Source organism: Microcaecilia unicolor, chromosome 6 (assembly GCF_901765095.1).
Source record: "Microcaecilia unicolor chromosome 6, aMicUni1.1, whole genome shotgun sequence".
NCBI classification, from domain to species: Eukaryota; Metazoa; Chordata; class Amphibia; order Gymnophiona; family Siphonopidae; genus Microcaecilia; species Microcaecilia unicolor.
The window spans coordinates 144,790,012-144,934,190 of NC_044036.1; the positions used below are offsets into that span (position 1 = coordinate 144,790,012).

At 45.9% G+C, this 144,179-nt stretch overlaps 1 protein-coding gene across 1 annotated transcript; it reads left to right on the forward strand.

Moving 5' to 3' along the window:
- The first annotated feature begins 15,809 nt into the window (after window positions 1-15,809).
- Window positions 15,810-100,536, forward strand: RYBP (RING1 and YY1 binding protein). Its single transcript, XM_030206496.1, is given in 9 exon segments — window positions 15,810-16,131; window positions 16,810-16,935; window positions 89,614-89,702; window positions 89,705-89,763; window positions 89,765-89,854; window positions 89,857-89,964; window positions 89,966-90,099; window positions 91,146-91,244; window positions 96,810-100,536. Coding segments are annotated over 9 exon segments (990 nt in total). The 5' UTR covers window positions 15,810-16,099; the 3' UTR covers window positions 97,063-100,536.
- Window positions 100,537-144,179: the final 43,643 nt, after the last annotated feature.

The window sequence follows — 144,179 nt, forward strand, 5'->3', positions numbered from 1 at the left end:
CTAATTTCCTTACAACACAAACACCAGAACTACAGATCCATACGTAACCACAACTGGAACAACCTGTTGGTTTGATCTAGATGCAGTGGCAAAAGAAAACAAGAAAAAAGTAACAGCTCTTCCTATGAGCTCTCAAATATAGTGGACAAAAAAATAGTCATGTGAAGGACATGGAGCTTAAATCACCCTTATATTACTTGAAAGTGAGTTTCATCCACTAGTGTCAGCTGCTTTTCTATGCATGCAGCTGTTCTTCCTAGGGTCCTGTTTACAAAGGTGCATTAGCGTTTTTAGCACGTGCTAACTGTGTAGACGCCCATAGGAATATTATAGGCACCTACACAGTGCATGCTCATTTTTAGCACGCCCTAAAAACTGTAGCGTGCCTTTGTAAACAGGGCCCTCAGAATCCATCACTGCTTCACAGTTCAACATGCAGCAGCTTGTTCCTAGACCATTAGGTTACTTCTCCGGCCCCCCTACAATAAGCCATATCTAACTTCTGTTTTGTTTTTTTTAAATATTGTCTTAGCCCATCCTTTTTATTTTTATTTTTTTGCCAAAGACTGGAACTTGAAGCCAAGAAGGGTTGCAACCCATCTGCCAAAGTAGAAACTTAACCCGAACGGAGAGGCTCTGGATGAAAAGAAGCAGTTGACTCACCCATTCCCAACTGTGGTATAAAATGATTCTGAACTGTGAATCAGATTGGCTCTATTCCCCTGTTCTTATGCTGCTACAGCGTTCCATGCATTTAGCGCTCTTTACTTACTCTGGCCTCATATGACAACCAATTGATTTGGTAACCTCTTTTCCACTGAAAAATCCTCACAGACGTGTACTAGATGTTTAAACTCATACAGACTGTTCCTCTTATTTCACTTCATCCTTAAACATTTTAGGCTCCAACTGTTATGTGTAGTACCAGACATCAAAGGAGAAAATTTCCAAGAGGAAAAGTTAATAAAAAGGAAACTGCAATCATAAAAATCAAACCGTGAGATTTAAAAAAAATTGTTTTTTTTCATTGGCTGACATTTGGAAAGGAAGTGGCAGATCGTATCAAAAGGCATCAATATGTATTTTTAAGTTTAGCAAATTGTATAGTATGGGAAACAGTCAAGATATATCTCAGAGTGTACTTATGAAGGCAATGTCTCAGACAAAAGTAAGTATTATAGCTAATGAAGCTGGAACCATAAAGATTTTGGAAAAGAAGAGGGAAAACTTAACTCCCACAAGATCTTCATGTTCCATAAGGTGGAATTTTCAGAAACAACCTGTTGTCATTAGCTGTTTAGATGTTCTGCACAACAGAGATCAAGTAGCTGCACTGGTCCTGAGGAGAACTGGAATCTTGGGTAGACTGCAAAACTCTTTCAGTAAAAACAACTTCTACTGCTCCTGTCCATCCATCAAATTAATATTTCCGCTGACAAGCAGATTGCAGCACTTGTGAGCTGGCCCCACCAAGATCCCATGGTCATCCTCAAGGAATGAGCAGACCTCTAACAGCAATTGAAGGTTTCAATAGAGTATTCTCAATTTGCTATGAAGGTGATTTAAGGTCTTCATTGTGTTCCATTCCTCCTCTCTCCCTCCAGGAAACTGGGGAGTTGCTCTGATCACCTTGCTGATCCCCTCCCTCTTCAGCAAGGTCTCCAAGTCATGCTTTTCACATTTATTCATGGGCAGTCAGGAGTGTTGTGTTAATGAACTGGTCCAACAACAACAAAAAAATGTGCAGTCCATGAGATTTTGAGCCTGAAGAAGGTCTCAAAAGCTGACATACCACAAGATCTCTAATTAAATAGATGATTGTGCAACATGAAATGGTTCTAGCATGCTCTCTGCATTTCTACATAAGGCAACTTTAGGAAACTTACATCAGAATGTAGCAGATGGTAGGAAATTGGATTGTTACTCGATGATGGAACTGACGGCAACTAAGAATGGCCACCTTCTGAAATTTCAAAAAATTTGGGATACCAAACATTTATTTATTTTAATTTTTTATTTTTATTTCATTTGTACCCTGCGCTTTCCCACTCATGGCAGGCTCAATGCGGCTTACATATTGTATATAGGTACTTATTTGTACCTGGGGCAATGGAGGGTTAAGTGACTTGCCCAGAGTCACAAGGAGCTGCCTGAGGAGATTGAACTCACCTACTTGAGAAGATTTTAAGGCTGTCGTTTTGGATTTTAACCCCTGCTATATTTTTGTGGACTTGGCTTTATACAGAAAGAACCCTATAGGGCAATGGTTCCCAAACCTGGTCCTGGAGGCACCCCAGCCAGTCAGATTTTCAGGATATGCACAATGAGTATTCATGAGAGAGATTTGCATAAATACAGTTGAAGCCTAAAATGTTTAAGGATGAAGTGAAAGTAAGAGGAACAGTCTGTATGAGTTTATATATCAAGTACACAAGATAGGATTTTTCAGTGGAAAACAGGTTATCAAATCAATGGGTTGTAATATCAGGCCAGACGGTTGGAACCACTGCTATAGGGGACTAGGGGGGATTGGGGCTTAGTCATAGATGGTTACTGATATACAAAGTATGATTATTGTATATTTTCCTTTTTCAATACAGTTTGTCAAAAAAAATGTAGCAGATGGTGCACTTTATGGTACACAGTGCCCTAGTGCAGAGGTTTTCAATCCTGTCCTCAGGACACACCCAGCCAGTCAGGGTTTTCAGAATATCCCAAAACCCCCGACTGGCTGTGGCTGGGTGTGCTCTGAGGACTGAGTTGAAAACCCCTGCCCTAGTGCCTTGTTCAATGAAACATATTTCAGAATGGATTGAGTTGAACTCAAACCAACAGTACAGGTAAAATGTCTAATCTTCACCTAGCTGTCCCCCTAACCTGATTTCTAAGTGATGCCTTTCAGTCTTGTCTTGGTGCCATGGCTTTCTCATCATTGTTGAGGCGATACTTCTCTTTGTCAAACATCAAAGTCACTTAATTAGACAATTAATCTAATTGTCTAAGTTAGTGAAATTGCTGACAGCAATTTCACTTAATTAGATCGAGCCCATTAGTGAATCCAGTTAGGCAACGTGACTTTTTTCTTTAACTCTTCCTACCATCTCAAAAATTAAGATGTAGCTCTCAATTACTTATTTCTCTGCTACTGATGTCAATACAGGGACTCATACATCTTCTTGGCCTGGGTCTTACTGATTTTTAGATGCATTGTCTGGGGCAATGCCTACTCGATGGACACTGTACAAACCATTACATGTATGCTATTTTGAACAGCTAAAGAGTGGCCTACCCCCTTCCCTCCAAACTTTCTCCTCCCACCATAGATTTCAACATTTCCAAAGGATTGGGGGGTGCCAAAAAGTAAAAATTACTCCTACATGGACACACTGAAGGAACTTGCTCAATATTGGGGGTGCTGAGCACTCAGTGGCACACCCAGAGCTGGCTCCTTTGCCTACGAGTGTCAAAATTTTAAATTGACCCTACAACATGAGCGTGGATTGTAGAGGAAGGGAATAGTGCCTTACAGTGAATAGTGTCTTGCACTGAAATCATTGTGCACATCTTAAATATGTAGTAAAAGTCTTTGTTTTTCTCAACATTATTTGTGTCAGTATTGATAATAATAATTAAGGTGAGGCATTTGTTGTTGTGAAAATATGCCAATTGGACAGGCTTCTTACTGTGCTGTTCCTCCAGACTGTGAAATGTGTTCCACACATGGCTTCTACGCAGTGGTGTGCTGGTAAATGTTTAACAACAGGCTATGTCCCCAGTCCCCCTCTGCGCCCCCCCCCCCCGTCCCCCTCTGCGCGCCCCCGTCCCCCTCTGCGCCCCGTCCCCCTCTGCGCCCTCCCAAATTGCAGAGCTGGCTATAGCCGGGGAGAGAGCCTGGGGGGGGGGGGGTGGCAATGCATTACTCCAGGAAAAAAAAAAAAATGATCCCAGGTTCCAATCTAATTCGTGTTTAATGTGCCATAAAATGCCATAAATAAGTAAATAAATATAAACTTTTAATGTTGAGCACCTGATTCTCAAAGTGAACATATTCCAAACACTATAATGAAAATAAAATGATTTTTTTCTACCTTTGTTGTCTGGTGACTGTTTTTCTGATCATGCTGGCCCAGTATCCAATTCTGCTGCTATCTGTCCTCTTAACTCCGTTTCCAGGGCTTCCTTTCCATTTATTTCTTTCCTTTCCTCCTTTCTTCTTAATTTCTGGTCCTCAGCTTCTGCCTATTTTCTTCATCCATGTGCAGTTTTTCTCTTCCTTTTCCCTCATCTCATCTCCTTCCTCACTCTTCCCTTCCCTCCATCCATGTCCAGCATTTCTTCTCTCTCCCCTCCTCTCCCCTGCCCTCCATCCACCCATGTCCAGTGACCCTTCTCTCCCCCTGTCCTGCATGCACCCATGTCCAGCAGTGACCCTCCTCTCACCTGCCCTGCATGCACCCATTTCCAGCAGTGACCCTCCTCTCCCCTGCCCTGCATGCACCCATGCCCAGTGACCCTCCTGTCCCCTGCCCTGCCTGCATGCACCTATACCCAGCGACCCTCCTCTCCCCTGCCCTGCATGCACCCATGTTCAGCAGTGATCCTCCTCTCCCCTGCCCTGCATGCACCCATGTCCAGCAGTGACCCTCCTCTCCCCTGCCCTCCATCCACCCATGTCCAGCAGTGGCCCTCCTCTCCCCTGCCCTCCATCCACCCATGTCCAGTGACCCTCCTGTCCTCTGCCCTGCCCTGCATGCACCTATACCCAGTGACCCTTCTCTCCCCTCCCCTCCATCCACAAATGCCCAGCGACTCCCTTCTCTCCCCTGCCACCCCCTCCCGAGTTGTTCGGCGAATTCTCCTCCCTCCCTCTGGATCCGGTCCCTCATGTCAGCGACCTGACAAATTCTTCGGGGCAGGCAATCTTGCCTGCCCGCTGCAAGCGCTGACTCTCCCCCGCTGGCGTTGCAGGTTCACGCTTCAAAATGGCCACCGAGATTTACAAGGGCGGCCTCCAAGACTTCAGCAGAAGCCTTGCGAGGCTGCCTCTGGAAGTCTCGGCGGCCATTTTTAAAGCGCGAACCTGCAGTGCCAGCAGGGGAGAGTCAGCGCTTGCAGCGGGCAGGCAAGACTGGCTGCCCCGAAGAATTCGTGAGGTCACTGATGTGAGGGACAGGGACCGGGACCAGATCTGGAGGGAGGGAGGAAGGAGAGCCGGCTGGCGTTTCAACAACCGGCTCGCAAGAGCCGAGCAAAGTTAACAACTGGCTCTTGCGAGCCGGTGCGAGCCGGCTCCAGCACACCACTGCTTCTACGGGATATCCTGAAAATCCGGCAGGTGGGTCCACCCGCCTCCTAAGACAGATTCGAGAGCCACTTAGATCTCTGCTTTAGCTGTATCATTAGAAAAATATTTAATAAATCTCACATCTTAATTTGCTGCTGTAAAAATGGCAACAAAATGTAGTCACCTGTCACGTCTGTGGTCGTGACCCCTCTCAGACTTACCTTATTTCTGGGGGTCAGCTTCTGAGCTGGCTTCTGCCTGTCCTTTCTGAGTTAGTTCTGTCTCTGTGTGTTGGCTGCTTCCAGCGTGGCTCTAATTACTCCACTATACTGCACCTGTGTGTGTTGAGCCTCTCTATGCTTCAGTATGCTTTCTGCCTGCTTCTTGGTTTGTGCTCCCCTCGCCCTCTGGTGACCAGAACCTGTGGCTGCCATAGACTGTCTTGCTGTCCCTACCGGTTCCAGGCTTCAGCTCGGATCTTCCAGGCTGCCAGACTTGTCTTTCTTGTTTGTGCCTGCACAGCACCCGTAGCTGCCTTGTAATTGCCTTTGCATTGTCTAAGGTCCCTGGTATGTTGGGGTGCTGGTGCACTTCTGCCTAGTCCAGTTTATAGTCTGTAGTTCTTGCCTGATTCTAGTTTAGTCTTTGTGTAGCTTCTTATTCTGTATTGCTTGTTTCCCAGTTCTGTTTCTTGTTTGTATGTCTTTGTCTAGTTCTTAGTTGCCTGTGTTTCTTGTTCAGTGGCAGCCTGGCAGCTTTCAGTTCTGTCTCTTGTCTATCAGTGTTTGTTCCCTGTTTCAGTGGCTGCTTGCAGCTTTCAGTTCTGTCTCTGGTCTATCAGCGTTTGTTCCCTGTTTCAGTGGCTGCTTGCAGCTTTCAGTTCTGTCTCTTGTCTGTCTGAGAGTCCTAGTCTAGTATTCTGCCTAGCTGGGTATTCTAGACCCTGTGTGTATCCTGCTGGTTTCCAGTTCCTGCACTGTCCGGTAAGTCCTGCCGGCCACCTGCACCCAGGGGCTCAACTCCTGAGGAACGGTGGTCAAGTGCAGGTGAAGTCTAGCTGGCCCTGCCAGAGTTCTGCCTTATCCCTATGTGGGGTGGTTTTGCCTGCCACTACCGCTCTTCGGCAGTGGCCCAAGGGCTCACAAACCCAGGTTCTGCTTTGAAAGCCTGACATCACCACGAAAATTCTGTTTAGCTTTGGCAGCGTTATACCAATGAAAAAAAAACATTAGCTGAGCAAGATAAGTTTCTGTGGGTCAGATTCAGTAAATGGTACCAAAAGATCCGTGCTACATGAATAGCACGTGCTCTTTGCAGAATACTCAGCGCAGGTCTTGTGACCGATGTTGGGCGCTGCACTTATGCCTGCTGAAACCTGGTGTAACACTGGCCCCCACCTTAGGCATGGATATAACATTATTCCATAATAGCACATCTAACATCTGGGACCACCCATACTGCCCCTTTCCCTTTGGAGCTGTACACTATGAAATTTAGGCGCAGATGTTAGGGCAGATGTGCATACAAATCCAAATTGTTGCCAATTAACTCCCCAATTGATTGTTGACACCTCCTTAACTAATTAATTTGTACACACATCTGCCCTTGTGACCTACATAGAATCTGGGGGTGAGGGTATTATGTGCATTTATCAATGTTTAATGGAGTATTATTATGGGTGTGGGGGGGGAGGGCTATAAATTAAGCAGCAAATAAAATTGCATAGTTGATACCTTCATTTTGTAAAGCTCATTTGACTCACAGATTTATTTATTTTTTGAGATCACCAGTGGCCTCACTTATCTCATTACTGTTATGGTAATTGCTTGTGAATTTTGCAAGCTTTGTGAATGAGATAGAACAATCAGAAGCTGGTGTCCATATCTGTCCTCAGATGTGACTGTTGCAGAGGCAGACTGAGCAGTATGCAGGACTGAAAGAATGGATCTAGAACCTCTGTGTACTCCAAAAGGAGTCAGCTTAATTTGTCTTATGCGATGCTTGCAGGATGCTGCCTCCTCTCATTATCCTTGGTGGTTCTGTTTGTCAGTGCTATTGAAAATAAAATTTCGATTTGTAAAATATTCATTGAAGTTACATTACAGTGAATTTCTCGATACAGCAGAGAACTATTTTGTTCTGACATCTTATTTCCTTTCAACGTATGCCACTGGAGCTAAAGTCCTGTTTTAGTATCAGACTGCTAAAGGCACAGGATATTTTAATAGGCAAATCACTTTTAGCCTTTTTATCTATTTCACATGACAAGCATAGAAAAAATGTGTTATTACTTTTCTAATTAAGCAGAGTGAAAAAAAAAATGTGTGTGCTCTTTTGGTCATGCAACATGCATCTACTATGTTTTTCTCACAGACTAATGTGGAAGAACTTTGCATACTGAATATTCACCCCTGAAAAAATGGAGTTGTCTGTAAGACTGTTTCCTTCAGTTTGAGAATAATAATCTAGGATTACCAGTATTGCTGCCTGTAATTAAACAGTACTGAAGAAATAGGAAAAGTTTATGTATCTCACAGGACCTTTAGATAGTATATTGAGCGCTAGGCAAAATAGGTTTCTGGGCATCTACCACTGACCCCCATGTATTTCCAGAGTTGCATTGACTCTTTCCTGCCCTATGCCACCCTTAGTATCTTTATTGGTGGCATCCTACCCACATTTTACCTCTCTAGATATTGAGGGGAAAACTGAGGGGGAGATATGATAGAGGTCTATAAAATAATGAGTGGAGCGGAAAAGGTAGACGTGAATCGTTTACTCTATCCAAAAATACTAGGACTAGGGGGCATGTAATGAACCTACAAAGTAGTAAGCTTAATACAAATTGGAGAAACTTTTTCTTCACTCAATGTGTAATTAAACTCTGGAATTCATTGCCAGAGACTGTGCTAAAGACGGTTAGCTTAGTGGGGTTTAAAAAGGGTCCGGATAGCTTCCTAAAGGAAAAGTCCATAGACCATTATTAAATTGACTTGGGAAAATCCACTGCTTATTTCTGGAATAAGCAGCATAAAATGTATTGAACTTTTCGGGCCACTGTTGGAAACAGGATGCTGGGCTTGATGGACCTTTGGTCTGTCCGAGTGTGGCAATACTTATGTACTTCAGCAGTAACAGGCTCCGAGTGAGCATGGGCACTGTGCACGCACATGCTTCCAATGAAGTGGCCAAGTAGTTAGAGCAATGGGCTGAGAACCAGGGATGCTGGGTGAGTCATTTTCACCCTCCATTGCTTCTGCTACACACCACATGCAAGGGTGGAGGGCTCCAAAGACTAAGATTTACAGACGATGTGTCAGAGGTATAAATCTAGCAAGACCTAAATGTCAAAAAAGCCTTCATAAATAGAGGTAATAAAAAAATGATATTTAGCTTTCTTTGAAGCAGGGGTTTAGCTACAGGTTGGCCTGTACCCATTCACTTTCACCTCAGAGCCACCCAGCAGTGGAACACCATGCGACTAGTGGGAATGCCCATGTCAGAAAAGCTACAGAGATTGCTGGTGTTGGCAGCTCAGAGTGTTGCTGTTAACCGCTGTGGTATTCTTGGGGGAGGCAGCAGAGGAGGGGTTCAGCAGGAAGCTAATGTATTTATTCACTTGGTAGGGCTTGGGGATCCTGCCAACTAAGATATTCAAGTTTTAAAAATTTAGTGGGGAAGCAAGGGAGGGTGAGGAAATGAGTGCCCATCCATCCTACTGGTTGGCCCACCCAAAGAATATCTTCTGGTTATGCTACTGTTTGGAAGCTTCTGAAATTATACAGACAGAGTGGTGGCAGTACTAAGGCAAATTCCTTTGAAAGCTGCCCTATAACTAGTTACCTTTGTAAATTTGCTGGGCTGAAAACATCCTTTCACTTAATATGCAAGTGGATTTCTTCAGCCCAAATTCAGAGGGTAACCATATAACACTGATCCCACCAGAGAAAGGGGGATGACACATACATAGGCACATTCACACTCTTCAGACACACATGCATGCTTCTTGTGTGCTTGCTCAGTGGGTACCTCACCGGGACCAGCTATGCCATTCATGTCCAGTTCTTGCAGTTGTCAGCAATTTCTTCAACCTAGAGCAATCCCTTACACCCCCCCCCCCCCTCACACACACCTCTTAGAGGCAGATGCACTAAACGTTTTTCATCGTTAAATGAGCCCTCGGGGAAGAATTTCCGATCCTTTCCATGCACTAAAGCCTATTTTTCGACGGTAGTAGCAGCTAACGAAAACGGAATGGAGATGAGCAATTAGTGTGAAAACCCCATTGAAACGACATGCACTAACCTTTTCCGATTGCCTTTACGCAGGAAAAAGGCAGGAAAACTAACGAGAGGTCTGGACCTCTCGTCAGGACAGCTCCGTGGCAGGAAAAAGTGTTAAGTGAAAAAATAAACAAACTTTGAGCCAATCCCAGCGCATTAGCAGAGCTAAAAGCGCTGTGATTGGTCCAAAGGACCTCAGAAAACACATAAAAAATAAAAATAAAAAAGGATCGGGAGGGGGCAAGGGCGCTCATCAGGAGCGTCCTGTACGGACGGCCTTGCCCCCCCCCACTGCTCCCCACTTTCCGCTGCTCCCCCCACCCCGAAAAAGCAAACTTGTAGAAGCCCCTGCCCCCCTCCCTTCCTCACTACTCTCAGCTCCGCCTCCCGCCATCCTCCGTCTGTGCCCCGCCCCCTTTGGGGATCGTCGCCGCCATTCCCTTCTCCATCGGGCCCCCCTCCCTCTGACCGGGCCCGTGCAGCGCCTCTGTCCGAAGGCGCTGCACGGGCAAGAAGAACGCTGAATCAGCTGATGCCTGCCTTCGCGATAGAGCGTCTTTCTCCTCCTGGGCCCGCCCCTGTCTGACGTCAGTAACCTACGTAGGTTACTGACGTCAGACAGGGGCGGGCCCAGGAGGAGAAAGACGCTCTATCGATGCCATCGCGAAGGCAGGCATCAGCTGATTCTGCGTTCTTCTTGCCCGTGCAGCGCCTTCGGACAGAGGAGAGAGGCGCTGCACGGGCCCGGTAAGAGGGAGGGGGGCCCGATGGAGAAGGGGAATGGCGGCGACGATCCCCAAAGGGGGCGGGGCACAGACGGAGGATGTCGGGAGGCGGAGCTGAGAGTAGTGAGGAAGGGAGGGGGGCAGGGGCTTCTACAAGTTTGCTTTTTCGGGGTGGGGGGAGCAGCGGAAAGTGGGGAGCAGCGGGGGGGGGGGCAAGGCCGTCCGTACAGGACGCTCCTGATGAGCGCCCTTGCCCCCTCCCGATCCTTTTTTTATTTTTATTTTTTTATGTGTTTTCTGAGGTCCTTTGGACCAATCACAGCGCTTTTAGCTCTGCTAATGCGCTGGGATTGGCTCAAAGTTTGTTTATTTTTTCACTTAACACTTTTTCCTGCCACGGAGCTGTCCTAACGAGAGGTCCAGACCGATGTGTATTGTGATTCTTTGATACATTGTACGTTTCACTACCGATCTCAGCATGTGTGACTTTTTTTTTTGGTGCATTTTTCGTTATTTTAAAATCGTTAGGGACTTTAACGATTTAGATTTTTTTACGTTTGGTTGCTGCATCTGCCTCTTAGTCCCTACCCTTTCCCAGTACCCCCTTCCAGGTCACTCACTAGCTCCTGCAGAACTCAGCCTCTCATGTGAGCCTCACTTGTACAGGGCAGGAACTTTGGGAGTGAAGTAGCTGCCTAGTGGTTACTGCAGTGGCCTGAGAACCAGGGGAACCTGGTTTGGTTTCCCACTGCAATTCTTAGTGATGCTTGGTAAGTCACTTAGCCCTCTTTTGCCCCAGGTACAATATAAATATGTAAACCACTTTGCGATTACAGAAAGGTGGCATATCAAATCCCACCCCCTTTCCTGTTCCCCACTAACTCATCCCTTCCTTCCTGTGACCAGGGAGGAGTGGCCTAATGGTTAGTGCAGCAGACTTTGAACCTGGCAACCTGCGTTCAGTTCCCACTGCAGCTCCTTGTGACCTTGGGCAAGTCACTCAACCCTCCATTGCCCCAGGTACAAATAAATATCTGTATATACTATGTAAACTGCTTTGAATGTGGTTGCAAAAACCACAGAAAGACAGTATATCAAGTCCCATTTCCTTTTCCCTATTTGAGGTTTTACATGGAATGTTGCTACTATTTCAGGTTCTACATGGAATGTTGTTGGTGGAGGAGTAGCCTAGTGGTTAGTAGAGTGGACTTTGATCCTGGGGAACTGGGTTCAATTCCCACTGCAGCTCCTTGGGCAAGTCACTTAACCCTCCATTGCCCCAGGTACAAAAGATTGTGAGCCCTTTAGGGACAGAGAAAGTACCTGCACATAAAGCGTGTACAGTGTTGCATATGTCTAGTAGTGCTATAGAAATGAGTAAGAGGAGGAGGAGCAGGACAAGCTCTGCTCATGCATGCAGAAGGGGAAGTGAGGAAACTGCAGATTGAGACAGGGCCGCCGAGAGACTAGGCCAGGGCTGGCCCACCTCGCCCTCCCCCCCCCCCCCCCCCCCCCCGCTGCAGTCCACGGTCTCACCTGCCGGTCTTCATGGCTCCAGGCCCCCTTCATTCAAAGCGGCAGTCGCAGATTGCGTCTCTTCTGGCCTTTCCTCCGTGTCCCACCCTCGTCTGATGTAACTTCTGGTTTCCACGAGGGCGGGACACAGGGAGGGAAGGCCAGAAGAGAGGCGATCTGCGACTGCTGCTTTGAATAAAGGGGGCCCGGAGCCGTGAAGGAAGGCAGGTGAGACTGGGGACTGCAGCGCTGGTGGCCTGATCCCGGCGCCGGGCCCTCCTTGGAGGTCCGGGCCCGGGGAATTTTGTCCCCCCCCCTCTCGGTGACCCTGGATTGAGATGTAAACTCTGAAAAACTTTCAGACTCTTAAGTCATCCTTCTGGATTCCAGACTTTAATGCAAAATCTAATCAGTACAGTCCTTCTAAAAAAAAATGGTTGGTAACTCAAGGCCTCTTGGAAGGGCCCCATGAATTGTAAGCTGCTCTCGGACAAATTTTGCTATTGAAAAATGCAAGCGAAGTACTTCTCTCAGAAGTCGCCATGGAAATTTTTCACATTAAAAGGTAGGTGCCACTTTCAGTGCACCGCTCAGAATGCTCATTTTAATACTAATTAGCTTGTTGTAATACACTTGCATAGGATTATTGTTGCCTGCTACCATGATCGGTAAGATTGATGCAGAACCCCTATGTGCATTACGCGCTAACATAACACACATGCTAAACTGGACAGAGCCACAGATTTTCATAGTAGGGTAAGCTTTGTGCATCGGCCCTTCTGAGTCAGTCTCATTTCTTTCTTCTGTGGTTCTCTTCCATCCAGGGTAAAGAAGTACTTGCTTCCCATATCTAAGCCTACATCCTGGCTCCCCCCTCCCCCATGTCTTATGGCAATAGTCTAAACACCTATCAAGCTGGTGAGGATGTTGTCATAACATTTAACCGCCTGTGGTCTCACTGGATGGCACCTGCCACTCAAGTCAAATTCAGTTCTGGGGATGTAGCAAGGCTTTACATAAACTTTTGTGATTGGCTTTGAATGTTAATTCTTTCCTACGTTTTAAATTGGAGTGCTTTTCTTTACTTTACTTTTTTTTTTTAGCCTATTGTAAACCACTTTGATTTGTTGCTCAATAAGAGCAGAATAGCAAACATGAATATTATTTTACACCTAGCTACCTATAACCTGCAATATCACTACCTACACCTCCTTTTATTACTGTCTTGTTTTCTCTTTATCACTTTTCTGTTTAAAGGGATTTGGATTTAGTGCAGTTCTTTTCAGCAATAGCTCAATACAATTTATTTTCAAGTACAGTGGATATTTCCCTGATGGGGGGGGGGGGGGGTCCCTTGGGGCTCAGGTTTTTACAGGGCCTTTAAGTTTCCAAGTTTATTATTAAATTTCCTATCCTGCCCTACAGTAAGAACTATCTGGGTGACATACATACTAAAATAAGGGAAGATGGGCAATGACTAGACAATATGCAATAGGTAATGAAGGGGGAAGTGCAATGTTTGAAAGGAAAGAGGAGGGGGGAATAAAACAAAAGGTATATCTGCTGTTTTTGAGGGACCCCCCCCCCCCCACCAGAACTGATTGTAGAGGGAGATCTCAATATTGAGAGTATGCATCTTGAAACAGGAAGGTTTTGAGAGCAGATTTAAGTTGTGTTAAGAAAGAGAACTGGCAAAGATGTCAGGGGAGAGAGTTCCAAAGTTCAGGTCCCCATAATGAAAAATATTGAGTGTCTGGTGTACTCATGATGAATCTCTCATAAACCTTGGAGCTGGGACCCGTTCTACCAGGCATGTCCCCACATCCCCCCCCCCCCCCCGTACGCTTTCACTCAATAACTCTCTGCACACAATTGTGGAATAACCATAGGGCGCAGCTTGATTTATTAACATTTAAACTTCCAATTAACATCCATATAGGATAACCCCCACCCCCGAGCTACAGTTGTCATAACAAAAGCACCCACAGTTGCCCCCTCCACCGCTCGCCATGATAGCAAAGCAGCAACTTCCACTTCCGGCTGTCACCGCAACTCTTCACCCTTTCGACTCCACCTTCACAGCAAGAGGCCTGGCCCGTGTGGACCTCCACACATTATTCCGGGTCACCTGACCCATCTTAATGACCTGGCTCAGCCCCCCCATGAGCCATTGCTTCTGTAGCTCGGGTTTTTTGCTGCTGCGACAAACTCCGATGCCATTCCTGAAAAACAACATCTACAACACCACACAGATAAGCCTCCTCACATCCAGTACATGAGAGGGTGGGAGGAAGGGAAAACTGCCTCCGAGGATCAAACAACGCCCTGAGCCTCGGAGGAAGCAGAGCCCCTCTTCCCTTCCCACAGCCCCGCCCCCCAGCAACCTATCCTCCAATCAGCTGCCTGTGTTGCTTCTGTGCTGTCAGCTTCTGTTGATCTGACCAATCCCAGCTGCCCACGTGCTCACCAGCCGAACACAACCCCCCCCCCATAACCACATGCTCTTCACCCCACCGCCCTCAGAGCCTTCTCGAACGAGCCCAGCCCTCGTTTAACTGGGCCCGTCGAGACAAGCTCTCGGGCCTTTCATTAGGTCAGTACTTTAAGGCGGTTAAGATGAGCAGATTTGAGAGAACCACAAAGCCTGGGTCAGTACACATTAGGAGACATCGGATTCCGTCAATACATTCAAGCTACAGTCAACTGAAGACACCAACACAGGCTGAGGCTCCTTTTCTTACTGTACAGGATTTGATTATCCACTAACAAGTTAGTATAAATTATGCTAGTGGACTCATGATGGAGGGAGAAGTGACTTGGCCAAGGTCACAGGGAGCTTGTCCACAGCTCACTGTTCTTACCATTAAACTACTCCACACTCTGTGCCAGGCCCAGGGCAAATGGTCCTACTGCCCCCTCTGAGAACCCATTGCCTCGGGTGAGGACCAATCACTAGTCTTACCAGTAGGATCTAAACCCCAGTTTACCAGCCTGGTTCTCAGGTCACCCCTCCTTCAAACGTGAAATGAAGACTGTATTGTTCCACCGTTACCTAAAGATCTGTGTTATACCCGGAGTCACGGACCCTACTTCCAAAATCCCAGGAATAACATGTATAGAATGTACGTTTGGGAAGCTTGCCAGGTGCCCTTGGCCTGGATTGGCCGCTGTCGTGGACAAGATGCTGGGCTCGATGGACCCTTGGTCTTTTCCCAGTATGGCATTACTTATGTACTTTAACTACCACCATCTCTGCTCTTAGGCACCTAGTAGCCCTCCCCTTTTCTCGATTTGGATAAAATAGGCTGGTTGCTCCATTTCATTTTAATAGTAATACACGGAAATAAAAGCAATAAAGAGAAGATGATAATTGAAATGAAAAAGGCCATCATACATGTTGACCAGTTCTCCCGAGTGCAACACCTTCTCTTTTAGCTCAAAGGTGTTCCGATTTATAATCCTTTATTTCGTTGTTGCCTTCCCTACTAACGACACTTTTCTGCGCTTCCTGCAATTTCTTGAAATCGGTTCCATCCCCTTTTGCCTTTCTCTTTACCCCATCTTCCACAGAAGACTTGCCTTCTTGCTCTCGGTGTGACGTTAACCCTGTAATGAGCAGGGCACGGGCATCCTTGGCTCCAGTGATGGGCATCAGCGCTCGCTCCCCGGCCAGCATCCACTCACTTTTTTTTTTTAATTACGCCTGTTGCAGTCTCCATCAACTCCTCATTTCCCTCTTCGCCGTCCTCACTCCCTCCTCCAGACCAGCTATCGTGCAGACAGCCACGCGAGCACGAAGGTGGCCCACCTTTCCCATCCCCGCTCCCTCTTTATCCTCCTCCTCCTCTATCTATCGCCACTTTCTTCCACCCTGCCCGAGACTTTTAAAGCCCTCGCGGACCGCCATTGGCTGGCGCCGGTGGTGACGTGTCCTCGGCCACGCCCCCCGTCAGTCGCTCGGCGCTTCGGTGACTGACTGACTGACTGGGGCTGTGTGTGGAGACAGTTAGTGGCGGCGGCGTCGTCGTCGCCGGGGCTGCGGGGAGCGGGGGGTGGAGGCGTCGAACCCGGGAAGCCACATTTCTCTCTCTTTTTTTTTTTTCCTTCCCCCCTCCCTATTGTGGATTTGTTGCCGTCTCTCGCCTTTTGTACTCAGTGCGGGAACCTTCCTTTTGTCATTTATTTCGTTTGTGTGGGGGGGTGGGATTTTTTTTTTTTTTTGGTGCCTGCTTGTTGTGTGTGGACAGCGCGCGCGCGGTGCTGGTGGGAGTCTCGAGACGAGGATTCAATTCATGACCATGGGCGACAAGAAGAGCCCGACCAGGTACTGGGCTCTGCGCGAGGCCTACATTTCGTCGTCGAGGGAGCTCGGCAGGGGGGGGTGGGGGGGGAAGAGACGTCTGTAAGGTGGAGCGGTGTGATTCCGAGCGGCCGCCTTTAGGACTGTTTCATTTTTTTTTTTTTAATGGTGGTGGTTTTGTTTTTCTTCTCCCCTCAACAGACTGACGGTGTCTCCCGTGTGCCAGGGCAGTGCAGCTATGGCGGCTTGGGCTTCTCTCTTCATACACGCACACTCTCTTTCTCTCTCTTTCTTTCCAGTCACTTTCAGACAAAGGGAAATTTTACAAGGGGCACGCCTACACTCTTTAAAGTATTTAAAAAAAAAAAGAGAATAAAAGCAAAATTAGCCGATTCCGCTGCTCTCGCAGGACTGGGCGAATAAGGAGCCTTGAGCGGGGTCTGCGTTCGGGGGGGGGGGGGGGGGGGGGTCGTAGGCGTCCAGATTGATTATGCATTATTTATTTCTTTATGACGATTATGTTGTTTTGGTGTTTTTTTTTAATTCTGCGCCTTTCCTTAGGCTCGAACGATGCCCAGGAATTAGGTGGGCATCGGGTTAACAAGCCAGGCGGAAAGAAAAGGGAGTGCGAGGAATTGATTTTAATCGTCTACATTCATTTTTTTTCTCTCTCTCTCTTCCCCTTTTTCCTCCCCCTTCAAGGCCAAAAAGACAAGCTAAACCTGCCGCAGACGAAGGCTATTGGGACTGTAGCGTCTGCACCTTCAGAAACAGCGCTGAAGCCTTCAAATGCAGTATTTGTGATGTGAGGAAAGGGACGTCTACGAGGTACAGATGAAACAGGATCAGAAGCTGTACATTATTAATATGTATCCTAATTAATAGCCATATATTAATGCAAAATTACATGTCGACTTGTTGATTGATGCTTTCCGAATTATTCTTTTTTGGCCTGGAGGGGTGTTCTAGGCTAGGTTTATAGAGTGCAGCAGCAGAATATAATTTTTCAAGTTAACTTGGTTTGTCATCTTACTCCAGCAGAGAATACTCTGGAAAGAAACGTATTGTTGACTTGGCAGTAATGATCTAGGGTGCTGCTTGTGTTTTCTGTGAACAGTAGCTTGGATCAGGATCTACTGTGCTTTTCGTTTAAGAGGGAGAGTATGTTCTCTCGTACTGTTTACTGACTTGTTTACATTTCTGTCTTGTTGGAGATGTCAAAATACACCCTTCTGGGAATATTTTTATAAAATGACGATGCCATAGAAACAAGTTTTGCTAGCCTGAGAATATCTGGCATTTTATATTTTAAGGGATGGGGTTCCACAAAAATGATTTGGTATTTCTGATGGTTAGCTGACAGTTGTTTCTTATTAAGTAGCAAAGCTGAGAGATACATATATTTTTACCTGAATAATACTTGATTTTTTTTTTCATTGTGATATGTCTTCGAAAGAACCTGTACTGTTGCTGCTGCTGCTCCTTTTTACTTAAACATCATTTGAACTCAAATTTTCCTGTAAATATAATTTATTTTGGATTTCATAGCATTTTAAAAATTCTTCTCTCATGCCTTGCTGCTAGGCATTTCTGAAAAATAAAGGAAAATCACAGCACTTTCCTCCATTTAAAATATTTTCAGTGGGAAAGGAAGCAATGTGTGTGTGTATATATATACATACACCCCCCCCCCCCCCCCCATGATTTGTAGTTAGTGCTTAGCATCAGGAGATTACAAGGACAATTTTTGGTGAGACTTGCGTTGTTTGATCAGTGTGTTCACTGCTAACAGGACTACATCTGGGGGTGGTAAGGTATTCCACCAGACCTTTATTTGCCAAGCTTTAGTTTGTAACCTATGTATGAGTTCCAAAAAATATCATGGTATCCATCATAAAAAAATAAAAAAAAAACAACAACCTTTACTTATCATGGCAAAGTTCTGGTATAAATGTAATCTGCAGTGCTTCAGTGTTTCTACTAATGCAGATAGGGTTGAAGGGTGAATCTTCAAGGCACAACACATTGGGGCTAGCAAATAGGAGTGACCTCCTTCACCTACAAGCTTAAAATAGTCAACAAAATACTAGCACCTATTCTGTTTTGATTGTCTTAAGTGGATCTTAAACAGAAAGCTCTATTAAGTCTTACACAACTTGCACCTGGATCATGATCCAGTGCTGTCAAATGTGGGTCAGTGAGTGAAATGTGTTGTAATGTCTACCAGTTTTTTTTTATATCTGTGGATAAATCTTGATGTTGGATAAAATCTGGGGCCTCTGTTATTTGATCACGCCTGTTTTGTGCAGTCCTTTTCCACCTAGACCTCAGTAAATGACTTTTAACTGTTTCAGTATAGCATTATGAAATGTACAGCAGTGTTCCTGAGAAAAATACTGGCTTGGTCTTACGAGACAGAAAGTGTTTTGTGAGATTCAATTTAATGTTCAAAACCAGGGGAAGGAAGGAAGGGAGGGAATCATTCTGGATTAGTACTTAATATGAAGTCAAAGCACAAAGGTTAGTATGAGCATATGTATAATATATATGTGTTTGCATTCAGTAGGTACTATTTTGAATGCCACAGTTGGTGTGGCGGGAATGATTGGTGTCCCTGGAGACTTGGGTTTGCCCCTGCATTGTGGGAGTCTGATATGGGAGACCTGAGTTTTGTTTGTTGAATGGGGTTCCTGACACGGGGTACAGTTCTATACTTTTGTTGGGGGGAGGGGAGAAACAATTCTATTCAACCCTGTCATGGGTTTTCCTGCTAGTTAAATGGTAAGAAACAGTGATGGATCATGATGTATCTGGGGTGTTCAGGGGAATGCATCACTAGTTTATTTATTCTTAAATGATGCACATATGATACAAAACAGTAGTGGTTGACTAATATGTTGACCTGAAATCTGTGAGAAGATAGAAATTTATTCATTGTGGTTTTACTGATGACATGCAACTTGATGACTAGGAAACTCACTGTAAAGAGTGATTATGTTCTTCTCTGCCTCATCATAAATTTTCTTGCAAACGTTTTAATTTAGCTTTATCTTTGACAAACAAGTATTCTTTCATATGTTGCCCAGTAACAAACCTTGTTAAACTACTGAGCTGTAGTAATGTAAGGTTTTGTTTTGATATGTTGAGAAAATTGTATGGTATCTTAATTTGATTTTACCATTTGAAATTCTTGTGTAGAATACAACTTTGTCTTGATATATTTCAAATTAGATAGGAGAGGAAATGGTATGTACTATATTTTATCAAAATTTCAAATGTTAAATTGTATACATTCCAGAGTTCACACTAGTCAGTATTAAGTACTTGCCATCTAACCTGAAGTGAAAGACACATGAAACTACAGTGAAATGTCTCCTTTCCAAAATGCATCACCTGGGATACTGTTTGTTGACCAAACAATTTGAGTCGCCTGGACAAGTTTCCTTAAGACCAATTTTTTTACAGACAGACATGTTTAGTAGTATGGATTGATAACTGTTAATTGATTCTAAGTTCATATGATTTCTTCATATGTTTAAGAAAAAAAATCATTTTGGCCATATCTGATTTCTCCAACAGTACCTAAAATTAGTTTTAGGACTTATGCAACTAATGGTAGTGTGTTGGCTACAGTCTAATCTTCAGTGAGTGTGTATCATCAGCACAAGTTGACATTTTTAAACATTTCTAGGGTTTGCTTAGAGACCTGGTACTAGAAAAGCACAGATGCCATGGCTTAAAAATCTTGGGGGCCCTTTTGCTAAAGTGCATTCGCCACTAATGCATGCCTAACTCAGCTTAAAATGGTGTCCTGCAGCAACTACCAAATTAGCACAAGCCAATCTGGCGCTAAAGTCTTTTTTTTTTGGCGGGGGGGGGGGGGGGGGAGGACGTGTCTGGAGGTGGAGTGTGTGATGTTTCTGGGTTAAACAGCACATCCATATTAGTGCACACTAACTGGTTTGCAGAAGATTGCCATGTGAGCCCTTACCGTCTACAAAATGGGTGGTGGTAAGTGCTCATGTGGTAATTTTTTGTAGTGGACACATGCTAATGGCAACATTGGCGCATGGCCATTTTATGTCTGCAGTAAAAGTAACCTCGGTGCACAGAAAAAAACCCACGCAAAGAAATGTTAAGATAACTTTTTGCTGCAGCTTAGTAAAAGGACCCCTTAGTGTGTGTGTTTGAACTGTGTAGGGAAATATGTGGCATTTAAAAAAAATATATTGTATAGTTAGGATTGCGTGCATCCCCAACAGTCACCCTTTTACGGGCTGATGTGCTGAACTGCATTGTCCATTAACACTCTTTAACATGCATATTAACAGTAAGTGCAAATGAGATGCAAATAGGTACACCTTATTGCAGAAGGTAGTGCTTGCACACAAGAACATACCTACATGTAGACAGTAGTGCAAAGGCGTAACTGGTCTTTGTGATGGATATGGTTATATTATTTTTGATGTATTTGTGTTTGTGTGTGTATCCGTTTGTACTAATGAGAAATGAGGTATTTTGCATCTCATTATCGTATTACCATAAATTGTATGTTATTGCAAGATAATTTAAACATATTAACACATGCTTTTAATGCACATAACGTGCCATAGTTCATTGGCCCTTTATTGTCTGTGAATGTATCTTTTGGGAAGGAGTAAGGGGTGAATAGTTGCATTTCTGCATCTTTTTGAACTTTCAGCTCAACCAAAATCTGCGTAAAGTGGGCTAATGCACAATTCCACAGTGGTTTGTGGGGTTTTTTTTGGTTTGTTTTAGCCTCATTTTATTCTCTCCTCTCCTCTTATAGCCTAGTCACTATTGATAATCCTTTGGCTGATAGGCATGAGATGTGGCTTCTTAGGTTTAGGAATCTAAACACATGGACTCCTGAGATGGCTTATAGCCATCATTGTTTCACAGGCTGGGAACTTTCACCTGCAGGCTGTGAATGCTTCCTTCTTAGTATTTCTAGTCTTGGCTGACTAAAGAGCAGGAGCTAGGTTTTCAACTTGAACTTGGGTCTTCTGCACACAGCGCAGCTTGATAAAAGAGGCCCTAGCAGCTCCCAGGTCGGTAGTGCCGACAGAGCCCATTCTCTTTAAATGGGCTCTGTCGGCATTGCTGCGCGGCTTGATAAGAGGCCCATAGTGCATAGTAATGTTGGTGAGCCATCTGACTTACCCTGAGATGATGATTGAAAGAATGTGAGTTTCTATGGCGTCCCACAGATCAATCCAGAGACTTGTGGATTGTGGAGATAGAGAGAACCTCCGAGGTTTGCTATATGTGGACCTGTGCAGCTAGCTGAACCTCAGTATTCTCGCTATCTAGCAGGTGGAGGGACATCTCTGTGCAGCTCTGGTTTGATCTGGCTACTGGTGTCCTTTGGGCCTAGTTTAGCACAGATGGGTTGAGTGGCTGTTTGCAGCTTGTGGTGTACACCTGGTGGTGCCAGGTCCCTCCCGGTCTCCCCCTACCTTTCCTCCCTCGCCCGGTGGTGTTGGCCTGATTGGGTGTTTCCTTTCTCTCCAGGTAAGAGACTTTGTTTTTGTTTAATCATACGGAGGAACTAGACGTTCTGCCAAGTCAGTTTTGGGGCAGACTTTTGTGGAGCATGTGAGTGCCTTCTGAGGCGGCTAAGTGCTGCTTCCGGTGTGGGGGCCGGAGAGGAGCATCGGGAGAGTGTGAGCCCTGCGTTCAGCCCGCAGTGGGTGTTCCCTTCAGGCGTCTGGTGAGTCAGAAGTGCAGGGGATAGTTTCGGCGGTTTCCTTGGGGCAGTTAGTGCAGTGCACGTTGATGGGTGCCATTTTTTCCTCTCAGGCGTGACCCGCTCTGCACGTGGCGGTTGATAGACAAGAGGTGCAGCGCGCTTCTGTGGCACAGGCTCTGATGGAGGGAAGCGATGTACAGGGAGCAGGGGAGTCCCTTGCAGTTCCTTTTTCCCTGGATTTTGTTAATGCACAATGCCTTTCTTTTGAAGAAGTCAGGAACTTCTCTTCAGGCAGCCGCATCTCTTCCTCAGCAAACTTAGGTTGCTGCAGCCTCTCAGTCTTTCCTACCAAAATGTCCCCGGGTGGAGAGTTTGGATACCGAGGAGCTATCTGACACAGGTGGCCCGGTTTTGTCTCCGGGCTCTCCCTCAGAATCTTTGGATTTGGCAGGTGAAGTCACCTTGCCCTCTGAGGAGGGGGATGATCCGACGGCTGCCCGCATTTTTCGCAGGGAAGAGCTTCCCTCCCTGATAGGGCTTTTGAGGTTTTGGCCATTTCCCCCCTGATTTGTCAGGGGGAGCAGGTCTGGTGCCCTCTATTATGTCTGGCATCAAATGCCCACCTCGTTCCTTTCATGTGCATGAGGCCATGAAGATCCTTATTTCGGCACAGTGGGATACGCCGGACAGTGGGCTTAAGGTTGCTTAGAGCTATGTCGCGTCTTTACGCGCTACCTGCTCCTGACTTAGACTTGCTGAAGGTCACTACGGTAGATTCCTTTATCACAGTGGTCACTAAGAAAACCACTCTCCCTGTGGAGGGTGGCACGGTGCTCAAGGACCCTGAGGATCGTAAGTTGGAGACTTGCTTGAAGCTGTCCTTGAACTAGCGGCCCTTTCCCTGCAGGCCTCAGATTGTGGCTCCTATGCGGCGCGGGCATGCTTATCGTGGGTACAGAAAGCCTCCTCTCCAGAAGATCTCATGGCTAGAGTCCAGTTTAGCCTTCCTTGCGGATCTTCTTTATGATCTTTTGAGGGCTTCGGCAAAGGAGGTTTGCCTAGTGGTCACCGCGCGCCGCTGGCTGTGGTTGCGGCATTGGGCTGCAGATGTGGCCTCTAAGTCACGTTTAGCAAGGCTTCCTTTTAGGGGAAAGTTTTTCTTTGGGACAGACTTAGAACAAATTGTAAAGGGCCTCGGTGACTCTTAAGGGCCAGTGCCTCCCGGAGGACAGGTCCAAGTTTGTATGACCGGCGGGACCTAGACCTAAGTTTAGGGATACACGGTGTTACCGTCCAGGTCATGGGGCCTCTTTTCAGGTGATAGGCGGGCCTTCCTTTCCGGTAACAGAAACCAGCCCGCAGACAGGTCCACCCAAGGGCCCTGGTCCATATCCAGCCGGTTATTGGGGGCAGACTGTCCCTATTCTTGGTGGAGTGGACCAGGGTAACATCCGACGAATGGGTCTTGGAGGTTATCAGAGACGGCTACAAGTTAGAATTGGCTCGTCCGATAGACTCTTTTCTGGAATCTCCTTGCAAATGTCCCGCCAAGGTGCGGGCCGTTCGACACACCCTCCTCAACTTACAGTGGCTGGGTGCCGTCCAGCCTGTACCCACAGCAGAAAGAGGGTGCGATCGATTCTCCATTTATTTTCTGGTGCCAAAAAAGGCGGTTCTTGGCGACCCGTCTTAGATCTCAAGTGTGCCAACAGGTCCTTACGGGTTCAGCTTTTCCGCATGGAAACCCTCTGATCGGTGATTGCAGCTGTTCAGCCAAAGAGGCCTATTGACACATTCCAATCTGGCCTCCCTACAGGCTCTTTTTTCGCTTTGCTGTGGTCAGTCGCCATTTTTAATTCAAAGCGATGCCCTTCGGCCTAGCCACAGCGCCTCGGACCTTTCCCAAGGTCCTGGTAGTAGTGGCTGCCTATCTCAGGAAGGAAGGGATTCGGGTCCATCCCTATCTAGACTGGCTTCTTCTTTTGAGGAGAGTTGGCGGGCAACCAACAAAGTGGTCGGTTTGCTTCAGTCGCTTGGTTGGGTGATCAACTTCCCGAAGTGCAGCCTAACGCCTTCCTAAACGCTGGAATACTTGGGGGTGTGCTTCAATACCCGAACAGGGATAGTTTCTCTTCCTTCAGCTCGAGCACAGCGGTTACAGGCTCAGTTACGAGCGCTGTTTCAAACTCCGAACCAGTGGGCTTGGGACTATGCACAAGTTATAGGTTCCATGGCCTCCACCTTGGAACATGGTAAAGTGGGCCAAAGCTCACAAGCTCTAGTGGCACCTTCTGAGCCGTTGGTCTCCGCTCTCGGAGGATGACGAGGTTTGGGTGCCATGTTCGGCCCATCTTCACACAATCATGCACTGGTGGTTCATTCAAAGAATCTGGTGTCGGGCATTCCTCTGGCAACCCCGAACTAGAAGATAGTGACCACAGATGTCACTGTCTGGCTGGGGGGCTCATTGCCTGCAACAGACAGCCCAGGACGTTTGGACTTCGACGGTCATGGTCCATCAACTGCTTGGAGTTATGGGTGATTCGTCTGGCCTTTCGGGAGTTTGTCTCTTCTCCGCGGTTGCCCAGTTAGAGTTCTTTCGGACAATGCGACTGCAGTCGTCTACGTAAACCACCGGGGGCACCAGGAGTGCACCCCTAGCACGCGAGGTGGCTCTGATCTGCCGTTGGGCAGAGACTCATCTCTCTTTCTTGACAGCGGCTCATATAGCGGGGGTCACAGAATGTGTAAGCGGACTTTCTCAGTCACCACCAGTTGGAGCCGGGGGAGTGGACGCTCTTCCCTCTGGCCTTCAATCAGATAACTGCCCGTTGGGGAATGCCAGAGATGGATTTAATGGCCACCGCATTGAATGTGAAGGTTCCCCGTTTCTTCAGCAGGGGACGAGAGCTGGACTCAGAAGGCATCGATGCCCTTCTTCAACCTTGGCCCAGCGGCCTGCTCTATGCCTTTCCCCTCTGGCCAATGGTGGGCAGGTTACTGACTTGCATTGCCAGTCATCCTGGTCGAATGATCCTAGTGGCCCCGGATTGGCCCAGACGACCCTGGTACGCAGATGTGATCAGGCTTCTGTTCGATCGTCCTTTTCTGCTACCGGTGCAGGATGGTCTCCTGCTGCAGGGGCCAGTCACGATGTAGGATCCCTCCCCCTTTGGTCTTACGGCCTGGCTCTTGAAAGGGCGAGGTTGAGAAGAAAAGGGTATCCGGACGCGGTTATCGCTACAAAGCTGTAGGCTCGGAAAAGATCCACCTTGATAGCTTATGCTAGGGTGTGGTGTACCTTCGATTCATGGTGTGTGAGTTCGGGATTGTCAGCGGCTTCGGCTTCAGTATCGGTTAACCTCGCGTTTCTTCAGGAGGCTGTACAAAAATCACTTTCGTTGAGTTTTCTTAAGGTGCAGGTGGCAGCTCTGGCATGTTTTAGAGGCCGGCTTCAGGGGGCGTCCATCACCTCCCATCCAGATGTGGTTCGTTTCTTGAGGGGCGTAAATCATTTGCGCCCTCCTCACGTGCCAGTTCTGCCATCCTGGAACCTTAATCTAGTTCTCAAAGCACTTCAGTGTCCTCCTTTCGAACCCTTATCGGGGATTACAAGTAAGGATCTCATCTTGAAGGCGATTTTCCTAGTACCCATTACTTCCGCTTGGAGAATTTCAGAGTTGCAGTCCTTTTCTTGCAGAGACCCCTTCCTGCGTTTTATGGAGGCGGGGATATCGATTAGGGCAGCGCCTTCATTTTTGCCTAAGGTGGTTTCTCATTTCCACTTGGGGCAGTCCCTGCATTTGCCAGTCTTCTGCCGGGAAGATTACCCTGAGCAATTCCGGGCTCTTCGCTGCCTCGATGTGAGGCGGGCTCTTCTCAGGTATTTGGAGGTGACGAATTTTGTCTTTCTGACCATCTCTTTGTCCTTTATGGCGGCAACAAGAAGGGTCATATGGCGTCCAAGGACACCATAGCCCGTTGGTTGTGGGAGGCCTTCTCTTCGGCATGTGGCATTGGGCAAGTAAGCCCCTTTGCAAGTTCGTGCTCATTCTACGTGAGCTCAAACTTCCTCCTATGCAGAGTCCTGTTTGGTTTCTCTGGAAGATATCCGCAGGCAGCTACATGGGCTTCGGTTCATACATTCATTCACTCATTATCGGGTGGATGTGGTGTTTGGCTCGTCCGTGATTTCTGCTTGGTTGGGGATGTCCCCCCCCCCATACTTGAGGACTGCTTAGGTACATCCCACAAGTCTCTGGATTGATCTGTGGGACGCCATGGAAGGAAAAATTTAATTCTTACCTGATAATTTTCTTTCCATTAGTCCCCCTGGGTTTACTGTCTGCGGTTTTGTTGCGGTTGGTAGTTTTTTTTTCGGGTTCCGTTGTTCTTAATGTTCCTTCGTTTGATTAAAAAATGAATAAATATGGAAGTGGTGGAAGTATGTTGGGCAATTGGTCTGACAATGTCAGGAGAGTTTTCTATTGTTTCCATTCTACTGCTTTGGTATTGTTATACTGAGGTTCAGTTGGCTGCACAGGTCCACATATAGCAAACCTTGGAGGTTCTCTCTATCTCCACCTGCTGGTAGAGGGACACAACCCACAAGTCTCTGGATTGATCTGTTGGGATTAATGGAAAGAAAATTATCAGGTAAGAATTAATTTTTCCTCATTCTGCATAGGCCAACTAGTTTTCGATTTAAGAACATAAAACTACAAATTCTTTTATCCCTCATATCCCTTTTGGGTGTTAAATTCAACCACTGACTCTATAGTCTATCTTGGCAACTTATTGTGATACTGTGAGCATGTTTTGGACTTTGCTTGAATTTTTTTTTTAATTTGAATACTGTGCGAGGTGTGTGCGTTTTTTTTGTTCATTTTTATGTTTCAACAATTTTTATTGATGAAGCAACAAAATGAACAATCACCATCTTCAATATATGAAAAAAACATTAGTGATGCAGACAAATTTTTGGAACAATAACCCCAGTGGTGTGCTGGAGCCGGCTCGCAAGAGCCAGTTGTTAAATTTTCTTCCGGCTTGCGAGCCGGTTGTTGAAAATAGCGAGCTGGCTCTCCTCCCTCCCTCCCTCCGGATCCGCCTCATCGCCCGCTTGTTTTTTGAATTCTTCGGGGCAGGCAGTCTTGCCTGCCCGCTTCCAGTGCTGACTGTCCTCCCTTGCCGATTCACGCTTTAAAAATGTCCGCCGAGACTTCCAGAGGCGGCCTCGCGAGACTTCGGCTGAAGTCTCAGCGGCCATTTTGAAGCGCGAATCGGCAAGGGAGGACAGTCAGCGCTGGAAGCGGGCAGGCAAGACTGCCTGCTCCGAAGAATTCAAAAAACAAGCGGGCGGTGAGGGACCGGATCGGGAGGGAGGGAGGGAGGAGAAGAATTCGCGATACAACTTGGGAGGGGGTGGCAGGGGGGAAAAGGGAGTCGCTGCTGGGCATGGGTGGAGGGGGTCGCTGGGTATGGGTGCATGCAGGGCAGGGGAGAGGAGGGTACGCGCTGGGTATGGGTGCATGCAGGGCAGGGGAGAGGAGGGTACGCGCTGGACATGGGTGCATGCAGGGGAGAGAAGGGTCACTGCTGGACATCTGGGTGCATGCAAGCCAGGGGAGAGGAGGGTACACTGCTGGACATGGGTGCATGCAGGGCAGGGGAGAGGAGGGTACACTGCTGGACATGGGTGCATGCAGGGCAGGGGAGAGGAGGGTCACTGCTGGACATGGGTGCATGCAGGGGAGAGAAGGGTCACTGCTGGACATCTGGGTGCATGCAGGGCAGAGGAGGGTCGCTGGTTATGGGTGCATGCAGGGCAGGGGAGAGGAGGGGAGAGAGAAGAAATGCTGGACATGGATGGAGGGGAGAGAAGAGTGAGGAAGGAGATGAGGGAAAAGGAAGAGAAGAGAAAAACTGCACATGGATGAAGAAAATAGGCAGAAGCTGAGGACCAGAAATGAAGAAGAAAGGAGGAAAGAAATAAATGGAAAGGAAGCCCTGGAAACGGAGTTAAGAGGACAGATAGCAGCAGAATCGGATACTGGGCCAGCATGATCAGAAAAACAGTCACCAGACAACAAAGGTAGAAAAAAAATCATTTTATTTTCATTATAGCGTTTGGAATATGTTCACTTTGAGAATCAGGTGCTCAACATTAAAAGTTTATATTTATTTATGTATTTACTTATTTATGAATTAGATTGGAACCTGGGATCATTTAATTTTTTTTCCTGGAGAGAGTAATGCATTGCCCCCCCCCTCCCCCCGCTATAGCCAGCTCTGCAATTTGTTTTGGGGGGGGGGGGGCACCGAGGTGGACCGGAGAGAGAGCCTGTTGTTAAAAATTTACCAGCACACCACTGAATAACCCCCTCTCCCCCTACCTAAACCTAGAACCCAACTCTCTTTTTTCATTTTTATAAAGTAAAAACATGTTGCATTAATGTAATTTAAATGAACTTTGTGATACGTTGGACTGGATCTTAAAGAACTAATCCTTTCCTTAAGATTCCAATGATTAAGCTCATTTGCATGTTATTTATTAATACGGAGAAAATAAGCCCTGACTTTTAGTTGGTGCCTAGTAGGCTCTGCCTGCCTAGGTGTTGCCATGGTTACCTGAAAATTACTGAGGTCATACAGTTATCACTGAAATGGTTTTTAGTTCAGATACCTAGGATGTCATGTTACCAAGTAAAATACAGTTCCTTATCGTCCCTCTGGACTGGCCCAGAATGACTGATGGATTGTGCATGCCTACCAGCAGGTGGAGACTAAAAACACTGAATCTTGACAGCCAATAAGACCCTTGCCCAGCCCCAGCTAGCCTCAGTATTCTCAGTCTCCAGCAGGTGTTAGATGTGATGAGCCCCTCTGTTTCTCTATTTTTATTCGTTTTGCTTTTTGGTCTTTTGTTTAAAAATTTTTTTGGAAGACTTTGGTTTAGTGGTACTCTGTTTTCCCTTTCTCTTTGGCATTTGTGCACCTGTTGATTCTTTTGAGGCCCGTGGGGGTTCTCTGTTGCATCAGGAGTGCAACACTCAGGTGGCCGAGTCTCTCCACCCCCCCCTTCAGTCCCCAAGCTTTCCCTGGGTGCCTTTTGAGCCTAGGTTGTTTTTGCTCCTACTTTGGCCTCGACCCCTTCAAGGGAAGGGAGTCTTGAGAGCCGTAGAGAACAGTCACTTGAAGAAAAAGAATAAAACTATTGGTACCGCTTTAAGACCCTATTCTGCTGGTACTGTCAAGTAGTGTTGAGTCTGCTTGCAGTGGCTGTCTCTCCGCAGTTTCTTGGGCCGTTTTCTCTGAGGTGCCATATCTGAGAAATTGAAGCGGTGCTTCATTTGTCAGTGGCGGGGTGTTGCTCCCTCAGTTGTTTGCATGATCTGAATGGCGTTGGAAGCAGTTGGGGATTCAGCAGCAGGTGATTCTTTGCTGCCCAGTTTGACTGTCGATGCTGGGCCAGCTCAGGTTTCTGTGGCGACTTCCCTCCGGCACGGGGCCAGTTTCGACAGGAAATGCTACCATTTTAGAGTCAGAGTCCGTGGTGGTGGATCAACCCTCGCGGCAGGCCTCAGTCTTCAGAACCTAGCAATATGCAGGGGGTGCCCCTTGGGGGGGGGATTTCCTCCAGAGTTCATACTTGTTACATATGAAACTTTTATGCTGAAGCAATCTAGGCCCCTGTCAGAGATGGAACTGGATCCTTCCAAGGGAACTTCCTTGGGATCCAAGCGTCAGCGGGTCACTTGTGCTGGTGACCAGGAGGAGGTTCCTACTGATTTTGACTTGGACAATGCGTCAGAAGGTTTTGAGGAACAGCAAGGGCAAGGAGTTGGATGTGGATGAGGAGTCTTTTCCTTCACTGGATGATTTTCCAGATGAGGACCTTAAAGTGGTAAGGATCTTTCCTTAGCGTCCCTCTGGACCAGGATTGGACTGATAGGTTGTGCTCGCCTTCCAGCAGGTTGAGACTGAGAAAATACAAATTTCTCCTTCCTTAGCGTCCCTCCGGACCGGACCAGGATTTGACTGCTGGAAGGCGAGCACAACCCATCAGTCCAATCCTGGTCCGGTCCAGAGGGACTAAAGGAAAGCAAATTAGCAGGTAAGATCTAATTTCTCCTTCATAATGAGGACTTGCAGGAGTTGATTTCACTGGTGTCCTCGACACTTAATTTTGATGAGGAGATGGAGGGGCTCTGGTAGTGCGCAAGGTGAACGCTTTAGTGAAGGGAATCCACAAGTCAGGCTAATCTTTTCCCATGCATCAGGACGTCAGGGATATAGTTCAGGCTTAGTGGGATGTTCCAGATGTTCTATTCCAGCTAGTCAGTTCCATGATTCATCTTTACCTCGTGCCAGACCAGGACAGGACAATGCTTAAACCTCCAGTAGTGGATGCGATGGTTTTTGTGCTGACCAAGAAAACTGTGGTTCCCATAGATGGGAACATGGCTCTCAGAGATCCTCAAGACCACAGGATGGAGATGCTTTTTGAAGCATAGCTTTAGTTTTTGAGCTTTGACTATGCAAGCAGTCACCTGCAGGGGTTTGGTGGCTGGAGTGTGTTTTAGGTTATCTGAGAGGGTCTTGGATAGAGATTCAGATGAGTTTTCCCTTGTAGATCAGGAAGTGTCTAAAATTGAAATGGGAGCTGCCTTGTTGTTCAATGCACATTACGATTTGCTTAGAGCATCGACTAAATCTATGGCCCTAAGAGTGGCGGCTCATCATTCCGTATAGCTTCGTGGTTGGTCTGCGGATGCGGCTTCTAAATCCAATCTAAGTTTCACTTTAGGGGTTCCTTGTTGGTTGGACAAGAATTGGAAAAATTGGTCAAGAGCATGGGAGAGTTTAAAGTCTCTCAACTCCCAGCGGATTGTGCAAGGTCCGTAGGCAGAGGTTTTTCAGTAGGTAGGGGACGTGCATGTGATTCTAAGCATTTTCGCACAGGTGGAGACTCTGACTTTCAGAGATCATGTTCCTGTAAGTGTTTCTAATCCTTTCGTTGTGGCAGGCGAGGATGCAGGGACAGCACTCGCCTCTATGGCCCAGGGTCGAGCTACCCAATGAAGATGTCTGGGCCTATCCTCTGATAGCAGTGAGATCTTGAAGCCTCTGCAGTGGCCTCTTCTCTCCTTGGGAGTCAGGTTGCCTCTCGCAGCTGCAGCGCGTTGAAGTCTTAAGTGGTTGCTACTGGCATCCATTCTTTTGAGGGGAATGCGGTTGGATCCTCCATAGTGGACAGTGGTGACTACTGATGCCAGTTTAAGGCCTGGGGAGCCCACTGGATGGGTCAACTAGCACAAGGGCGCTGTTCCAAGACAGAGATGGGGTTCTCCATCAATTTGTTGGATACCAGAATGATCTGGCTGGCGCTGTGCACATTTCAGAGTCTGTTGGAGGGTAGAGCGATGAGTGTTCTGTCAGACAATGCGATGGCAGTAGCTTATGTCATTCACCAGGGAAGCACGAGGAGCCGCCTTCTGCGGAAGAGGCGGCTTCTTCTTATGAGTTAGTGGATCTGTTGGCATCTCATGATGGGGGCTCAGAATGTTCAGGCGGATTTTCTCAGTCGGCAGACCTTGGATCTGGGGGATTTTAAGTTCTGAGGCGTCCGACTCCATTGTCTGCTGGTGGAACGTGCCGGTTTTGGAACATATGGCGTGTCGGGGAAATGCCAAGGTGTCCCAGTTCTTCAGTCACAGGAAACAGAAGACCTCAGAGGGTTTTGATGATCTGATCTTGCCTTGGCCAGAGGGTCTTTTTTACGTGTTTCCTCCTTGGCTTTTGTTGGGTCGGCTCATCCAGCCTCTCTTCATTTTGCTCGGCGGTGGTCGTAAAGGTTGGCATCGTCTAAGGCCATGATTGCGAGGTGGATTAAAGAGGCTATTGGTTCTGCGTTATCTTGTGGGCAGGTCTGTTCACGATGTGGTAAAGCAGGCTTCGACCTGGGCTGAGAGATCACTGGTTTTGCCGGTGGACTTTTGTAAGGCTGAGACTTTGTCCTCCTTGCATTCCTTTGTCCATCATTATAGAGTAGATGTTTAGGTACATCAGATGGCGGTTTTCAGTGAGTGGGTTCTTACAGCGGTGCTTCTTGGGTCCCTCCCATGCATTATTGCTTTACTTCCCATCAGTCATAGTAACATATCATAGTAAATGACGGCAGATAAAGACCTGTATGGTCCATCCAGTCTGCCAAACAAGATGACTCATTTTACATGGTATGTGATACTTTATATGTGTACCCGCCTTTCTCAGGGCACAGACCGTAGAAGTCTGCCCAGTACTGTTCTTGTACTAAGTTCTGAAGCTAACATCGAAGCCCCTTAAAATTTTTACTCCAGCCCATCCCTATCTGTTCAGTCAGGATCAGGACGTAGACCGTCGAAGTCTGCCCAGCTCCTGTTTTGTTTCCAATTACCGGCATCACCACCCAATCTCCGCTAAGATTCCACGGAACCATTCCTTCTAAACAGGATTCCTTTGTGTTTATCCCATGCATGTTTGAATTCCATTACTGTTTTCATCTCCACCACATCCTGTGGGAGGGCATTCCACATATCCACCACCCTCTCTGTGAAAAAATAATTCCTGACATTAGTCCTGAGTCTGCCCCACTTCAACCTCAATTCATGTCCTCTAGTTCTTCTGCCTTCCCGTCTCCAGAAAAGGTTAGTTTGCGGATTAATACCTTTCAAATATTTGAACGTCTGTATCATTATCACTCCTGTTTCTCCTTTCCTCCAAGTTATACATGTTTAGGTCAGCAAGTCTCTCGTACGGTTTGCAACGCAAATCCCATACCATTTTCGTAGCTTTTCTTTGCACCGCTTCCAGTAATTTTACATCTTTAGCAAGATACAGCCTCCAAAACTGAACACAATACTCCACGTGGGGCCTCAACAACGACTTGTAGAGGGGCATCAACACCTCCTTTCTTCTGCTGGTTATGCCCCTCTCTACGCAGCATAGCATGCTTCTGGCCACGGCCGTCGCCTTGTCACATTGTTTCTTCACCTTCAGATCCTTCGACACCAACACCCCGAGGTCTCTCTCCTGAGTCAAGCTTACTAATCTCTCCCCTCGTATCCGGTATCTTTCTTTTGGGCTTCCGCACCCCAAGTGCATCACTCTACACTTCTTGGCATTAAATTTTAACTTAAATCAATAAATACTCTGGGTTTTTTTTTTTTTTTTAAGTTTTCCGGTTTCTAATCAGTAAACTGAAAAAAATAAAGAAACCAACTAATCATGCATATAATGTCAAAACAGAACACTATATAAGTGTATGGAACTAGTGAAAATAAGTGTAGTTCCATACACATACATAAGTACATAAGTAATGCCACACTGGGAAAAGACCAAGGGTCCATCGAGCCCAGCATCCTGTCCAAGACAGCGGCCAATCCAGGCCAAGGGCACCTGGCAAGCTTCCCAAATGTACAAACGTTTTATACATGTTATTCCCGGAATTGTGGATTTTTCCCAAGTCCATTTAGTAGCGGTTTATGGACTTGTCCTTTAGGAAACCGTCTAACCCCCTTTTAAACTCTGCCAAGCTAACCGCCTTCACCACGTTCTTCGGCAACGAATTCCAGAGTTTAATTATGCGTTGGGTGAAGAAAAAATTTCTCTGATTTGTTTTAAATTTACTGCACTGTAGTTTCACCGCATGCCCTCTAGTCCTAGTATTTTGGAAAGCGTGAACAGACGCTCCACATCCACCTGTTCCACTCCACTCATTATTTTATATACCTCTTTGATGTCTCCCCTCAGCCGTCTCTTCTCTAAGCTGAAAAGCCCTAGCCTCCTTAGTCTTTCTTCATAGGGAAGTTATGTTTTGACATTATATTCATGATTGATTAAATTTTAACTGCCAGACCCTCGACCATTCTTCTAACGTTCGGAGATCCCTTCACATCATTTCTACTCCCCCCAGGATATCCACTCTATTGGCTATTTTCATGTCATCCGCAAAATGGCACACCTTTCCTTCCAACCCTTCAGCAATATCTCCCACAAATATATTAAACACAATAGGCCCCAGCACCGATCTCTGAGGAACTCCACTGCTCACCTTCCTTTCCTCCGAGCGGATTCCATTTACCACTACCCTCTGCCACCTATCTGTCAACCAGTTTCTTATCCAGTTCACTACTTTCGGTCCTAAGTTCAGCCCTTTCAGCTTATTCACGAGTCTTCTGTGGGGGACCGTATCAAAGGCTTTGCTGAAGTCCAAGTAGATTACATCTAGTGCACGTCCCTCATCCAGTTCTTAGGTCACCCAGTCAAAAAGGTCAATAAGATTCGTTTGGCAGGATTTTCCTTTGGTAAAGCCATGTTGCCTCAGGTCCTGTAACCCATCGGTTTCTAGAAAGTTAATTATCCTTTCTTTCAGCAGCAACTCCATTATTTTTCCTACCACAGACGTGAGACTTACCAGTCTGTAGTTTCCCACTTCTTCGCTGTCTCCACTTTTGTGAAGAGGGACCACATCCGCTCGTCTCCAATCTCGCGGAACCTCTCCCGTCTCTAAAGATCTATTAAATAAATCTTTAAGAGGTCCTGCCAGGACCTCTCTGAGCTCCTTCAGTATCCTGGGATGTATCCCATCTGGCCTCAAAACTTTGTTCACCTTCAGATTCTCCAGCTGTTTATAAATTCTTTCTTCCGTAAACGGCGCAGTATCCACTCCATTCCCAGACGTTCCCTCAGTAGCCAACCGCGGTCCTTCTCCAAGATTTTCCTCCGTGAACACCGAAGAGAAATAATTGTTTAGCACGTTCGCGTTATCTTCATCTGACTCCACATAGCCATTCTCATTATCTTTCAGTCTCACAATTCCATTCCTATCTCTTCTCCTTTTTCCAATATATCTGAAAAAAGTCTTGTCACCTCTCTTTACATCTTTAGCCATTTTTTCTTCCGCTTGCGCTTTCGCTAACCGTATTTCCCTCTTTGCTTTCAGTTTAATCCAGTAATCTTTTCCGTGATCCTCTCATTGCATTCTTTTGCATTTCTTGAGCAAAGCCTCTTTTGCTTTTATTTTTTCAGCTACTGGTTTGGAGAACCATATAGGCTTCTTGCTTCTCTTATTTTTGTTTACTTTCCTCACAAAAAGATTAGTCGCCATATTTATAGCAGCCTTTAGCTTGGACCACTGTTTTTCCACTTCTCCTATGCCTTCCCACGCCAACATCTCCTTCTTCAGGTATTCCCCCATTTTATCAAAATCAGTATGTCTGAAATCCAGTACTTTGAGTTTTGTGCGTCCGCCTTTGCCCTTATATCAAACCATACGGTGTGATGATCACTAAAACATAGGTGGGCACCCATCCGGATATCGGAAACACTACCTCCATTAGTGAGCACTAGATCCAGCATCGACCCTTCCCTCGTGGTGGGTTCCGTCACCATTTGTCTGAGCAAGGCACTTTGACAGGCATCCACAGTCTCCCTACTTTCTGATTCCACAGACGGGACGTTCCAATCCACGTCAGACAAATTGAAATTTCCCAACAGTAGCACCTTCCCTTTCTACCAATCTTTTTATATATCTTCTATCAGATCTTGTCTAACCTCCATTTGCACAGGAGGTCTGTAGATAACTCCCGTGTGGATACAGGTTCCGTCTTCTCTTTCTAGGACGATCCATAAAGCTTCTTCTTTTCCCCAGGTTCCCCGCATTTCAGCCACTCTGATATTCTTTCTCTCATACAGAGCCGCCACTCCACCTCTTCGGCCCTCTCAATCCTTCCTAAAAAGATTATAGCCTGGTACGGTCACATCCCATTCATGAGAATCGTTGAACCACGTCTCCATGATAGCAACGGTCACATTCCATTCATGAGAATCGTTGAACCACGTCTCCATGATAGCAGCAATATCCAAGTTTTCTTCAAACATCAGGGCTTGCAAGTGTTGAACCTTTTTACTTAGACTATGAGCATTTGTGCACATAGCTTTCCATGTGCTTAGTGAGTTTGGGTGGTTTTTTTAATATTTACATGACCTTTTTTCTCTGCCATCATGTTTATTCTGGGGGTGACTTTCCGAAATCCCCTGTTTCCTTTTGTCACCCCCACCCTCTAGTTTAAATGTCTAGAAACATACTGTCTGAATTTCTCCCCAAGGATCCTTTTTCCTATCACAGAAAGATGTAGCTCATCATTACAGTACAGCCTGTTATTTTTCCATGTATTAATTACCCCATTCTCCTATGTATCTAAAACCTTCTTCTTTACACCAAGACTCAAGCCACTTATTGAATTCCTCTGTTTTGAGTAGTCTTTCCTCTCTCCTCCCCAATGTAGGAATTACTTCAGAAAAAGCCACAGTTTGGGGAGGAACTGAAATCTTTGGTTCAAAGATTTCAGTTCCTCCCCAAACTTCTGGAACGCTATCTGTGCTGTAAACTTGTTATTGTTGGCCAGGTCATTTGTCCCCAGGTGAATTACAACATCAGCATTAGAAGCCTCGGTCTCTTCTCGGATCACTTTCAGTATTTGGTCTGTACATCTTGTAGCTGAAGATCCTGGAAGACATTTCACTACGTTGGAACCCCTGAACTGCTCCTAAGTTAATTCCTTTGATAATGGAGTCTCCGAGCAGTAATAATTTTCTGCTTTTCACAATTCTGTCATTAGTTGGGGATGTTTCTGGGGTTGTGCTATTTTCATTGCCTCTGGTTCTACCACAGTACTTCTTTTATCGCTATCATAATGATATAACGCTGCAAAAGAATTTGACAGGGGCAATGCTTGGAAGGGCGAGTGTTTCTGTGTCACAGATCTTAGTCTACCAGAGCCTACTGTGACCCATCTATTCCTCTGATGTTTCATTCTCTGAGGCAGTGGTGGTGGTTGTAAATTAGCTGGGAAATGAGTTAATTCCTTCTTGAGTTTGTTGATCTCTTCTTTCAAGGCTGACATTTGGAGACAGGACAAACTCTAAGGTTCCAGATAGTTTGCTTTAGGATTAAAGCAGAACATATATTGCACTGAATGAAGGTCATAATGATGTGATTCACAATTGTGAAAAGGTGAACTATGAGAGGGAATAACAAGAATTAGGATTGACCAGTTAAGTGTAATGAAGATACTTGTCCCTTGATTGCCCTATATAAAGGTAGTTTACCAAGGGGTGGGTGGGACTAGGCCACAGTTAACTCAGTTACCAATCAAACCAAGTCTGAAAATGTCCAGTGCAGCTCCCAGCTTACAAGGTAAACTTAGGTTCTACTACCCAGCTCAAAACAAATTGCCCCTCCTCCAGAGCTATGAGTCACCAGATGCAATGTAACCAGAATTGATTGAATTAAGTCTCTGGCAGTGTAGATTCAACACACAATTCTAATGAAAACAGACACCAGATGTCACCAGATTAAGTCACAGGTTTAAAACACTTGGCACAGGTTAAAACATAGTTCCAATGAAAACACCTTTAAGACAATTCCAGCATAAAAAGATGAAATCACTAACACAGATATTCAAAACACAATTTTCTAAAATCCCTTTAATTTATTAATTAATTTGTTATATTTGTATCCCACATTTTCCCACCTATTTGCAGGCTCAATGTGGCTTACATAGTACTGTAAAGGCGTTCGCCTACTGCGGTAGAGAACAAATACAAAGTGATGTGGTAGGATAAGGTTCATGTGTTACACATTAGGGAATCGTAGAGTGGAAGAGTTATGTCCATTATGAACTTTGGCTTTAAGAGAATATCAGCATAAAAATATGAAATCACAGTGTAATATAGGCAATGGGATAGAGACAGATGAGGAGCTTATAGTCAGACCCTCTGCAAGTGAAAGGACAGGTTTTTTTGTTTTTGTGTTAATAGGATAGAATAAAAAGGGGTAAAATAGAATAAAGGAGTCAATAGTTTATCAGGAAGATATTAAGAAATATTAAGAGCAGGACACAGGTAACCTCAGTTACCCATCAAACGAAGTCTGAAAATGCCCAGCGCAGCTCCCAGCTCACAAGGTAAAGGCTGGGCTGGAGTGATGCTAAAGAAGGAGGAATTAGGTCTTACCTGCTAATTTGCTTTCCGTTAGTCCCTCTGGACTGTCCCAGATCTCTCCTGATCTGTCTGTGCCATATGAGAGTGGGTTTATTCTGAGGTTTTGTGTCTCACCTTTGCTCTGGTCTCTGTGGGGAGAGGCATGTGTTCAGTTCTTTCAGTTTTTTTTTCTGTTTACAAAAACAAACAAACATGAACAACCCCCTGCCTTATTTTTAAGTTAATTTGCTCACTTAGTAAAGGAGTTTAAGGATTAGCATGTAAAGTCTCTGTTACAGTTCCAAGATTTTCCTGGAGGAGTGGGAGTCCCTAGAGCTGGATTTGAAAGAGAAGTGCTGTAACACCTTCCATAGTAGGATTTTGACTGCCTTTTCCAACTCCCCAGGGCAGATTTTTTTTTTTTTTTTTTGTGACGGCTGTCTCTAAGAAAGCTACCATGCTGTTCGAAGGGAGCATGGCCCTAAAGGATAGGAAGGAAGAAAAATCTCTGCTTGTTGGCAGCTCACATAGCTGGGTACTTGAATGTGGAGGTGGACTTTCTCAGCCGGCACTTCTGGGAGAATGGGAATTATTCAGCCATTTTTAGCTGACAGTAGACCAATGGGGTTCTCTGCTTCTGGACTTGATGGTGATGAAAAGGAATGCCAAAGTGCCTAAGTTCTTTAGCTGTCCGAAAGAACTGGGCTTGATGGGGATCGATGCCCTACTGCAGCCTTGCCTGGAGTCATATCTACTGTATGTCTTCCCTCCTTGGCCATGGTAGGCCACATGTTGAACAGGATCACAATGCACTGGGGTCAAATAATTCTCATATCCCTGGATTGGCTATGGCGGCCATGGTAGGTGGACCTGATTCAACTGCTGGACAGGGGTCCTTTCTGTCTTCCGCAGGTACACGGCTTACTTGAAGCAAGGTTAGGTTTCATGGAGGATCCATGTCCCTTTGATCTTACAGCTTGGCCATTGAAAGGGCTCGGTTATAACAAAAAGGTTATTCTTATTTGGTCATTGCTTCCTTGCTTCAGGCTCGGAAACATTGTACATCCATGGCGTATGCGAGGGTGTGGAGGACGTTTGAGGGCTGGTGTTCTGACTTTCTCCCGTCTCTGTTCAGATTGCACACATCTTAGCATTTCTCCAGTCAGGCCTTCAGAAAGGATTGGCGTTGGATTCTCTAAAGTTTAGGTTGCGGCTTTGGCCTGTTTCAGGGGCTAACTACAGAAGAGGTCTCTTGTGGCTCGATTTTTGCAGGGAGTGGACTGCTTGCGGCCTCCCTTTCGTACACTATTCAGAGTGGAAACTTAATTTAGTACTTCAGGTTCTTCGTAAGCCTCATTTTGAGCTGCTTCGGAAGGCTGTTATGTCGGCACATAGGGTTTCAGAGTTTGTCGGGATTCCTTTCTTTGCTTTTCGGTGGGGGGGGTCTCCCTGTACCTCTTTATTTTCCTTTCTTCTGAAAGTGATATCAGCATTGCATCTCAACCAATCTGTGGAGCTTCTGTCATTTTTCACAGAAGTTGAAGATGCTCAATATTCTTCCTTGAAGTTTCTCAGTATGCGTAGAGTCCTCATTAGGTATCTGGAAGTCACGAATGAGTTTTACAAATTAGGCAGACTATTGAGCTTTTTGGTAAACAGAGGCTTGGCCTTATGGCTTTCAAGCCCACAATTGCTAGGTGCCCATTGCGTCAGCTTATTTGCTTGTGGGGAAGCATACTCCTTATAAGAATAGCCATGCTAGGTCAGACCAATGGTCCATCTAGCCCACCATCCTGCTTCCAACAGTGGCCAATCCAGGTCATAAGTCCCTGGCTGAAACCCAGATAGTAGCAATATTCCATGCTACCAATCTCAGGGCAAGCAGTGGTTTCCTCCCACGTCTATCTCAGTAGCTTTATGGGCTCATTTTACGAGGCGTACAGCAACATCCTGGGCAGAGAGCTTATTGTCTCCGATGGATATTCGCAAGGCGGTGACATGATCGATGCATATCTTTGCCAGGCATTACAAAGTGGATGTTGTGGTGTACTCGCAAGCCACTTTTGGGGGTTTTGTGTTCAGGCAGCAGTGCCAAGATCCCACCCATTCTAGGGATTGCTTTTATACATACCACAGGTTCTGGAATAGTGGGAAGCTACATAATGGAAGGAGAAATTAGATCTTACCGGATAATTTTCTTTCCATTAGTCCTTCCCACTATTCCAGAGACCCACCTGAGGTTTCTGAGATGTTTACTCCAAGTGAAGTAATGGGTCAAATAATGACTATCACCTTGCACGGTTATTCCTTCATATCTCTTGTTCTTTAGAAGTTGTCTGGAGATGAGAGATGTCCACCCATGTTTGCTCGGCTGGTTAGTGTGTTTATTCTGAGTTTCTCCTTACTGCTTGCCTGTGTAAATACAGAGGAGCTGGACTGGATGCCAAGAGAGATGTCTCAGCTCAGTTTTCAGTTCTCTGTCTCCTCTTGCGGGTTGATGGACACCACAGGTTCTGGAATAGGGATGGGACATGAATAGTGGGAAGGACTAATGAAAAGAAAATGATCAGGTAAGATCTCATTTCTCCTTTTTCATAAAGGAAATATTCAGTCTTCTGTATCATTTTTATCACACTTCTCTATATCTTTTCTATTTTTATTCAAGAATTATATAACTGAGTTAAGAATGTCTGTCGGCAAAATAAATGGAATGTGATGTAACTTGACATAAAAGGGACAAACTAGTAAAAGATGCAGTGAGTTTGAAAATGGGCCAAATTGGACAGGAGATTCAGGAGAAATAAGCCCTCCCCTCCCCCACAAGAAAAAATGGCTCAGTGCTTTTCTTTGGGAGAAGAAGTTTTAGATTCTGTTGCATAGAAACTTAAAGTGAAATGTTGCAATTAGAGAACAGGCAAGATAGTTCAAAAGATAGCCCTGTCCTTCCAAACCCTCAAACGACTCACCTTCAACAGCTTTACCACCCTTCACACTGCTCCCCCACACCCCAAGATCTACCCCCTATTGGTCCTACCATTCTGTAAACAACTAGTAGGGTCCGGACCTGGAGTTATCGGGGATATGAGCCCTGGAATCAGGTTTCCCAGGTCTGGTCTCATGTTAACCACCATATCTCAGAACCAAGCAGGCACAGCAGTGTAGTCTAACTTAGCTCTTGAGATATGTTAACCTTACCTCTACCCAGGGGTTAAATTTCTAAGCCAAAAAACTGTTTGAACCCTGGGGTACCCAGATCGAGGACATTTCAGGCAGAGGAGCCCTGGCCCCAAACTTCCATGCATTTGCTAGCTCACCTGTTAAAAGTACCTTGCCCACTCTACCCCATTCTACCTGATACTCTCTAGGCCCCTGTATTTAGTTTTTCCAGGTTTCAGCTGTCTTCAGTGTTGGGTAATTAAAAATGGTAAGAGGTTCAGCAGAGGTCACTGGCTTTGCTGAATCTACTAGACTCTCATTAATTCAAAAGTTGCTAATTAAAGAGAAAAGGCACAAAGGTGTCAATTACATTTACCTCAAAGCTCCAAAACAACACCGTTCACATTCAGTAATATGAACAAGGTTCTGTGAAATCCCTGGAGTGCCCACTTTTGCTGAAAGGTTGGCATCTCCAGGACCAGGGGGAGTGTCAGACAACTGGATATGCAAGCTAAGTGCTTACGTTTAAGAATGCATAAATTCAATAAGTGATTAGATTAGGAACAGCGCTTTTTGGAAATTTATAAGGGAGAAGTCACAAAGGTGCTATTTTAAATATATAGATAGGAAGGGTTGTTGGTTTTTTTTTTTTTTAGAACAGTCTTTTCTCTTAGAGGAGTTTTTTCCCCTCTTCCTTTTGATAGAGTGAAACCAATGATAGTACTTGGGACTCCTACAACAGCAGCACTGTTAAGCATGGCATCTGAGTGGGTGTTGTTTGGAGCTTTGAGGTTTCATTTGTGTTAAAAGTAAATGTAATTGACACCTTTGTGCCTTTCCTCTTTAATTAGCAAACTTTTGAATTAATGAGAGTTTATTTAGTTTGCTCCGCTGTAAGTTAAGTTTGCTGAATCTATGCCATTTTTAACTTGCTATCATTGAAGACAGGAGGAGCCATGATAGGTAAGTATAAGGGGGCCTGTAGTGGTGGTAGGAGGGTTCTGGGCAGAATCTGTCTGGGTCAGAGGTCTTGGGCTGGACCAGAGAGCTTTTTTGTTTTATTTTTTAATTCAATGAGTAGAAGTGTGAGTTAGTTAACTTCTACCTGTAAACACCAAAGTTAAAAGCAAGTACTAAAATTAAGGGACTTTACTATGGTTTTTAGCTCCCTGCTGATGTAGAAAAACTGGCCAAAGTTTAGTGCATTCATGCCTTTGAGTACATGTTCATCTTAGTCCACTTGTTTAAAACCTCTGATGAGTTGCATACTAATTGCCTACTATGTGGGAATAAACTTTTTTTATTTTAATTTATTTTAAACATGAGCTTTAAAATATGCACTGAATTTTAGGGCACCTTTTTATGTTTTATTATATGACAAATTTAGTACTAATAAAGATTTTTTTTTCTGTGTTCTTGCAAGTATAGAACTCCCCATTTTCTTTCAGAAAATGCATGCCAATTATTGTTACAAATTTCAAGGCAAATCTCTTCTGAAAAGGTTTTAAAAAAAAATTTGTATTGTGTTTATTCAAGTATTTAGCTCGCTGTACCAATTAGCCAAGAGTGGGTTACAAAAATTTACATACATAATAAAATTGTTTTATGTTTCATTACACCACCTCCCGCGGGAGGGCATTCCAAGCATCCACTACTCTCTCTGTGAAAAAATACTTCCTAACATTTTTCTTGAGTGTGCCCCCCTTCAATCTCATTTCATGTCCCTCTCGTTCTACCACCTTCCTATCTCCGGAAAAGGTTCGTTTGCGGATTAATACCTTTCAAATATTTGAACGTCTGTATCATATCACCCCTGTTTCTCCTTTCCTCCAGAGTATACATGTTTAGTTCAGCAAGTCTCTCCTCATACGTCTTGTAACGCAAATCCCATACCATTCTCGTAGCTTTTCTTTGCACCGCTTCAATTCTTTTTACATCCTTAACAAGATGCGGCCTCCAAAACTGAACACAATACTCCAGGTGGGGCCTCACCAACGACTTATACAGGGGCATCAATACCCCCTTTTTTCTGCTGGTCACACCTCTCTCTATACAGCCTAACAACCTTCTAACTACGGCCATCGCCTTGTCACACTGTTTCGTCCCTTCAAATCCTCAGATACTATCACCCCCAAGATCCCTCTCTCTGTCCGTACCTATCAGACTCTCCCCGCCTAACACATACGTCTCCTGTGGATTTCTATTCCCTAAGTGCTTCACTTTGCATTTCTTCGCATTGAATTTTAATTGCCAAACCTTAAACCATTCTTCTAGCTTCCTCAGATCCTTTTTCATGTTTTCCACACCCTCCGGGTGTTCACTCTGTTACAGATCTTAGTATCAGCCGCAAATAGGCAAACTTTACCTTCTAACTCTTCAGCAATGTCACTCACAAATATATTGAACAGAATCGGTCCCAGCACCGACCCTGAGGCACTCCACTACTCACCTTTCCCTCCAATCGAATTCCATTCACCACCACCCTCTGGCGTCTGTCCGTCAACCAGTCCTAATCCAGTTCACCATTTCGGGTCCTATCTTCAGCCCATCCAGTTTATTTAAGAGCCTCCTGTGGGGAACCGTATCAAAAGCTTTGCTGAAATCTAAGTAGATTACGTCCATAGCTCGTCCTTGATTCAATTCTCCTGTCCACCCAATCAAAGAACTCAATGAGATTCGTTTGGCACGATATGCGTGGGATAAGCATAAAGGATCCTGTGCAGAAGAGAGGAATGGATCCTCAGGAACTTAGTTGAGATCGGGAGGCAGGGCAGACTTATATGGTCTGTGCCAGAGCCGGTGGTGGGAAGCGGGACTGGTGGTTGGGAGGCAGGGATAGTGCTTGGCAGACTTATACGGTCTGTGCCAGAGCCGGTGGGTGGAGGCAGGGATAGTGCTGGGCAGACTTATACGGTGGGAGGCGGGGCTGGTGGTTGGGAGGCGAGGATAGTGCTGGGCAGACTTATACGGTCTGTGTCCTGAAGAGCACAGGTACAAATCAAAGTAGGGTATACACAAAAAGTAGCACATATGAGTTATCTTGTTGGGCAGACTGGATGGACCGTGCAGGTCTTTTTCTGCCGTCATCTACTATGTTACTATGTTTTATGTTCCAAACAGATATATTAATAAATGTTCTATACTGTTATGTTTATCCCATCATGTGACTTTGCTAGATCATAGTTTGTTTGATTATTGAGGGTTTGATTTTATTAAGGCTTTCCTTCTGTTCTTTGATTTTGGGAAAGAACATAGTAAATCAGCCTTTGAATGTGTTTGAAAAGGAACAGCATAATAATGACTGTAATATGAAACTTACCAAGGAAGCCTGAACTGCTACAGTCCAGGGATAAAGGTCCAAACTTTCTTGGTCTAGTATTCCTGTTACTTTCTCTGGTGCAAGCTGTCACTCAGAAGATTAATTGAGCATGATGAATTCCATTGGCACATCACAGAGGCCTGGGGAATGGTAAATGATGTCTGACCCTCTGAGGAAATGAGCTTTAGCTTTGCGTAATCCACCCATGTAAAACATTTGTACAGGCATCTGGGCATTCTAATGCTTTAAAAAATTTCAGTGGATTTTGTAAGTAGGATAGTAAAATAAGAATAATATTTTGATTTGGCTTACAATAGCTTGGGTGTATTGATGACAGTTATGAAAAATCAAGTAGACGTAGATTTTTCCCATTTTATTTTGAGTAAGCTAGCATACTGTTGTCAGTTTTTATTTGCTATGTGGGCTTAGGTGAATTTCACTGATTTGAGGACTACTATGAACAATTTCTTTGTGATTTTCACTACAAGAACTTACTCATGCACTCCATTTCATGTTTGCATCAATTTTGAAAACTTCTCTGCATTAGAAGATTTAAAACCTGGAAGATATGCCAACTTGCTGTTAGTAGGATTGCAATTACAAAAAAAGCACACAATGGGCTGTAAAAATGCTGTTTACTTCCCACCAATAATGTCCAGCCATCAAAAATAACACCCAGAATAGTCAGTGGTGAATTCCCATTTTATAAACTGTCTTTAGTTCTGCTTCTTGCTTCACGGGTCAACATGGTAATATTTCCCACTTGCAAGGATACAAACAGCAAAACCCTCAGTTAGCCTCTTCTGCTTTCCAGTACAGGTAAGCATGAAATGGAGTGCATGAACTATAAGGGGGGGAGTTGTAGTGAAAATACTTTGATTTCACTATGGGCCTCTTACTAATCCCTGCTAGCGATTGGATGCCCATAGGAATTGAATGTGCTTGCTCTCATTTGCAGTATGGGAATCACTAGCGCTGTTTAGTAAAAGATGGCCTTATGTTTGGAAACTGATGAATGAATAGTAAGCCTTTTTCAGGTAGCATGAAAGTGACGGCTATTATGGCAGTTCCTTTAAATTGAGCACGATTCATCCAACACAAGACTTGATATCACTAATTGTTAGATCTAAAATGTAATCCACTGAGGTATTGCTAAGTTTGTTTAATCTTCTAAATAGAAAAAATGGTGGTGGTGGAGGTGAAGTTTCATATACGGAATGCTATATCAAAACCCTCCACTTCAAGTAGCCAGGAAACGTGAAAATCTAATATTATAAGGTTAATGGCAGGAAAAAGCCTCAAGGAGCTCTTGATCTACAGAGTTACTGCCGATCCTATAGACCTATCTCGCTGTCTCAAAAAGATCATAGGCAGAAAATCTCAATACCTTAAATATTAAATTATGGGAAAATTCCCCTTTAAGTCCATATGAAAAATAATAGACTCAATACCAAAATAATGGTGCTGGTTGCTGCTAAGTACCACTGGGGGATAGAAGGCTTTAAGGCAGGAGTTCAAGAACTGCACAGTTGAATGACCATATGAGAGCTAAGTAACACTCTTACCTATTTTGAGCCTTGTGGTTTTGACACCAGTGGTACTTAGCAGCGACCAGCGCCATTATTTGGTATTGAGCCTATTGTTTTGATATGGACTTAAAGGGAGTTTTCCCATCATATAATATTTAGAGTATTGGGAAGGTTTTTTTTTGCCTATGATGAGGAATAGATCCTTTTCAGACCACGAGATGGGTCTGTAGGATCGGCAGTAGATCTATCAAGCTCCTTGAGGCTTTTTCCTCCCATTAACCTTATAATATTAGATTTTCACATTTCTTGGGCTATTTGAAGTGTAAGTTTGTTTAATATCATTCTTTGGAGAACTGAAGGTTCCTTAGTGTCCCTCTGGACCGGCCCAGAATGTGACTGATGGGTTGTGCACACCTTCCAGCAGGTGTAGGACTGAGAAAAAAAACTGTGACTCTAGCTAGCCAATAAGAGCCCTTGCCAGCTAGAGAAAGATCCAGTAATCTCAGTCTCCAGCAGGTAGAAGTTGGTGAGCCCTTTAGTCTCAGTCCTTTCTTTAATTCTTGTTATCTTTCTAGTTAATCTTCTTGATTGTTAGATTGGTTGATTTGTTAACTGTGCCTTTAAAAAAAAAAAAAACTGTTTCAGAGGCAGAGGTCCCGGGGATCTCTTAGTGCCTCGGGGGTGCTACACTCGGGAGGCCGAGTCCCACCCCCCATTTCCTCCCTGATATCTCTTTGTTGCTGGCTATTTTAATCTTTAATCTATTTTAGTCTATTGCTGGCACTTTATAAAAGTAAAGCTAAAAGAGAAAAAGGTTTCCTCAAACTCTTCAAGGGAGGAGCTTTGGAGGTGGGAAGAGGTAGCTACTTGGGAGAAAAGATAAAATTTTAGGCCACCCGTTCCATGCTGGTTTATGCAGAGCCATTCTGTGTCTGTTTTCTTTAAAAAAAACCGAGCAGAGCAGCTCCTTCGCATCTTTGTTTGGGTGATCAGCTGTCCTCTTCATCTCTCGTTCCCATCCACTGCGCGCCCTAACTGAACACTGGCTCTCCCCTGACGACTCTGCCTCAGTCGCGGCCCTTTGTCATGGAGGTTATTTCTTCTCTCCACACTCCCCGCCCAGATGGCCGCGGTGGAGGCATCGGGCTACTTCTCTCGCCTCCTGTATTTTCCAACCCCTCCTCCTACCGCATTCTCACTGCTTCTCGTCCCTTTGAGCTCACTATCCATTCCGCTATTCTTACCCTTACCACTCAGGTTGCGTCATCCTACCGCCCCCCCTGATAGCCCCTCTCTTCATCCTTACTGACTTCGATGCTTGCTCACCGTCTTTCTTGATCCCGCATCTCCATCCCTCATTCTTGTGATTTTAGCATTCACGTTGACAACCCATCCAACTCCTACCTTCTAAATTCCTCACTCTGATATCCTCCTTTAACCTACGACTATGCTCTACCACCCTACTCACCGTGACGGCCATTGTCTCGACCTCGTTCTCTTCTCTTCCTGCTCACCTTCCAATTTCTGCACCTCAGTCCTTCCTATCTCAGATCATCACCTAATCACCCTCACTCTTCATCACCCTCCCCTTCAACCTCGCCCAACTATATCCACTGCCTTCAGGATCTCCAAGCTGTGGACCCCCCCTACCCTATCCTCTCACATCTCCACTCTCTTCCCTTCTATCTCGTCTTCTGAATCTGTTGACACGGCTGTCTCTACCTACAATGAAATTCTCTCCACTGCTCTGGATACCCTAGCACCATCTGTCCTCTCGCCCCACTAAGCGCATTAATCCTCAGCCCTGGTTAACCCCTTGCATCCGTTACCTTCGCTCCTACATCCGCTCTGCTGAACGACTCTGGAGGAAATCTCACACCTTGTCAGACTTCACCCATTACAAATTCATGCTATCCTCCTTCCAGTCCTCCCTATTCCTTGCCAACAGGAATAGTATTCTCAATTAACCAATCCTCTTGGCTTCCAACCCTCGTCGCCTCTTCGGCCACCCTCAACTCCCTACTTAAAGTACCCTCCACTCCCCACCCCCCTCACTCTCTCCCTCAAACACTAGCTGACTACTTCCGCGATAAAGTGCAGAAGATAAACCTTGAATTCACTTCCAAGCCTTCTCCTCCCTGTGACTTTCTTAACCCACTCCCTCAACCAACCTAACCTGGCCTCCTCCTTCCCTGAGATCACCGAAGAGGAAACTGCTCGCCTTCTTTCTTCCTCTAAGTGCACCACCTGTTCCTCTGATCCCATTCCCACCAATCTGCTTACCAACATCTCTCCTACAGTAACCCCTCAATCTGTCACATCCTCAACCTCTCTCTCTCTCCACTGCCACTGTCCCCTGACACCTTCAAGCACGCTGTAGTCATACCACTTCTCAAAAAACCATCACTTGACCCCACCTGTCCCTCCAACCTACCGCCCCATCTCTCTTCTACCCTTCCTCTCCAAATTAACTTGAACGTGCTGTCCACAGCCGCTGCTTGACTTCCTCTCAGTCCGTCCTCAATCCGCTTCAATCCGGCTTTCGCCCACTACACTCAACAGAAAACAGCACTCTCTAAAAGTCTGCAATGACCTGTTCCTTGCCAAATCCAAAGGTCCCTATTCCATCCTCATCCTCCTTGACCTATCTGCCGCCTTTGACACCGTCAATCATAATTTACTTCTTGACACACTGTCCTCATTTGGGTTCCAGGGCTCCGTCCTCTCCTGGTTCTCCTCGTATCTTTCCCAACGCACCTTCCAAGTATTTTCTAATGGCTCTTCTTCCACCCCCGTCCCGCTCTCTGTTGGGGTCCCTCAAGGATCTGTCCTTGGACCGCTTCTTTTTCTCGATATACACCTCTTCCCTGGGCTCGTTGATCTCATCACATGGTTTCCAGTACCATCTCTATGCTGATGACACCCAGCTTTACCTCTCCACTCCTGACATCACAGTTGAAAACCCAGGCCAAAGTTTCGGCCTGCCTTTCAGACATCGCTGCCTGGATGGTCCAACCGGCATCTGAAACTGAACATGGCAAAGACTGAGCTCCTTGTCTTTCCACCCAAACCCTCTTCTCCTCTTCCCCCACTTTCTGTCTCTGTTGACAACGCCTCATCCTCCCCGTCTCTTCACCCGCAATCTCGGAGTCATTTTTGACTCCTCCCTCTCCTTCTCTGCCCATATCCAGCAGACAGCTAAGACCTGTTGCTTTTTCCTCTATAATATTAGCAAAATTCGCCCATTCCTCTCTGAACAGACCACACCGAACCCTCGTCCACCACTCGCTCGTTACCTCTCGTCTTGACTATTGCAACCTTCTCCTCGCTGGCCTCCCGCTTAGGCCACCTATCCCCCCTTCAATCTACTACTACTACTGTTTAGCATTTCTATAGCGCTACAAGGCATACGTCTTATCTACCGCGTGAACCGATACTCTCATATCACCCCTCTCCTCAAGCGCTTCACTGGCTCCCCGATCCGCTACCATATACAGTTCAATCTTCTCCTATTGACCTTCAAGTGCACTCAATCTGCAGCCCCCCATTACCTCTCTACCCTCCTCTCCCTGTATGTTCCCACCCGTAACCTTCGCTCTCAGGACAAATCACTCCTTTCTGTACCCTTCTCCACCACCGCTAACTCCAGACTCCGCCCCTTCTGCCTCGCATCACCTTATGCCTGGAACAAGACTTCCTGAGCCCATACGCATGCGCCCTCCCTGCCCATTTTCAAGGTCCTTACTCAAGGCCCATCTCTTCTCCCTTGCTTTTGGCCCCTAAACACCTTCCCATTCCTGATACCTACACTGACTACATAGTTTTTACCTTTAGATTGTAAGCTCTCTTGAGCAGGGACTGTCCTTCCCCATGTTTAAACTTGTACAGCGCTGCGTAAACCCGGCAGCGCTATAGAAATGCTAAGTAGTAGTAGTAGTAGTACTTTCGCGATGTCGGAGAACTCCGCCTCTGCTCCATCGAAGGTTATGTTCATAGTAATTTTTTATTTAAGACTTTAAGAAAAAGCTGTGATGTAAAAAAAGAGAAAAACAAAAACCAAACTCTAAGCCATGAAATGAATCTCAAGAATGACAGCAGGTCCTTGTGTATTTTAATTGTGGAATAAAAGCCATGTGAAAAAAGAAAGTACTGTAGAGCAATGAATTGGCAGTTGTAGCTGAAAGCACTACTTTCATTGTTAACGTGCCAGGATGATGAGGTACACATTGTTTAACTAGACGATAAGCTTATGGGTTTATAGATGAGGTTAAATGCTAATCTATGAATAATAAACTATATTTTAACATACAGAGAATGAAAGTAGACAAGGTTGGTTGCTTTACAGTTTAGTATAATGATAGACTTATAAATACTGAAAATCTTCTGCCTGTTCTATTTTCATGAGTTTGGTTTTCACTGAAAAATTCACAGGTGTTACGACTTTCTATGCTTTTCATCTAGAACTTCACAATACCAGTTTAAAATGGTTGATTTGTTTCATGATATTAGCATCAAATTAAAATTAGTCATACTGTTAGTGTCAGTGTTTACCATATACTATGCATTTAACATTATCCTTCTTCATAGGTTACCTAATTAACTTACACAATCACTGCAGATATATTGACCTTCAATGAAAGCTTGGTGCTTGATGATTTTTCAGATAATTTTTGTAATTACTATAATCATCATTTACTTGTACATTAACATTGCAGTTTATAAAGTACTTAACAAATCATGAAAAGCCTGTATTAAAATAAAAAGCCCTTTAAGTACTAGTATGGTTCAAGGGGGGGGGGGTGGGGGAGACTGCTGGGGGCAGAGGATGAAGGAGAGGGTCAGGGGCTGTTGCTGGTAAGAGGTATGGGTGGAATAGGTGGGTGAGAGAGAGGAGCATACAGTGGAACCCAGATTTCCTTGTCATCAAGCAGATGAAGCCATTACGTATGGGTTGTGTCCATCAACCAGCAGGGGGAAATAGAGAGCACTCAACTTTTCACAGTGCCTCATGGCCAGCTAGCTCCACTGCCTCTTCAGTATTCTCTATCTCCCCAAGCAGGGTGGCTGCAGCTTCTTCGAGCTCCATCAAAAATGTGCCTGGGGGTGGCTCCTTGTTTGCCAGTTGTTAGCCGGGGTGTTAGAGGCTATAGCAGCTTCACTTTGAAGGCACATAGGTCAGCCCTTTCCCTGCCTTACCCATGCCCCCGTGGATGTGGACACATTAGCTTGCTTTTCCCTGTCCTTTCCCACTCAGTGGATGCAGGCACATTGGTTCGCCTTTCCCTGCCTTTCCCACTTATCTGAGCCTCCGGAGTGTTTTTATTTACCTCTTTTGCCTCTGCTTTCCTCACAGCGTAAATAAATAATAAATAAATAAAGTCGTGTCGCACTTTAGCGCAGCGATCTTGGAAAAGAGGCTTTTTTCTTGAGATTCTTCTGCGGACTGGAGCTTTGATACTTGGTCTAGTGAGGTAAGAGTGTTTTCTGACTCCTCCGGGGTGGGCCCGCGATCGGGACGTTTTTGGCGCGAACCGCCATTTTTTGGCGATGGCTGCAGAGACTGTAAAGCGCTGTTCTAAATGTAGCAAGCACAAATCAGCAGCGGGGCTCTGTAATTTGTGTTGTACAGACGGTAGAGCCGGCCCAAGCATGGCGAGCGGCGATCTGTTGTGCTCTGAGCTGGCAACGGACGCCATTTTGGATTTTCCACATGGCGCGGGCCTCCGTTGCGATGGAGAGCCCTGAATCCGGGGGAGGGGCCTCCTCTGAGTGAGGCTAATAATAGAGCTGATAGCTCTGGGCAGGATCCGGGCGGTCAGAGAGCGGTTTTCTCCCCTGATTTTGTTTTAATGCTGCATAGGGCGTATATGCTTAAAATAGCTCTTCGGACCCTCTGCCTGCCCCCCCCCCCCCCCCCTCCGGTGGATCGTGGCCTTTTGGAGTTGGCTTTGCCTGTTTCTTATCCTCCTGATAAACGCAGAAGGGCTAATTCCCCTTCTGATTGTGCCCCCCCCCCCCCCCCCGTGGTCGGGCTATGAGGATTCTGAGGGGTCTGGCAGAACTTCTTGGGCTGAGGAGCCAGAGTCGGGTGCAGATTGCCACAGGAGCTTGATGATCCGTCTGCGGTGAGGATTTTCCACCGCGAGGAGCTGCCAGCGCTTATTTCAGATGCCTTACAAGCCCTCTCGATTGAAGATCCTGGGAGTGGCACAGCCTCCTCTGTTAATCCAAGGATGGCTAGTACCAGAAGCCTGCTCGAGCCTTTCCTTTGCATGACTCCATCCAAGAGCTTATTTCGGCTCAATGGGCTGACCCCAAGGGACCTTGAAGGTTGCCAGGGCTATGGGGCAATTATACCCTCTGAGTGAGGAACATTTGCTCGCTTTGCAATGCCTAAAGTGGATGCCCTGGTCACGGCTGTGACAAAGAGAACTACCCTCCCTGAAGGATATTTAAGACCGCAGGCTTGATTCAGCTCTGAAGCGTCCTTTGATTGGCAGGTCTCACTGTTCGGGCGTCTGCATGCAGTTGTTATGCTGCTAGAGCCTGCCTGGCTTGGTTACAGCAGGCAGTGGAACAGCCTGGTGATGGAGCGGAGACCTATCTGAAGTGGCTCCGCGGATGGAGTCGGCCTTGTCCTTTTGGCTGACGCCCTTTATGATATGGTCAGAGCTTCGGCTAAACAAATGGCTGTAGCAGTGGCGGCTCGCCGCACTCTTTGGCTATGACATTGGGCGGCGGACATGGCCTCTAAGCTAAATAGTAGTAGTAGTAAGCAAAGGTTGGTGAAGTTGCCCTTTCAAGGCCTTCTCCTGTTGGTGAGGAGCTGGAAAACATTGTTAAAGGCCTGGGGGATTCCAAACCTCAGCGCTTGCCCGAAGATAGGCCGAAGCCTTCCTCTAAGGGTCAGGCGGTCCGCTCTCTTACAGACCTCGCTTTCGTGAAGCTAGAAGGTACCGCCCGGGGCGTGCTGCTGGTTCACTTCGCGTGCCCGCTTTCAGCAGAGAAACTCCTTTCGCTCGGACAGACGTTCCGCAGCTGCCGGTTCAAGGCCTGGAGTTCAGGGGCGACCCTCTCAATGATGGTGCGCCGGCCCCCTCCTCGTTTCCAGTCATCAGAGGAAGACTTTCCCTCTTTTTCGAGGAGTGGGCCAAAATCTCCGCAGATCATTGGGTCTTGGACCTGATCAGAGACGGATACCGAATAGAATTCGATGCCCCGGTGAGAGACGTTTGTGGAGTCCCGATGCGGTTCTGCCGCCAAATGGGCGGCGGTAGAGGAGACTTTGCACAGTCGGTGCCAGATAGGGGCTGTGACCCCGGTGCCTCCCGCCAAACAAGGTCTAGGCCGCTACTCCATTTACTTTGTGGTGCTACTAAAAGGCGGGTCTTTCCGCCGATCCTGGACTTAAAAGAGCTAAACAGGTCCTTAAGAGTGCGGCATTTTCACATGGAAACCCTGTGCTCCGTCATTGCGGTGGGACAGCCCAGGAGAGTTTCTCACGTCTCTGGACCTGAAAGAAGCTTACTTGCACATACCAATTTGGCCCCCGCACCAGACGTTTCTGCAGTTTGTGGTGTTGGGAAAACATTTCCAGTTTCGGGCCTTGCCTTTTGGCCTCGCCACAGCTCCCCGAACTTCTCCAAGGTAATGGTGGTAGTAGCTGCCTTTCTCAGGCGAGAGGGTATCCGGGTTCACCCGTACCTAGACGACTGGCTCATCAGAGCAGACTCAGAAAAAGAGAGTCATCTAGCTACAGCCAGAGTGGTTTCAGTCCTTCAATCTCTGGACTGGGTCGTCAATATGGCAAAAGTTACCTGACCCCCTCGCAATCTCTAGAATATTTGGGGACCAGGTTCAACACAGCCTCGGGCTATGTGTTTCTTCCCGAGCAAAGGCGGTGCAAGCTTCAGGAATCTGGTCCGTCTGCTCCTGAGGATGCCCCGCCCGCGAGCTTGGGACATTGTCCAGCTGTTGGGATCGATGGACGGCCACCTTGGAAGTGGTGCCATGGGCGAGAGCGCACCTGAGACCTCTGCAGTATTCTCTACTTCAACGATGGTCTCCAGTATCTCAGGATTATCAGTGCAGACTTCCTTGGCTCCCTGCGGCCCGCCTCAGTATGGAGTGGTGGCTCTCGGACAGCATGTTGCGGCGGGAATGCCGCTGGCGCTCCCCGATTAGTGCCTAGTGGTGACAGATGCCAGCTTGAAGGGCTGGGGTGCACATTGAGCCTGCCATGAGTGGGAAAGCGCGGGGTACAAATGTAACAACAACATTGCCAGGGGAAGCATGCCCAGGGTCTGTGGACGCCCGACGAGTCGGAGTGGTCTATCAACTGCCTGGAGTTGAAAGCGGTGTTTCTGGCTCTTCTGGCCTTTCAAGTGACCCTGGAGGGATTGGCTGTCCGGTGATGTCGGACAACACGACAGCAGTGGCCTACATAAATCGACAAGGCGGCACTCGGTGCAGAGCTCTTGCCGCGAGTGCAGAAGCTCTTGCCGCGCAGGCCAAACAAATTTGTCACTGGGCCGAGCTGCATCTACAGTTCCTGTCAGCAGCTCACATTGCAGGTCAGAGCAATGTGCAAGCCGACTATCTATGCAGGCATCAGATCGATCCAGCGGAGTGGGAACTAGCAGACGATGTATTCCTGCAGATATGTTCCAAATGGGGCAAGCCAGTGATGGATCTTATGGCGACCAGTTCCAATGCCAAAGTCCCGTGCTTCTTCAGCAGACGGAGGGATCCTCGCTCTGCCGGGTTAGATGCCTTGGCTCAACCCTGGCCCCTGGGCTGCTGTATGTCTTCCCTCCTGCGGATTCGGCTGCATCCAGGAGAAGTGGTCCGCGTCACCCCGGATTGGCCCAGGAGGCCTTGGTATGCGGACCTCCGACATATGCTGTTGGAGGCTCCCTTTCCGTTACCTCTGGTTCCTCACCTGTTGTCACAGGGTCCGGTGGCCATGGAGGACGCCTGCCGCTTGGTCTTATGGCATGGCGATTGAGAGGGCGCATTGAGAGATAAAGGCTACTCAAATAAGGTAATTTCCACTCTCCTGCAGGCCCGTAAGCGCTCCACTTCCATGGCTTACGTGCCAAGATTTGGCGCCAGTTTGAAGTCTGGTGTGTTTCAAGAGCGCTTCTCCCTCCGTTGCGGGCCTCCTGTCTCGCCGATTCTGGACTTTTTGCAGGATGGTGTACACAAAGGCTTGGTCTATAATTCCCTGCGGGTGCAAGTGGCAGCATTGTCCTCCCTGCGTGGCAAGGTTGAAAGGCGTGTCCTTAGCTGCTCATCCAGATGTGGCACGGTTTCTTAGAGGGGTACTTCGCTCCGTCCTCCCGTGTGGGCACCTTGTCCAGCTTGGAACCTGGGGTTAGTATTGAAGGCCCTTCAGGAGGCTCCCTTTGAACTGCTTTGGCGTGCTTCAGAGAAAGATTTGACACTGAAGGCCATCTTTTTAGTGGCCATTACCTCGGCGAGATGGGTGTCAGAGCTCCAGGCACTGTCCTGTAGAGACCCTTTTCTGCAATTCTCAGAGTCAGGGGTCACGGTTCGGACCGGCCTTCCTTCATGCCTAGGTGGTTTCAGCGTTTCACCTAAACCAGCCTGTTTTTCTTCCCTCCTTTGTTGAGGAGGAGTTTCCAGATTCATTTGAGCAGTTGCACCTTTTGGATGTGTGCAGGACTCTGTTGCAATATCTGCAATTACAAATTCTTTCAGGACTTCTGATCATCTTTTTGTGGTGTTTGCAGGTCCTCGCAGAGGATCTTCAGCGTCTAAAGCCACTGTTGCCCGTTGGCTCAAAGAAGCTATCTTTTCAGCATATCTGCTGTCTGGCCGGGTTCCGCCTGAAGCCTTTAAGGCACATTCCACAAGAGCGATTTCCTCTTCCTGGGCGGAAACTGGAGCACTGTCTCTTCATGAGATTTGCAGTGCTGCAACATGGGCTTCTAAGCTCTCTTTCGCCCGACATTACAGGCTAGATGTGGCTGCCAGAGGGCTGCGCGTTTTGGAGCACAGGTGCTAGTGCGTGGTGTGGCTTGTTCCCACCCTATTTAGGGATTGCTTGTTAACATCCCATACGTAATGGCTTCATCTGCTTGATGACAAGGAAGGGAAAATTAGGTTCTTACCATGATAATTTTCTTTCCTTTAGTCATAGCAGATGAAGTCATGAGCCCTCCCTGTATGGTTGTCTGTATTGCAGTGATTCTGATTTTAGGTGCTGTTCTTGTTTCCTGAAGTTATATTCCTTCCTTGGGGAGTCGGAAAACAGTCTTCAGGATTCTTGTTACAGTTATAGGAGAATGAGTTCATTCCCTCCAGTTCATGTTTTGGGAGGATGTTTATTCCCTCCAGGAGGATGCAATATTCCCTCCGTTTATACAAAGTGGAGGACAAGTTTCTCCGAGGACAAGCAGGCTGCTTGTTCTCACTGATGGGTGACGTCCACGGCAGCCCTCCAATCCGGAATCCTCACTAGCAAAGTCTTTGCTAGCCCTCGTGCGCCGATGTGCACCGCGCATGCGCGGCCGTCTTCCCGCCCGAAACTGGCTCGTGCCGGCCAGTCTTCTTTTGTCCGCGCTCGGTACGGTCGTGTTTCGTCGTTCGCGCCCCTAAAGTTGACCTCGCGCGTCTCCTTTTTTGGTTTCGCTACAAAAAAAAAAAAATTTGGAAGAGGACCTTTCCAGTCTTTTCCCTTCCCGCTACTTCCAGTTTTTGCCCCGGTAAGTTTTCTTTCGTCTTCGGGGTAGGCCTTTTTTCAGGCCTCGGGTCGAATTTTTTCTTCCCCTCGTTTTTGGTGCCTACCGCAATTACGAGTTTCGATTTCGCCGGCGAGATTTTCCGCCCATGTCATCGAAGTCTCCCAGCAGCTTCAAGAAGTGCACCCAGTGCGCCCGGGTAATCTCGCTCACTGACAGGCATGTGTCGAGTCTTCAGTGTCTGGGGGCTGGGCACCGCCCGCAGGCCTGTAGTCTCTGCGCCCTTTTACAAAAGCGGACTCAGGTAGCGAGATTGGCCCAGTGGAACGTTTTGTTCTCGGGCTCTTCATTGGCATCGGGGGTATCGAGTGCATCAACGTCTCCAGCGTCCAGACCTTCATCCTCGGCCGCCAGTGCATCGAGGCATCGACCCTCTGCATCGGCGCTGAGACATCGGACGACTGTGTCGACGTCGGTGGTACCGGGACCTCGTCTGCTGATGTCGTCGGACGGTGGTGCTTCGTCTGGAGTGCAGGTGAGGGCTGTCCATTCCCCTGCTGGTGGCGGTGAGCCTTCGGGTGGTCTCCCCCTACCCTGAGGGCTCCTGCGGTACAGCCCCCCCCGAGACCGACCTTCTTCGGCCTCGGCCCCGAGGAAGCGACGCTGGATTCTACGTCCTCGTCGTTGCCGGGAAGCTTCGGTGACGTGCTTCGTCCCAAGAAGTCGAAGAAGCATTGACAACCGGTCCCCTTCCCGTGTCGGCACCGAGAGCTCTGGGTCGCCGAGGGAGTCGGCACCCAGCAGGCATTGGCACCGAGAGGACCCGCTCACCCTCTGTTCAGGAGGTGTCGATGCGCTCCACTCTGGACAGCCCGGAACAGCCTCCACGCCCGAACAGACTCTGACTCGACACCTGCATCGGCTTCCACGTCCTTTCTCCACAGCCGCTCTGCACGAGAGTCTCCGGGCCGTTCTCCCAGAGATTCTGGAGAGCTGTTGCGCCCTTCCCCTCCGGTACCGGGGGTGCTTGCGCCACCGGTACCGTCGAGTGAGGCGCCGGCTGGCCCCTTGCCCGGGGTGAGGTCTCCGACATCGGTGCGGCTTGCAGTACCGACCTGCGGTCGCCTCCCAGGAAGGCTCCCCGACTACGTCGGCGGAGGGAGCTTCGCCGGTGCGGGCGCAGGAGTCTACCTCTCAACGCTCCCACCGTGGCCGGGGTTCCACGGAGTCGAGCCGGGCACGGCTTCAGACACGGGTTCGTGAACTTGTGTCTGATACCGAGGGTGAGGCCTCGTGGGAGGAAGAGGAGGACATCAGATATTTCTCTGACGAGGAGTCTGATGGTCTTCCCTCTGATCCCACTACCTCTCCTGAAAGGCAGCTTTCTCCTCCCGAGAGTCTGTCTTTCGCTTCCTTTGTCCGGGAGATGTCTACGGCCATCCCCTTCCCGGTGGTTGTGGAGGACGAGCCCAGGGCTGAAATGTTTGAGCTCCTGGACTATCCTTCTCCACCTAAGGAAGCGTCCACAGTACCCATGCATCATGTCCTCAAAAAGACATTGCTGGCGACCTGGACCAAGCCATTAACTAACCCCCACATTCCCAAGAAGATCGAGTCCCAGTACCGGATCCATGGGGGACCCAGAGCTGATGCGCACTCAGTTGCCTCATGACTCTGGAGTTGTGGATTTGGCCCTAAAGAAGGCTAAGAGTTCTAGGGAGCATGCTTCGGCGCCCCTGGGCAAAGACTCTAGAACCTTAGACTCCTTTGGGAGGAAGCCTACCATTCCTCTATGCTCGTGGCCAAAATTCAGTCGTACCAGCTCTACACGAGCATACACATGCGGAACAATGTGCGGCAGTTGGCGGGCTTGGTGGACAAGCTCCCCCCTGAGCAAGCCAAGCCTTTTTCAGGAGGTGGTCAGGCAGCTGAAGGCGTGCAGAAAATTCCTGGCCAGAGGGGTGTATGACACCTTTGATGTTGCGTCCAGGGCCGCTGCTCAAGGTGTGGTGTTGCGCAGACTCTCATGGCTGCGTGCCTCCGACCTGGAGAATAGACTCCAGCAGCGGATTGCGGACTCACCTTGCCGTGCGGATAACATTTTTGGAGAGAAGTCGAGCAGGTGTAGAGCAGCTCCACCAGCGGGATACCGCTTTCGACAAGTTCTCCCGCCGGCAGCCTTCAGCTTCTACCTCTACAGGTACACGATTTTTGGGGGGAAGGAGGACTGTTCCCTACTCTTCTGGTAAGCGTAGGTACAATCCTCCTTCTCGACAGCCTGCGGCCCAGGCTAAGCCCCAGCGCGCTCGCTCTCGTCAGCAGCGTGCCCCTCAGCAAGGCCCCTCGGCTTCCCAGCAAAAGCAAGGGACGAGCTTTTGACTGGCTCCAGCAGAGCATAGCCGACATCCAAGTGTCAGTGCCGGGCGACCTACCAGTCGAGAGGGAGGTGAAAGCTTTTCACCAAAGGTGGCCTCTCATAACCTCCGATCAGTGGGTTCTCCAAATAGTCCGGCAAGGATACACCCTCAATTGGCCTCAAAACCTCCAAATTGTCCCCGGGAGCTCAGTCTTACAGCTTCCAGCACAAGCAGGTACTTGCAGAGGAACTCTTCGCCCTTCTCAGCGCCAATGTGGTCGAGCCCGTGCCATCCGGGCAAGAAGGGCTGGGATTCTATTCCAGGTACTTCCTTGTGGAAAAGAAAACAGGGGGGATGCGTCCCATCCTAGACCTAAGGGCCCTGAACAAATATCTGGTCAAAGAAAAGTTCAGGATGCTTTCCCTGGGCACCCTTCTCCCCATGATTCAGGAAAACGATTGGCTATGCTCTCTGGACTTGAAGGATGCCTACACGCACATCCCGATACTGCCAGCTCACAGACAGTATCTGCGATTCAGCTGGGCACACGCCACTTCCAGTACTGTGTGCTACCCTTTGGGCTCGCCTCTGCGCCCAGGTGTTCACAAAGTGCCTGGCTGTAGTAGCAGCGGCAGTTTCGCAGGCTGGGGGTGCACGTGTTCCCATATCTCGACGATTGGCTGGTGAAGAACACATCCGAGGCAGGAGCCCTGCAGTCCATGCAGATGACTATTCGCCTCCTGGAGCTACTGGGGTTTGTGATAAATTACCCAAAGTCCCATCTTCTCCCAGTGCAGAAACTCGAATTCATCGGAGCCCTGCTGGATTCTCGGACGGCTCGCGCCTATCTCCCAGAGGCGAGAGCCAACAACTTGTTGTCCCTCGTCTCGCGGGTGCTGAGCGTCCAGCAGATCACAGCTCGGCAGAGTGTTGATATTGCTGGGGCCATATGGGCTCCACAGTTCATGTGACTCCCATGGCCCCCTTCACATGAGATCTGCTCATGGACCCTAGCTTCCAGTGGTTTCAGGCTGCTGGGGATCTAGAAGACGTGATCCACCTGTCCCACGAGTTTTCTCATATCCCTGTATTGGTGGGCGATTTGGTCCAATTTGACTCTGTGACGTCCGTTCCAAATTCCTCAGCCACAAAAAGTGCTGACCCGGATGCCGTCTCTCCTAGGGTGGGGAGCTCATGTCGATGGCTTCACACCCAAGGAAGCTGGTCCCTCCAGGAACGCGATCTGCAGATCAATCTTCTGGAGTTACGAGTGGTCTGGAACGCTCTGAAGGCTTTCAGAGATCGGCTGTCCCACCAAATTATCGAAATTCAGACAGACAACCAGGTTGCCAAGTATTACATCAACAAGCAGGGGGGCACCGGATCTCGACCCCTGTGTCAGGAAGCTGTCAGCATGTGGCTCTGGGCTCGCCGTCACGGCATGTGCTCCAAGCCACATATCTGGCAGGCGTAAACAACAGTCTGGCCGACAGGTTGAGCAGGATTATGCAACCTCACGAGTGGTCGCTCAATTCCCGTGTAGTGCGACAGATCTTCCAGGTGTGGGGCACCCCTTGTTAGATCTCTTCGCATCTCGAGCCAACCACAAAGGTCCCTCAGTTCTGTTCCAGGCTTCAGGCCCACGGCAAACTGGCATCGGATGCCTTCCTCCTGGACTGGGGGGAGGGTCTGCTGTATGCTTATCCTCCCATACCTCTGGTGAGGAAGACTTTGTTGAAACTCAAGCAAGACCGAGGCACCATGATTCTGATTGCTCCTTTTGGCCGTGTCAGATCTGGTTCCCTCTTCTTCTGGAGTTGTCCTCCGAAGAACCGTGGAGATTGGAGTGTTTCCGACCCTCATCACACAGGACGAAGAGGCTCTTCTGCATCCCAGCCTCCGGTCCCTGGCTCTCACGGCCTGGATGTTGAGAGCGTAGACTTTGCCTCTTTGGGTCTGTCAGAGGGTGTCTCCCGCATCTTGCTTGCTTCCAGGAAAGATTCCACTAAGAGGAGTTTACTTCTTTCTATGGAGGAGGTTTGCCGTCTGGTGTGACAGCAAGGCCCTAGATCCTCGCTCTTGTCCTACACAGACCCTGCTTGAATACCTTCTGCACTTGTCTGAGTCTGGTCTCAAGACCAACTCTGTAAGGGTTCACCTTAGCGCAATCAGTGCATACCATTACCGTGTGAAGGTAAGCCGATCTCAGGACAGCCTTTAGTTGTTCGCTTCATGAGAGGTTTGCTTTTGTCAAAGCCCCCTGTCAAGCCTCCTACAGTGTCATGGGATCTCAATGTCATTCTCACCCAGCTGATGAAACCTCCTTTTGAGCCACTGAATTCCTGCCATCTGAAGTACTTGACCTGGAAGGTCATTTTCTTGGTGGCAGTTACTTCAGCTCGTAGAGTCAGTGAGCTTCAGGCCCTGGTAGCCCAGGCCCCTTACACCAAATTTCATCATAACAGAGTAGTCCTCGCACTCACCCTAAGTTTTTGCCAAAGGTTGTGTCGGAGTTCCATCTGAACCAGTCATTGTCTTGCCAACATTCTTTCCCCGTCCTCATTCCTGCCCTGCTGAACGTCAGCTGCACACATTGGACTGCAAGAGAGCATTGGCCTTCTACCTGGAGCGGACACAGCCCAACAGACAGTCCGCCCAATTGTTTGTTTCTTTGATCCCAATAGGAGTGGAGTGGCTGTGGGGGAAACGCACCATAGCCAATTGGCTAGCAGATTGCATTTCCTTCACTTACGCCCAGGCTGGGCTGGCTCTTGAGGGTCATGTCCACGGCTCATAATGTTAGAGCCATGGCAGCGTCGGTAGCCCACTTGAAGTCAGCCACTATTGAGAGATTTGCAAAGCTGCGACGTGGTCATCTGTCCACACATTCACATCTCATTACTGCCTGCAGCAGGATACCCGACGCGACAGTCGGTTCGGGCAGTCAGTGCTTCAGAATCTGTTCGTGGTTTAGAATCCAACTCCACCCCCCTAGGCCCATGTTTTATTCTGTTCCAGGCTACACTCTCATTTAGTTGGATAAGTTTTTAGGTCAATCTCAGTTATGTCCTCGCCGTTGCGAGGCCCAATTGACCATGGTTGTTGTTTTGAGTGAGCCTGGAGGCTAGGGATACCCCAGTCGTGAGAACAAGCAGCCTGCTTGTCCTCGGAGAAAGCGAATGCTACATACCTATAGAAGGTATTCTCCGAGGACAGCAGGCTGATTGTTCTCACAAACCCGCCCGCCTCCCCTTTGGAGTTGTGTCTTCCCTTCTCTTTGTCTTGCTACATATGAGACGGGCCGGCATGAGCCGGTTTCGGGCGGGAAGACGGCCGCGCATGCGCGGTGCGCATCGGCACGCGAGGGCTAGCAAAGACTTTGCTAGTGAAGATTCCGGATTGGAGGGGCTGCCGTGGACGTCACCCATCAGTGAGAACAATCAGCCTGCTGTCCTCGGAGAATACCTTCTACAGGTATGTAGCATTCGCTTTATTCCCTCAGGAGGATGAGTTCATTCCCTCTTTGTTTTGAGTTTATGCCCTTGTTAAGGGGGCCATCATTCGCTGTGAGGAAAGTTCATGTTATTCCCATTGCGGTTTGCCATACTGCTTTGGAAGCTTCAAGTACTGAAGAGGCAGTGGAGCTAGCTGGCCATGAGGCACTGTGAAAAGTTGAGTGCTCTCATATCTCCCCCTGCTGGTTGATGGACACAACCCATACGTAATGGCTTCATCTGCTATGACTAAAAGAAAGAAAATTATCATGGTAAGAACCTAATTTTCCCATAATGCGCCATATAATAACACAAATCTGCTTATAACAGTCATTTATTTTATTTATTTGGATTTTGCTCACAACCTTTTCTGTAGTAGCTCAAGGTGAGTTTCATTCAGTTACACTGGGTATTTCTCTGTTCCTGGAGAGCTCACAATCTAAGTTTTTACCTGGGCATTGGAGTGTTAAGTGACTTGCCCATGACTACAAGGAGCAGTAGTGGGATTTGAAGTGGCCATCTCTGGATGTCAAGACGGGTTCTCTAACCACTAGGTCAATGTCTAGCTATACCAGAGTGGGGTCCACCCAGCATGCCTGCGTGAAAAAACGTTCCAGCCAATTTCTAACTGAAGAGGCATTAAAAAAAAATTTGAACATTTAATGATATCCTAAATGGGATTTCAGTTGATGAGTGCCCCACTTACGAGCATGTCACTGATGAAGAAACTGTGGCAAATGTTCAGTGAAAGGTCACAGCCACTCCATTGGAAGACAGTGTTGACAATGAGGAAGATGATGGTGTTCTTCCTGCTCCTCTACCAAAAGTGTCAGGCTATAGAACATCTTGAGGCAAGTTTGAGATGGCTAGAAACTCAGGATATGGACAACATCAAAATTTTACGGCTACAAAATATTCTTGATTTTGCAAGAAGGCAACAGTTTGCATTAAGAAAACAGACCACACTAGATACATTACTGTACTAGTACAGTATTTTCTATTAATGTATATACAGTAGTTCAGCTATAATACACACAGTTGTGTGACTGCTGTCTTGTTTTTAGCAAATCTTTTGCAACAGATCAATTTTTGGTTCACTTGTGTTCATGTCTGTTGACCCTGCTATAACATGACCACACATTTAATGTGGTGATATTTTATGGATTCCAGTCATTGTGTTATATCAGGTTTCCACTCTGTTGGTACAGGGAGAGAGAGGAATGGTGCTGTGAGGCAAGAGTGTGGAGGAAGAGACAGGGAACTATTGCTGGACAGAGATGGTGTTTATGTTCTCTTAGGCTTCCACGAGTGGCAGAAGAAAGCCATAGCATGATGGCAGAAACGGTTTCCATTTACTCAGATGTGGCAAGACCCAGACAGCTGCAACAATCGGAGATGGTGGAATTCTTTCCTTGAGTCCTGCTAGACCAGTCCAGATGAATGGGTTATGTTCCCGAACCAGCAGGTGGAGGCAGAGAACACTGACATTTCAGTGGCACCACCAATGTATGGGATGGTACAGCCTTCTCACTAGTATTTTTTAGAGAAAGCAGATGTGGAACAATATCATTTAACTTCATAGATCTAAACTATAGATGAATTCTGTAGTTCAAGATCATAGATCCACATTATAACCTTATGCCTTACCCTTAATGGCTGAACATAATCCTCATGATTATGCACCTATGCGATACATCCACGCTATGTATTCCCACATGCATTCACAGTGCATCAACACTATGCAATAACAACGTGGAGCAATACTGTGCGTTGGATCAGGCGACTCTCAGGGGGAGGAATGCTGGCTTCGGCCTAACCCCTGGTAAGCCTTTCCTCAGCTGAGAGGTGCCCAGCTCTACCACCGCTGCCTTTCAGGTGCTGTGGAGGACTTGCAGCTCATCTGCATATCCTTACAGCCTTCTCTGGGTTGACACCCAGGTCTACTCCGATCCACTCAGGGCCTCCGCTCTAGGTGCCCAGCGCTCCCACCAGGTGCTGTGGAGAACTTGCAGCCCTTCGCATTCTTCACAGCTGTATCCGGGGTGACTCCAGGTCCACCCCGATCTTCCCAGGGCCCTCGCTCCAAGTGCACAGAGTTTCCAGGTGCTTTTTGGCTAGGATGAGGCGACTCTCAGGGGGAGGAATGCTGGCTTCAGCCTAACCCCTGGCAAGCCTTTCCTCAGCTGAGAGGTGCCCAGCTCTACCACCGGCTGCCTTTCAGTTGCTGTGGAGGACTTGCAGCTCATCTGCATATCCTTACAGCCTTCTCTGGGGTGACACCCAGGTCCACTCCAATCCATTCAGGGCCTCCGCTCTAGGTGCCGCACGCTGGGGCATTTTTCTCTTACATCTAATCTTCTTCCCAGTTGCTAAAGTACATCAGTCGTTTATGGCCCCTATTCACATTCTCTTCCTAGCCCTGTCCCTTCCTAATCTTTTCCATCACCCCCTACCTCTCTCCGCTACAGGAACTCACTGCCCATCCATCGACTTCATCACCTCACCTTCTCTCCTACCCTCTTCCTCCCTCTTGGCTTTTAATCTCCGTCTCTTTATTCCCTCCATTTTGCCTTCCCCATTCCACCTAATACCTCTTGTCTTCGATGCCTTCGTGGCCACACCTCTCCTACTCTCTTCTGCTCTCTTTTACTCCTTCTCTTACTCTCAGCCGGTGACATCAATCCCAATCCTGGCCCTCCTCACCACTATTATCCCAACTCTACAAGATCTCACCGCGACCTCTCTAACCTCATCTCTATTCCTCTACTCCTCTCCTCTTCTCTGCCCTTCTCTTGCGCGCTATGGAATGCCCGCTCTATCTGTAACAAACTCCCTTATATCCAGGACCTCTTTATCTCGTGTCTCCTCCATCTGCTCGCCATAACAGAAACCTGGCTCTGCCCTGATGACTCTGCTTCAGTCGCAGCCCTCTGCCATGGCGGTTATCTTTTTTCACATACTCCCTCGCCCTGCTGGTCGCGGGGGCGGTGTTGGACTACTTCTCTCTCCCCCCTCCAGATTTCAACCCCTTCTTCCACCTCAATCTCACTGTTTTTTCCTCCTTTGAAGTCCACTCTATCCGCCTTTTCTCTCCTCTGCCTCTTCAAATAGCGGTCATTTATCGTCCCCCTGATAAGTCCCTTTCATCCTATCTCAGTGACTTTGATGCCTGGCTTGCCTTCTTCCATGATCCTTCCTCCCCCTCTCTCATCCTTGGTGACTTTAATATTCCTGCTAATGATCCTTCCAACTCTTATATTTCCAAGTTACTCGCTTTAATATCCTCCTTTAATCTCCAACTATGCTCCACCTCCCCCACTCATCAAAATGGTTACTGTCTTGATCTCATCTTCTCCTCCAACTGTTCACCCTCTAGTTTCGTTGCCTCTGATCTTCCCCTCTCTGATCACCATCTTATAACTTTCACACTTAATCTCCTCCCTCCCAGTCCCGTCCTATCTTATCTAATTTATCTAGGCATCTTCACGATATTGACCCTTCATCTCTATCCTCCCATGTTTCAAACCTCCTCTCTACTGTGGCACCATCCCCGTCTGTCAACGAGGCTGTTTCTTCTTACAATAATACTCTATCCTCTGCCTTAGACACTCTTGCACCTTTGATGACCCGCCCTATAAGGCGTACAAAACCCCAACCTTGGCTGACTTCTAATAATCCACTACCTACGTTCCTGTACCCGCTCCGCCGAACGCCTCTGGCGGAAATCTCGGACCCTTGCTGATTTCTTACACTTTAAGTTCATGCTGACCTCCTTCCAATCTGCTCTTTTACGTGCCAAACAGGATTATTATATCCAAACTGACCAACTCTCTTGGCTCTAACCCTCGACTTCTCTTCACCACATTGAACTCTCTCCTCAAGGTGCCCCCTCCCCCAACTCCCCCTTCATTATCTCCTCAGACCCTTTCTGAATTCTTTCACGACAAGGTTCAAAAGATAAACCTTGCATTCTCTACCTTGCACACCTCTCCTCCACTAGTCCGTTCCCCTCTCTCTCCTTCCCCTCATTCCTTTTCCTCCTTTCCTGAAGTTACTATAGAGGAAACTACACTTCTCCTTTCTTCCTCAAAATGTACCACCTGTTCCTCTGATCCCATTCCCACCCACCTTCTTAATGCCCATCTCACCTGCTCTTATTCCTTTATCTGTCACATTCTCAACCTCTCGCTTTCCACTGCAACTGTCACTAGTGCCTTTAAACATGCTGTGGTCACACCTCTCCTAAGAAGCCTTCACGCGACCCTACTTGTCCCTCTAATTACTGACCCATCTCCCTTTTCTCTCCAAATTACTTGAGCGTGCTGTTCACCGCAGCTGCCTTGATTTTCTGGTCCTCAATATGCTATTCTTGACCCACTACAATCTGGTTTTCGCCCTCCTCTCCACTCAACCGAACTACTGCGATTACTAAAGTCTCCAATGACCTATTCTGGCTAAATCCAGAGGTCTCTATTTCCATCCTCATTCTTCTTGATCTTTCCGCTGTTTTTGACACTGTCGATCACAGCATACTCCTCGATATCCTGTCCTCACTTGGATTCCAGGCTCTGTCCTTCCCTGGTCTCTTCTTACCTCTCCCTCCGCACCTTCAGTGTTCACTCTGGTGGATCCTCTTCTACTTCTATCCCTCTGCCTGTTGGCGTACCTCAGGGTTCTGTTCTTGGTCCCCTCCTCTTTTCTATCTACACTTCTTCCCTTGGTTCATTAATCTCATCCCATGGCTTTTCCTACCATCTCTATGCTGATGACTCCCAAATCTACCTTTCTACCCCTGATATCTCACCTTACATCCAAACCAAAGTTTCAGCGTGCTTGTCTGACATTGCTGTCTGGATGTCTCAACGCCACCTGAAAATTAAACATGACCAAAACCGAGCTTCTCATTTTTCCCCCCAAACCCACATTCTCCCTGTCTCCTCAGCTCGAAACCTTGGGGTCATCTTTGACCCTTCTCTCTCCTTCTCTGCTCATATCCAGCAGATTGCCAAGACCTGTCGTTTCTTTCTTTACAATATCCGTAAAATCCGCCCTTTCTTTCAGAGAACTGTACCAAAACCCTCATCCACACCCTTGTCACCTCTCGTTTGGACTACTGCAATCTGCTTACTTGCTGGCCTCCCACTTAGTCACCTCTCCAATAGGTTCAAAAACTCTGCTGCCCATCTTGTCTTCCGCCAGGGTCGCTTCACTCATACTACCCCTCTCCTCAAGTCACTTCACTGGCTCCCTATCTGTTTTCGCATCCTGTTCAAACTTCTACTAACCTATAAATGTACTCGCTTCCCAGTATCTCTCCACACTCATCCTTCCCTACACCCCTTCCCGTGCACTCTGCTCCATGGATAAAACCTTCTTATCTGTTCCCTTCTCCACTACTGCCAACTCCAGACTTCGCACCTTCTGTCTCGCTGCACCCTACGCCTGGAATAAACTTCCTGAGCCCCTACGTCTTGCCCCATCCTTGGCCACCTTTAAATCTAGACCGAAAGCCCACCTCTTTAACATTGCTTTTGACTCGTAACCACTTGTAACCACTCGCCTCCACCTACCCTCCTCTCCTCCTTCCTGTACACATTAATTGATTTGATTTGCTTACTTTATTTTTGTCTATTAGATTGTAAGCTCTTTGAGCAAGGACTGTCTTCTTCTATGTTTGTGCAGCGCTGCATACGCCTTGTAGCGCTATAGAAATGCTAAATAGTAGTAGTAGTAAGGATGGAAAATTGATGGATGATGTTGCTGGCCAGGGTGAGGGGCAAATAAATGTGGTGTGTTTGAGGAAGGACAGTGCAGAGAGAAACATGAAGCTGCTGTGCCAGAGCCCTTGCTGGAAGGAAGGGTGTATCATTTCAGTATCTGTCCCAGGTGCTGAAAAATCTGGTCCTGGTATAGGCCCTTCTCTTGTTTCTGCTGACTAGACTTTCCTTCACACTGCCACTGCTTCAGTTTATGTACTAGTGCACTGACAGTAGCTACATTTGTAAGCTACAGTGAGTTTTCTAAGGGGGGGGGGGGGGTCTTTCAGTATTTGTGCTGACGGTGATTCACCTTTTTTATTGGAATCCCACTTAGGTTGTAGGTGAAATACAAGTGGAATAAATAAAGGTACAGTGTCTCTAATCTTTTCTCTTGCTATTCTACTTCTGAAATTTGCTATTATCTCACACAGCAACAGTTCTGCAACTGTCCCTATTTCATGGTCACCTTAGATTTTCATGCCTGTGAACTGGCTTTCCTGTAAGCAGGGCTTCAAATTTTCAGTTATAACTGGAAAGCACCAATAAAACCCCACTAATAGGAAATTTGGGTTTTCTGGTTATAACCCAAAAAACCCCTGAAAATCATGCCATCCTCGGCCATTCCAATGTCATCCAGCTTGCTGCTATAGCAGGTGGATGATGTGATTGGAGTGGAACCTGCTTGTTTCACTTTGGTTGCATTCTAGTCGACCTACCAACTAGAAACACATCCGAACGTACTTAAATCTGCAGTACCCAAGCTGCAAAGGACTCAAATATAAATCAGCTACGCATCCAGTTTTCCTACATAAGCACGCAACTGTGGAACACATTACCAAAGCCTTGAAAACTAATCAAGAACGTATCAGTTTCAAAGCCCAGACTTTAATCCACAAGGTAATACACGGAGAATCTCCGAACTATATGATAAATCTGGTCGACCTTCCAGCAAGAAACATGTCTATATCCTCAAGAAAAGTACCTCAACCTGCACTATCCCAGCTGCAAAGGTCTCAAGTTACCTTCCTCTCTCTATCACCTGTCCTCTACCTACCTATCCATCCTATATGTTATACTTAATTTCCTTACTTTACATAACAAAATTCTGTGTTACCTACTAGTAAGCCGCATTGAGCCTGCTTTTAGTGGGAAAGTGTGGGATACAAATATAATAAATATTTTGGCCTTAAAGTGATTTGTCTAAAGTGAGAAGTTGTTTTGTGGTAAAAGCAGAACTTGATCCATGCCTTTAGGTTTTAGTCATTATTCAGAACACTAGACTACCTACTGTCCCCCCCCCCCCCCCCCCCCGTGGCATATTTTTGTAAATTCTGTTTAAATCATAGGGTTTGCTTTGTGTGCAACTGAAGAAAATATGGAAAATTTAAATTGCTGTCTATTCTAATCCCAGACTGTGCAGATGTTCATCATTTAGTTGCAGGAAACATGAGCTGGCAGTGAAAGAAATGTGCTTGGATGTGTGCAGATTGTCAATTAAAACTGTAAAAATGATTTCTGTTGACAGTATTTTCTTTATTTTTTTCTCAGTGTAACAAACCAGTTTTGTGCTGATGAATAGTACTTTGCACACTAGGAAATCCTGATGCCAGATTTTGGAAATCTAGAAGCCCGTGTTACATGTGAATACAAGAACTGTTTTAATTAAAAAAAAAAAAAAAAAAACAACCTTAAACTGTGATCATGATGAAATTTCTTATTAAAGTTTACATTGCATTTGTGACACAAACGTCATCATTTTTTTGGTTCTACATACACATTTATGCATTAAAATTATTTAGTGCATTCAAATTAGTTTAGCAGTGTTTCTCAACTTTGTCAAGTACCTCCTAAGTTGAATAGATTTCAACTAAGTATCCCAAAGCCCTGATCAGCAGAGGTTTTAAAATGAACATTCTAAAAACTGACACATTGTAATCACAAAATTGAAAAAAGTAATTTTATTTTCTACCTTTGTTGTCTGGTCATTTTATTTTTCCTAATTACTCTGGTTTCTGCTTTTCTCTGTCTTTCTTAACTCTCATTATTTTTGTGTATTCTCCTTTTCCTTTCAGCTTTCTTCAATTTAGTTTTTTGCCTCTGTCCAGATTTAATTCATTTTTACAATCCAGTCTCTTTCCTTTTTACTCCATCTTCATACATCTTTTCATCTCTATCCCTTCTCCCAGCTCTCCCATTTTCCTTCCTCTTATTCCCCTGTATTTTCCCCCCTTTTATCCAGCGTGTCTATTCTCTACCTATCCGTCCATCCAGCTTTTACCCCCTTGTTCTCCCGCCTCTAGAATTCTGAGGTACCTAGCCCAATCATCTGACACAGTGCAGTCAAGAATTATATGTATCATTAAATAAAAAGGTTTTTAAAGCGGATTTAGATTTCATAAAGGATTGTTCCAAACGCAGTACAAGAACACGGAATCAAAGCAAATTAAATTACCTTCAGACTTGAAACAGGACATAGAGGGGTGTCAAACTGCATGGAGCTGCAGATGCATCTCTGACTGCCTTGTTAGGCAGGCTGGATGGACCATATCTTCATCTGCTGTCATTTGCTGTGTTACTGTGTGTAGTAAGGAAGGGTGTTGTCAGTAATACACAAGAACAGATTTTTTTTTCCCTCATATCCTCATCAGTGACCTAGACCTTTTGTAAAAGTATTGAAATGATGGTATATTGCTTGGAGCACAAATCCTATACAAGCTGGTTTAAGGAAGTTAAATGGTATTGTTCAGATACAGGAGGAAAAGATGGGAAGGCTGTCTTCCTTGTGTATTATTGGCAGTGCTCCTTCTTTCTACACATAGTAATGTGGCAACTGATGGTTAATGAAGATATGGTCTGACCAATCTGCTCAACAAAGCAGCCAGAGTTGCTTGTGTTGCTTCTTGAAGTTTACACACACCTATGCCTTGTTTCAAGTGTGAAAGTCATTTAATTTGCTTTGATTCTGTGTTCTTCCTATATAGAGATCCTTTGTGTTTGTCCCACATGTTTTAGTACTTACTACCTCCCTGGTAGGGTGTTCCAGAAGGTATCATTTTCCATTGGAAAAAAGGGCTCAAAGACTAGGCCATGATAAAATGTTGGAAGGACGCAACAAAAATATTTAAGGAAATACAGCTTTGCTGAGAGAATAGTCAGTCTCTGAAGCTGAACAGAAGTAACTTAGAAGTAGTTTGCCAGATAAAAAGCCTGTAACATAGTAGATGACGGCAGAGAAGACCTGCACGGTCCATTCAGTCTGCCCAACAAGATAACTCATATGTGCTACTTTTTGTGTATACCTGACCTTGATTAGTATCTGCCATTTTCACGGCACAGACCATAGAAGTCGGTCCCAGCACTGCCCCCCCCCCCCACCAGCTCTGCACCCAATCTCTGCTAATCTTCTGAGGATCCATTCCTTCTGAACAGGATTCCTGTATGTTTATCCCACACATTTTGGAATTCTGTTACCGTTTCATCTCCACCTCCCGAGGGAGGTGCATTCCAAGCATCCACCACTCTCTCCGTGAAAAAATACTTCCTTACATTTTTCTTGAGTCTGCCCCCCCTCAATCTCATTTCATGTCCTCTAGTTCTACCGCCTTTCCATCTCCAGAAAAGGTTCATTCGTGGATTAATACATTGCAAATATTTGAACGTCTGGTATCATATCACTTCTGTTTCTCCTTTCCTCGGGGTATACGTGTTCAGGTCAGCAAGTCTCTCCTCATACGCCTTGTAACACAAACCCCATACCATTTTTGTAGCTTTTCTTTGCACCACTTCAATTCTTTTATATCCTTAGCAAGATACGGCCTCCAAAACTGAACACAATACTCCAGGTGGGGCCTCACCAACGACTTATACAGGGACATCAACACTTAATTCTTCTGCTGGTCACACCTCTCTCTGTACAGCCTAGCAACCTTCTAGCTATGGCCACCGCATTGTCACACTGTTTTGTCGCCTTCAGATCCTCAGATACTATCACCCCAAGATCCCTCTCCCCATCCGTACATATCAGACTCTCACCGCCTAACACATACGTCTCCCATGGATTTCTACTCCCTAAGTGCATCACTTTGCATTTCTTCGCATTGAATTTAATTGCGAAACCTTAGACCATTCTTCTAGCTTCTGCAGATCCTTTTTCATGTTTTCCACTCCCTCCCGGGTGTCCACTCTGTTACAAATCTTAGTATCATCCGCAAAAAGGCAATTTTACCTTCTAACCCTTCGGCAATGTCACTCACAAATATATTGAACAGAATCGGCCCCATAACCAATCCCTGAGGCACTCCACTACTCACCTTTGCCTCCTCCGAGCGAATTCCATTAGCCACCACCCTCTGGCGTCTGTCCGTCAACCATTTCCTAATCCAGTTCACCACGTCAGGTTCTATCTTCAGCCTGTCCAGTTTATTTAAGAGCCTCCTGTGGGGAACCATGTCAAAAGCTTTGCTGAAATCTAAGTAGATTGTCTATAGCATGTCCCTGATTCAATTCTCCGGTCACCCAAAGAATTCAGTGAGATGAGATTCGTTTGGCATGATTTCCCTTTGGTAAAACCATGTTTATTTTTTTTATTTTTATTTTTGTTACATTTGTACCCGCGCTTTCCCACTCATGGCAGGCTCAATGCGGCTTACATGTTGTCTCGGATCTTGCAACTTATTGGCTTCCAGGAAATTCGCTATCACCGAGGGGAAGTGGTAAAGGCAAGGGAAAAGACAATGTACGTGTATGGGCTGTGGTGACAACTGGCAGACTTGATAGACTAAAAGATCCATATCTCCTAACAAGTACTGTATTACTGTGAATGATCTTGCTGTGATCTCAAAGGAGCCATAAACTAATCTTTCTGCAGCTCTGATCATTGGCATGTCACTTTGGTCTGCTTTAACTTGTCCCTTCTGGATGGAAAGTGTTACAGTGTTAATGTGGAAGAAGCAACGGGATAAAGAATTTTTGTGGGACAAAACTTAGTAGAAACTAATTTAAAGAAAACCTAATCAGTGTAGTGCAGTGCAAGACCTTGGGTCCAGTGGCAATTCTCATTGAACCTAGGTGTGGCTCCTTGACTAGTGTCTCAAGCTTACTGCTTGCACTGCCTCTAGAACTGTTCTGTTTTGCTTTGCAGCTGTTATTCTCACAATATTATGTAGAGGAGTGTGGTAGCCATGTTAGTCCACTCTTAAGGTTATCAATAGAAATCAAACAAAATAAAACATGGAAAAGAAAATAAGATACCACCTTTTTTATTGGCCATAACTTAATACATTTCTTGATTAGCTTTCGAAGGTTGCCCTTCTTCGTCAGATCGGAAATAAGCAAATGTGCTAGCTGACAGTGTATATAAGTGAAACATTCAAGCATTACTATGACAGTCTGACAGGGTGGGAGGATGGGGTGGGTCGAAGGTATGCATGGGACATCAAAGCATATCATTGATATTCTAACAGGATGGGTGTGGATAGGTGAGGGGTGGGGTGATCAACAGAGACATACAGCTTTATGGTTTATAATGGGCTAGGAACCCCAGATCCTTGTTAAGTCCTTTCTGTTGGGTGTTAAAATATTCAATCATTCTGACTTCAAAGGTCTTACGTTCTTGTATGGTTTTAAAGTTACCTTTCAGGATTCTCACTGTGAAGTCACTGGTACAGTGTCCTGGTCCTGTAAATGTTGACCAACAGGTGTGGGAACCCTACTGGCCACCAGCATTGTTCATGTGATGTCTATGTAAATTGAATCTTGTCTTAAGCATCTGGCCTGTTTCTCCAATATAGCATCCTTCGTTACATTTTTTACACTGAATGATATATACCACATTGGAAGATGAGCAAGTGAAAGATCCTTTATGTGAATATCTTTCCTTTGTGGATGACTTTGGGTCCTGTGAAATATTTTGGCATAGTTTGCAACTGGATAAATTACAGGAAGTGTGCCCTTCTGTTCCTTTTCAGTCTGTGATGGAAGTTACTTCTGATTAGCTTGTGTTTTTAAGTTGGGTGGTTGTCGGAAGGCCAGTACTGGTGGGGATGGGAATATCTCTTTCACAAGCTAATCAGAAGTAAACTTCCATCACAGACTGAAAAGGAACAGAAGGGCACACGTCCCTGTAATTTATCCAGTTGCAAACTATGCCAAAATATTTCACAGGACCCCACAGTTACGCACAAAGGAAAGATATTCAACATAAAGGGATCTTTAACTTGCTCATCTTCCAATGTGGTATATATCATTCAGTGTAAAAAATGTAACGAAGGATGCTATATTGGAGAAACAGGCCAGATGCTTAAGACAAGATTCAATTTACATAGACATCACATGAACAATACAGCCAGTAGGGCCCCCACCCAGGTGGGACAGCACTTCACAGAACCAGGACACTGTACCAGTGATTTCACAGTGAGAATACTGAAAGGTAACTTTAAAACCATACAAGAACGTAAGACCTTTGAAGTCAGAATGATGAATATTTTAACACCCAACAGGACTTAACAAGGACTGGGGTTCCTAGCCCATTATAAACCATAAAGCTGTATGTCTCTGTTGATCACCCCACCCCTCACCTATCCACACCCATCCTGTTAGAATATCAATGATATGCTTTGATTCCCCATGCATACCTTCGATCCACCCCCATCCTCCCACCCTGTCAGACTGTCATAGTAATGCTTGAATGTTTTCACTTATATACACTGTCAGCTAGCACATTTGCTTAGTTCCGATCTGACGAAGAAGGGCAACCTTCGAAAGCTAATCAAGAAATGGTAAAAAAGGTATCCTCTTATTTTCTTTTCCATGTTTGATTTCTATTGATAACACAATATTCCATATCATCATGCTGATCAATCCATAGACTGGTGGGTTGTGTCCATCTACCAGCAGGTGGAGATAGCGAGCAATCCTTTTGCCTCCCTATTATGTGGTCATGTGCTGCCGGAAACTCCTCAGTATGTTCTCTATCTCAGCAGGTGGTGGTTCACACACAGCAGCAGCTCTGCCTAGGTCTCCAAGCCTAATTTTTAGGTTTTGTTGAGTACCTGGGGTTGAGGGCTCTTCTTGAGCAAGTGCAAACCTGGTGATGCCAGGTCCCTCCTTTTCTCCCCCCCTCCGCTGTCTCCGTTTTAAAAAAAAAAAAAATTTGGACGTCCTTTAAGGGCGTTTATTTCAACGTTTATATCAGCGTTTATTGCAGCTGCTCACTGGGACACCAGTTCGTTACAGCTCGGAGCGAGAAGCAGGTATTTTTACCTTTTGTAGCGGGCAGGGGGTTCCCCGATCGGTCTCCACGTGGCCTATGGCGTCGGAGGGCAGAGGGCGCAAAAAATCGCTCACCTGGACCGCGTGTGTGCATCTAGCGGGGGGATGCGGGGTTTCAAAACCTGAATCGCCTTTTTTGGGCGTCAGTTGGGAGGCCGGTCAGTGTCCCGGTTCTTTCTCCGGTGCGGCGGTTCTTCCCACACATAAACGCCCATCCCCCCGCTGCTCGCCCCCCCCCCCCCATTTTGGCGGACAATCTGCTCCCTTGTCCGATAAAGGGGTTGAGGCCTCCGGAAGCAAACGCCCTCGGGTGGATTTTCCAGGCCCTAGAGGACTCTGTCTCCTCTGATGTAGATGAGGGCAGCGTGTCTGAGTTCTCCCCACGGTCCTTTGGGGATTCCTGAGGAGACGGTTTCCCGCTCGGATGGAGCGGATGACCCCTCTGCAGCGCGGATCTTTCACTCAGAGGATTTGCCCAACTGTTAGTGCAGGCCATGAGCATTTTGAAGATTTCCTCTCCGGAGGACATCTCTCCCTCAGCTTCTGTTGGCTCCGCCATTTATGCTGGGGACGAAGCGCCCGCCTAGAACCTTCCACGTGCATGAGGCCATGCGCACCTTGATTTCGGCTCAATGGGATGTCCCAGAAGCGTAGCCTTCAAAGTGGCAAGGGCTATGTCCGCCTCTATCCTCTGCCTGAAGGTGAACGGGAGGCCTTTCTTTGGCCTACCGTGGATTCTTTAATCCACTGCGGTGACTAAGAAAACGGCGTTGCCGGTGGAAGGTGGCACGGCCTTAGAGGACGCCCAAGACAGAAGATTGGAGGTGGCCTTAAGGTCGTCCTTCGAGGCGGCTGCTTTAAGTTTGCAGGCCTCAGTTTGCGGCTTCCTATGTGGCCAGGGCGTGCCTGACGATTGTGCAGCGGGTTCCCCCTCAGATCCTTCCTTGAGGGCTGATTGGCCGGCCCTGAATCGGGCTTGGCTTATTTGGCAAACTTGCTGTATGATGTCTTGAGAGCCTCGGCTAAAGGTATGGCTCAGACAGTCTCTGCATGGCGTTGGCTTTGGCTGAAGCATTGGTTTGCTGACCACGCCTCTAAGTCTCGCCTGGCTAAGTTGCCTTTTAAAGGCAAGCTGCTCTTTGGGGTCGAGCTGGACAAATTGTGACGATCTCGGCACGTCTAAGAGCAAGAGGTTACCAGAGGTCAGGGCTCGGGCCAGTGGTGCTCGCCCCGGTTCCTCCAAAGGACGGTTTCAGGAAGCCCGTCGGTATCGCTCCGGGCAAGTCGGGCTCCTCTGCCCCCTCTTCCTTCAAGAGGAACTTCTCCCCCAAGCAGCATCCTTTCGCAGAGACCGCCGTCCCGGAGGTGCGTCCTCGGTCCTCCCCCCAGGTCTCGTACCCAATGACGGGGCCCTGGTCCATGGCCCAGTGCAGATTGGAGGACGCCTGTCCTCGTTTCTGGGCGAGTGGACCAGGGTAACTTCAGACGCTTGGGTGCTGGAAGTCATCAGAGCGGCTACAAGCTAGAGTTCTGCCGACCCTTAAGAGACGGGTTTGTGCACTCTCCCTGCAAGTCTCCGGTCAAAGCTGTGGCAGTGCAGCAGACTTTGGACAATCTGATCCGCCTGGGTGCGGTCGTTTCCGGTGCCAGAAGATCAGCTTGGCAAGGGACGTTACTCCATTTACTTTGTGGTACCAAAGAAAGGAGGCTCTGTACGGCCTATCCTCGACCTCAAAGGGGTCAATCAGGCCTTGAAAGTTCGGCACTTCCGAATGGAGACTCTCCGCTCTGTTACAGCGGCCGTGAAGGCAGGGGAGTTCCTGGCATCCTTGGACATCAAGGACGCTTACTTGCATATTCCCATCTGGCCTCCTCATCAACGCTTTCTGCGTTTTGCAGTCCTGGGCCGACACTTCCAGTTCAGAGCCCTCCCGTTCGGGTTGGCTACTGCTCCGCGGACTTCTCCAAAGTAATGGTGGTCATCGCGGCCTTCCTATGAAAGGAAGGAGTACAAGTCCATCCTTATCTGGACGACTGGTTGATCCAAGCCCCCTCTTATGCAGAGTGCGGCAGAGCTGTAGACCGGGTGATTGCTCTTTTGAGCTCCCTGGGTGGATCATCAACTGGGAGAAGAGCCAGCTGCGCCCGACTCAGTCCCTGGAATATCTGGGAGTTCGTTTCGACACCCAAGTGGGCAGAGTGTTCCTGCCGGACAATCGGATTGTCAAGCTTCAGGCTCAGGTGGACCAGTTCCTAGTAGCCTCTCCTCTTCGGGCTTGGGACTATGTGCAGCTGTGGGCTCTATGACGGCCACGATGGAAGTAGTGCCCTGGGCCAGGCTCATATGAGGACCACTACAACTCACTCTACTGCAGCGCTGGACTCCAGTGTCGGAGGATTACGCTGTGCGCCTTCCCTTGGACCCAGCGGTGCGCAAGGCGCTGAGCTGGTGGCTGAGGACAGACAAGTTGTCCGCAGGGATGCCTCTTTTGACCCCGGAGTGGGTTGTCATCACGACGGATGCCTCTTTGTCGGGCTGGGGAGCCCACTGCTTGGGAAGGACAGTGCAGGGGCTCTGGTCTCCTGCAGAGGCAAAGTGGTCTATCAACCTCCTGGAACTCAGAGCCATTCAGTTGGCGCTTTTGGAGTTTCTCCCGGTACTGGAGTTGAAGCCAGGACGGGTCCTGTTGGACAATGCCACGGCTGTGGCCTATGTCAATCGCCAAGGAGGTACCAAGAGCGCCCCTCTAGCCAAGGAGGCCATGAATCTATGCCAGTGGGCGAAGCGAACCTAGAACAGCTGTCGGCGGCCCACATTGCCGGAAGTCATGAATTCAAGGCGGACTTTCTCAGTCGCCATACCTTGGATCCGCGAGAGTGGCAGCTATCTGCTCAGGCGTTCTTGGACATCACGAAGCGCTGGGGCCAGCCGAGCCTAGATTTGATTGCGTCATCGGCCAATTGCCAAGTGCCCTCGTTTTTTGAGCAGAGGACGGGATCCTCGATCTCTGGGAGTAGATGCTTTTCTCCAACAGTGGCTGACACAGGAGCTTCTCTGTGTGTTCCCGCCCTGGCCCATGTTGGGCAGGGTGCTAGACCGGGTGGCAAAGCATCCGGGCCGGATAATCCTGGTGGGTCCGGACTGGCCCAGATGTCCCTGGTATGTGGACTTGATCAGGCTCTCAGTGGACGGCCCTCTGCGTCTGCCAGCGGGGCCGGGCCTGTTGCATCAGGGTCCCGTGGTGATGGAGGATCTCTCCCCCTTTGGTCTTACGGCCTGGCTGTTGAGCGGCAGCGTCTGAAGAAGAAGGGCTTCTCAGACAAGGTCCTCGCACTATGCTGAGAGCGAGGGAAGCGGTCTACTTCTACTGCTTACGCCAGTGTTTGGCGTACTTTGCATCGTGGTGTGAGGCAGGCTCACTTTTCTCCCTTCACTGCTCCAATTTCTTCAGTGCTGGCGTTCCTGCAAGAAGGTCTGGAGAAAGGCCTTCGCTCAGTTTCCTTAAAGTTCCAGGTAGCGGCTCTGGCTTGCTTCAGGGGTCGCCTGAAGGGTGCTCCCTGGCCTCGCGAGCCAGATGTGGTGCACTTTCTCAAGGGAGTTAATCACCTACGCCCTCATCTGCGCTCGGTGGTGCCTGCGTGGATTTCAATTTGGTGCTCAGAGCCTTGCAGAAGCCGCCTTTTGAACCCTTGTCGAGGGCACTCTCTGAAAGTCCCTGACGTTGAAAGCAGTCTTTTTGGTGGCTATCACTTCAGCCAGACGATTTCCGAGCTCCAGGCGCTATCATGTCGGGAACCCCTTCCTGCAGTTCACTGAGCAGGAGTGTCTATTCGCACGGTGCCTTCCTTCCTGCCCAAGATTGTTTCCTGCCTTCCATGTGAATGAGCAGCTCTGCTACCCTCCTTTGTAGGGAGGACTACCCAGGGAGTACTCTGCTCTCAAATATCTAGATGTGAGATGAGTCTCATCAGATACTTGGAAGTGACCAATGATTTCCGGAAGTTGGATCATCTGTTTGTGCTGTTCGCAGGTCCTCGTAAGGGTCTGCAGGCTGCCAAGCCTACAGTAGCACGATGGGTCAAGGAAGCCATTGCAGCGGCTTATGTGGCCGCGGGGAAGATGCCGCCTATCCAGCTGAAGGCTCACTCCACTAGAGCACAGGCGGCCTCGATGGCAGAGGCCGGGTCCGTCTCCTTGGAAGAGATTTGCAAGGCGGCAACTTGGGCATCGGCTCATACCTTCTCCAGGCATTACCGCTTGACTGTGGCTGGGGCGGAGGCCCGGTTTGGAGCTTCAGTGTTGCGGTCAGGGATTTCTATGTCCCGCCCTGGGTGAGTACTGCTTCGGTACATCCCACCAGTCTACTGGATTGATCAGCATGATGATATGGAAGGAAAAATTATGTATCATATCTGATAATTTTCTTTCCATTAATCATAGCTGATCACTCCATAGCCCCTCCCAGATATCTGTACTGTTTATATTCTGGTTGCATTTCAGGTTCAAGTTAGTCTTCAGTTCCTGTTCAGGAGGACTTTGTGTTCAAGTTTTTTCAATTGGATTCTTCAGGAGTTGAGACGATTTTGTGTTACAGTGAGCTGCTGCATTCCTCTCCCCTCCGTTTTACGGGGCTGGATTGAGACCTAAATTCTGCCGGCGCTCCCTCCCGCTTCATGCGGCTGTAGGGCAGCTTTGTACCCCTCCCGCTTTGGCGTTGTTAGGGTCAGTCAGCTCCTCCCGCGGTTGCAGGATAAGCCAGATTCCCCCCGCATTGGCGGGTGTGGTGTCCCTCCCCCGCTCTGCAGGATGAGCTGGATGGATTCCCCTCCCCCACTTGTGTGGGGATGAGCTGGGTTAATTCCCCTCCCCCGTTTCGGCGGTGGTGAGCTGGGCAGAGTGTCCCTTTGTGGGTGTAATTCTCTAAGTGCTGAGTCCTGCGGATGGAGCTTTGATATCGACATACTGAGGAGTTTCCGGCAGCACCTGACCACATATAGGGAGGCAGAAGGATTGCTCTCTATCTCTACCTGCTGGTAGATGGACACAACCCACCAGTCTATGGATTGATTAGCTATGATTAATGGAAAGAAAATTATCAGGTATGATACATAATTTTACCTTATGAAAACTGTCAATGAATTTGGATACTGTGTGGCTCAAACTCTTACCCTAACATGATGTTGGAAAAAAACAAAGCAGCTGGCCCAGAGGTGGTACCAACAGCAAGTTGGGGAGACCATGAATTTTGAAGCTTAACTCTGCATTGAGTGAAAGAAAAATCCTGTTTGTTTTAAAATATTACTTAGTAACCTTCATTGCATGTTCCCAGTCGTTGTACTTTTTGAAAGAGTAAATAATCCAGTTTGCAGTTATCCATTCCACTCATGATTTTATAGATGTCTTTCATATCTTCCCTCACCCATGTAAGTGGAAGAGCCCTAACCTCTTTAGTCTTCCTGTATAGGAGAGTCATTTATCATTTTGGTTGTTCATCTGGCTTGTAGATCATTGTATACTTTGAAGCACATAAATAAGAAATTAACAGTATAGAGGCATTCTAGGGTGCTTTCTTTATATAAGGTAGGGTTGTGGCTATTTGAGTCCTGGATATTAGTTCTGCTTTATTATGACGTGCTTTCTGTATAGGTCTGAAATGTATGTGGTCTTTTTCAGGGTTGGTTATTGGAGCTCTGCTTCTGTTTGAGATGGCAACCATAGTGTGGACAGTTGGTTGTAGAAGTCAGGGTGGGGCAGGGGAAGGTCCAACATTAGGTGTGGCAAGGGACTTGGGGCAGGGCAAGTAAGAGACATGGAGCAGGGCAGGTGTCAGGTTTTTCTGTGTCAAGAAGTTGGCAACCATAGTTGGCAGGGAGGCATAAAACCATTTGTTTGGACTGGTCTAGCAAGACAATGAGGAACTTGTTTTTTTATTTTTTAAATACAGAATAAGTTGGTTTGGACAAACCTAAATGGGCCTCATTTTCGAAAGAGAAGACGCCCATCTTTCAACATAAATTGGAAGATGGCGTCCTTCTCACAGGGTCTTCCAAATCGGTATAATCGAAAGCCAATTTTGGACGTCCCCCAACTGCTTTCCGTCGCAGGGATGGCCAAAGTTCAAGGGGGTGTATCGGAGGTGTAGCGAAGGCGGGACTTGGGTGTGCCTAACACTAGGACGTCCTCGACCTGTCATCGAAAGAAACCAAGGACATCCCTGACGAACACTTGGACGACTTTACCTGGTCGTGTTTGTCTTAGGACCAAGGCACAAAAAGGTGCCCGAAATGACTAGATGACCACCGGAGAGAATCGGGGATGACATCCCCTTACTCCCCTAGTAGTCACTAATCCCCTCCCACCCTTAAAAAAAAATCTTTAAAAATATTGATTGCCAGTCTCTATGCCAGCCTCAGATGTCATACTGAGGTCCATCACAGCAGTATGCGGGTCCCTGGAGCAGTTTTAGTAGGTGCAGTGCACTTCAGGCAGGCGGACCCAGGCCCATCCCCCCTGCCTGTTATGTTTGTGGAGGAAACAGCGAGCCCTCCAATTCCCACCACAAACCCACTGTACCCACATCCAGGTGCCCCCCTTCACCCGTAAGGGCTATGGTAGTGGTGTACAGTTGTGGGTAGTGGGTTTTAGGGGGAGTTTGGGGGCTCAGCACACAAGGTAAGGGAGCTATGTACCTGGGAGCAAGTTATGAAGTCTACTGCAGTGCCCCCTAGGGTGCCCGGTTGGTGTACTGCATGTCAGGGGAACCAGTGCACTACATATGTTGGTTCCTCCATGACTTTGATCCTGGGGAACTGAGTTTGATTCCCACTGTAGCTCCTTGTGACTCTGGGCAAGTCACTTAACCCTCCATTGCCCCGGTACAAAATAAGTACCTGAATATATGTAAACTGCTTTGAATGTAGTTGCAAAAAACCTCATTTCCCCTTTCCCCTTGCATTTGGTCATTTCTGAGATGGACGTCCTTGGTTTCAATTTATCGCCGAAAATCAGAAATGACAAGTCTGGGAACAACCATCTCTAAGGACAGCCAAATTTCAGGATTTGGGCATCCCTGACCATATTATGGAAACGAAAGATGGATGTCCCTCTTGTTTTGAAAATACGGGTTTCCCCTGCCCTGGATGGGGACGTTTTGCTAGGACGTCCTCATCAAAACTTGGACGTCCCTTTCGAAAATGCCCCTCAATATCTGTGTGCACTGTCCAAAAGTTTTATATTGATATAACTACTACTACCACTTAACATTTCTAGAGCGCTACTAGGGTTACGCAGCGCTGTACAATTACAAGACTAATAAAATTAAAACCAAATAAATGATATCTCAATAGGTGACTCAAAGCTTGGTGTCATCAAGAAGGTTATAGGTACGTAAGAGGATGGGGCAATACATGGAAAAACAAAAGACTGTATTGTAATGATGGGCTTCATTTCGCTGTGGCAAGAAAAAACAATGCTTGGTGAGAAATTCAGACATGTTTCTAGGCATTTAAACTGGAAGACGAGGGGGGGGGGCATATGGAGGCAAGTCACTTCCAGTGGTCACCCCCAGCGAAAGACAAGATGTGACAGTGGTAAAGAAAGCAATGAAAATAACAATCTTAGCAAATCATTTCTTACCAACACAGCAGGAAGTGAGACTAAACAAAAAAACTAAACAGGAGATAAGATTGCCACTGAAATGTACTGGAAAGCAATGACCACAATGTTTGCAGTCTAATCACCAAAGTTAATGATCTGCAAGCCCTGATGTTAGAGGCAGACTTAGACATTGTTGCTATATTTCACCTTAAACCGATCATTATTAAATATTTTAAATTTAAATGCTTTACTTTTTGTCTATTAGATTGTAAGCTCTTTGAGCAGGGACTGTCTTTCTTCTGTGTTTGTACAGCGCTGCGTACACTTTGTAGCGCTCTAGAAATGTTAAATAGTAGTAGTAGTAGTATCATGGAGGCATGGTTTAATGATTCTCATGAATGGGATGCAAACATACCAGGCTGGCAATCTATTTAGGAAAGATAGAGATGGTGTAAAGGTGGAGGAGTAGCTCTGTATGTGAGAGATATATCACAGTGACTGAAATGCCAGGGGCCCAGGGAAAGGAAGAAGCAATATAGATCACTTTGAAAAGAGATGATGGAATTTCTGTCCATATGGGAATTGTCTGCAGACCTCCGACACAATCGGAGGAACTAGATAAAGACCTGGTTACAGATATCCAAAAGTTGGGAAAGAAAAGAGGTGCCGTTGCTGGGAGATTTCAACCTGCCAGATGCAGATTAGAAAGTTCCATCTGCGAAATCGAAAATAATAGAGAGATCATGGATGCCTTTCAAAGTTGTCTTCAGACAAATGGTGACAGAACCCATGAGGGAAGGAATGACACTGAATCTGATGCTCACAAATGGGAAAAGCGTGTCTAATGTCTACCTGGGCAGCAGTGATCATCATACAATTTTGTTTGATATAACAGCTAAAGTGGAGGGCAACCACTCAAAACTCAAAATCCTGGATTCAAACATGCTGACTGTAGTAAATGAGGGAATACCTGAAGAAAAGCTGATGGGCTGGGAGGACATATGAGAAGTGGAACGACAGTCCAGTCTGAAAGGAGCTATAAATATGGATACTAACTTTTATGTAAGGAGAGTAAATAAAAGCAAGAGGAAATAAAACCAATATGGTTCTCCAAGGAAGTGGCTGAGGAAATAAAGGCTAAAGAGTTGGTGTTCATGAAATACAGAAAACCTCAAGAAGAGGAAACAGAGAGGAATACTGGATGAAACTGAAAGAAGCCAAGAGAGATACATCTGGCGAAAGCGGAAGAACAAATGGCTAGAAATGTAAGGAGGAGCACAAGAATTTTTTTTCAGGTATATTAATAAAAGGAGGAAGACTAAAATGGAATTGTGAGACTAAAGATATTGTGAACCGCTATGTGGATAATGATGAGGAAAAAGCAAACGTGCTAAACAAATACTCTCTGTGTTCACGGAAGAAAATCCTGGAGAAAGGAGCATGATTGACTGGCAAAGGTTACATAAGAGAATGGAGTGGCTATAGCACCATTCACGGAAGAATGTGGTTTATGAACAACTTGAAAATTTGAAGGTGGACAAAGCCATGAGACCCGGATGAGATCCATCCCAGGATATTGAGGGATCTCAGAGAGGTTTTGGCAGGTCCTTTTAAAGATTTGTTTTAATAAATCCTTGGAGATGGGGAAGGCTCTGTGGAATTGGAGAAGAGCGGATGTGTGGTCCCTCTTCACAAAAGTGGTGACGGAGAAGAAGCTGGAAGCTACAGGCTGGTAAGCCTCACTTTGGTTATTTTTTACCAAAGGTAAATCATGTCAAGTGAATCTGATTGAATTCTTTGACTGGGTGACCGGAGAATTAGGACGTGCTCTAGATGTAATCTACTTAGATTTCAGCAAAGCCTTTGACACAGTTCCTCATTCGAGGCTCGAATAAACTTGACAGGCTGAAGTTAGAATCCAAAGTGGTGAACTGGTTGACAGATGCCAGAGGGTGGTGGTAAATGGTATTCACTTGGAGGAAGTTAAGGTGAGTAGTGGAGTGCCCAAGGGTCGATGCCTGAGGCCGATTCTGTTCAACATTGCCGAAGGTAAGATTTGCCCTTTTGCGGACGATACTACATCACCTTGTATCTGTCTCCCTACCGGACTTGGCGAACGGCTTCACGGTATTATGTAAGCCACATTGAGCCTGCAAATAGGTGGGAAAATGTGGGATACAAATATAATAATAATAATACCAAGATTTGTAACAAAGTGGAAACCCCAGAGGGAGTGGAAAAACTAGAAAAAGGTTCTGCAAAAGTTAGAAGAATGGTCTAATGTTTGGCAACTAAAATTCAATGCAAAGAAGTGCAGAGTGATGCGTTTAGGGAGTAGACATCCAAGGGATACGTATGTGTTAGCCGGTGAGAGACTGATATATGCACAGACAGGAAGAAGGGACCTTGGGGTATCTGAAGGTGACAAAACAGTATGATACGGTGGTGGCCGTAGCCAGAAGGATGCTAGGCTGTATAGAGAGAGGTGTAACCAACAGAAGAAGGGAGGGTGTCAATGCCCCCTGTACAAGTCATTGGTGAGGCCCCACCTGGAGTGTTGTGTTCAGTTTTGGAGGCCATATCTTGCTAAAGATATGGCCTCCAGAAACAAGACTTGAAGCTGGCCAGAGGAAATTATATGGGGCTTGCACTAAAAGATGTGTGAGAAAAGATTGGAAGACCTGAATATGTATACCCTAGAGGAGAGGAGGGACATGAGATATGATACATACATTTGAATACTTGAAAGGTATAAATATTTAAACAATCTTTTCCAGGGAAGGGAAGACGGTAAAACTAGAGGACATGAATTGAGGTTGCAGGGTAGTAGACTTAGGAGTAATGTCAGAAAATTATTTTTCACGGAGTAGGTGGTTGATGCCGTGGAATGCCCTCCTGAGGGAGATGGTGGAGAAAAAATAAAACTGTGGTGGAATTCAAAAAGGTGTGGTATGAACACAGAGGATCTCTAATTAGAAAGTGAATGGTATAAAAAACAAAACAAAGGGTGCATATGTGTTTGCATGTCCAAATGGTGCTTAGATGGCAGCTCTGGCTGTATCAGCTAAGTTGGGCTGTCTTGTATGGTCTGAGTCCCACATGTAGCAATCCAGTTTAGGATGGACTGGAGAAAGGTTCGATTGAAACTCCAGTAATTTAGAATGTGAGGACAGTGCCGGATAGACTTTTACAGTGTGTCCCGCAAATGACAAGATGGATTTGCAGAGGCTGGAGTGGGCTTTGACGGCAAATCCAGTAGTTGGAATATAGGGACAGAGCCGGGTGGACTTCTATGGTCTATGTCCAGAAACAACAAAGAAAAAAACATGATCCGGTATATAATATCACGTACATTGCTGATTAATCTGAATTGATGATGAATGTTACTATTGGGCAGACTGGATGGATCAGTCAGGTCTTTATCTGCCGTCACGTACTATGTTACTATGCTACTATATTGATTGTCACTGTCAACAGATTGCAAAGGATGCCCTACCTGAACAGGTATCGCCATGCTTCATCACCAGTAGTTGGCAGTTCACATAGCAATGAGTAGCAACTACAGGATTCAATCACACAGTCCATTTTCCCACGTACTAGATTTGGTCCTGTGACATTTTCAAAGATTATTTTCTTCCTAGACAGGACAGAGTTCCTCACCCTCTTATGTATAAATTGTTTTAAACATCCATAGGGTTGGAAAGAATAAAAAGGTCACAGGTGGTTTATGAATAAATCTTATTGAATATGATGATATGAGCAAAAAGAAAAGGTCTGATAGAATGAAACTGAGGGGAAGTTTCATAGGATGCATGAATGAAATTGAAATATGTGCCTTAAGGCTAAACAAAAACGCTGTCCTTCACAATAGACGATACTAAATTGACAATAGAATTTCCAAACTTTACTACATTCAGTTCTTGAAAACCTCAAATATTGTGTTCCGTTCTTTATTAGGATTTATTTACTGCCTTTTGAAGGAATTCACTCAAGGCGGTGTACAGTAAGACTAGATCAAACATGAGCAATAGGCAATTACAGCAGTAAAAATATTCAAATAACAATACAAAGTATGTCGTGGTATACTACTTACAACGCCAACACAATACGTATTAGAACATTTTAATTGCTAGTGAAAGGTAAAGCAAAGATGAGCAAAGTTCTCACAAATTAAAGTGCACTTACCCTCAATGACACTGAAGCATAATCTTTTCTATGGATCTTCTCAGGATGATGAAACAAAGCTATGTCTGGCTTGAGACCTCAAATTTTGTTGAGTCTTTCAAGACTTCTATTGTGAGGCACAGAGTTTTTGGTTGGTACTTTGCTTATTCTGATTTGGTCATCTTTGTGTTTTATAAAGGCAACATAGGTGCCTATGTGCCTTTTATCAACTGAGAAGCCAGAACATGTGCAGATGCAGACATATAAAAGTTTACACCTGCTCCAAGACAGGTGTAAATGTGTACAAGTATTCTTGAACAGATTCTATAAAGTTGTGCATCCAAATATCCAACTAGTGTGCAAATTTGGACATGCAAGTTATAGAATAGTGCCAGTTGTTTGCCTAACTTATTTGTTAAATTAGATGCTAATTGGCCTTAAGTACTAATAATAGCCCTTAAGTAGCATCAATTGTGCTAGGCGATATTCTATAAACTTACAGCCTAATGCTATAGCGTACAACTTGGGTGTGCACATGGGCAGATCAGGATGTGTCTTGCAGTTTTGCGCATACGTTATGGAATACCATCACATGCACAAGTTTAGGTGTGACCATTTATACCAGCCTTTGACATGGCATAAGTCCTCTAGGTGTGCATATGCTGACTTCTGTTCTATAATGGCAATTTTATGTGCAATTGCCGTAATAGAATTGTGGCTTAGCGCCCATAGTTTTTGCTTCTAATGTTTGGCTCACTTTCTTGAATCTACCCGTCTGTATGGATGTATAGTTTATAAAAATAAACACGGACATTACAACTCTGATTCCCCCCCCCCCCCCCCCCCCACGAAAGCCTATGTACATGCACTAAGATTGGCATGTGTACATAATGCACATATACTGCCATACAGTTTTAAAAATGCTCTTCTGTATGTACATGCAAAAAGCCTTCTAAAATGACCTACTGTAGCTGAATGGAGCAATTTAGAACCACTTTGTTTCAGTGTATGAAATGATCTTATGCTGCAGTTGCTGAAAGTGCCACCCCCTAGAATAAATTGGGTGCTTTTTTTTTTTTTTTAAAGTAAAAGGGGGGGGGGTATTTTTCTGAAACTCCTGATTTGATCCTGTGGTTTCTGAATTGGGGACATTTAGTTTGTTCCTAGATGGACATTTCTTGATCACTCATGTATAACTGGAAAGCATAATTATAAAAAATCACTTGATGGCAGACCATACTATTCTTTTCTTTTCTTTTTACAAGATTTCAAACTTCCCTTCTTTTCTACTCCAGACATGTGTGCACACTCGGGTAAAGGCAAAGGGGCTGGGAAATAATTCCATGAGGCATGCGTCCTCACTACAGAGCTTCCCTTTGCTGCTAGGATCCCTATCATTGCTGGGCTGTCTCTTAGGGGCCCTTGTACTAAAGCTTAGCGCATGCTAAGTGCCACATGGCTAGTTCTGTTAGCGTGTGCTATGCTTTAGTAAAATGGTCCCTAACAGATTTAGATGTACATTTAATTTTCTCGATTGTAAATTCTAGTGTGAAGCTTTGTAGATTGAACCTATAGCTTTCTTAATGGTTGCTGTATTTAGTAACACCTACAGAATGAACCCTGTAGTTTGATTGCTGTGGAAAAGCACAGCAATACCTGGTCCCTTGGGACAGGAACACTGTGGTTCAACTGTAAAAATCCATCCTTTGAAATCTGTTGACAGTGACAGCTAACAGTTAGATATATTATCTCACTTAGTTTCATTTTATTCTTTCCAAACCAACAGAATGAAACAATTAAATGAGATGCATCACCTAGAGTTACTTTTGAGGTGAGATATAACTTGACAGTGAAGAAACTTGACATTTTCCATGTTACTGTGCATTATTTCTTCACACACTCTCTCTTCCTCCTCCTAGCAACACACCTTGTACTTTTCCCTGCTTATTATGAATTTGAATCAGCTACACTGTTGAGCCAAAGAAACAAATTGTTTTGAATGATATTGTATGGGTCATTGAAAATGGAATTGGTATGGCAAGTATTTAACTCTAGGGTGACCGAGTCTAATTTACTAAACTTATAAACAATAGACACAGATCTGAAGTTGGTTATATCAGATAGTATGTGAAATAGGCTGGCAACCTTTTAACAGCTCTCAGCCTCGCAATGTCATGCTATATAGTAATATGAACAATTCATGCTTCTACAGATAATCCTTATGCACAAGGTTTTGAAATATGTTGTGAAAATCTACATATTAATACAAAAATATGTTTTTTAAGGTTTCAAATTCATCATTTTTAGAGACATTTAAAGTTGATCTTGCATAAACTCTGATTGAGTGTTCGTGCTGTTTTGGTGCTACATCTGGTACTTGTTAATCACTGACAATAGATCTTTATTTTCTCCTATAGAAAACCTAGAATAAACTCTCAATTGGTTGCACAGCAAGTCGCACAGCAGTATGCCACACCACCACCACCTAAAAAGGAAAAGAAAGAAAAAATGAAAAACCTGAGAAAGAAAAACTAGACAGAGAAAAGCTTGATAGAGAAAAGCCTGAAGAGGGAAAAGTTTGACAGAGAAAAGCCTGAGAAGGAAAAGCCCGAGAGGGAAAAAACTGGACGAGAAAAGCCCGAGAGGGAAAAACCGGACAGAGAGAAAAGCCCGAGAGGGAAAAACCGGACAGAGAAAAGCCTGAGAGAGAAAAACCGGACAGAGAAAAACCAGAGAGGGAAAAACCGGACAGAGAAAAGCCTGAGAGGAAAAACCAGACAGAGAAAGCTTGAAAAGGAAAAAACTGACAGAGAAAAGCCTGAAAGAGAGAAGATTGAAAAGGAGAAACCAGACAAAGAAATCAGCCCAACAATTGTGAAAAAGATCACCAACAAAAAGGCTAGGTAGGATTCCAGGGTGTGTGTACTTGCAAGAAGATGATGATGATGATTATTTATTATTATTATTATTATTGTATTTTGATTTTCAGCTGTAAAGAAAAATATATTTAGATGGTGTATAAAGTAAGGAAATAGAGCTATATAGAATAGTGTATTTTACTATTTGGCCAGATCGAATAATGAAAAGTATTATTCGTCCGAACATGAATATCGAATATGAGCAATGAGCATTGAGCTTTAACATCTATCTATATATATAAAACTCACCCTCAACGTTCTATTGGCTTCTGACGTCACTGAAGCCAGGTTCGTATGTTCGAAGCTCTGAAGCCTCGAAAATCACTCTGGGCCCCGCCCTCGCGTCAAACGTTATGACGTTGAGGGCGGAGGCGGAGCAATTCACCGCCCTCGCGTCAAACGTTATGACGTTGAGGGCGGAGGTGGAGCAATTCACCCACATCGACGACGGGTGGGGGGGGGGGGCACAGGAAAGCCTTGCTAGCGCCCGTTTCATTGGCTCTAGAAACAGGCCTTTTTTTACTAGTAACAAATAAAAGAAGCAATGTGAAATCAGAGATCAAGTGTTTTTCAGTAGGATTTAGCACAGTAGAGCCCCAGATTATTCGTATTTGAATTTAAATCACTATTCGGCCAAATAAGAATAATGTATCTGTGGCACTATTTGGGGCCGAATTGAATACAAATACTTGGTACAGCACTAGAAATAATGCAAGGATAAAAACCCACCCACTATTCCCCTCCACTAGCTTCTATACAACAGCTAAGCTTGTTTCCATTGACAAAAATCAGAGCTTAATGGTGTGACTTTCCTTTTTTGTATAAATCCAGACCATTCCTTTTAATGAGTCTAATTTGAAGGCTGTAAAGGTAATAAAGCCTCCTCTAGCAAAGTATTTGTTGTGGATAAAGGTACGTTTTTGATCTTTGTTCTCCTGATCGTGATCTGGTATGCTTTTTGCAAAATTATATTGTTGCAGCATGTTTTATATTGATCAACCTTTTAAAACCTTGCTTTCTTTCAACTTTAGGCCAAAGTCAGACTTTCTAAAAGATCCTCCAAGTGAAGTAAACAGTATACAGTCAGGAAACACTACCATGAAGATTAACAACTTAAATCACACTTCAAGGTACGCTTTAGTCTGTCTCTTCTAAGATGCCCTGTCATTTGTCAAATTTAGTTATAAACAAGTGTTTGGAAACTAGAGTGCATAATAAACGGACAACAAAACTGTGTTTTCACAACTTAAATTGATTTAACATTCAAGCTAATTTAAGTTACCCAGGTCTTCTAAACACAGCAGAATTAAATTAGCCATATATAGACAGTATGTTGGTACTAAGAGCAACTGCTTTTTACTGTAATGTTTTTATTTTGAAAATATCCCGAGTTTTGATTAACTGGGAACTGAGAACATGGTTTTATGAAGGTTTATGAAATCTGTCACCTTTCTTTTGCCCTGTCCTCAGTCATCACTTGGCTGCTTGTGGTATGGCAGTGTTTCCCAAGTCCGGTCTTGGAGTATCCCTTGCCAGTCAGGTTTTTAACATTGCTTTTGACTCGTAACCACTCGCCTCCACCTACCCTCCTCTCCTCTTTCCTCTACACTTTAATTGATTTGCTTGCTTTATTTTTTGTCTATTAGATTGTAAGCTCTTTGAGCAGGGACTGTCTTTCTTCTATGTTTGTGCAGCGCTGCGTACGCTTTGTAGCGCTATAGAAATGCTAAATAGTAGTAGTAGTAGAATATGCATGAACTTGATTTGCATACACTGCCTCCATTATGTGCAAAACTGTTTCATTCATATTCATTGTGGATATCCTGAAAACCTGACTGGCAAGAGGTACTCCAGGACCGGACTTGGGAGACACTGTGTTATAGTACTGAGTTGCTAGTCAAGGGAATGACTAAGAAAAGAGACTAAGATGTCATAGACCATCTTTTTCATTCATAATGATTGGGATGGCCCCTGTTGCTCAGTAGTAGTGCTGTCCACAGCCATATAGAGACGTGGGTTTAAAATTGCTGAAGTATTTTGTTCATTGCGTCAAAATGTCCCTTTACTTATACATCATTAGGATTGAAATACTATCACCCCATTCAGTGCTTGTTTGCTTGTAATACTCTAAAGACTGCTTGCAATGTAGAAAAATGTAAACTGATTCTTTAAAAATAACTCTGGAGTTAATGATCTGACCAGTGGCAATTAGATTAACTGTTAATGCTTAGACTTTTTCAGAGCTTTATGCAAGCAGTTAATCTCTCTAGTGCATTAACAACATATCCTATTAGAACATAAGAACAGAAGCATTGCCATACTGGGGCAGACCAGAGGTCTATCAAGCCCAGTATCTTATTTACAACAGTGACCAATCCAGACCACAAGTACCTGGCATGATGCTGAAAGATTAAAAATTCCAAGTCTATGTTCAAGAAAGTTTTAATAATATTTTTCAAAGAGTAACAGATAATTTGGGCTAAAGGCTGAAGAGTAGCACTTTGTTCAGATATGCAGGAGATAACTTTTGTTTACAAATCCAGCTGTAGCTTTTCTGCCACAGCTCTGTTTATTTTACTCCTGGGGAAATTCTGTGTATGAATTTCCACCCCTCCCCCCCCCCCCCCCCCCCCCCCCAATTAAGTGAGAGTTGATTTATGTTGTTGACTCCATTTATCCATTGCCTTTGGTATCAGCAGTTTTCAAAATAATTTTATACCCTTTCTGTTTCTTCAGGTGTCTTGCTGCTGAATATAAAATGAGTGCAAAATTAATTTTATACAAAATCCTAAAGGGTAAAAGGTGAAACATTTTGGGAAATACACATACTGCATTTTTAAGCACCACAATTCACAACTTTGTTTCTTACTAAAAACACTTCACTAGAATATTTACTTAAAAACAGAAAAATAAAGGCAGATAATATTCAGTCTGTCTATCCATGCCATCTACTATCCCTTTTTCTCCCTTTGACATTCTTTGTACTTCTCTCAAGCTTTCTTGAATTCAGGTACAGTTTTCATCTCCACCGGGAGGCCGTTCCACAAATTCACCACCCTTTCCGTGAAGAAATATTTCTCTGGTTATTTCTGAGTCTCTTCCCTTCCACATTCATCCTATGCCCCCTCATTCCAGAGCTTCCTTTCATTTGAAAGAGACTCTCCTCCTGTGCATTTTGCCATGTAGGTATTTAAATGTCTCTTTCATATCTCCCCTCTCCTGCCTTTCTTCCAGAGTATACATATTGAGATCTTTAAGTCTATCCCCATATTCTTTATGATGACCACTGACCATTTTAGTAGCCGCCCTCTAGACCAACTCCATCTTGTTTATATATTTTTTTGAAGATGTGGTCTCCAGAATTATACACAATATTTTAAATGAGGTTTCACCAGAGTTTTATACAGGAGCATCATCACCTACTGACCATTCTTCTTCCTGTGCACCCAAGCTTCGTTCTAGCTTTCGCAGTCGTCTTTTCTACCTGTTTGGTCACCATAAGGTCATCACATACAATCACCCTAGGCCCTCTCATCTTTCGTGCACAGAAGTTCTTTACCCCTTAAACTGTACTGTTCCCTCTGGTTTTGGCAGCCCAAGTACATGACCTTGCATTTTCTCTAGGTCCTTCCTCATGTTATCCACACTATCATGGGTGTCTACCATACTGTAGATTTTGGTATCATCTGCAAAGAGCCAAACCTTACCAGATAGCCCTTCAACAATACTGCTTACAAAAATGTTAAAAAGAACCCGCCCAAGAACCAAATCTTCAGCAATACTGCTTACAAAAATGTTAAAAAGAACCCACCCAAGAACCAAATCTTGTGGCACACCACTGATAATATCCCTTTCATCAAAATAAGGGCAGTTTACCACTACCCTCTGTCACCTTCCACTCAACCAGTTCCTAACAGTCTGTCACTTTGGGACCCTTACTGAGGGCACTCTATTTATTAGTCATCTATGTGGAACCGTGTCAGTCTTTGCTTAAAATCTAAATACACCACATCTAGCGCTGTCCCTTGATCCAACTCTCTGGTCATCTAGTTAAAGAAATTAATCAGATTTGTCTGACGCCCTTTCTCTAGTGAAACCATGTTGTCTCGGGTCCTATAATCCATTAGATTGTGGAAACTTCACTATTATCTATTCTAAAAGCATTTCCATTAATTTACTTACCACAGAAGTCAGACTTACTGGCCTGTTGTTCCCAACCTCTTCTTTACTTCTGCTTTTGTGGAGAGCAGCCACACCTGCTGTTCTCCAGCCCTCCTGGACCACTCCCAACTCTAGAGAATCATTGAAATGTCAGCGGAGCCACCAGAACGATTTAGATTTTGCTAACACCGTTTCAGTAGTAGCTCAAGTTGAGTTACATGCAGGTACGTTGGGTATTTTATCTGTATTGGCTTCTGCATATTCCTTCCCTTCACCTTTGAGTGTTACAATGCTACTTTTGCACGTCCTCCTATCACTAACATATCTAGAAAAAAAAATCCTCCCATTTTACTGTATTGGCTATTATTTCTTCCATTTGCATCTTTGCTTTCCTGACTACCAGCTTCTCTTATCTTTTCCAGATATTCTCACCTGTCTTCCTCTTTGTGCGATCTCTTGTAGTTTATGACGGCTATCCCCTTTTTTCTTTGCTTTTCAGCTGTTACTTCTGAGAACCAAAGTAGCCTTTTTTTTCCTCTTATTTACTTTCCTTACAAAAAGGTTTGTTGCCCTTACAATAGCTCCAAACAGTTCTGCCCACTATTTTCTTGCTGCTTTCAGATGTTCTTGTTTCCTTGAGGTAATCCCCCATGTGAGCAAAGATGAGTTTTTTAAAATCTAGAACATTCACTTTTGAATGAACCCTCTCCATGCCTGTCTTAATATTAGACGATCATTGGATTCCAGATGATCACCCATTATAACATCAGAAATACTCTTCCCATTTGTAAGTACCAAGTCCAGTATGGGCCCACCCTGTGTAGGTTCCATTACCAACTGCTAGAACAGTTCTCCCTTTAGTGAATCCAGGATCCTCCTACTTTTATAAGAACTTGCAGTAGGGATACCCCAATCAACATCTAACATGTTAAAATCACCTATTAGTAGTACTTCACCTTTCATAGCTATATTTTCAGTGTCTTCAATTAAATATCTGTCCACTTCTGTCTGTGAAGGAGGCCTGTGTATCACACCATTGTAAATACATTTTTCATTCCCCCTTTCTAGATTTGCCCATAGTGCCTCTTCCTTATCCTGTAGATCTTGCAAATGTGTGGCTTTAATATTATTTTTAACATACAATGCCACCCCCACTCCTTTTCTTCCTACCCTGTATTTCCTGATTAGATTATAGCATGATATAATTGTATCCCAGTCATGGTTCTCTGTGACCACCACTAAATCCAAATCAGCTTCTAGAGCCAGAACCTTATTTCCTAAACTAGGGGGCAGTAATATATACTGCTTTCCAGATGTTGCCCTTTTCCCATTTGTGTAGAGCAGGGGTTCTCAGACCAGTCCGAGGGAGGCACCTAGCCAATCAGGTTTTCAGGATATCTACAATGAATATGCATGAGGCAGATTTGCATACAATGGAGGTAGGGCATGCAGATTTATCTCATGCATGTTTATTGTGGCGATCTTGAAAACCTGACTGGCTAGGTGTGTCCCGAGGACTGGATTAAGAACCCCTGGTATAGAAGTATTAGTGCTTCACTTATCTGAGGGCTTATACTTATCTGGGCACTTTGATCACCCAGTCCCAACAATTCTAGTTTAAAGCCCTCATCAGTAGGTTAGCCAGTCTGCTGCTGAAGACACCTCTTCCCTTCCTTAATAGATGTTCATTATCTCTGTTCAGAAGCCTTTGGAAAATCATCCCATGATCCAGGAAGCCAGAACACTCTCGATGACAAAGTCCGCATAGCCACGCAGTCATCTCAAGTATACGAGCTTCTCTACCTTCTCCTTTACTCCCGTGAGGGAGGATTGACAAGAACACCATCTGAACAGTCCTATTCTAACTTGCTTTTTGTGGTTTCATACATACACAGCTACATTTATATACTTGAGAATTTTCTCTTATATTATTATCATGATAGCTGGTTCCTAAAAATTACTGTGAAATAGTTGTCGGCAAGAGTTTAAGTGCAGTGGGTTGAATGGCAGTCCCACAATGGCATGTTTAAAGACAATACTTGGCTTTAAACATGCACTGTAAAAGATTTATTCATTTTATTCTTAAATGTACGTTTTCTGCTTTTTGTTTAAACATCACACTGTTAAAACAAAATCAAGAAATATGAAAAATGACAAAAGTTTCTTTATAGTATTGTGTCTTAAAAAGTAATTCTAGGTGATGTATCATAGTTCTTTCACATATATAAGGTAGCTCTGTTTGGGCAGATCCTCCTTTGGCTTGCTGGAGATGAGGGAATACGGTCAGCCCATGAAGAAAGAAGAAAGATTAACTACCCTTTCGGTGGTTGCCGGAGAATAGCTTTGAAATTGGTTCTGGAAAGGGCTACACCCTCCTCGCAGCCTTAGAGGTTGCAAAATCATTTGTCCTAGACATGGATGAAAATGAGGCAGATACCATAGGTCGTGTGCAGATTTTTGAAGCACCAAATAGAATTTTAAGAGTAAATTTAATATTTTACTTAATCTCACTTCAGGTTTCTCCTTTTTTGTAGGCCACGACTGAAAAATGTGGACAGAAGTACTGCACAACAGCTGGCAGTAACAGTGGGGAATGTCACAGTAATTATCACAGACTTTAAGGAAAAGACTCGTTCCTCTTCTACATCATCTTCTACAGTGACCTCCAGCACGGGTTCAGAACAGCAGAACCAGAGCAGCTCTGGATCTGAGTGCACAGACAAGGGCTCATCCCGTTCCTCAACGCCAAAAGGCGACATGTCAGCAGTAAATGATGAATCCTTCTGAAAATTGCACATGGAATATTGGAAACTATGAATCGGGATCTGAAATTTCAAACTCCCCACCTGCCCACGCTGCTTGTCCTACTGGAGATTTTTTTTCTGTGCTCAAAAACAGATTTTATTGGACATCAACTACTTACTGATGATATCCAGGACTTCTGCTTGTCATGGGCATCTGGCCGTTAAGGAATTTCTTACCCCGACTATTAACTCCTGACACTTTTATGTATTCCATTGTTTTATATGATTTTCCTAACAATCATTTATATTTGGATGTTCACCTGAATCTACTTTTTATACAGATTTGCTGTGCACAGTTTTCCATGTACATTATAACTGTTTTTTGTTACTTTTTAATTTTATTTATTGCATTCACAAATTCCATCTTTTCAGCATATCTTTTTATCTTTTTCTAATTTTTCTCCTTTTTTGCAGCTATACTATATATGCTATCAATTTTTATATATCTGTATAAATGTATAGAGAGGGTTATTTGAAACCAATACATAAGAAACACTGGTGCTTGATACACTGTGAAGTGAAACCTTCATTCAACATATACCTTATCTAAGTGAGTCCCTTATATGGCAGTACTGAAACAGAATCTTGTCTGAAATATGTGCTTCAGGCAAAGGTGTACAGAATACTCTTTTTTCCTAATGTCTTTGGCTAATATAATAGAGAATATTAAAGATCAAAATGTTTTTGAAATTACAAGCTTGTTGCAAGGCAGTATCTAAAGCCACTTAGTCTGACTTTAACAATCATAAATGGGAAAGAACTTGTCGTTGATGTTTCATAAGCACCTGCAATGGCTTTTGTATTTCAAACATCCATATATGGCATGATAACACTTCTGAAATTGATCACAAACCGTTATTCTCCATGGCAACCAAACTGGTCAGTCCCACAGGCAATGTCATTGACTATATATTTCTATGTGACCCACCTAGAATGTTTCTTGTCTTTTTGGCAGTATAAAAATCCAAATATAAAATTAACATATAAAACATGCTTAATTAGGCTGGAAAAGCCCAGGCGGCTTTTCTGCACATGCATGGCCAGTACTGAGTAGACACCTGTATCACAAGGCCCCCTCATCCTCACTTTAGCCATGGAGCAAATTGAATGTGTCCCTTGGTTCTCTCTGCTTTTCACTTTTCCATTCTGGTTGTGAAGCTCCCTCAGTGGACAGGTTTTATGTGTGACTGGCTTACCTTGCAATCCATTAGAAACACCAGTTACAGGTATGCAACTTTACATTCTGCTGAGTGAAGCCATTTTCCAGAGCTGCACACAAAACAGACACACTGTGCAGTAATTTCCATGCTTCATAATCTGCTACATCAGAAGAAAGTACAATCGTTGCAAGGTTGCATTGTGAGCCATTATTTGTTTCAACATAATTTTTGTTGATTGATCTTGCCTATTTCTTTTTATATTTATGGAGGATATGGCTTCAGCATTGAAGGAAACCCTTTAGTCTACTACATTTGTGTGTTCTAAGAATAATTTATAATGGCAGCCGTAATCATTCAGTGTGATACCTAACCACTGACCCATAGTTCTAACTCATGGCATTTTAGTTTTTCTACTGCTAGACTTTGGGGTTTATGCAAATGTTTGCTAGGCCTTTGCCTAGGATAGCAAAAGTCTAATGATCCTGTATCCACACTCCTACTCTGGCAGACGTCTGATTGGCACCCCTTACCCCTTCATAAACATTGGGGTTTCAGCAGCACTGTTGTCAGAAGATAGCATGAGGGCTCAGTCTACATGGTCACAGGCTGTACCTCCTGAACAAAAATTTGTGCATCTGTATGAGCACGGGCTGACATTACCTCCCTGTTAAGCCACACTAGCAGCTGCTGGTGCGGTAATGCTAACAGCCCATTCACTGTGAATGGGCTGTGTCGGCATTGCTGCATGGCTTTGTAAACAGGGGAATTGGTGTGCATGCCCACCGCCTTATTTTAATAGCATTACTAGTATCCTGAGGCTTGTGGAGAAGTGAGAAAGGGAGGAGGGGAAGGATGGTGATAGATGGGGACCAGAGGTCACGGATTAAGATTGTTGGAAATAGAATCTGAGATCCGATGGGGAGGGTACCGACTGGGATCAGAGTTCTGCAGTGGGATCAGCTTTGAGTAGGAAAGCTGGCAATATAGTACCAACAGCACCTAGGGGAAACAGTAAAAATAAAACAAAATCTGTCACTGTAGCCAGTTACTAGAATTCTGCATCATGATGTTGCTGTAGTCCAGCCAGTTACTTTTCAGAATATTGCAATCTACGTGACCAGTGTCTGCTGTATTAAAATGTTTCCTCTTTGGCCTATGGCACCACAAATCTACCCCTATAATATTTTGCAGAGTTTAGGAAACCCTTCAGTAAACACAAGCCAGTTTGTATTAGAGAGTTTTTCCAGGCTGATAACTGATTCGGAGCACACCAGAGATGTTACATTTATGAATGGGTTATGTAAAGGTAGAACAAATCTATTTCTATACTGTAGTGTGCTGAAGTTCTGGGTCTTTATGGATTACGGGTCCATTAGTATTCACTTTCTTTGAAGTCTGTCTATAGAATGTCATCTTGGTATTCATTTTGCTAGAGTTGTACTTTGCAGCTCTTCTCGCTTATAGTTGCATTGTATTACTTCTCCAGAATAGGATGCCACAAGGAATGCAAGTGGCTATTTTTGTGTCATGTACTTATGAGCCTGTTTAGTTGGCATCGCTGGTGCATTTCTAGATATCTGATCTTTGCCTGGGATTTCTTTCTGTAAAAGCTGAAGGTATGAATAGCTCAATATTGGCAGCTGATAAATAATAAAAGTTTTATTTGGTGAAGGTCTACTTGGCAACCAGGATGTCTGACTAATCCTCTTTCTTTTAATTTTCAATTATTTTGAAGACGTCAATATTTTTATTTTCTTACGTTCTGTCCATTATCCCCAGATTTTATTTGGGAGATTAAAGATGGCCAATATATGTTTTGGTTTTCTTTTCATTATAATCAACACCCTTAAGTGGTTACAACGCTCTGCTGTAATGTGTTATCCACTCAGCATATCCTCTAATGGCAATGGATCACCTTGAAATTTTTTTATATATATATATTTTTTTTTAGGGGGGGTGAGGGGGAGACTTCTATACAGGATAAATGTTTTTAATCCTTTGGCTAAAACGGGCATCTCTTACTTTAGTTCAGCAATAAAGGAAATATTACCAGTTGAATTTTCACTAACATTTTGGTTCTTCTTCATAGCTAGTACAGAGAACTTGAAGCAATATTTAAAGTATACAATGGACAGAATGCTACAGTTCTTGCTTTTATGACCCTACAATAATTTTAAAATGTAAAAAATGCATGGAAAGTACTTCCTCATGATACATGGTTTTATTGGGCCTATTTCAGGGGTATAGGGGGAGATTCTATATATGGTGCCTAAAAAAGCAGTGCCTAGATTTCAGCCGCAGTATATAGAATATGCTTAGTTGATATCTCGGTGCCTAAAACTATGTGCATCCATTTACACCAACGAAAATGTGGCGTAAATCCCAGTGCGTAAATTTACATGCACCGGGCCATATTCTATAACTATGCGTGTAAATTTTGGAACACTCAAATGCCCATAACCATGCCCCTTTTTGCCTGCGCACATTAGAAGTTTGGTGCACTTGGTTACAGAATACACTTAGGGGGGGCCCTTTTATAGAGTGGCGGTAAGCCCAACAGGGGCTTACAGCTCGCTCTTCCGGGACAACCGCCGGCCCAACGCAGCCACTGGTGGTGGTCGCACCCTGAGTATGCACCATTTCTGAGGGAAAAAGCCCCTGGAAATGGCTTGTGTGGTGGTAATCCAGCGATAATTGGCATTGCTCTTCGCTGCCCACTTAGCGCAGGACCCTTTCACCTTAGTGGATGGTGTTAAGGCTGCCTGCTGCATGCTATGCGATAAGTTCTCTTACCACATGGCCATGTGTGTCTGGCGGCTTTTTACTTGCTGTGGTTAAAAAGGAGCCCTGGTGCACAGAAAAATGGCCCCCGTCCTAGTGTAGGGCCCTTTTCCCCGCAGCATGGTAAAGACCCCTCAGTGAAATGCATGTAGTTTCTAATTAATGCCAAATAATGCTCATTATTGCTTGTTAAGAGCTATTATGCTGTTTAGCTTATTAAGCTTGTTAAGTTACGCACGTTGTTATAAAATCCACTTGGATTTCGGGGTGGATCTGTAGGCGTGCTATATAGAATCGGGGATAATGTGTACTTTTAACGCGTGCTGTGCATCTGTTAGCTGTATCATTGCAACTTGGATATAGCAAGTGCAGGGAATTCATAAGTGAATATAATGCTTTCTTTTGTGTAATGCTGTTGGAGAAGATAAACTGGTCAGACATACTTGCTCTTTTATTTTGCACAGACAGAGGTTCAGAATGCCACACAGATATGTATTTTGCTTTTATATAAAAGCCAAGTTTGGTTGCTAAGTGATCTGTACACAAAAGTAGCATGTACTTGACAAGTAATGTTCAGAACAGTGAATGAACACACACTGATTTATCATTTATACAGTAACCAATTTTTGACAAATGTTTTTCCTGCAGTTAAAACTCAGTAACTTTCTAAAGTTTTCTGTGATCAGTAAGCTGGGTAGAAAACTGCAGCCTAAATAACCAAAATAAAAGAAAACAACTCAAAGGCAGTGAGTTTCAAATCAAAAGTACAAGCTATTGGAAAAGATCAAGCACCTTCAGTTATATATTATATAATTTTTAATATATTTTAACAACTGGAGTTTTAATTCCAGATCAGAATTATCATTAGCTAGCATTAAAAAAGTGTGCACCTTTTCGTACCATCAGAGCTCATCAGAACACGTTTAACCTCCATCTATGAAAGGCAAAAAAGGAAAATAAAAATTTCAAACTTGAGTAGATTCAACTGTTTCATGTAACACATTGATTTTGAGATTGCAGTACTTCTGTTTTTTTGCTTTCTCAAAGTTGTCACTTGTATCATCCAACTTCTTTTAGGTGTCACTGTGGAGAGTTCTAATTGGTTTGAATAATGTTTAAGGTGGTACACTTGTAATAATTCCAAGGATGTGTTTGGTCTGGAATGAAAATGTCCATTTATTTTTAAATTACGATACACACATGCGTGTTTAAAGGTGCTTTATTTTTCATGCTTCCTTGAGAAACAAAGCATGGACTTTATTTGAAAAGAGCATTCAACCTTTCACATTATCACAGCTGTATTCTATCTTGCTATTAAATAAAGTGAGAAGGTTTTAAAAATATATTCATAAATTTGTTGATATGCGTATTTGTGTTAAATTGAACATGAAAGGCTTCTGTATCAATTTACCATTTAATGTGGGGATTTGTGGCCACATTTCTAAGAGACACATTCCAAATCTAGCTATTCATCTAGAAAGTATCACAATGTACTATGCTGATTTTCTATTGCCTCCATACTGTTAATTTTGGCTTAAACATTAATGTAATGTGTTCCTTTACAGAAAAAAAATAAGTTTACTAATACCTGGTACATTTACAGTGATATAATGAGCTGATGCATATACTTAAATTAACTTTCCTAATTAATGGTTCTCTGTTTCTTTTCACATCTACTAATTGGACTATTATTCTGGAAGACTTAATATTTACTTTAGATGTATTAGATAGTCATAGATAATAAACATGCCTAATTAAGGAACTTAAGTGGCTGGCAGGAATTCAGAGTATACCATCTTGGGGATGGGGGGGAGGGGGAATAACCTTAGAACAAAATGACCAAGCATACCATTTTGTCAGCATTGAAATTTAAAGAGCAGGTAGCCACTTCAGCTTTTAGTCAGTTGAATTGCCATGGTTTCAACTTCTTGTGTGTTAGGTTCCTGTCAGATTAGTATATATTTCAAGTTTTCCATATTGATTGCACCCATCAGGCAGCTATTCTAGAAATAGAATTGAAGTATCTACATTTTCATGTTGCCATTCTGCAATGTGTAAAGACAAGATCTTACATATAAATGCATACATACAAAGGATATATAAAATACTTGATGTTCGTGGCACAGAATGCAGGGTATGAAAAGCACAGTGTTACGTTTTTTTAGGTTTTTACAGACTCATACACCTTGCTTGACTTGGGCGAGTTAAGATAAGCTGGTGGAACATATAACACTTGATATTTCTTCTCTTCCCATTTTAATGAAAACAGTTGTGCAAAGGTCTGGCACAGGTTTCAGAATCTGGCAGTAGCTTCCATGAGTATCTCCACTGAGACTTTTCACCTGCCTTATAAAAAAAATCATTCTCTTGTCTACTTTTTTTAAAGCTATTGAATCTTAAATTATTGAAAATTTAATAATTGCTGACTATATAATAGCCTTTGCTTGTATGTATCTGAAGATGGTTTAAGAGCAAACATTTTAGAGTACGACAATGGAGCTGAACAGTTTTTAATGCGCAAGCAGTTCTGTCCTTGTGTATGATCTGTAACCTTAATTTACTGTGTAAAGATGGTTACATTATTTCCTTAGCTTTGTTTGGAGACAGATATAGAATGCTTGTTCAATTATGCTGAAGCATTATCTTGTGAAATTTTTTTATGTTAATGTATTATACGAGCGATATATTTTTTGTTTGCTCAGAAAGACAGCTTGTATAACGCTTTTGAAGGTTTCTGCTCTGTAAAGTCTGTTAGAACTTTTTTCCTCCTTCATGCTAAAGTGTCAGTGGTGGTTTTGTGAACTGGTCAAAAATTCACAGGTCTTAAATGTTTTGGGGGAAATTTTATTGGACACCTGCTCTTTGTCTAGAAAAATAAAAGATGTTAATATATTCCTGTTACTGGCATGCGCATGACTATGTTATAGAAGCCACATTATCATTTCCTTGCTTTAAAATGTCTATTTATGAATTCTGCTTGTAGTTTTTTCACTAATAAAATAGTAAAATTTAATTATATCTGAATATTTTTTAATAGATTTAAATGCATCTTAAGCAGTTTTTGCACAAGAGGACGTATATATGCTAACTGATCTGATATTTGTATTAAATTATACCTGTTGTGTGCAAAGGGGGGGGGGGGTCTATATTGTGCATATCCTGAAACTTTGGCCTGTTTGCAGCTTTGCCAGACTAGTCTCGAACATATTGGTGCAAAAACATGGGAATTAAAGACTCTGACCTCCATCCACAGCATCATTGATGCCACTTTCTAATCTTGGGCTTGAAATTTTTTTTTATTTTTAGCCCTTGTTTCTAGATTACCATTTCATCTAAGTTCTTTAAACCCGCCATCAGAATATCTTTTTTAACATCTCAAGATGGGAATTTGCCTTGCATGAATATTTGTGTTTAATAATAATAATAATAATAAAAGATTAACAGTACCTCACAAAAGTCTTTGAACTTTCACATTCTGCTGTCTGAAAAATAGCTTAAAATGAATCAAAAACAGGAGGTTGTTTTACTGGTCTGCACAATATACTCTGTCCTTTCAATGAAAGAGAACAATTGGATATATTCAAAAAGTAATGTGAAAAATACACAAAAACATGAAGACTTGTGCAAGGCACTGCAAATACAGAAGGCACTGATGGCTTTAAAAATCTGAATTTGTATGCTGCTTATAGTTCTGGTTAATTAGGTTGTTGGACAACTTATAGATTGAAAGTCTGTTTTTCCTTTTATTGCTTTGTGGTAATACTGGGTTTCTATATAACCAGTAAAACTGCACCTTAATAGAGAAATCAGTCTGGTCATGAATCACAAAAACGTGTAGAACTGGGAAAGATGCAATGAAAAGTCACTGAATGAATAGAACAATTGGAGCACATGACATTGTGTGAAAGATGGAAACAACCTTTATATTTTTGCTCTGCCCAAGGAGGTGATTGAAAATGAAGTTGGAGAGGGTCAAATACCATAGTATGCCAACATTTGAGAGAATTAGTACTACAAAAAATTGATATCACTTGAAGCAGAAGAGCTCTTGAACCTTTTTGATTATAATATGTAAATGCAACATCTCTGGTTATTTTTAATAAGCTAATTTATGAACAGAATGTTATCTATCACTACAGAGGCTTCATTCAACAACCTAAAGTCTGTTCTGTCAATGTTTTGATAGCTTTGGCTTTAGCCCAGAATTCAGTTCAGGTAGTAGTTTCCATGCTGTTGCAAGATTATTATTGCTGCTAGAACTTTCAACACAGATCTGTTCAAGAGGAAAAACTATTCTGGAATTTCAAGCTTAATAAATGTATTGCAAACCTATTATATATTTAGATGGTTATTTTCATGCTCCCATTAATGGATCAGCTTGATAATTCAGTGCAGTGTTCTTAAGCTTGCTGTGCTTAATCTATGCCTTTTTTTTATTTACATGTAATTTGCAATGGAACATACCATACAAAAGTTAAAAGCCTGAAAATGGCCTCCAAATACATGAGAGGATTTTGTCCCAGCTGCAGCGAGGTATTGAATTGCATATAAAGATTCCTTAGAGCCATGTCAAAAAGGAAAAATGCCCAAAGAAGAATTTATGTGTAGGGGTTGTAGTCCCAGCCTAGAAGATTTCAGATCAATAGAGACAGATGCGCTCATGAGTGATAGTGAGAAAAGAGAATGAAATTAACTCATAGTGCTGTAATGTCTGAGGTTTTTGTAAGGGCAGACAGAGCAGTACAGAAATAACTTATAGCATAGGAGCCGACTCTGTGGGTGCTTGAGCACCCCCAATATAGAGAATATTCATTGAATGTGTCCAGGGAGGGGTTATTTCCACTGGGCTTAGCACCCCCAATAATTTTGAAACATTGGCTCCTATGACTTATAGCACGTGGGTTCTCAACCCAGTCCTTAGGACTCACTAAGGGGCCCTTTTCCAAAGGTGCAGTGGGGGCTACTGTACGCCAAATCGCTCCTACCACAGAAGTAGCGCAGGAGCCTAGCAGTAGTTTCAAAGTTGGCGGCATTCCTGATGGTAATTTGCAGCATGGCTCTGCACTGCCCGATTACCACAGGGTTAGCGCATGAGCCCAGGGCTCAGGCAGTAAATAGCTCCATGTAAATTAATATTATTGCACGGCCATTTACTGCCCCATTTTTTTTTTTTTTAAAAAGGCCTTTTTCCTGCACCAAAACTAGCACAGGCCACCGTTTTATCATGGCTTAGTAAAAGGGCCCAAGTCAGGTTTTCAAGATACCTAAATGAATGTGCATGAGAGAGATTTTCATACCATGGAGGCACATCCAAATTTTATTTATTTCCCAGGCTTGATATACCGCAAGGGGTCCAATAATTTTATCTCGTGCATGGTGGATTTCTTAAACCAGGCTGACTGTTTTGTCCTCAGGACTGGATTCAGAACCCCTGATAGAACATAAAGCAGGCCTGATTGCTTGCATTGAGCATGTACTAATTTTGGTAGAAATTTGTTTTAACAACCTGTATAATTTGCCTTTTCTGTTCTCATGGAATGTACAAAGTGGATTACAATTATAAGTTACTGTAAATACAATACTCAACTTTAAAACAAAACAGTTAAAAATCTAATAAAAGTACAATAACATCAAAGTAAATTATTGCATGGAATCTAACTACATTTCTGAAGGTGTCATTAACTTTTTCTCTGGGAGCATTGATTCACTAACATTAACAGATGCTCCTTTGGATTTTTAAAGGGGTTGGTATAGTGTGTCCCCATTCAGATATACTTGTAAAACTCCCTAGTGCTAGTGTTAAGGAAGATGACTACCACAGTACCACCTGGTCACGGCTTTACCTCCTGGCAGCTCATTGACTCCTTCTCCAAGATATCTTGAATGATTTCTGGCCTTTAGTGGGGACAGGAGCAATCTGCAGGCACTCTTACCTTGACAGCAGCATTCTCCAAATGTGTGTACTGCTAGGGGTGAGGCTGCCTCATTTCATATTAATCTGCTATTTTAGTGCACTTTTGCAAATAGAACTCTATTGTACAAACTTTTGCTACTAGCCTTTTTCCTTAACAGGTCTCTATTTCCATGTCACAGAAAATACTCATGCATCATCTGTTACTTTGAATGCTCTATAATTTGGCAATGGTGTTGGAGTAATACTAATAGTGGTAGTGTGGAATAGTGTGTTTGATCCGTGTATAATGGGTAATCCTACACCCCCAGTGATTACAGCAGCACTCCTAAGTTCCCTTGCCTGTCTTGCTAAGGATCTGTTGTGATTTCCTCCTCGGAGCTGTACTTGGAAACCAAATTTAAAATAAATCCTGCTGTGGCAAAACTCAAAGTAACAAATTTCATGGCATTACCCAAAGGCAGGCAATAAAAGTGAAGTAGTTGCTGAGAGCAATAACAAGATGTGGAAAAGCTTATGTAGAATCAAACCCAAAGCTTATTAGAAGCCAGGAGATACTCAAAGACATTAGCTCTGTTCATATCCTTCTAATCTGTAACCTATCTTCATGTCAATGATATTTAAAACTACATTTTAGTAGGAAGGATCACACAGGTGCCTAGAGTGCTTTAGACTGTTATAAGGAGATGTTACTATTAGGTAATCATGCATGACTGTTATGGGAGTGAGTGCTTATGTTACTATCTTCGGTAAGAAAGTTGTTTGTTCTTTCCTCTTACTCAATTGAAGTCCTAGTTTAAATTAATTTCTGTGTTATTGTACATTTTTTTTGACTTGTAAATCTTTCTGACTTGCTATGCAATAAGTAACGGTATAGTAAATAAATAAATGATAACCAAACGATTTTTGTTTAGCAAACACATATAACCTGCCAATCTAAGGCAAACTTTTGGCAGATCACAGAATCAACGTAAAATCAATAAATATGTATGTAACAAAAAAAAAATTACACCAAATAAGTCATAAATGGATAATCCCCATCACCTCCCCCTAACACGGTGGGACTACAATAATCAAAACCAGATTAAAACTTTCTTGGGATTACAGATCACAATAAAATCAGACTGAGTAAATATTTTAATCTAATTAGCGAAAGTTTGAAAAAAGCTGAGAGGGCAACTGAGCTCAACTGAACTTTCAAGGATAAATGTGTCTCAAAGATAACTCCTAAATTTATTATTTAATTCTTAGGCATAAGAAGTGAATCAAGATCCTGCCAAGGAACAAAAACTTCAAAATAAATTTTACAACATGCCCTAAGGATGGCGGACTTATACAGATTAAGAGTTAACCTGTTCTCCTTCAACAAGAAATTGATTCTGTAATCCCAAAAATACTGACACTGGATTCTCCAGAGTCTACTGATCCAGAATCACCAACTGTGCATTGTCCACATACATTGGCTTCATAATCCCGATAGCTGTCAAAAGTCTTCCAATTGGCTACTGATAAATGTTTGCAAATTCTTAAGAAATCTTTGTCACATGAAGCAATTGGTCAGGAGACCTCCAGTTTCTGTACAGCTCATGAAGCCCTATTCAAACCGATGAAGTTCTTTGGAAAATGCTTTATATATAAGTATTGCCACACTGGGACAGACCAAAGGTCCATCAAGCCCAGCATCCTGATTCCAACAGTGGCCAATCCAGGTCACAAATACCTGGCAAGATCCCCAAAAAAACTCAATATATTTTATGCTGCTTATCCCAGAAATACACTTAAAATAACCCCTGCTGTGGCAATACTCAAAGTAACAAATTGAGTTGGGGAAAATCCACTGTTCCCCAAGTCAATTTAATAATAATCTATGGCCTTTTCCTTTAGGAAGCCATCAAGACCCTTTTTAAACTCTGCTAAGTTAACTACCTTTACCACATTCTCTGGCGATGAATTCCAGAGTTTAATTGCACGTTGAGTGAAGAAAAAGTTTATTCAATTCATATTAAATGTACTACTTTGTAGCTTCATCGCATGCCCCCTAGTCCTAGTATTTTTGGAAAGAGTAAACAATTCACATCTACCCATTCCACTCCACTCATTATTTTATAGATCTCTATCATATCTCCCCTCAGCCATTGTTTCGGCCATTGAGGGCTTGTTAACTTGAGGCCTCAATGCCTTGGAGTATAACCTTGGCACTCCCAATCACCTGAAGTCTCTATTATTTTTATGAAGTCTCTTTCATTGAATAAATCACAAATAATTTACTCACAGACAGATGTTCAAAGGTGCTGCTCCAGGATACAGAGACTTCTTAATCTGAAGGCTGTGGGAGGTGGAGATCCGAAGAGAGGTAGCTGGATTGCAGAGGGGGGAAGGATAGTTGAACAGGTAGAAATAGTTCAAAGCTGGGTGACTGGAATATGCGATATCTCATTAGGGAGGAGATATTTTCAAGGTAAAAAAAAACAGGTTTATTACAGGGAGTTTCAGCAGGACAGAGCTCTCTGGAATGAGATGGTGCTTGTTCCATGTCCCTGGCTAGATGGTGGAAAGCCTCATGGCTGAAAGAACAAAGAGGTGTTGAGGCTTCACACAGGCTCAGGGAGGAGCAGATAGAGACCAATGGGGACAGAGCCTGCCATCGGGTAGCGATGGGTGGTCCTAGAGGATGGCTCTCGATTGGAGGGAAGGGTCATACCTGGCTGACCTCCCAGGACAGAGATAGTGAGAGTGGCCAGGAAATGATAGCAGGAAGACAAAAGAGCCAAGCTTGGCAGAGAGAGAGAGAGGGTCTGGGCAGCCTCACAACCAGTGGAACAGTTCTTACACAGCCAAGCAAGTGTGGTTGCACTGCCTATGAACTACATTACCCACAGTGCATTGTTCATGTATCTTTGCAGTGAGAAACTGCAGCAATGATAGTCCTTAGGGCTGAGAATAACAGTAAAGGCATTATACATATTTTAGGATCACGTTATAAACTAGTGCGAGGCTGTCGGAGGACAGAACAGCCATCTCTTCTCCAAGCTGAAGAGCCCTAGATGCTTCAGCCTTTCCTCATAGGGAAGTCGTCCTATTCCCCTTTATCATTTTCATTGCCCTTCTCTGTACCTTTTCTAATTATGGGCTCTGGTGGCACCCCTCCTCCTCCTCCATATCTGTACTTCTTCCTCTATATCATTTATCATATGTTAAGAGCTTCCTATACTGCATTCTACTAACAGGTAGGTCAAAGAAACTCCAATTACAGATAGGAAAGTGATGCAAACATTCAACAATAATGCTACGTTCCAATGCTACTATATACGAGACAGAATTCTTAATAGTTGATGGCCAACACTATAATCACAAGAGCTCCATGCCAGGCTCCCCCAATAGAGTAGTTCGCTGGTCATTCTCTAATTTTTTCCACAAATGGTCTCAGAGTTCTATATCAACTAATTATTTGTATTGTCTGCATTCTCCGAGGACAAGCAGGCTGCTTGTTCTCACTGATGGGTGACGTCCACGGCAGCCCCTCCAATCGGAATCTTCACTAGCAAAGTCCTTTGCTAGCCCTCGCGCGCCCGCGCGGCCGTCTTCCCGCCCGAAACTGGCTCGAGCCGGCCAGTCTTCTTTCGTCCGCACTCGGTACGGTCGTGTTTTCGCCGTGTTGAGCCCCGGAAAGTCGACCTTGCGCGTCCTTTTTTCAACGTGTTTTTCTTCGGAAAATCCTCAAAAACTGTTTGGGAAGTGCTCCGCAAGCCCTCTTGGGTTTCGTTTGCCCCTTCCCGTATTTTTTCAGATTTTGCCCCGGTAAGTTTTCTTTCATCGTCGGGGTAGGCCTCTTTTCGGCCTCGGTCGAGATTTTTCTCCCTCTAAATTTTGGTGCTCATTTTCGCCATTTCGGCTTTTGATTTCGCCGGCGTGATTTTTCCGCCCATGACATCGAAGCCTTCCAGCGGCTTCAAGAAGTGCACCCAGTGCGCCCGGGTAATCTCGCTCACTGATAGGCACTCGTCGTGTCTTCAGTGTCTGGGGGCCGAGCACCGTCCTCAGAACTGTAGTCTGTGTTCCCTGTTACAAAGGCGGACTCAGGTAGCGAGATTGGCCCAGTGGAACGTTTGTTCTCGGGCTCTTCGTCGGCATCGGCACCGGGGGCATCGAGTGCATCGACGTCGTCAGCGTCCAGACCTTCTTCCTCGGCTGCTAGTGTATCGGGTGCATCGAGGCATCGAGTCTCTGCATCGGCGCTGAGGCATCGGGCGACTGCATCGACGTCGGTGGTACCGGGACCTCGTCTGCTGATGTCGTCGGACAGTGGTGCATCGTCTGGAGTGCAGGTGAGGGCTGTCCATTCCCCTGCTGGTGGCGGTGAGCCTTCGGGTGAGTCTCCCCCTACCCTGAGGGCTCCTGCGGTACAGCCCCCCCCGAGATCGACCTCCTTCGGCCTCGGCCCCGAGGAAGCGACGGCTGGATTCTACGTCCTCCTCGTCAGTGCCGGGGAGCTCCGGTGACATGCTTCGGAAGAAGTCGAAGAAGCATCGACACCGGTCTCCTCCCCGCGTCGGCACCGAGAGCTCTGGGTCGCCGAGGGAGTCGGAACCCAGCAGGCATCGGCACCGAGAGGACCGCTCACCCTCTGTTCAGGAGGTGTCGATGCGCTCCACTCTGGACAGCCCGGAACAGCCTCCACGCCCGGAACAGGTTCTGACGTCGACGCCTGCATCGACCTCTCTGCCTTTCTCTGCAGCTGCTCTGAACGAGAGCCTCCGGGCCGTTCTCCCAGAGATTCTGGGAGAGCTGTTGCGCCCTACCCCTCCGGTACCGGCGGTGCTTGCGCCTCCGGTACCGTCGTGCGTGGCGCCGGCTGGCCCATCGCCCGGGGTGAGGTCCCCGACGTCGGTACCGCGTGCGGTGCCGACTGCGGCCACCTCCCAGGAGGGCTCCCCGACTACGTCGGCGGAGGGAGCTTCGCCGATGTGGGCGAGGGAGTCTACCTCTCGACGCCCCCATCGTGGACGTGGCTCCACGGAGTCGAGCCGGGCGAGGTTGCAGACACAGGTTCGTGAACTTGTGTCTGACACCGAAGGTGAGGCCTCGTGGGAGGAAGAGGAAGACCCCAGATATTTCTCTGACGAGGAGTCTGAGGGTCTTCCTTCTGATCCCACTCCCTCCCCTGAAAGACAGCTTTCTTCTCCTGAGAGTCTGTCTTTCGCTTCCTTTGTCCGGGAGATGTCTACGGCCATCCCCTTCCCGGTGGTTGTGGAGGACGAGCCCAGGGCTGAAATGTTTGAGCTCCTGGACTATCCTTCTCCACCTAAGGAAGCGTCCACTGTTCCCTTGCACCATGTCCTAAAAAAGACATTGCTTGCGAACTGGACCAAGCCACTAAGTAATCCCCACATTCCCAAGAAGATCGAGTCCCAGTACCGGATCCATGGGGACCCAGAGCTGATGCGCACCCAGTTGCCTCATGACTCTGGAGTTGTGGATTTGGCCCTAAAGAAGGCTAAGAGTTCTAGGGAGCATGCTTCGGCGCCCCCGGGCAAAGACTCTAGAACCTTAGACTCCTTTGGGAGGAAGGCCTACCATTCTTCTATGCTCGTGGCCAAAATCCAGTCTTACCAGCTCTACACGAGCATACACATGCGGAACAATGTGCGGCAGTTGGCGGGCTTGGTTGATGCGCTCCCCCCTGAGCAAGCCAAGCCTTTTCAGGAGGTGGTCAGGCAGCTGAAGGCGTGCAGAAAATTCCTGGCCAGAGGGGTGTATGACACCTTTGATGTTGCGTCCAGGGCCACTGCTCAAGGTGATGCGCAGGCTCTCATGGCTGCGTGCCTCCGACCTGGAGAATAGACTCCAGCAGCGGATTGCGGACTCGCCTTGCCGTGCGGACAATATTTTTGGAGAGAAGGTCGAACAGGTGGTAGAGCATCTCCACCAGCGGGATACCGCATTCGACAAGTTCTCCCGCCGGCAGCCTTCAGCATCTACCTCTACAGGTAGAAGATTTTTCGGGGGAAGGATGACTGGTCCCTACTTTTCTGGCAAGCGTAGGTACAATCCTCCTTCTCGACAGCCTGTGGCCCAGGCTAAGCCCCAGCGCGCTCGCTCTCGTCAGCAGCGTGCGACTCAGCAAGGCCCCTCGGCTCCCCAGCAAAAGCAAGGGACGGGCTTTTGACTGGCTCCAGCAGAGCATAGCCGACATCCAAGTGTCACTGCCGGGCGACCTGCCGGTCGGGGGGAGGTTGAAAGCTTTTCACCAAAGGTGGCCTCTCATAACCTCCGATCAGTGGGTTCTGCAAATAGTCCGGCAAGGATACACCCTCAATTTGGCCTCCAAACCTCCAAATTGTCCACCGGGAGCTCAGTCTTACAGAGGGGCTGGGATTCTATTCCAGGTACTTCCTTGTGGAAAAGAAAACAGGGGGGATGCGTCCCATCCTAGACCTAAGGGCCCTGAACAAATATCTCGTAAAAGAAAAGTTCAGGATGCTTTCCCTGGGCACCCTCCTTCCCATGATTCAGGAAAACGATTGGCTATGCTCTCTGGACTTGAAGGATGCCTATACACACATCCCGATACTGCCAGCTCACAGACAGTATCTGCGATTTCAGCTGGGCACATGTCACTTCCAGTACTGTGTGCTACCCTTTGGGCTCGCCTCGGCACCCAGGGTGTTCACAAAGTGCCTGGCTGTAGTAGCAGCGGCACTTCGCAGGCTGGGGGTGCACGTGTTCCCATATCTCGACGATTGGCTGGTGAAGAACACATCCGAGGCAGGAGCCCTGCAGTCCATGCAGATGACTATTTGCCTCCTGGAGCTACTGGGGTTTGTGATAAATTACCCAAAGTCCCATCTCCTCCCAGTGCAGAAACTCGAGTTCATAGGAGCTCTGCTGGATTCTCAGACGGCTCGTGCCTACCTCCCAGAGGCGAGGGCCAGCAACTTGTTGTCTCTCGTCTCGCGGGTACGAGCGTCGCAGCAGATCACAGCTCGGCAGATGTTGAGATTGCTGGGCCACATGGCCTCCACAGTTCATGTGACTCCCATGGCCCGCCTTCACATGAGATCTGCTCAATGGACCCTAGCTTCCCAGTGGTTTCAGGCTGCTGGGGATCTAGAAGACGTGATCCACCTGTCCACGAGTTTTCTCAAATCCCTGTATTGGTGGACGATTTGGTCCAATTTGACTCTGGGACGTCCTTTCCAAATTCCTCAGCCACAAAAAGTGCTGACCACGGATGCGTCTCTCCTGGGATGGGGAGCTCATGTCGATGGGCTTCACACCCAAGGAAGCTGGTCCCTCCAGGAACGCGATCTACAGATCAATCTTCTGGAGTTGCGAGCGATCTGGAACGCTCTGAAGGCTTTCAGAGATCGGCTGTCCCACCAAACTATCCAAATTCAGACAGACAACCAGGTTGCCATGTACTACGTCAACAAGCAGGGGGGCACCGGATCTCGCCCCCTGTGTCAGGAAGCCGTCAGCATGTGGCTCTGGGCTCGCCGTCACGGCATGGTGCTCCAAGCCACATATCTGGCAGGCGTAAACAACAGTCTGGCTGACAGATTGAGCAGGATTATGCAACCTCACGAGTGGTCGCTCAACTCCCGAGTGGTGCGCCAGATCTTCCAAGCGTGGGGCACCCCCTTGGTGGATCTCTTCGCATCTCGAGCCAACCACAAAGTCCCTCAGTTCTGTTCCAGGCTTCAGGCCCACGGCAGACTGGCATCGGATGCCTTCCTCCTGAATTGGGGGGAGGGTCTGCTGTATGCTTATCCTCCCATTCCTCTGGTGGGGAAGACTTTGCTGAAACTCAAGCAAGACCAAGGCACCATGATTCTGATTGCTCCTTTTTGGCCGCGTCAGATCTGGTTCCCTCTTCTTCTGGAGTTATCCTCCGAAGAACCGTGGAGATTGGAGTGTTTTCCGACCCTCATCACGCAGGACGAAGAGGCTCTTCTGCATCCCAGCCTCCGGTCCCTGGCTCTCACGGCCTGGATGTTGAGAGCGTAGACTTTGCCTCTTTGGGTCTGTCAGAGGGTGTCTCCCGCATCTTGCTTGCTTCCAGGAAAGATTCCACTAAGAGGAGTTACTTCTTTCTATGGAGGAGGTTTGCCGTCTGGTGTGACAGCAAGGCCCTAGATCCTCGCTCTTGTCCTACACAGACCCTGCTTGAATACCTTCTGCACTTGTCTGAGTCTGGTCTCAAGACCAACTCTGTAAGGGTTCACCTTAGCGCAATCAGTGCATACCATTACCGTGTGGAAGGTAAGCCGATCTCAGGACAGCCTTTAGTTGTTCGCTTCATGAGAGGTTTGCTTTTGTCAAAGCCCCCTGTCAAGCCTCCTACAGTGTCATGGGATCTCAATGTCATTCTCACCCAGCTGATGAAACCTCCTTTTGAGCCACTGAATTCCTGCCATCTGAAGTACTTGACCTGGAAGGTCATTTTCTTGGTGGCAGTTACTTCAGCTCGTAGAGTCAGTGAGCTTCAGGCCCTGGTAGCCCAGGCCCCTTACACCAAATTTCATCATAACAGAGTAGTCCTCGCACTCACCCTAAGTTTTTGCCAAAGGTTGTGTCGGAGTTCCATCTGAACCAGTCAATTGTCTTGCCAACATTCTTTCCCCGTCCTCATTCCTGCCCTGCTGAACGTCAGCTGCACACATTGGACTGCAAGAGAGCATTGGCCTTCTACCTGGAGCGGACACAGCCCAACAGACAGTCCGCCCAATTGTTTGTTTCTTTTGATCCCAATAGGAGTGGAGTGGCTGTGGGGAAACGCACCATATCCAATTGGCTAGCAGATTGCATTTCCTTCACTTACGCCCAGGCGGGGCTGGCTCTTGAGGGTCATGTCACGGCTCATAATGTTAGAGCCATGGCTGCGTCGGTAGCCCACTTGAAGTCAGCCTCCATTGAAGAAATTTGCAAAGCTGCGACGTGGTCATCTGTCCACACATTCACATCTCATTACTGCCTGCAGCAGGATACCCGACGCGACAGTCGGTTCGGGCAGTCAGTTCTTCAGAACCTGTTTGGGCTTTAGGATCCAACTCCACCCCCCGAGGGCCCTGTTTGTTCTGTTCCAGGCTACACTCTCAGTTAGTTGGTAAATTTTTTTAGGTCAATCTCAGTTATGTCCTCGCCGTTGCGAGGCCCAATTGACCATGGTTGTTGTTTTGAGTGAGCCTGGGGGCTAGGGATACCCCATCAGTGAGAACAAGCAGCCTGCTTGTCCTCGGAGAAAGCGAACGCTACATACCTGTAGAAGGTATTCTCCGAGGACAGCAGGCTGATTGTTCTCACAAACCCGCCCGCCTCCCCTTTGGAGTTGTGTCTTCCCTTGTATCTTTTTTGCTACATATGAGACTGGCCGGCTCGAGCCGGTTTCGGGCGGGAAGACGGCCGCGCATGCGCGGTGCGCGCGGGCGCGCGAGGGCTAGCAAAGGACTTTGCTAGTGAAGATTCCGATTGGAGGGGCTGCCGTGGACGTCACCCATCAGTGAGAACAATCAGCCTGCTGTCCTCGAGAATACCTTCTACAGGTATGTAGCGTTCGCTTTATTTCCCAAACCACATGCGAACACAGAACAAGCACATTGCACAGTAGAAGTGCTTTGGCATTTTCTCAAAAAAGTGCATCCCACCCTTAAGTCCTCTCCACTCTTTGAATCCTTTGACTCAAACAGATCTGAACAGCATGGCTGAGGCGTATCGTGTGTATTAGACTGGAAGACTGCACTTCACACTGCTACTCACCAGCAAAGATTCAGCAAAAAATACACCAGGTGATGAGCCCTGCTGTCCTTGTTGCCCACCTCGGTGTCAACTGAGCAAATCTGCTACTGCCTGGACAGCTTTTCTCACACAAAGTTCCTTTGACCTGATATTACAAGAACTCTTCGACTGTTAATTCCCTTCTTTTTTATTTTTTTTCCTCTGGGTCATAGGAGCCAACGCCGTGCTTGAGCACCCCCAATATCGAGCAAACACTTTTGACTATGTCAAGGGAGGGGTCATTTCCATTGAGTTTAGCACCCTCAATCATTTTGAAAAGTTGGCTCCTATGCTCTGGGTTGCCCTGTATACTGTAACAACAGTGGGAGAACAACCCTCATTTTGGGGTTCTTCACTAGTGTAGCTGATTTAATCTTTCTAGTTGCTACAGAAAACAAACTGCTCACCTGTAAAGGAGGTTCTCCATAGACAGGACAAATCGGACACAGGTACCCATTCACCTTCTGTGAGTGCTGCTTAGAGAATGACACGGTTACCGTTACTGCGGAGATACCACTGTAACGGCAACACTCTAAAAAATTACTGTGGATGCGGAAACAAAACTTTTGACCACCCTGCAAGAACAGTAAAAAGCCTTGTTTACACAGAAAACAAAAATCCTCTCCTCCCCGCAGGTGTCACTCAAGGAGGCATTGAAGTCACTTACACTTTCCTGCAGCCAGCCCGAAACAGGTAGCTGCAGTAGAGAGGGCAGGAGGAAAGCCATAGAGCCGGCCTGTGTGAATCACTGCTGCCTGGCTGCATGACAGTGTAAGTGACACCAAAACCTCCTCGAATTACACCCGGGGGGGGGGGGAGGGGTATGAGAAAAGTGCTGGCTGGACCCATGGGGGAGGGGGTAGCTGGACCCATGTGAAGGGGGGCTGGAGGGAAAAGAGAGTGGTGGGGGTTGGACCCATGGGAAGTGGGGGGGGGGGGGGCTGGAGGGAAAGGAGAGAAGTGGGGGCTAGACCCATGGGAGGAGGGGATCTGGAAGGAAAGGTGATGGCTGGATCCTTGGGAGGAGGAGGGGGCTGGAAAGAGAGGTGCTGGCTGGACCCTGGGAGGAGGGGGGCTACAGGGAAGTGAAAGAGATGCTGGACCAAGGGGAAGAAGGAAGAGGGAGTCAAATACTGAACCCACAGCAGGAAGGAGAAAGGGAAAGAGGGAAGGTAGGTGAACTAGTTGCTGGAATGGGTGGAGGAAGAGAAGGAGAGAAGCTGGGTTGCATTGGAGAGGAGAGAGACACATTGGTGTGGAAGAAGAAGAGAGAGGAGAAGCTGGATACAGGGAGGTAATAGAAACAGAGGTGAAATGATGTGCGTGGGGGGGGGGGGCACAGGGTCAGGGATACAAAGGCGAGATGCAGTGTGCAGATGGTATTTGGACACAGAGGGGCAATGCTAGACACAGAAGGGAGATGTTCGGCACAGGAGGAGAAGCTAGGGAGATAGAGAGGTGATGATGGATGTGGGGATATAAGCACATACTGGACAGGGAAGTATAGGGAGATGCTGAACATGAGGAGGGGGTGATAGGGACAAAGAAATGGAAGATGGATGGTGGATGTGGAGAGAGAAGAGAAGTCAAATGGACAGGAGAATTTGGTGAGTGAGTTAAGAGAAGACAGAGAGAAGCAGAAACCAGAGTCTGAGACCAACATGATTTTAAAAATACTATGACCAGACAGCAAAAGGTAGAAAAAATAGTTTTATTTTCCATTTTGTGATTAGAGTATGCCAGTTTTGAAATGTACATGTTGCCAGAGGTAGTGTTAGGCATGGTTGGGGCCCACAGCAGAAATTTGGGAAGGGACCCCAAGCCCACTACCAGGTTGCACTTTCTTCACCTTTCATCAGGCTTGGGGCTGTCTCTGGTCAGGGGCCAAGGGCAGTTGCCTTAGTTGTACTCCCCTAACACCATCCCTGGGCCTGGCATGTGCCATCTTTATATTTTGCATAGTACAGGAGTAAATGCATCTCTTTCTATATCTTTGACATTGTACTACATAATTGAGGCTTGTGCAGATGGGGATCAGAGCTCATGGCGACACACTTTGTCCCCGTGTCATTCTCTAGTGCTGTTTCCAAATACTTTTTATCATGGACTGTTCCTTTCTCCTCCTCCATCTCCTTTTCTTTTATCTCACTTTCTGAGGCAGTACGTCAAGCTTCATCTCTGGCCATCTTCAAATCCAGGCTAAAAGCCCACCTTTTTGATGCTGCTTTTAACTCCTAACCCCTATTCACTTGCTCAGTACTCAGGTCTGTTTTATTATTCCCACCTTAGTAATTCCCTTATCCCTTATTTGTCCTTTGTCTGTCCTGATTAGATTATAAGCTAGCAGGGACTGTCTCTTACATGTTCACTGTACAGCGCTGAATACATCTAGTAGCGCTATAGAAATGATAAGTAGTAGTAGTCTTTGGGATTCCGGAACTTTGCTGCTCTTTAGGATTCCGCACAGAATCTTGTTACTCTTTGGGATTTCTTGCTACTCTGGGATTCTGGAATCTTGTTACTCTTTCTCCTTATCCCTTATGTGTCCTTTTTGCCTGTCCTGATTAGATTGTAAGCTCTGTCGAGCAGGGACTGTCTCTTCATGTTCAAGTGTACAGCGCTGCATACGTCTAGTAGTGCTATAGAAATGCTTAGTATTAGGGATGAACAGTAGCTACTGCACAGGAATCTTTATGCATGCTTGGAAAGATTTCACTTTCAGAGCTGCCTGGATTGGTGCCACTGGATAATGTCACCTACTGGTATATCTGATTTTCGTCCCACTGTCTACAGAGAACTGTGGTAGGGTAAGTAAGAAACTCTGCTTTCTTGATGTCTTCAGTTGGCTGTGGCTTTGTCTATTGTCTGCACATTTTCACAATCATTTATTTCACTTTTCTAATTTGCTGGTCAAAAAAAATATTTGCTCCCAGCAGATCAGTTTAAAAACATTAATCCAATTATGCAACAGGACCACTGGAGGACATGATAACAAAAAATATAAAAACATATCACTATTCAGACAGCATAACACAGCTGATATCATAAATGCTTGAGAGAGGTTATAAATGAAAGGAATCTTTGACTAGCTTGGTAAATTTTGCGGCACAGCTGTGATCTAACAATTACAGTATTGTACAGTATTGTATATTAATTTTTTCTCTCCTGTTTGTATCCTATGAAATGTATGAATCAAATGATAAGACTCGAAATTAAAATAAAATATAAAAATTCAGGGTTCATAGGTAACAAGTTAATTTTGTTTCAAATAGTTGTTAATTATTTATGAAGATGTACTGTATATGCAAATGATCTATTCTTGGTATGAATGAAGGAAATTGTGCAGGAGCTGTGTAATACAATTACACATATGTTTAATTCATAATGTAGTATTCTAGTCTTTAAAAAGAATCACAGAAAAATGTAACAGACTCTTGAAGACAACTGATTCTGGCAAACTGAGTAATCCCACATCAAAGGTATTTTGCGGTAACTAATACTTGCTGAGGGCTGAGGTTTTTACCTTGGCGTGAAGTTTCTGAAACTCAGACTCGGTCTGGCTCTTCAGAACACTGATTCAGGGGTTGCTGGTTTAGTTTTGACATTGCTGAAAAAGTGGCAGGGAATCTTACTGATCGATATGACCTGTTACAGCACTGAATAGATATTTCCTGTTATTGCCCCTACCACAAGCCAAAATATCTGAAGTTGAATAATAATGATCACTAGAGGCTGGTGCCTATCTATCCTTTTCATCTTTTATTCACTGGTTTTCCTGGTAAAATGCTTCTTTTAGAAAGACTTAAGAACACTATATTCCAGGATCTGGCATGGATGATGACCTGTCTCACTGGCAATTTCTCCAAGTATTGAAGGAAGGCTAGATATATATTTTTTTCCAAGTCTATGTCCATGTAATGCCAATGTTGAAACAGTTATATTGGCTTACAGTCGATAGTGGATATAATATAAGGTTTTAACTTTGATTGATCAGAATTTGTATTGGCCCATGCCATACTATTTAAGATTAAACGTTTTTTATTGATGACAAATCATAAAATACAACCATTGTTTCGTCATCAAACAGTTTTCAAGGCAAAAACACAACAACATTATAACATTCCATTTAGTTATCAAACTTTTATAGATTTAATCCCTCCTACCCCCTTCCCCTAGACTCCTGCAGAACTTATATACAGTCAGCCTCAAAGTTCCCCCCCCCCATTCTTAAAACATTTCCAGAGTCATAATCAATAACCCCTTCACAACCTAGCTAATACTTTCCGAGATTCCTTTGCACAGTGATCATGACCTCCCCTTTAAAGCAAACAGTGCAATTGTATAAGCTGCAGCGGAGTTTATGGTCTGAATTCAGTAAACATGTGTTTCTGCCAGATCTGAATAAGATTCATTATGCTGAAACATCTGCATGTGCATTCTCCATAGCGGGACTGGTATTATGGAACACGCTTCCGGGGTATGTTTGTTTTTGCACATCATTTTTGCCGTTTAAACAAGTGTTGAAAACGTGTTTGTTTTTAGAGGCATTCTCTTAGAGTAATTATTTAATGCAATCTGAGTGGACTTTATTGTTAGTTTTTTATTTATTGATTGATTTGATACTTGTATCCCACATTATCAAAATATAATTATTCAGCTCTATGTGGCTTAGATAAGTAATAAACAGTACAAATTAAGGTATAATAAATGTAATGAAAACTGTAAGAGTTAAAGGAACATTTTGAAAAAGTAGCAGCGAGGAGAAAGATCTTGGCTATAACTGATTTCAACATTTAGTGAAGGAGTTTATTGAAAAGAAAAGCCTTCAAGAATTTGTGAAAGGTCAGATAGTTATTGAGTTGTCTTATTTCCCTTGGGATAGAATTCCACCATTAGTGCCTAAACGAGAGACATCTCCAGTTAGAGTGGATTTGTATTAGATATTTTTGTAATTAGGGAAGTGTAGGATGAGATAATCCCTTTCAGTTGAGTTTCGAGTTGGGAGATCTATCAAGTCACACATAGAGTTTGGAGCCATCCCGCAAATGATTTTGTAAATAAAAGTACATGTTTTGAAAATGATTTTAGCTTTACTAGATAACCAGTGTAGTCTAATGAGGAGTGGTGACGCCCTTTCAAAAGTAGTGACTTTGCAAACCAGTCGAGCAGCAGTGTTTGTAATTTCCTCATTAGTAATTCCTTATTCCCTAGGTAGATGGCATTACAGTAGTCTAATTATGACAATACCATTGTTTGAATAAGTGAATGGAAGGTATTAGTTGTAAAGAACGGTTGTAGTCTTTTCAGTCTCCAGAGACTAAGGGGGTCTTTTACAAACCGTTGGAAAGCCCAATGGGGGCTTACTGAATGCTAAATCAGGACTACTGCTGGTCCAATGCGGCTGCCAGTGGTAGTTCCGCCCTGAGCGCATGACATTTCCAGGGAAAAAGAAACCCCCTGGAAATGGCTTGCGTGGTGATAACCAGGTGGTAATCGGGCATCACTGTGCGCTGCCCGGTTACTTCTGGGTTACCGTGGGAGTCATCACCACCTCAATGGGTGGTGGTAAGGGCTCCCCGCCCCATGTTCTCTTACCATACGGCCATGTTTGTCTGGGAGCTTTTTACCCACAAACCAGGGCCTTTTTTATCGCAGTGAGTAAAAAGCCCCCAGACAAACATAGTTATTTGGTAAGAGAACTCTTGCCACATGACCATACAGCAGGGAGCCCATATTGCCACCCACTGAGGTGGCGATAAGGGCTTCTGCAGTAATCATAAGTACATAATGTCAGGATTCTCATGGAACCACTTGGTTAGTGAGCCCTTGGACCACTGCCAAGGAGCGGCAGCGGCAGGAGAAGCACCCAAACACAAGACAAGGCAGAACAGATGTACCGGCAAACACAGGACTGGAACTACCAGACAGAAACTGCAGCCAAGGCAACGCAAGCTGGAGCAAGCAGGACAGGAAATCAGCCAAACTTCACCTGCACTTGACCGCCGTTCCTTAGGAGTTGAACCCCTGGGTGCAGGCGACCGGCAGGACTTACCGGACAGGGCAGGAAGTCAGAACTGCAGGGATCAGCAGCCAGCCAGCAAACAGCAGATCACTCCAGAAACCACACCGGGGTCCCAGACAGCAGCAAGCAGAGAAATATTCCAGGAACAAGACAGGGTCAAAGGCAGGCAGCAGGCAGCAGAATAAACCAGGGGACAAGCCGGATCAAGGCAGACAGCAGACAGTAGAATAAGCCAGGAAACAAGCAGGGTCAAAGCCGCAACCGGAAATAGCACAGAAGCACTGCAACTAACTCTCACCAAAGAAAACTCCTCTGAGGACCTCTGTTGCAAGGCAAACTAGAAAGCTTCCCAGGTGATTAATAAAGGCAACATACAAGGGAGTTCACCAGATAAGGGTACTGCTTAGTTCCAAAAAACTCCCAAAACAATCTGAAGGCTGGAAGATCCAGACCGGACCGGAATATCTTCTGGAACATGGGAAACAGCAAGCAGTCAGTCCATAGAAGCCACCAGGTCTAACCACCGGGGGGGCGAGGTGACTAAGAGCCTGAAACATGGGCACAACCGTGACACATATGTACATAAGCACTGTCACGCTGGGAAAAGACCAAAGGTCCGTCAAGCCCAGCACTCTGTCTCCGACAGCGGCCAATCCAGGCCCCAAGAACCTGGCAAAAACCCAAAATTTAATAACGATCAATGGACTTTTCCTTCAGAAATCTGTCCAGACCCCCTTGAAACTCAGCAAGGCCAGCTGCCATCACTACCTTCTCCGGCAATGAGTTCCAGAGTCTAACTACGTGCTGAGTAAAGAAAAACTTTCTCCGATTTGTTTTAAACCTACCACATTCTAATTTCATCTTGTGTCCTCTGGTTCTATTATTGTTAGAAAGCATAAACAAACGCTTCACATCTGTCTGTTCTACCCCACTCATTATTTTGTAGACCTCTATCATATCACCCCTCAGCCGCCTTTTCTCCAGGCTAAAGAGTCCTAGCTGTCTTAACCTCTCCTCATAGGGTAGTCGTCCCATCCCTTTTATCATTTTTGTCGCCCTTCTCTGCACCTTCTCCAATTCCTTTATATCTTTTTTGAGATGAGGCGACCAGAACTGAACACAATACTCCAGGTGTGGTCGCACCATGGAGCGATATAACGGCATTATAACATCCTCATGCTTGTTTTCCATCCCTTTTCTAATAATACTCAACAATCTGGTGGTAACTTGGCAGCACACGGTGATGCCCCAATTACCGGTGGGTTACCGCCGCACAAGCCATTTCTGGGGGTTTTCTTTTTTCCCCAGAAATGGTGCAAGCTTGGGATAAAACTACCGCAGGCGGCAGCATTGGGCCAGCGGTAGTCCCGATTTAGCATTCGGTCAGCCCGCATTGGGCTTACCAATGCTTTGTAAATGACCCCCCCCCCCCATAGAGAGACTGGCCCCCACCTCTCTACTGCTGCTGTCCAAGACAACCTTTAACCCAACAGTCCTTGAGGAACAAAGAAATGCATGATGTACCTGAATGCAACTCACCTTGAGATACTACTGAAAAGGAGTGAGGACTGTGAACTAAATCCAAATGTTCTTCTGTCCTGTGAGGAAGTATTCAACTAGAATCAATTGAAATCCAGAAAGAAATACAAAACTTTAATTTTAGGGAGAAATCAGGGTGAAGGTAGCTGCTGCTATGATGTTTTTTGTTGTTGTTGTTCTTGTTATGTAAGGAGCAGGACTACTGTTCCTTCCTAATCTGATCCTGAGAGTCAGGGAGTGGCTGCTCGCTCACATTTTGTGGACTAGCTAGGGAAAGGGAAATGGGACTTGATATACCGCCTTTCTGAGGTTTTTGCAACTACATTCAAAGCGGTTTACATATATTCAGGTACTTATTTTCTACCCAGGGCAATGGAGGGTTAAGTGACTTGCCCAGAGTCATAAAGAGCTGCAGTGGGAATGGAACTCAGTTCCTCAGGATCAAAGTCCACTGCGGTAACCACTAGGCTACTCCTCCACTAGCAACATTCCATGTAGAAGCCTGCCCTTGCAGATCAGCAATGCGGCCACGCAGGCTTCTGTTTGTCTGACGTCCTGCACGTATGTGCAGGATGTCAGACTCACAGAAACAGAAGCCTGTGCGGCCGCGTTGCTGATCTGCAAGGGCAGGCTTCTACATGGAATGTTGCTAGTGGAATAGCAACATTAACATTCCATGTAGAATCTCAAATCGTAGCAACATTCCAGAATCTCAAATAGTAGCAACTGCAACATTCCATGTAGAATCTCAAATAGGGAAAGGGAAATTTGACTTGATATACTGCCTTTCTGTGTTTGTTTTTTTTGCAACTACATTCAAAGTGGTTTACATATATTCAGGTACTTATTTTTTGTACCAGGGGCAATGGAGGGTTAAGTGAATTACCCAGAGTCACATGGAGCTTCAGTGGGAATCAAACTCAGTTCCCCAGGATCAAAGTCCACTGCACTAACCACTAGGCTACTCCTCCACTCCAGCTAGGAAATGTCTATTTTAAATTTATTGCCTGCAAACAAGACTTATTCATGTCCCAAAGACAGACAGGCTTGAACACATGCAGTCCCCAGAATGAAGGAAGTCCTACGCCAATTTGGTAGACGTCTTTGCTACAGACAGAGAAGCAGACAGACGGATCAGAAGACCTACACTAAGGAGCTCAGGTAATCAGGTCTCAACAGCAACAGATCACATCAAAGTAGTCCTTGAGTGCAAAAAAAAAGTGCACTCTTTGTTAATAGCTCCTCAGCTTCCAAGCTTTGGCACTGTATGTTGTTCTAAAGCTGCATAATTACTTCCAGGATGTGAGAGCTAAACCAAGCAATCCTCAGCACTGTGCTTGTGGTTTAATTTATGGACAGGACAGCCAGACCAGGATCCTTAATAAATGAAAGAAGACATGAACAGCCCTCTGACAGGCTGCCTGTCTCCTTTACCCCTCGAGGCTGCAGATTACTAAGCAGTGGTGCCGTTGAAATTGTTTGCATGCTGGCACTGGGAACTGTAATTTATCTGTACATAGTTGGAAGGTTTGTGGCGCTGCTGCTTGTGAAAGTGGAGAAACTCTTGAAGGATGATGGGCTTTTCCAGCTCACTGCTGACACAATGGAGTGGTTGAGGCCCAGGGCTGGTGCAACACGGTAAGCCTGATACACACAGCAGGAGGGAGCCAGTGTTTGGGGGACCACATGCTGCCATGAGCACTGAAATAACATAGGCAGCCGAGACCCCTCGTGCCTGCCGAGTAATTGTGACGATGCAATAAAATCAGGAGACAATGCATTTCTTAACATGGCACAACTTGGCCGCAGCTTTATTTTCATACCATCAAAATTTGCACTAGGTATACTAAAGCCAACCAAATTCTTCCGGCTTAACAGCCCACACAGTCCGCCGCCATTAGCAAGACTGACCAACCATATACAGAGCTCTCCGCCGCACAGCAAGGAAGCTCAACCATAAGCGCAGCTGTCCCAGCTGCCTAGCTTACTTCATCAGGCTTGGGTACCCCGCAAAGCTGCGACATAAATACATGTGTGTTCGTATCTCTGATTAGGGAGGGTGGGTGGGTGCAGGCCTATGGCCGGACGCCGAGAAACTATGGCGTCCGGGCTGGGCCCAAAACTCCCTCATTCTTCTCCTCCCATCCCAGTGGGGTACCAGGGGCCGGCGGGAAACCTTCCCCCCTGTGCTTGGCCCCCCTCCCCCACTGGGCCCATTCGTGCAGGCCCATCGGGACACGGCGCCATGTTATGGTCGGCTCCGTGCACCCAAGGGCACTGGACCTCACTTCAATGGAGTGGTTGAGGCCCAGGGCTGGTGCAACACGGTAAGCCTGATACACACAGGACGGAGCCAATGTTTGGGGGACCAAACGCTGCCGTGAGCACTGCTCTTCCTTCTGTTGTACCAGGCTCTGTCAGCCCCGGATGAGTTGGAGGGATAGTGCTTGTATAATTTATTGCACTAAAACAAATAGGAGGAAATATTTTTTCGATGCAAGAATAGTTAAGCTCTGGAACGTGCTGCTGGAGGATGTGGTAACAGCAGTTAGTATATATGGGTTTAAAAAAAGGTTTGGACAAGTTCCTGGAGGAAAAGTCCATAGTCTTTTATTGAGATGGATATGGGGAAGCCACTGCTTGCCCCGGGATTGGTAGCATGGAATGTTGTTACTAATTGGGTTTCTGCCAGGTACTTGTGACCTGGATTGGCCACTGTTGGAAACAGGATGCTGGGCTAGATGGACCATTGGTCTGACCCAGTACAGCTATTCTTATGTTATGTTTCTATGCTGTTCTCTTAGGGCCAGATTCACAAAGGCACCCATAATTGGAACTTACCTAGTTCCAAACAGCGACCAATACACAAAGGGGATGGCCAGAGGCATAGCTAGGGGGGCGGCAGGGGAGTGGCTGCTCCCCCAAACGGACTTCTGCGATGCCCAAGCCTACTTTTTACACAATCTGTTGCATTTAAAACAGGCACCGGTGCCAGCGGAAGTCCACTCTCCGCTCCCCCCACACATTCAACCTGGCTCCGCTTCTGGAGATGGCATGCAAATGAGACGCATGGATATCCCCCTTTGTGCATCGATTGTTGTGTGCAACTGGAAGCTGTCAAATGCATTTGACAGCTTGCCCACCTTGGAGTTTTAGAGTTGCTTGGGGGGCTCTTGAGGGGGGTCCACCAGAGTTCAGCAGAACTCCTTTCAAGTGCCCCCCCAAGGAACTTAAAAAACTCCCCCTCCACATTACCTCCAAAATCTCTGGTGGTCCAGTGCACCCCCCCCCCCCATGCAAACCCCCAAAATCCCTGGTGGTCCCAACCCCTCCGCAGAACATTTATGACTCCCTGCCCCCGCCCCACACTACACCACACCACACCACACCAACCTGACCTGGTAGGCCCTGGGCCCCAGGCCAGGCCAAGCTGGGCACCCTAGTGGCAAGCCCCAGTGGACTAGTGGGATTCCTTCCCTCCACCCCCCCCAAACCATCCCACATACCTTCAAAGTTGGAAGCAGGAAAACCGCCTCCTCCCTCCTACCTCTGGTCCCACCCAAAACAAAACGGCGGCATCCAGCCCCTGCCCAGTGTGCTCTGGAGCTGTGCATCACACAGAGTGCCCATTGCAATACATTTGTGTATGGGTTCTCAGTAGCTACTAACAGCAAGCACACATTAGAGCCACCGAAAACCCCTTTGTGCATTGCTCCCTTTAATAACGATTGCTTTAGACTGGCTACAACCGGTCTAAAGCACACATTGATAGCTTGGTACGCTTTGTGCATCAGCCCCTTATTCTCACTAGAACAATGTGGGAGTTTGGGGACCACATGGTCAGGGGCATAGCTAGGTGGGGACACAGGGGCATGGGCCCCCACAGAGTTAGCCTTGGCCCCCTCTACTTTCGACCCCCCTCCCGCCACCGACCCTCCCCCGCCACTTTTGACCCCTCCCCACCCGCCACTGCCGCCGCCGCCAGGTACCTTTGTTGGCAGGGGTCCCCAACCCTCGCCAGCCGAAATTTTCTTCAGCGCCGGTCTCTGGCGCGTTCGCTGATCTGTTTCTGCGAATCCTGACCCCTGACATCCTGCGTACATGTAACGTGCAGGAAGTGCATGCAGGACGTCAAGAGTCAGGACTCACAGAAACAGATCAGCGAACAGGCTGGAGACCGGAGCAGAAAAAGACTTCAGCTGGCGGGGGTTGGGGACCCCTACCAGCAAAGGTACCTGGCGGCAGTGGCAGTGATGGGGGAGGGGCGGCAGCGGGGGGGGAGGGGGGTTGAAAGTGGCAGGGGTGGGTCAGCAGCTGTGGGAGGGGGGGGTCAAAAGTGGCAGGGGAGGGTCAGCCATGGCGGGGGGGGGGGGGTCGGAGGCTGGGGGAGGCAGGCTAAAATGTGCCCCACCACCTCGGGCTCTGGACCCATCTCCCGCCGAGGTCTGGCTACGCCCCTGCACATGGCACTGAGAATTGCATGGTATTAGTAAAGAACAGAACAGCCCTAACCAGCAGCAAGCCTGTAGAAAAGAAGAGGGAAGTGAATACTGGGGGGAGTCGGGGTTAATAGGGACTGCCAGTGCAGTGAAGAAAACTGAGCTAAAGCAGTTCTGCAAATATTTTGTGCTCCTTGATCTTAAATGATGTCTGTGAGAATTAGAGAAAAACTATGCTCAACCTTTTGAAATGGAAATGCATTCTGATCCTAATCCCAGAGTCGGGACGTTATGTTCATGCAAATGGTGATAGAAATGAGGCCTCCTTCTGATGGTTCATCTCAAGGAGCACTGTGTGCTCAGTAGCTATTAAATCACGCGTCAAGTACTCAACTGCCTATTTTGTACACGCTATGCAGGAAATTCACACGCTGTTGTTTTGCTTTGGGAAATGAAATTTGTGTCAGGAATCAAATAATCTGATGTCTCTCTCCCCTCCAAAACCCCGAAGAGGTCTAAATTTATTCCAAAACAATGCCTAGTACTGGTACCTCGATTTTGAATGAAAGGTGAAAGACCTTGTAATCACCTCTTCTGATACTATTGCCTCACTTGCTTATCGATAAATGAACAAGCTTGAAATCGGCGCTGTTTCTTTTTAAACGATTCCAGGTAGAATGCATATCAAAGAAACTGTACTTTGATCCCGGAAGACTTTTCAGGATTTGTAGCAGCTGGTTTGTGACTTCTGACATTAGTCAGCATGACTAATGCATCTTGTTCCCCAAACAGCACGGTGACAACATTGCAAGGCAAGACGATTGATTGAGCAGCGCACGTGCCAGCAGTACAGATTAATATGCATTTGGTAGGTGAAGTGGGAACTGGCACCCCAGGGACTAAGCAATATTCTTTACTGATTGTTACTAATTCAGCCTTTTGGTTCAGCAGCTAATTAGTGTTCTGCACAGATGCTGTAAGTCTTCCCCATGTGGTGAGCACTTCAGACTCTGGGATAAGAGTAAACATAACTGAATGTTGCTTTAAAGAAAGCATTACTAGCACGAAACCTCTTGAGCATTGTGTACATTGACAAAGCTGCTAGGAGTGGCCAGTTCTTTGCAACGAGGTGGGAAATGTCATTGACATTTTGTGCGTTTTTTTGCGTTCATGCTTTGTACATTCTTACCCAGAATTCTATATAGGTCGCCAGATGCTTGTATAAACTAATTAGTCAATTAGATGCTAACAATCAATTATTGGAGTTGATTGGCACTTAATTGGCAGTAATTAGGCATTGTACACACATCTGCCTTACACCCTATTCTATAATGTGTGTCTACATTTCATTGCAGAACAGAAATTAGGCACGATGTTAGAGAATATTTGGAGTAACGCACCCAACTGCCACCAGTTGGGTGTGAGGATTTACTCCAGGTTTCAGCAGGCGTAGATTCTGGTGCTCAAATTTGGGTGCTGGAATCTGTGCTAAGTGCTACTGTATAAACATGAGAACATAAGTATAGACATAATGGGTCAGACCAAGGGTTCATCTAGCCCAGTATCCTGTTTCCCAAAAGTGGCCAATCCAGGTCACAAGTACCTGGCAGAAACCCAAATAGTAGCAAGATTCCGGAATCCCAAAGAGTAGCAAGATTCCAGAATCCCAAAGAGTAGCAAATTCCGGAATCTGAAAGAGTAGCAAGATTCCAGAATTCCAAAGAGTAGCAACATTCCATGCTACCAATCCCAGAGCAAGCAGTGGCTTCCCCCATGTCTATAAAAGTTGCTTAGCACTTAGGGGCCCCTTTAAGTCCAACACGGGCTTAACACTCACTCTTCTGGGATGATCAAACAATTTGCATGATAATGAATAATTTAATGGAAAGGAGGGAAGGACCTCAGACTGGTGACGTACAACTCAACCAATATGATTGCTTATATATCGTCATTGTAGCTCAATCATAGGTACCTCACCAACCTCCTCCCTCGGTGTTCAAAATATTAAAAACATGAATGCTTTGCATACATACATTTAAAATCTACTTTAAAAACTCAGTCTAAGACATGATTTCCCAGACTTATTCTGCTAATCCTACAGGCAATTGGGCAGAAGATCCAAAAGGAATATGCATACGATAAATCCGCATATATTGAAGATCCAAATTCAAGTCTCCAAATAGATGGCTATGGGGTCACAAGGAAAGACGGAAAAGCCAAGATTTAGGAGGAAACCTTGTGCTGCCATGTATGACTGTATTATACAACCCTGCTACCTCCAACCAACCCACCACAGCAGATCCTAACTTTTGTACAATGTTCAGATGGCTATCATGGCAAATGTTCCTGTCTGCTGGGAGAAGCTTGCTCTTGTCTCATTTCAGCTTGATTTCCATTGTGCACCTGTGAGATTGACAGCAGAGGCATGATTGCTTACAAGCATGATAATGTTCTGTGACAAGTCTGTCACAGTATACCACAATTTAACATGACAAGTCGACACCACTCCATATGGCAGCAATAAATTCTGCCGTCTTCCACATTACGCTAAATTTATCAGTTTGTCTTTCTATGATCGGATACCTCACTCTGCCTAGCTAGTGCTTTGGGATCCTCTAAATATGAGTGGGCTGTCTGGTTTGTACATCGATCTCTTCTTTAAGCTACTTCAATTACTTGATGCTCTGATGATGACTGTGAATTATTTCACTGTGGTCTGTACAACAGCATCAGTGCAGAATTTACAGTGATATCTCCAGTACTACAACCATTCATAGTGATTGAACTTTCTTTTTAAGTTCAAATTGTTTTTATTATTGGTTTAGAAATATACCAGGGGCGTAGCCAGACTTCGATGTCAGAAACAGAACGAAGCCTTCGGAGGAAGAAGAGGATCTCCTTGGCTGGCAGGGATTGGGGTCCCCCGCCAGCAAAGGTAGCCCACTGCGACGGCAGGTGAGGGTTGGCGGTGGGAGGGGGGTCAAGAGCGTCATCAACAGGGGGGTCCAGGGCCAAATCTACAGGGGCCCAGGCCACCCCAGGCCCCACGTAGCTACGCCACAGAAATATACATGAACAAACAGTGGAAAAAGAAAACTTGAAAAAGACGTAAATTCTGCAAAAAAAAAAAAATCCACAATAACTAAAAGAAAATTACACATATCAATATATAGTAGTATAACAGAGTTGCAGATTTTTGTACTGTATTTCAAGCCACGCTTATGCTTGTATATATATGCTTTCAGTTCTGGTGTTAGGGGTCACAGACAGGGCACTTACTCTGAGCCCCCATGCCAGAAGGGGTCCCAGGCTTTAGGGCTCCCTTGCAAACTTGTGCCCTGGGATCCAGCATGTCTGTCACCAGCCCTGTTTGCTTTCCAGAGTTTCAAACCACACTTATGCCTGAATAGATGCTTTTCCTTTTTTATTTTTCCTTTTGCAGTGCTAGCTCAAGGGGCTGTGACACCCTGAGAGTCAACGTTTGCTGTGGTGTCCTCCACCTGCATCAGAACATAACATAAGAACGTAAGAGTAGCCATAAACTGGGCCAGACCAATGGCCATCTAGCCCAGTATCCTGTTTTCCAAACAGTGGCCAAGCCAGGTCACAAGTACCTGGCAGAAACCCAAATAGTAGCAAGATTCCGGAATCCCAAAGAGTAGCAAGATTCCAGAATCCCAAAGAGTAGCAAATTCCGGAATCTGAAAGAGTAGCAAGATTCCAGAATTCCAAAGAGTAGCAACATTCCATGCTACCAATCCCAGGACAAGCAGTTGCTTCCCATGTCTATCTCAATAGCAGACTATAAACGTTTCCTCCAGAAATTTGTCCAAATCTTTTTAAAACCCAGATACACTAACCGCTGTTACCACATCCTCTGGCAAAGAGTTCCAGAGCTTAACTATTCATTGATTGAAAAAAATATTTCCTCCTATTTGTTTTAAAAGTATAAGAGGAAATATTTTTTCACTCAATGAATAGTTAACCTCTGGAACTCTTTGCTGGAGGATGTGGTAACAGCGGATAGCATATCTGGGTTTAAAAAAGGCTTGGACTTATTCAACAGCAAACATTTTCTGTATGCCTGTAACCTATGTAGTCAGACATCTTGTCTTGCAAGAGTGTGGTTGTATGGCCCAGTGGTAGCCTTCTTTCAATTCAGTTGAGATCATTTGATCAATGTGGTTATAAAGGGAAAAATGCTCCACTGGTGCTACAATCATTAGCCTGCTGGGTAAAAGGCCAGAGGACTGCCTCCTGTATCAGTAGAGGGCACTGATAAAGCTGGATGCAATATGGGAAGAAACTTGCCACTGAGCCTGCAGTAAGGATCAGGGGCATAGCCAGACTTCAGCGGGAGGGGGTCCAGAGCCCAAAGTGAGGAGGCACATTTTAGCCCCCCCCCCCCCCCGGCACTGCTGACCCCCCCCGTGCCACCGCCTCTCCCCTGCCACTTTCGACCCCCCCACCTCCGCTGCTGACGACGACCCTCCCCCGCTGCCATGCCAAAGTCCTCTTCAGCGCCAGTCTCCGGCACGTTTGCTGATCTGTTTCTGTGAGTCCTTCTGACTCCTGATGTCCTGCACGTTCGTGCAGGACATCAGGAGTCAAGATTCACAGAAACAGATCAGTGAATGCGCTGGAGACCAGCGCTGAAGAGGACTTTGGCTGGTGGGGGTTGGGGACCCCCGCCAGCAAAGGTACCTGGCGGCGGCGGTGAGAGGGGGGGTCAAAGTGGGGGGGGGGGGAGGGTCAGAAGCGGGGGGGGTCAAAAGTTGAGGGAGCCAGGGCTAAATCTAAGGGGGCCCATGCCCCCTGTGGCCCCACCCAGCTACGCCCCTGGTAAGGACTAGAAGCAGAGATGCCAAGTTACCCAGTTCCAGACTGGAGATTTTGGGACAGTACTTGTTTTGAAATTATATCTGAAAGTGGTGTGTGATTTGTAGTGCCTGATCCCGCCTGTTGAAAAATCAGTGCTGCAAGTCTCATAATACACTAGGATGAGGTGACCAGAAATCCAGAGCTGTCCCAAAATCTGGCATCTCTGCAGTAGCCACATCCTGGATGAATGGGATTAGACCTTGGACCTTTTGAAGAGGTCTTTGGGAATAACAATTTGAGAGCTGCTTAGCTAAGTAAAGGAACTTGAAGGAGGAGATCCGTAATCCTGCAGTGAAAGTAATGTGCAAACCTGTCCAGTTACTGTGGAAATGAACCCAGATACCTTGACCTTAGAACTGAAAGGTTCTGAGTCCTATGAACTGATTCTGTCTTGTGCTTGTACTTAAAGCTAGGGACTGTCCCTGCTCCTTGCCATCTAGCTCGTGCATGTTCTTGAAGATCAGGACCGGGGCCCAAGGGTATCTACTGAAGGATGATCCTGATACACCTTGAAACAACCACAGATGAAACTCTAGCCACAGTTGGTAGAATCCACGGTTATTTTTTTAACACGCTGAAGAAAGATGTCAATTGTTTTTTATTATGTATTTTTATCACCTCTCGTCTTGATTATTGTAACCTACTTCTCACTGGCCTCCCTCTTAACCATATCTCTCCTCTTCAATCAGTCCAAAACTCTGCTGCGCGACTCATTTTCCGCCAAAGTTGCTATGTTCACATTAGCCCTCTCCTTAAGTCACTTCACTGGCTCCCTATCCGTTTCCGTATTCAGTTCAAGCTTCTCTTATTGACCTATAAGTGTATTCACTCTGCCACTCCCCAGTACCTCTGCACTCTCGTCTCTCCCTACACCCCCCCTCGGGTACTCCGTTCTGTAGATAAATCTCTCTTATCCGTCCCCTTCTCCTCTACTGCTAATTCTAGACTCCGTTCCTCTTGTCTTGCTGCACCCCACGCCTGGAATAGACTTCCTGAGCCTGTGCGTCTTGCCCCGTCTTTGGCCGTTTTCAAGTCCAAACTTAAAGCCCACCTCTTTACCACTGCTTTTGTCTCCTAACCACTACTCACTTGCCCTGTCCTTTAACCTCACCTATTTATTCCCTTACCCTTAATTGTTCTGTCTGTTTGTCTTATCTAGATTGTAAACTCTTTGAGCAGGGACTGTCTTTTTGTGTATGGTGTACAGCGCTGCGTATGCCTTGTAGCGCTATAGAAATGATAAATAGTAGTAGTAGGTTACCTGTAATTGTTGCATTGCAGGGGGGAGGGTTTTTATGCCTATGAGGTGATCACCCACTAAATCGTATCATGGTAGAATAGTAAAGGTGGGGTTCTGAGGCTTTTTCCTTTCCATGTTTGTTACACTCCTTGAAGTTTTGCTGTTTGCTAAAGTTTATATTTTGAGATTTGTCAGTTTTTCAGAAAAGAGTGCTAGATTACATACCTGTATCATCTCCCAGCTTGATTATTTATTTAATTAATTAATTTATTTATTGGTGCTTATATCCCACATAATCTGAATGTTAATTATTGGGGGGTCTTTTACTAAGGCGCGCATTTAGCGTGTACTAAACGCTAGAGATGCCAATGTATTCCTATAGGCGTCTCTAGCATTTAAGCACATAAGCACCGCCATACTGGGAAAGACCAAGGGTCCATCAAGCCCAGCATCCTGTCTCTGACAGTGGCCAATCCAGGCTTCAAGAACCTGGTAACCCCCCCACCCCCAAAAAAAAAAATTAATAATGTTCAATGGACTTTTCCTTCAGGAATCTGTCCAACCCCCCCCCCCCCCCTTAAACTCCGTAAGGCCAGCCGCTGCCACCACATTCTCCGGCAACGAGTTCCAGAGTCCAACTACACACTGAGTAAAGAAAAACTTTCTTCTATTTGTTTTAAATCTACCATATTCTAGCTTCATCTTGTGTCCCCTGGTTCTATTATTGTTTGAAAGCGTAAACAAATGCTTCACATCTGTCCGCTCTACTCCTCTCATTATTTTGTAGACTTCTAAAAATGCCAGCGTGCCTTAGTAAAAGACCTCCTCAGTTCTATGTGGCTTGCAATTATTAATACTATATTTTTACCAGAAAAAAAACATAATAAGTAAGATTTTGAAAAGAGCAAACAAATAAAGATATTAATTATTGTATACTAGTAAAAAAGGCCTGTTTCCGAAACCAATGAAACGGGCGCTAGCATGTGGCTTTATTTTGTGTGTGTGTATGTGTCACAGATTTATTTTGTGTGTGTGTGTGTGTGTGTGTGTGAGTGTGAGTGTGTGAGGGTGGGGTGTGTATGCAGGTTGTTGATGTGTGTCTTTTTTTTTGGGGGGGGGGGGTTGCTTGGGGGGTTGGGGGATGTGCCGTGCTGTGCTGGCAAAGTGGGATGGATTGGTGTGTGGCTTTGAGGATGTGTTTCTGTTGTATTGTGTGTGTGTGGTTTTGTCTGTCAAGGAGGTTTGTGGAGTCTTTCTGTTGGTGAAATGTAAATGTGGTTGTAGGGGGGTCAGCCTTTGCTGACTGGTGGATTGTTTTTTCTGGGGGGTTTTTTTTTTGTGTTGTGCTGAGGCAGCAGTGTTGTTTTAGATGGGCGGAAGATAGAGGAGCACGTTCTTGGTCTGTCGGTATTTTTTGGCCGTTTCAGGGCTGCTGTAGGGGAACGCTGGAAGAGAGCTGTGCTATGGGAAGCAGCGTCTTTTTCCATTGGGCTGGGGTTCTGGGCATCCTGGAGGTGGGAGACAGCTTGCCTGAGGATGGGGATGGTTGTTTTAAGTTGACGGAAGGGAGAGGAGCACGGTCTCGGGGTGTCGGGGGGTGATCCGGTATGTTTGGTCCATTTCAGGCTGGCTGCAGGGGAATGCTGGAACATTTATGTGCTGCGGGAAGCAGCGCCATCTTTTTCCAGGTGCTCAGGAAATCCCCGAGGTGGTAGACGGCTTGCCTGAGGCTGGGGATGGTTGGGCACGTCCTTGGTCGCTTCAGCAAAAGGGGAAGAGGAAGGGGGTGGGGAGTTACTTGCAGCCGCGTGAGAAACCGGGTATTCTTTGTTTGTTTTGTATTATTAGTTTGCATTTCTGTTGAAGAAAGAGTGGATGCCTTTTGAATGATGGAGGTGGTGCGTCGGTGTGCAGTTGTTTTGTTAGTTTGGCAGCCAGTCTCCAGCGATTCCTAGGCAGGGAAGGAGTAGGGAAACATGCTCCGCGTGTTTCCCTACTCCTCCCCCTTCCTTGGTCGCTGTTTGCTGCTGGCTGGGTCGCTGGTAATCCTTCCAGCTGGGACGCAGCTTGTCCTATTTGCCCACATCCCAGATGGTGAGGGGCACGCTGTTCTCTGGCTCCACCGACTCCACGTCAAGCGAACCCAAATATAGTTTGTGCTATAGGCCCTCCGGCACTCTTCAGTACCAGCATTAGGCATTAAAAAATTTCTCCTCCCCCCCCCCTCCGGTATATTTTTGCACATACCTACAGCAGGAATATTCTTCTCTCGTTCAAGCGGTGGTTCTGTGCTCTCTGTGCTGCACAGATAATGAGCTGTTCTGCTGGTGAATGCTCCTACCTTATTGCCACGTAGTTTCCTCTGATAGGTCCATCTTACATCGCCTAGCGTTGCCTGGGAACAGTTTTGTGATTGTCCTTTGTGTTTCAGAATGTTAAGGGTGTTTTTTCTGATTGGTCCGTCATGCGAGGGTGGGGCTGTGAGACATGGTCAGTGTTGTGGCTTCACCACCATGAACTGACGAACCCTTCAGGCATAGGCGTAGTTTGACTGTTTCATTTGGGGGGGCAAAGAATGGGCGGAGCATATTAGCATATCATTTGCATATATAATATGCAAATGAATATGCTAATATGGAGGAAGGAAATGAAATTTACAGGCAAAATATCACAGATGCACATTTCAAAAAGCTGACACATTTCAATTAATAAATTATGAATAAAATACTTTTATTTACCTTTGTTGTCTGATCATTTAGTTTTTCTATTCGCTTTGATCCCAGTGTCTTCTGTTTTATGCAGTGTCTTCTTTCCAGTAGGCTTCCCTCTGCTCCCCACCCTCCCAGTCCCATCCATCTCTTGCTCCTTCCCTCTGCTCCCCAACCCTCCCAGTTCCATCCATCTTCTGTTCCTTCCCTCTGCTCACCATCCCTCCGTCCCATCCATCTTCTGCTCCTTCCCTCTGCTGTGCCTGACCTCTCCCAATCCCATCCATCTCCTGGTCCATCCCTCTGCTCCCCACCCCTCGCAGTCCCATCCATCTCTTGCTCCTTCCCTCTGCTTCCCACCCCTCCAAGTCCCATTCATCTCCTGCTCCTTCCCTCTGCTTCCCACCCCACCCAGTCCCATCCATCTCCTGCTCCTTCCCTCTGCTTCCCACCCCACCCAGTCCCATCCATCTCCTGCTCCTTCCCTCTGCTTCCCACCCCTCCCAGTCCCATTCATCTCCTGCTCCTTCCCTCTGCTCCCCACCCCTCCCAGTCCCATTCATCTCCTGCTCCTTCCCACCCCTCCCAGTCCCATCCATCTCCTGCTCCTTCCCTCTGCTTCCCACCCCTCCCAGTCCCATTCATTTCTTGCTCCTTCCCTCTGCTTCCCACCCCTCCCAGTCCCATCCATCTCTTGCTCCTTCCCTCTGCTTCCCACCCCTCCCAGTCCCATTCATCTCCTGCTCCTTCCCTCTGCTTCCCACCCCTCCCAGTCCCATCCATCTCTTGCTCCTACCCTCTGCTTCCCACCCCTCCAGTCCCATTCATTTCCTGCTCCTTCCCTCTGCTTCCCACCCCTCCCAGTCCCATCCATCTTTTGCTCCTTCCCTCTGCTTCCACCCCTCCCAGTCCCATTCATCTCCTGCTCCTTCCCTCTGCTTCCCACCCCTCCCAGTCCATTCATCTCCTGCTCCTTCCCTCTGCTTCCCACCCCTCCCAGTCCCATTCATTTCTTGCTCCTTCCCTCTGCTTCCCACCCCTCCCAGTCCCATCCATCTCTTGCTCCTTCCCTCTGCTCCCCACCCCTCCCAGTCCCATTCATCTCCTGCTCCTTCCCACCCCTCCCAGTCCCATCCATCTCTTGCTCCTTCCCTCTGCTTCCCACCCCTCCAAGTCCCATTCATCTCCTGCTCCTTCCCTCTGCTTCCCACCCCACCCAGTCCCATCCATCTCCTGCTCCTTCCCTCTGCTTCCCACCCCACCCAGTCCCATCCATCTCCTGCTCCTTCCCTCTGCTTCCCACCCCTCCCAGTCCCATTCATCTCCTGCTCCTTCCCTCTGCTCCCCACCCCTCCCAGTCCCATTCATCTCCTGCTCCTTCCCACCCCTCCCAGTCCCATCCATCTCCTGCTCCTTCCCTCTGCTTCCCACCCCTCCCAGTCCCATTCATTTCTTGCTCCTTCCCTCTGCTTCCCACCCTCCCAGTCCCATCCATCTCTTGCTCCTTCCCTCTGCTTCCCACCCCTCCCAGTCCCATTCATCTCCTGCTCCTTCCCTCTGCTTCCCACCCCTCCCAGTCCCATCCATCTCTTGCTCCTACCCTCTGCTTCCCACCCCTCCCAGTCCCATTCATTTCCTGCTCCTTCCCTCTGCTTCCCACCCCTCCCAGTCCCATCCATCTTTTGCTCCTTCCCTCTGCTTCCCACCCCTCCCAGTCCCATTCATCTCCTGCTCCTTCCCTCTGCTTCCCACCCCTCCCAGTCCCATTCATCTCCTGCTCCTTCCCTCTGCTTCCCACCCCTCCCAGTCCCATTCATTTCTTGCTCCTTCCCTCTGCTTCCCCACCCCTCCCAGTCCCATCCATCTCTTGCTCCTTCCCTCTGCTTCCCACCCCTCCCAGTCCCATTCATCTCCTGCTCCTTCCCACCCCTCCCAGTCCCATCCATCTCTTGCTCCTTCCCTCTGCTTCCCACCCCTCCAAGTCCATTCATCTCCTGCTCCTTCCCTCTGCTTCCCACCCCACCCAGTCCCATCCATCTCCTGCTCCTTCCCTCTGCTTCCCACCCCACCCAGTCCCATCCATCTCCTGCTCCTTCCCTCTGCTTCCCACCCCTCCCAGTCCCATTCATCTCCTGCTCCTTCCCTCTGCTCCCCACCCCTCCCAGTCCCATTCATCTCCTGCTCCTTCCCACCCCTCCCAGTCCCATCCATCTCCTGCTCCTTCCCTCTGCTTCCCACCCCTCCCAGTCCCATTCATTTCTTGCTCCTTCCCTCTGCTTCCTACCCCTCCCAGTCCCATCCATCTCTTGCTCCTTCCCTCTGCTTCCCACCCCTCCCAGTCCCATTCATCTCCTGCTCCTTCCCTCTGCTTCCCACCCCACCCAGTCCCATTCATCTCCTGCTCCTTCCCTCTGCTCCCCACCCCTCCCAGTCCCATTCATCTCCTGCTCCTTCCCACCCCTCCCAGTCCCATCCATCTCCTGCTCCTTCCCTCTGCTTCCCACCCCTCCCAGTCCCATTCATTTCTTGCTCCTTCCCTCTGCTTCCCACCCCTCCCAGTCCCATCCATCTCTTGCTCCTTCCCTCTGCTTCCCACCCCTCCCAGTCCCATTCATCTCCTGCTCCTTCCCTCTGCTCCTTCCCTCTGCTTCCCACCCCTCCCAGTCCCATTCATCTCCTGCTCCTTCCCTCTGCTTCCCACCCCTCCCAGTCCCATCCATCTTCCCTCTGCTCCTCCCCCCCCGAGGTCCAAGATGGTGACTCCGTTTACCCCCCCCCCCCCCCTCTTCCTCCCTCCCTCCCTCCCTCCGGTGCAGGCAACAGTCTTCAGCTTTTCCAGCATTCCTGGCAGCGGTAGCGATGTACACGCTGCCTTCGGTCTGCCCCGGAAGCCTTCTCTTCAAGTTCCTGTTCCCACCTATGCGGGAACAGGAATTTGAAGAGAAGGCTTCGGGGCAGAGCCAAAGGCAGCGTGTACAACGCTACCGCTGCCAGGAACGCTGGAAGACTGCTGCCTGCGCCGGAGGGAGGGACGAAGAGAGAGGGGTAGACGGACACGCTCCTCTCCTTCGGCTTGGCTTCCCTGCCCTCTCTGTCTGTGTCCCGCCCGAAAGGAAATGACGTCAGAGGAAGGCGGGACGCAGATAGAGAGGGCAGGGAAGCCAAGCGGACCGAGAGGAGCGCGTGCCTGCATGTGGGTTTTTTTTTTTTAAACTAATGGCGCGGCGGCGCCTCGCGTCGTTTGGGGGGGCATTGCCCCCCCTCGCCCCCCCCCCCAGTCTATGCCTATGCCTTCAGGGAGTGACTGAGTGACTTCAGAACATTGTCTTCAGAATGTTGAGGGTGAGTTTTATTATAGTAGATGTGGGTATTAACTTTTCCAAGATCAAGTGACTTCAGGCTGCTCATAATACTGCTACTCACATTCTAACTCAAGCTGGAAAATATGACCATGTGACTCCCTTATTGTTTCATCTTCTTTGGCTTCCTGTACCCTACCGAACACGATTTAAGATACTATTTCTGGCAGAAAATGTCATCTATACTAATGTTCCTGCTTATTTGTCCTCTATAATTGCTGTGTATGCTCCTGCACACAGACTCTTTGTTCATTGTATGATTACCATCTTATTCTTCCAACTCCATCTCGTACCTGTCTGGAATTCACAAGGCAAAGTGCATTTTTTTTTCTACTTCACTATTTTTATGGGGCCATTCTCTCTCTTTCCGTTAGGGCCAAGCTTTCATACAAATGGTTTAGAGCCCAACTAAAGACACATTTATTCTCATTGGCTTTTTCAGAGGCCTCGTCTTACAATCAGTGCTGTGCCTAAGACTTTTCAAATCCCACTCTTGGATTTCCGTCAGGTAGCCAGACTCTGACAAAATCAGCCATCCATCCACTTTTAGTCAGTAAATTAGTACCACCCTTAGCTGAGGGATGAAGTTGACTAGGGAAAGCTTTGACAAAACCACCCTGCTAACAGTCTGTCAGGAAACCGTCACAGAAGCGGTGCCCTCATTAGTCATTTGTGTCCTTGGTACTTTTACCTGTAGTCACAGAGGAGGTCATCAGTCAGGCTTGAGGCCTACTTTGTTCCTCATTTTATTCTGTTCTATTGTTCTGTTATTTAATGGAGTACAGTTCTTGAGATTGATTGTAAACTGCTTTGAAAGGCAGCAGAGTGAATAAAGAAATAACTATAAACACGAGGAGCTCATTAGGGACCCAAATGAAATAATGTTTTTTAAAAATTAAATGTTTGAGGTGATTTTAGATACCGCTGAGCTAAGCTCATTTTCCCCTCCATCACTGGTGGAGACTCCAGGTTCAAACAAGAAGGTACCTGATATGCCTCCCTCAGAGCAGGCACAAATGCTGACAGGGACATATTAAACATATGTGTATTGCCATTTTTTTTAAAATTGAAATTTCAAAAGTAATACAAACAAGGTACCAGAAATATAATAGTCCTCATTATGGAAGGAGAATAGTGCAGATGTTAACAAAAATAATTTTGGAAAGAAAATAATCTCAAAAGAATTATTAAAAGAAACATCAATTACCTGACTATGTCTTTAGGCAATCTCAATTGCAATAACCACATTTAGCTGACTATTTAGCTTCCCTATCTAACAAGAACCTCTCTAGCTGATCTGGTTTAAAGAACACATATTGAGCTTCAGAAAGAGAAACTAAACATTTAGAAAGAAACTTCAGGAAAAACCTTGCTCCCAGAGCCAAAACTCTAGATTTAAACTGCTTATGCCTACCCCGAGTGACTCTAGAAATATCAGGAGAATCCACAAAAGCGGAAAACTCAAGCGTCCCACAGGAGAATACAGAAGATAATAAAAAGGTGGGGGGATGGACCACAGGTACCAGAGACTGGAGACACTCGTCCTTGAGTAAAAATCTTTATTGATAAAAAGACTCGACACAATGTTGTGTTTCGGCTGCTAGGCCTGCATCAGGAGTCTAACTGTAGGAGTGGCAATTCACATATAGATGGTGTAGGTATATACCCTGGGTGTCGCTGCTTCCTTCTATATGTGAATTACCACTGCTACAGTCAAACTCCTGATGCAGGCATAGTGGCTGAAACACAAGTCTTTTTATCAATAAAAGTTTTTACTCAAGGACGAGTGTCTTCAGTCTCTGGCACCTGTGGTCAATCCCCCACCTTTTTATTGTCTTCTAGAAATATCAGGAAATATCTGAAGCTTACCACCACAAAAAAGGAACTTCTTCCTAAAACAAGTTTTCAAATCCATGTTTGTCTATATCCAAAGCAAAAGAGACCAGCAGGGTGGAGCGTTGAGTAATATCATCATTTTAAAATGGAAAAAATACTTGTTTAGTTTTTTTTTTGTCTTTTTTGGACCACCCAGATCACACAAGTGCAAAGTGATGCATGTGGGTAAGAGGAACCCGAATTATAGCTACGTCTTGCAAGGTTCCGCGTTAGGAGTTACGGATCAAGAAAGGGATCTGGGTGTCGTCGTCGATGATACGCTGAAACCTTCTGCTCAGTGTGCTGCTGCGGCTAGGAAAGCGAATAGAATGTTGGGTGTTATTAGGAAGGGTATGGAGTCCAGGTGTGCGGATGTTATAATGCCGTTGTATCGCTCCATGGTGCGACCGCACCTGGAGTATTGTGTTCAGTACTGGTCTCCGTATCTCAAAAAAGATATAGTAGAATTGGAAAAGGTACAGCGAAGGGCGACGAAAATGATAGTGGGGATGGGACGACTTTCCTATGAAGAGAGGCTGAGAAGGCTAGGGCTTTTCAGCTTGGAGAAGAGACGGCTGAGGGGAGATATGATAGAAGTGTATAAAATAATGAGTGGAATGGATCGGGTGGATGTGAAGCGACTGTTCACGCTATCCAAAAATACTAGGACTAGAGGGCATGAGTTGAAGCTACAGTGTGGTAAATTTAAAACGAATCGGAGAAAATTTTTCTTCACCCAACGTGTAATTAGACTCTGGAATTCATTGCCGGAGAACGTGGTACGGGTGGTTAGCTTGACGGAGTTTAAAAAGGGGTTAGATAGATTCCTAAAGGACAAGTCCATAGACCGCTATTAAATGGACTTGGAAAAATTCTGCATTTTTAGGTATAACTTGTCTGGAATGTTTTTACGTTTGGGGAGCGTGCCAGGTGCCCTTGACCTGGATTGGCCACTGTCGGTGACAGGATGCTGGGCTAGATGGACCTTTGGTCTTTCCCAGTATGGCACTACTTATGTACTTATGTACCCCCTTAAAATGGATACGTCCCATAGTATCTACCTGTGTAAATGGCAGCAATGCAGCATCACTATTTACAGGTGTCAATATCGCTGTTTTCATGTCTAGACACTGCATGACTGTTCTAAAATGACCTCTGAGGCTTGGCATTTCATCACAGAGTCCCACAAAGGCCTAACCTGGAGGTTACAGCACCTGCTCAGACAACCAGGGGAGCCTGACACAAATCCAACAGCCGCTCCTTGTGATCTTGGACAAGACACTTAACCTTTCCATTGCTTCGAGCTTTAGGGGTCGACATTCAGCACAGTTCCTGGCACTGACTATTCAGGTATGACCGCTGATCTGAAAATCAGGCACTGGCCGATATTCAGACTGGTGCCCAGTTAACT